At 41.9% G+C, this 144,179-nt stretch overlaps 2 protein-coding genes and 1 pseudogene across 3 annotated transcripts; all 3 read left to right on the top strand.

Moving 5' to 3' along the window:
* Window positions 1-28,447: 28,447 nt before the first annotated feature.
* LOC147453917 (uncharacterized) lies at window positions 28,448-31,876 on the top strand (annotated as a pseudogene).
* A 10,841-nt stretch (window positions 31,877-42,717) lies between these two features.
* LOC147453916 (Signal recognition particle, SRP9/SRP14 subunit) lies at window positions 42,718-93,554 on the top strand. The gene is made up of 4 exons (XM_086517223.1): window positions 42,718-42,875; window positions 43,015-43,083; window positions 43,177-43,270; window positions 93,358-93,554. The coding sequence occupies exons 1-4, from the start codon at window positions 42,804-42,806 to the stop codon at window positions 93,432-93,434; spliced, it is 312 nt and encodes a 103-aa protein (XP_086373349.1). The 5' UTR covers window positions 42,718-42,803; the 3' UTR covers window positions 93,435-93,554.
* Window positions 93,555-123,880: 30,326 nt separating this feature from the next.
* Window positions 123,881-129,715, top strand: LOC147453915 (hydroxyproline O-arabinosyltransferase NOD3-like). Of its 2 annotated transcripts, XM_086515980.1 has the most exons (9): window positions 123,904-125,033; window positions 125,422-125,489; window positions 125,571-125,772; window positions 125,902-125,999; window positions 126,288-126,357; window positions 128,791-128,862; window positions 128,941-129,054; window positions 129,306-129,388; window positions 129,482-129,715. In XM_086515980.1, exons 1-8 carry the CDS (start codon window positions 124,533-124,535, stop codon window positions 129,369-129,371), a joined length of 1,191 nt encoding a protein of 396 aa, XP_086372106.1. In that variant the 5' UTR covers window positions 123,904-124,532; the 3' UTR covers window positions 129,372-129,388; window positions 129,482-129,715. The 2 variants fall into 2 exon arrangements, 1 of the variants encoding a protein (XP_086372106.1); XR_015188575.1 differs by lacking the exon at window positions 129,482-129,715 and having other exon boundaries at window positions 123,881-125,033; window positions 128,936-129,054; window positions 129,306-129,340.
* The last annotated feature ends 14,464 nt before the right edge of the window (window positions 129,716-144,179 follow it).

Raw genomic sequence — 144,179 nt, 5'->3', positions numbered from 1 at the left:
GCCCTTGCTCTCCATTCATTTCCATGAACATCCAGGTACCAAAGGGAAGCTCTCTCTAATTGCAATCGCCTTGACGGCTTGCACCATTATACCAGTTTGTTATCCACTTCCGATTATGCAGGCTAGCGAAGCACTCTAGTTGAGGTTTGTAGTTTGGTCTAATAGTGTGGGTCGTACTTATGTTCCATAGAATCCATTGAAAGAGCCTTCCCTAGAGTAGATGGAACTAGATGCATTTGAAAGAAGTAGAGGGAGAGGGTGAAAGTGACTGCAAGTAAAAAGTTAGAGATAGAAGCAAGAGACATGAAGGAAAATAGTATGACACATCATAATCATAGAATATAAGTTTCATAAAGTAGGAAATCTTTTCGAGAATGCTTTGTTAGTTTCATGGAGTTGAGTTTGTAAAGAAAAATAAACGTGATGTCTTCCCCATTCACACTCTACTTCAAATTGCTAATATATTTAGAGACAATCCTCTCTCTGAATTCGCTTGAGATATGAAATGTGCGAAGACAACATTAAGGGAGGGATGTTTCTCTATGAAATTCATGAAGAATTCTCTTTGAACCACCAAAAGGAAAAGTACACAATGAAGAGCTAGTAAGTATAAACTTTACGTAATCATTCAGAGTGATAGAACAAGTAATACTAATCATTTATAATATATTTATATACTCTAAATACTACTAGTACTATCAATAGTAATGATATAAGTTTTTATAAGAATAGACATTAATTTTAGTAAAAGTACTAGTATCGATATTGCTAATATCATTGTTAAAATAGACAAAATAATAATTTTCACTAGACTTATAGCACTAATTGAACCAAAATAATGCTAAGAGGGATGGAGACAAATTTCAATGGTTTCAGAGTTGAAAGTATTAAAAAGTACTTAGTATACACTAAAAGTAACACAACTGTAGTAATTTCAATAATCTAAATCATATGCAAGAGATGATTTGGATGATATATAGAGTAGCAATATTGATAATTGTATTAATTTAATACTCATTGTAGTGATGCTATTGATAGGAATAAGGACACTGGTTTTACACGTACTTATAGCTCTAATAGCACTAATTTTATTTTCAATGAAAGAAAGATCAACTTTACTACTTCTAATAGTAGTAATTATCGTTTCTTGCTATCCATCTAACCATCCATTTGACCACAATTTTATCTTCAGTAACAATGATAGACACATCTCCGAAGAACAGGTGGTTTTTGAGCATGTGATTGCTATATACAACATGCTCAAATACTTCCTCTCTCATACCTACTCTATAACAGATACCCTTTCTTGTGGCTCTCATTGTGGTGGACATGTGTGGACCCCTAAGATTTGATGAGAGAAAATTATGCAATCTTGTTCCACCTAAAATTTCTATGGCTTCAAATAGATCCTTTGTTGACTATGAGTATCGCTTACCTTGGGGGTCGCTATACTGATATTTTGAGAGAGACCCATAAGAAACCTCCATAATGCCCTTTTCCCCTTAAACAAGTCAAGATTGTGTGCATTAATAATGTCATTGACAAAAGTTTTGACGTCTCTACGACCCAAAGCTTCAAGCACACTCTCTTGAAAGCTTCTCACCCTAAAGCTTGAAGCTGCAACCTTGGTTTGTGTAAACCAAACATCTTTATTTAGTCTACAAACCAAAAAACTATTGGCTTGGGCTATATTTAGTATCTCTAAATGTGTCATGCAATCTAACCTTCAACCTCCCCTACTGTCTTTAGTGCCATTGGAGCTTTGTGCTTGAGACTCTTGATACATTCACATAAAGAAATCTCATTCTTTAGTAATTGTTGTACTCTCACTAACATTAAAATTTTACGACACACCAAGAGTATTCACTCTTTTGAACTTCTTATGATGAAAATTACCAAGAAGGTCAATCATTGTTGCACCAATCAATAATGTTGCTTCAGTGGATGGTTCATAATACCAGCTAGCCCCCTCTACTATCATCGAAGAATGGGTTTAAATCAAGGTGTACCCACCTTCAATAGTTTCCCCCACCTGGACGGCCAAAAAACGATATGTTTTTTGACACTCCTATGTACAGCCACACAAAACACAATGGAAAGTTCCAATTTTTTACTTTTCAAGCAAAATGGAAATTTTAGTGTGCAAGTAATACTCTGGTTTAGCCAATCATGCCATGTCACAACAGTGTGACCTTGATGAGCAAATACCTATAACTTTATATGGGCTTCTTTGCTTGACTTTCCCTTTTGCACATCAATTGTTCACTTGACAAGCAATATAACTTGGTTTATTGATAATTTTTTAGATCTCTATGTAGTTTTTCTTTGGTAAAATTTCTATTCATATTGCACCAAATATCTAATGATGTAGAGTTTTCTTTGCAAGATCCAGATATAATATGACCCAAAGAATGTGACCATGCAAAAAAGTTAAAACTTTAATGGTTCGTTTTTTTAATCTAACTGAAAAAATAACAAAGACTGCTTAGAGAATCTTGATAGAGTTTTTTCTTTCAATCTAATAAATATTGTACATTGCCACTCATCTTGATTTGCATATATGTTATGAATCTTACTGTAAGTTTCTCATAGAAAACAATTCAAGTTAATTTGAGTTAGGGAAAGACACTTTTCCGCTGTTTAATTTGTTTCACTTGCACCATTCACTTGAGGTGTGCCTCCTTAGGTTTTGTAAATTACCAATCTTAGGAATTTTGACACTTGTCCATCTACCATGGTTTGGTCCTACTCTGCCAATCCTAGTTGGCTATTCCATCTTATACAATGAGGCTGCAACATCACCAAAAGTCCATATCATAACCCCATGTCACCTTCCACATCACCACAATCATTCATTTAACCTCCACATATGGGTTTCCATATCATCCTTATCGCCAACTCACCCACCACCACACTCAAGTGCCACCTTGTATGCCACCTCACTTTAGATGACATGTCATCCACCACCTCACGTACCACTTTATTGTGGTGCTTGCATGGCTTTTCACATCACTCACCACCTCACAAGCCATTATCACTATCTCTCCAACTCATCATCTACCTTTCTGCCACACCTAATCAATCCATGTTACCATTTTGACATATCATCATATGACATGACAAATGATGAGGAGATCCCATCCGCCACCTCATCTTTCCATTCATGCAATCTATGTTATCAATCATCCACACCGCCTCGCCACATAGACGACCATGTTATCCATGCATGGCCAACTGACAGCCACATTATATATTTCTTAGCTTTCAAAATTAATTTGAATGAATTAAAAAACCAAGATAATTCAAAATAATTATTAAAGTGCCACTAAATATAAATTAATCTATTTTTATATGATTATATATTTTATAACACTATAAATTAATATAAAAAATTTATTTATTGAAAATATTATTGGATAACAAATAAAACATTTAGGATTTTTTTCAAAATATATTTTTCTGTTTATTTATTTCATATAACTCAAGAGATAATTAATATTTTATGTAAATTAGTTTTCTATAATGGAATTGGTGTGATCTTATCAAGGTTTATCCCTTCTTAGATTACATTAGGGAGAAAATATATATAAACCCTTTTTTTTAAGTTCACTTCATTTGTTCATGAGTGAGTTTTGGAACCCTTCATGTCTCTTTGATTCGATCACTTACTATTCTTGCACTCATTTCCCTATAATTAAGCATGGATTCACACTTAAAAAGGTTGTGAAAGCACGATAGATATCATAAGGACCCCATCCATAAAGTTCACAACATGAAAGAGATTGCTCTCGCATAAGAAATCAACAAAAAACTTAGGAACGCAAACAACATTGAAGAAAAAGACTATGTATGGATGTGCCACATGAGCCCATTACCCTCCCTACAATCGAGGATTTTGAGGTTGTTCCCATCCAGGTATCACCGTATGAGGGTGACACTTCTTCTCTCCCTCTCTCTCCTAGTTATTAGTCTTCATCCCCTTCCTTGGTCCTTGTATCATTGATCTCAACATCTATAGTCCCACCAGCCGATATGACACCCGTTGATGAGCTCACAGCTCCCACAATGAACACCTTTGGCAAGATTCATATGGTATCACCAACTGCAAATCATTTCAGCTATCCATCAACTTAGCACAGTTGCCTCATTTCTTCGAGTAGATCTCCCTCGTTTGCTCTTGGAGCACCCTTTGAAGTTGGCACGGAGGTGAGTGTAGACTCTTCTTTAGCTTTGTCACCTGCTCCTTTTTGCAATGGGGTGCTCGCTTAGCACATCTTGTACCAGCTTTGTGCAAGCATCATTGCAGAGATGTACTTTAGTGACATGGATCTTCCCTCACGTACTCAAGTGCTTGAGGATTTCTTGTGACACCCTTGTGTCGTTGAGGCCTGCATAGCTATCAAGATCGGTAATCTGAGGACCCGTCGAGCTATGATAATAGTTGTAGATAGTGTTAGGTGCTCCTACATTGCACTATCTAGGCAAGGCTCTAGGGATGCACTTGCAGCTCGTCGCACACACACCGCAACAATGGAAGCTATATATATCACAAGTGTTTCTCTCATGCCACTTCTTGTGTGTTGTACATTCATCGGTCCACCTTGCGTGTTGGACATCTTAGGAGATGGAAACATGATTTGGGACATAGTGAGGAGCTTTAGGTGAGCAGTGGGCATGCTCCACGGTGCTCACATACATTCTAGATTCATGGATGAGGAGCTCATAAGTCAATTTTGTGCCTTCTCAGACTTCAAAAAGGCAATTTGACATAGGTTTGACTGCAAGCAATATATAGAGCATGGTGCTTTGATTTTTGAGATTACGCAAAGTCATCACTCTCATGCATGAATTTCATGTACCAAGGCTTGCAAGCCTCAAAAGAGCACTAAACAATGGTGATGTTGGGGTGGAATCCTAGCATATTGTTTCATATACCATGTGTAGTTTTAGATGATATATGATGTGTTTCATGCCCTGTCGAGGTGTGCTGGAGAGTTCCCAATGGGACACTAAGACTTCATTCACTTTTAATATGTGAGCGTGTGTATGGGGCATCCTGCCATTAGATGTTGTGTGTGGAGGAAAAGTGTGCCCAATGTGAGGATCTGCCATGACTTACACGTGTCTTGAGTGATGAGATGACACAAGTGAGATAGTTACATGGCACCGTTATGACTATCAGGCATACACAGGTCTTTGAGGTGTGGTACATCTCGGAGATTGCAGCTTACACCTCATAGTGCACCACATCCCTTCCTTATACAAGTATTTAGATCCTCTGTGTATCCATTTTTGCAACACATGCATCATGTGAAGTGGCAGGATTGTCAGTTTTGGCTTGCCTTGCCCCCTTTCCCATTGGATTTCACAAAGTACTACACCTTTTCCCCACAACAGAAGATCCAGTTTGCATATTACTTCTCTAAGTAGGTACAAATGATAATGGCTGAATAAAATTATATTCAATTTGCATTTTTAGCCGATGATTAAAAAGAGGTGTTTTACGTATTCTAACCTTTTTAAATACTCTTGAAGGTGGTGATCCTTGTACATATATCTTACCATCATGTTGAGGTGGAAGTTGATGAGGTGGATAGCTCTAAGGATTTACGGGTGATCATACGTGAGTACCATTTCTACATTAGTGATGATCGCTCCCACAATGTGCAGTTTGTGTAGCATTGTATCCATTAGCATGATCTTTTCCTTCGTGAGCATCACATCTCATACTCTTATTGCTATATTTGGCGAGATGCTTGTGCTTCACAATTCTTTTGGTTATACAGACGGCACCATAGCAATGACATACCTTGCATTTGGAGCTGAGTCTAGGCATGGAAAGAAGGAGCACAATAGTGCAAGCACTTTTGTGAAGCACGCTTTTCATTGATATCAAATTTGATGAAATAGTGACTGATTTAGAGATGCTAAATAGGTTGTAGAGTGGTGCTCACTAAACATGGCATGTGACTCATCTTTGTAGCCAATGGGTGTTCAATGTAGAGGCTCCTTTGGTGTGTAGATAGTCAAGATATTGATCTCACTAGCTGGCATTATGAGGATGTAGTAGATGCACATGAGTTACACAACATTTGTAGCACTGTAGCTAGGAATCCCACCATCTTTACTAGGTGACACTCATGCTTTTAGGATATCTGCATACATGGCAAGTGGACAGATTGCAGCATGATAGAGTGGGCTCATAGGTGGACACTGCAGCTTCTTTCACCCTCAGAAGGCGTGATCACATTGAGTAGCTCCATTGAAGACATCTCAAAATTCTCAAATAAGGTCAATACTCTTACGGATTTCTTTGTACAAGGATATGATTTTGAAATTTTTGAGGAGGGAAATGAGGAAGGATTTGACTGCTATATTCTTAGATGCACCAAGGCAAAGTTTGTGCTTCGGAATACAGTATGGATGATTATGGTGAGGTATATGATGCTCATAGTATGGTTGTTTTAGGGAACTATTTTTAGCATGTGTGTAGACATGGGGGTTACATCCATTTTGTATAGCATGAGTGGCTGAAGGTGGCCATACACTACCATCTAGTCCTTGTTGTGAAGCTATGGCTAGAGAGGATTGTCAGTAAGAAAGAAAGTTAGCACCCCTTGTGAATGTTTGAGTTCAGATGATCATGAAAGCATCATGGAGGGAGTGCACAATATTGCAAAAGGTATAGACCTTGCCAATGTCACTCATTCTAGGTTTGAAATTTGTGATTATGATTCTTAGTGATGGCCACCTCATTGGTGCTATTTATCATTCCACTTTGTTTTCCCCTTTAGTTATTTCCATTCTTGTATACTCATGTTCGTGGATCTTCTATATTATGGTATTGTACCTTATCTTACTCATTTGTGGTTCATTTCTAAGTATATAATTCATTTGTTTTTATTTAAGTTTTTTTGTCGCCTTACATTACCATCTTGTCGGCGTTGCCGTAGGGCTCACTAAATGCTCAATGGAAAATAATTGGTCTTTGTACCACCCTTGACCTTCGAGACAGTGAAAGATGGCCATGAAACTTTGCAAGGGTGGGGAATATGGTGCTTTACCTACCCCTAAAAAATTTTGTGGCCATCCACTTGTCTCATCAGTGTGGCCTTGTGCAAACGCCAATTTTTCGCCATAAGGCTCGTTAAGGGTCTAATGGCAAAAAATTGGCATTTGAGCCACTTCTGACCATTGAAATGATTAGTGATGGCCATGAAACTTTGCAAGACAAGGAATAGAGTGCTTTTCCCCACCTTTACAACGTTTCATGGCCATCCATTTTCATCTTATCGATGTGACACTGCACAATTACCAATTTTTTTCCATTAGGCTCGCTAGGGGCCCAATGGCAAAAAATTGATGTTTGTGCTATCCTTGATCGTTGACATGGTTAGTGATGACCATAAAACTTTGTAGGGGTGGATATTAGGGTACTTTTCTTGTAATTATAAAGTTCTATGGCCATCCATTATCGTCTCATTGGTGTGGCACTGCACAAATTGCCAATTTTTTCCATTGGGCTCGTGAGGGGCCCAATGGCTAAAATTGATGTTCGAGTTGTCCATGACCATCGGGATAGTTAGTGATGGCCATAAAACTTTACAAGGATGGAGATTAGGATGCTTTACCTACCCTTGCAAAGTTTCATGTCCATCTGTTGTCATGTCGTCGATGTGGCACTGGAAAATCACCAATTTTTTGCCATTGGGCTCACTCAAGACCCAATGGCAAAAAATTGGCGTTTGTGCCACCCCTATCGTCAAAATGGTTAACGATGGCCAAATTTGCAAGGGTAGAGATAAGGGTGTTTTTCTTGACCTTGCAAAGTTTCATGGCCATATATTGTTGTCTCATCGATGTGGTGCTACACAATCACTGATTTTTTGCCATTAGGCTCACTGGAGATCCAATGGCAAAAAATTGGCCTTGATCCATCCTTGATCATTGTGACGATTAGTGATGGCCATGAAAAATTTGAAAGGGTAGATATTAGGGTGCTTTCCTTGTGCTTGCAAAGTTTTTTGGCCATCCATTACTATCTTGTTGGTGTGGCATTAGATAATTGCCAATTTTTGGTCATTGGGCCCGTTGTGTTACCTTCAATATGCAACACTACCAATGACAAGAGACATGCATGTCAAAATACCTAAAATTTGATACACATAAACACAATAATCCATCAAATATAAGTGCATCATCATCAATATACATCAACCATAATGTCTTGTACAAGTGGTCACGGTAAACTATCATCTATAAGTACAAAATCATAAAGATACATCATACAAAAGTTGTGGTACAAGTGGACTACATAGACTATAACATGGCACTACAATCATAAAGACGCATCGCACAAATATGTGGTACAAGTGGACACCATAAACTATAACACGACGACTACAATCATAAAGATGTATTGTACAAAATGTGTGGTACAAGTGGAATGCGTAAACTATAACGTGGCGATTATAATCATAAAGAAAATGGATAATATATACAAGTACATCAATCAAGATCTAAATTTTATCTACATGCTCTATGTAAGGTGCTAGCTACACCCTAGTGTGGTGGGCCTGCACCACTCTCTGTGCTATGATGTGCTAATTGCCAGGGTACGTGTTGCAGTCAACTTGACGTGGCCTCAATTGCAATTGAATACTCTCCAACTCTACCCAAGTTCTGTGGCACTGCAACTAAATCCGAGAGAACAACATCTCCTGGTTGGCTAGCATGCAACAAGCCTACCATCCGATCTCCCAAATCCACAAATCTACATATACTCATGGAGTAAATTGTGAGTGATTACCATCATCTTCTGCCTAGAGCTCTGCATAAGTGTTGCATTTGTAAATTCTACCTCTATGGGGAATGAGGAACCATCGGGTGGCCTCCTTAGTGATCTCTCTTTGGATTGCTCTATGAGGATATCCCTATGTTGGGGAACTACTCTCATCTCATCTCCTCTACCTCTGTAACCCTTGGCCCCATTGTACCCATAGGCCTGCCATCTGTAATGCCTACTCTAATGGTACCCCATCCTTCAGCAGTGCAACAATGGTTGCCTACCTATCTGCCTCATCACTCGCCCCAAGTGGGCGGCAAGTGATGATGTCTATTGTCTGACCTCAGAGTGGAAAAATATTGTTGATGCCCGACTGGCAATAAAGGGCAATCGGGATCTATCGATGACACATTGAGCAATCTAAACATATGCACATGTTGTAGAAGAAGTATTAAAAGGTGGAAGTAATGGCTGCAACCCAAAATGTAGAAGCCTCCATTGTCAAACAAATCTAAGAAAATGCAACACTCAATGTGGTCTCCCAATGTATCCCATACGCTTATCGAAAGCTCCCACCTTCCCAATGTAGCCCGTACACTCATCAAAAGCTCCCGTCAAGCATGTAAGGGTATAGTGGCATCAATGACTGTACTTTGTGTATGCTAGGAAAGTGGCTAAGGTAGGTACATCGACGTGAAAAGTGATTTTCTTAAAAGTAGGCAATGTGCCACTCAATGGTAGAGTCCCAAGGCCACTCAAGTCTCTCTGAGCACTTGCTCAAGCTCTCCAGCCCTTTACTGCACTATGATCAGCTCTTATGTGAGCTCATTTACGTGACTGTGGAGCTCCAAAAAGGGGTCAACCTACATCAAACACAACAACATAAAATTAGTGAATGAAAATTTAAAAAAACTATTATGTACTTATTAGTACCATATGTACTTGTGAGTCTATGCTAGCTGTAGTGGGGACACTACTGGCATTGAGGGTCTAGTCGATAAAGGTGGCTCCACCACTGGTGTAGAGAAAGTAGCGTGATTATGGGAAACCCAAAAAAACATTAGTAGTACACATAATGAATGGTAATCAAAAATCAAGTGAAGGAAATTGTGGGAAGGGCATCTATACCATAACAAACGTAGCGGCAACAATCTAAGTTATATTATACATAAAACATTAAACATATTATACGTGTTTGACGGGCATATAATATGTTTGGAAAAGTAGAACGGTCGTATTACACGGGGACACATCATTGAAATCAATCCCCCGATTATTTCTCTTCACTTCGATCAAAAATTTGGTCCCCCAAATTATTTCTCTTCACTTCGATCAAAAGTTTCTTTGATCAAAGAAAATTTCAATCGAATGATTTGTAGTATATAGCACGCCATCGATGCTTTCTCTGCACCATTTCACACAAACAAATATCATTTTATTTTGAAAAAGTAATTCTCTCTCTCTTTCAACTAGAAATTTGAAAAAATAAAAGAAAAAAATAAAGATTTAGGTTATATATAAAATTTGGTTATTGATTATATATTTAAGTTTTATTATTTAGTATAAGTTGTCATAGAATTTGTCTTTTGTTTTTTATTTTTATATTTAATATTTTTATACAATTGTAGAAAGTAGAACTTTGCTCTTTTTGTATTCTTCTCTCACTTAAACAGGAGAAGGTAGGAATTTAAGTCGTTTGTCATTGTGTTGGAGTATATATTCACACTTAAAGATGGATTCATGACACTTTGAACAAATGCTCTTTGATCCTAGTAGCGTTATTACTGAACACATGGTGACAAGATACACTTCAAGCGAGATGCAGTTCATCTTGGCACTATTTCATGCAAGTATCCACTTATGACCTCAAACCATAATGCACGAAAGAGATCTGTAAAAAATAGACAATTGTAAGTTGATCCTTCTATCAACCACACACTTGAAGCACACAATTTATTCATTGATTATATTAAACAATTGATAGTAAGTAGTCAACCATATCCTACATCAATTCCATTGTAAGCACATTGTAAAAAAATAATATAATACAATGTTTAGATCTTTGGAATGAATGTCACATAGTTTATATACTTTCAAATGATAAGAATCATACCCTTAACAATATTTTATTGCATCTTATGCTTCAACACAACACGCTAGCTAATAAATGATCACTTTTAGATTGTAGCTACATTATCATGATTTTTTACAAGTCACATTTATAGAAACAATCTGTATTAATTGTTGCATATCTTCCTGGAAGTGTGAATAACTAATCTAACACAACAAGGTGATAACATTATTGTAATTGAAGCACTTCTAACCATACAAGATAAACAGCAATACGGCCAAGAAACTTCAATTAAAAATCTTGGTCAAACTTCTGCCATGTGTGAGTATCTCACTCTAGTATGTTTACTCTAGCACAAAGGCAAATAATCTCTATTTATGATGGTGAAGGAGGAATCTATTTTCCTCAAGTGCATTGGTCGGCATGTGTTGTAAATCCATGCCAAGGGAGGTGCCTCCTAGTTTCCATGTCCATGGTGGTCTTTTGGGTAGGCATGTGGTTGTAAGTTCCCACAGAATCACTTGTCTTGAGTTGTGGTTCTTTTGATGCCATATGTGGTGTTGATCTTGTGTCTTGAGCACTATTGTGGAGACATTTCCATAGAGGTGCCCCTTGTTCTTGTTTTCTCTATAGCATCATGCCAAGGATCACCAAACATACCAACCCTATTTTCATAGTCAACACATGGTGAAATGCATCTTTCCCTCCATCAAGCCCTAAGAATTGGAGGATTGTTCATGGAACTGAAATTTTGGATCCAAAGAAAATGCTATGTTATGCAATCGTATGTGCATTTGCGTCCATCAAGATTTTGCACATGAAACCAAAAATATTTTGTCTCTTCCAGTATAGACTTAAAATTCTTTAAGCTTTTCAATGGCTTCTAGCATATACCAATACACCTTCCCAAAAACAAAAGAATCTTTATCTATCAAGCGCAGCAAGTCAACAAAGGGTTTAGTAACATTGGCAACCTATTCAACATTCCTCCAAAACTCTGGAGAATTGAAATATTGTAGCATGATAGCTTGAATATTTGCTAAGCCATGCATCCCATCAATGCTACATGTCAAACTTCTTTTAGCATTGACAACACATAATATGTAGTAGCAAACATAGTCACACAAAAAATTGGCGACTTTGCTAAGAATAGGGTATATGAAAATTGATGCTCTCTAATGGATTTTACTATTGTGTTTGCTTCTAGTAGAGTGATCTTTATTTTGTCAACTTTGCCAATATTTTTTAAAATAAAATTGATAGTATGTGCACCACATGGTATCCATTGCCTTGCTAGATGAATTTGTTCTAAATAGGGTATCTAAAAATTGATGCTCTCTAATGGATTTTACTATTGTGTTTGCTTCCAATAGAGTGCTCTTTATTTTTTTTGACTTTGTCAATATCTTTTAAATGCAAATTGACAATATGTGCACCACATGGTATCCATGTTAATTCTAGGTATTTTGCTTGAATCGCAAGACCTGCACCTTTATAATTTGTAGCATTGTTAGTGACGATGGCTATTACATTCCATTGTCCTCCAGCTTTTGATATGGAAAATATATCTCTGCAAGAAAGGAATTGTTTTCTCTTTCAAAGACATGTCAATGGCTTTTAAAAATACTGAACCTTGGGAAAAAATTAACATCACATTTATCAAATGCTTCTTCTGACAATTGGTCCATCTATCCAAGGCTATAGTACACCCAAAGATAGAAACATATTCCAACATTGCACATTTGAGCATACTTTCTACCTCATCTTTTACTTTTTCAACATACTTCAAAACCACAATTTTGAAATTTATATACCACACAAAACAAGCGAGCTTCCACAACTCGCTCTACACCAAATTGCTTGTGGGCTGTGGAAAACAGACTATATCTCCTAAACCACAACTCCAAAAGGGATGCTTTCAAGCCTTTTTTTGCAACAAAAGTTTTGAAGATCACAAATTTCAAATTGGTGCACCTCTATGTGCAAAATTGGTGCAAATAGCAAGCTGCCATGGCCCACGACTACACATAGGAAAGGCTAGTCGAGGGCAAACAGCTGCATCAAAATGCATGGAGAAGTCACAACGACCCAAGACTTGCAAGATTCTGATATTTCTTTGAACTTTTTTATGCTTGTACATGAGTTTAAGTTATTTACAAGTGACACTTCAAAAAACTCACTTACGGGAACCCAAGGCAACCAGACACTTAGTGCTAGTCAAGCGACTTACACTGCCTGTACATATGCTTGCTAAGCAAGATAAAAAGCCCATAAAAACAAATCCCACACATCATTTTTACATCGGTGCCATGTTCATATGTACAAATTTACAAAAAACAGGGTGTTTGAAATGCACAAAACAATGCCATCAAAAAAGTTAGTGTGCCTATGTGGTGGAATTGGTCTGTTGTTGTATTATTTGTTGTTGTTTCAAGTGGTATTTGTGAGAGAAATTGGTCTGCATTTGACATCCTACACACTAAAAAGAGAAATAGATTCTAGCCAAAATGAGCCAAGGCTTTGGTAAATGTGTTTTGTAATATGATATTGTTATATGCTCCAACCAACATTGCGACTAGAGCGGCAAAACATTGCTTTGGTATAAAGAAAATGCATAAGGTTATTTTTGCTAAGGCACAAAGTGGCAGCTATTCAAAGTGGGAGGCGGCTTCAAAATGTCCATACATGGAAGAAGTTGATGACATGATTCTGATGTTTAATTGTGACGATATTGTTTAAAATAACTTTTGGTACCGCTTTGTTTTGTTGGCCAAGAATTATGATGTAGTTCTTATGATGATATCTCTCTTTTCTCTATGTCACTCTTTGTCATGTTTCTCTCATGTTGTCTATCACTTTTTTGTTACACATCTTGTATACAGTTCATATACATGGTTGGAAACTTCCGGGGGGGGGGGGGGGGGGGTCACTTAATAATTATGTGACTATAACATGAGTGCAATAGAAGGGTTATTAAATTTCATTTTTTCTCACATTTTCACATACATTAGGGTACCTAAAATAGTATTGTTGAATGAAGTAGGTTATTGTTGGGACAACCCATTGTTGGCAACCAGATCACTAGAGAAGAACTCTCACCAAGCTAACATGTTGCAAAGGGAAATCCATGCAAAGGTGGATTTTCCTTCGCGTGGCCAGTTGTTTTGAAGAGAGTATGTCAAACAAATTAGTTTGAACACAATTCTTTGCAATATTAGCGACTCAAGGATTCACCCTCTGGCATTGAATTTAGCATAAGTAAAACCAATGGTAAATGTTCAATCAAATTGAAATCATCACTTAAATCAAATAAAAGACCATGACAGTCACTTAAACCAACTTAAATAACATAATGACAGCTTCAACTTAAAGACAATACCAAAAATTGTCAAACCATGATGTGACACTTAAATGAGTTTCAAATTAACAACATAATGACAATTTTAACTCAAAAAATGAGGCTTGTATTCATTCATCTTTTGGTTATAGACCAAAAGAAGCTACATTCACGCCAACTGTGTGGGCTCCATTTATATGTAGCGACAAATCAAAGACAGAATGTGGATTTTGGGGATTTCTATCCTTGCCTATTTCTAGTGTTCTATGTTTTCTTCTTTTACAAACGCTCTTTGCTCCGGATCACCTGGCTCAGGCATGCAAATAAGTATGCGCTTCAAAACCCAGCATAGAGAATATACATCCACGACTTTAGAGAAGGGAGGAGGGTTGGTGGAGATGCACGTAGGGGAAGCCCAAGGGTAGTCTCAAATGTGATTGTTTCGTCATTCCAAAGATATATTTGCTAGCTTTGGAAATGTCTTTGCAGGGTTCAGAAACAAGCTAGAAGTGAACCAATTTGTAATGCCACAAACAACACCCTTGTTAGCAAAATGCAACATAATGTTGTGAAGGTGAAGGTCGTTGTGCAAAAAATCATGATGATATAGATACTTCAAACTTTGTATAAGCGCATTACAATGTATAAAATATGGTCCTGGAAATGCTCTATATACCAGCTACCTGCAAAAACTTCTTAATGGTAAGCTTGCTTCCATCTGAGTGACATGCATGTAACGACTGCTCCACCCAATACTTGATAATAAGCATTGGTCGTAGAGAGTGTCACAGAATGCCAAGTGGTAGAATCATGCCTTGATGCTAGATATTCAAAGTCGTGGCTTCTTCCATGGCTTGTTGTGTTGTAGTTGGCCCATGTGTTGGGATATTGAATACCTTAGCTGCATACACAAGATATGTGAAAGGAGTATGTACTACACAAACTTGCTTCACATACACCCATCTACCTTCTCCGAGTTAGGGAGCTTGCAAGTGGAAAACATGGAAGTCTTTTGGAGATACAACACTAGCCTGATGAAATCTAATGATCCCACTTTTGCACACCCAAGCTCTGTAGCAATGATGGAGGGTTGAGTGGTAGTTGCCACTTCTGCCTTAGTGACTAGCTCGGTAGGATCGGCCACTCTCTATCTTTTACTAGGCCTTCTAGCTTGCTCTTCCCTTTCATTTTTGTGTCCGATGATGAACTAGATACATCCTTTCACACACTAGAGGCGAAGAGTGTGTATCAGGGTTTTGTAAAGCACCTAAAAGCAATCAAATTTGTCCCAAAGTTTGCTTGACCAGTCCGCACATTTGATCGCCATTGAAAATTGGAATGTCAAATGATACCGTGGGGAATGATTACTTTAATCGCTCAAAGCAATTTTTTATCAAAGTATTGACAAAATCATTGAAAATGGAAGGCTTTGCAGACTCAAAACATCGACGTAACTGCTTCTCTTCAGCACCATGTAGATAACAAACAATAGCTTTAGTGGCAAATTTTTGATGCGCTTGTGATAACTTTGTTTTTTTCCTTCTTCTTCTTCTTGCAATTCTTGTTTTGCAATATGTATGTGTGAGTTGGGTGTGTATATTGAGTTTATTTTTCCTACTCTATTTTCTTCATAACTCTATCAATTGACTTTGGGGTGAGTGAGCACGTATAGATGTGTGTTTGGGTGGGTGCATATAGGTGTGAGTGAAGTTTTGTTTTAGAGTAATTTTTTTTCATTTGATCTACTTGGTTTCTTATTGTTGTTATCTTCTCATGTGTTCTTGCCTTATTTGTTCCTATGTGTCCTTCATATGGGGTTTATTTGGGTGTACATTTGCTAGCTTACTGCTCTGCTCTTAACTTTTTCTATCCGGTTTCTACATCAGGTTTCCAAAGCTTGTCCCCCTAGTCTCCTTCACTGTCTTTCTTGAGTTCCCTCCCCGAGTCTAGCTTTCAAGAGTGACCTTTAAGCAAGTAAATTGGTTTCTACCCTGGCTAATAGCTTCTTGTTCCCTCTAGTGCAGTGCTTTGTTATACATCTTGTGGCATCCTCTTGCACATTCTTGGTGATGTCAATTGCATGTTCTCTCTCATCTTCCTCTTTGACAGATCTCTTCCTTCTGTATTTACATTTCATGTTGCCATCAGGTTCTACTAGTTTGTGGGTAATGCCTGACATTCGAGCTCTTTCCATTGCACATGTCACTTGTCCTTTTCATTGCTGGTGGCTTCTAATTATTTCGTTTTTTAATTGCATTAGAGGAGTTTTCTCTTGCTGGAAGTGCCTATCTTTCAAAGGTTGTTGTCATTCTCTCCCCGCTTAGCTTGCCACGGAACGTTTTACTCTCTTTAGGAGAGGTTTTTACCTAGCTTTCAATTTTTATAGTGGCCATGTGGCTAGTTACTCCTAGTTTTTATAGTTTCCAGATTATTGCCTTCGGACTTGCTTTGTAATCAGTGATGTACTTGACCTCAAAATTGGCACCATTTCCGCATTCTAAAGGACTTTTCGAGTAATGAAAATCAGCCTCCTTTGTTGCGTGTTGTTGGTTTTAGACTTATACTTATACACAAAAGAACATAACATTTCAAAAGATAGATGGATTTAGAAAAAGGACAAGGATTAGCACAAAAATGACCCAGTCTTTGATTCATTTCTGTACATCATAGTGAGAATGAGGTATCATTCTAGAGTTTTGTACATGAGATAGTCAAAAGCAACTGATTCTAAAGTGATAGAGGTTAAGTTCGACAGTGACGGACAACAGCTAAGCCAAAAATATCCTAAGTAAAGATAGAGTCCTCATCGATGAACCTCTCTCTTTTGATGAAGCACAAAATTTTGAAAATTGGATGGCTGCCATGCAATCAAAAGATGATGCACTTATAGAAAATGACACATGGATTTATGTGATTTGCCTCCTGACAAAAAGGCCATTTGTACAAAGTGGGTTTACAAGTTGAAACGCAAGCCGGATGGTGAGATTGATCACTATAAGGCTCAACTTGTTGCAAAATGTTATGCACAACAAAAAAACATAAACTAAGAAGAGACTTTTGCTCCCACTTGTCGTATGACTATTGTGTGTTTTCTATGTGCATTGGTAGCTCATTTTGGATGGGATCTACATCAATCAATTATTGTTACTACTTTCTTAAATGGTGATATATTTAAGGAAGTTTAAGTAACACAGCCTCGCGATTTTGTCATTAAAGGGCAAGAAGATAGTGTGCAAATGTAAGAAAGGTTTGTATGGGTTGAAGCAATCTCCTCGTGCTTGGTATGAGAAAGCTGACACTCTTTTGATCAAATGAGTCTTTTGTAATAGTCCAACAAAAAACATTGTATGTAAAGCGTGAGGGCGATGTACTTCTTATTGTTGTTCTATATGTGGATGATTTATTGATTACTGGACCTAATGAGACACATATTGCTGAATTTAAGGTTGATTTGAATGTTACTTTCAAGATGAAATATTTGGAATTGTTGCATCGTTACAGTTTGAGCAGTGTGATGGTGGTATTGCCTTGTGTCAAAGACGTTACATAGAGACATTGTTATGTAAGTTTGGACTTGAGGATTGCAAACCTATTGCAACTCCCCTTCCCCTTCCTTCCATGCATGTTCTTTGGCATTGGGGACCCTTGGGATTCATACAAATTAACCCTTTTGCGGGGCTAAAGGAGAACTCATTAAAGCAGCTTTTAGCCTCAATTTCTTTGATCACTCTAAATGTGCTTCCAATGTAGGGCTTTACAAAAGGTGTCATGGAGGTCGCCAAAAGTAGCACCGACTACTATATTGAATCAATTTGGAATGTTTATAGACCTTACTTAAAGTGTGATCGTTCCATGGCACATACCCAATGTGAAATAAAAACATTCATCTCACTTTTTATACTTTTTCATGCATGTAATAAAAGGAGGTGCTTCAAAATGATTGATGTAGGGCTCAACCATTACCAGTTGCAACTCTAATAATAGTCCGAGTGCGGGTGTCTCGACCTTTCAGCTACTTGGTGTCGTCAGTAACAACCCAATTGCCGGTTCCATTTTACTCTAGTTATCATTCACTTAATTCAAACCTCCCAGTCTACAAAATTTCACTTACTTCAAATCTCCCAGTCTACAAAAGTCACCTTTCGCTCTGCAATAAGGTAACCTCACCACATTGCTTGCTTTTGTAAGACTCTGGGGACTTGAGCATGAAACTTTCCACCCAACCATGCCCTATATAGGCCCTGCCTTGCTAATGTTAGGGACCCCCTATACCACATGTCAGTCTTGGCCCTTGGCCTACCCGGTCTTACCCTAGGCCTGGCATTACTCCCCCCTTGGAGAAATGTTTTCGTCCTCAAAAATAAAAGTGGTCGTATCTTCATAAGAAAGCTAATTTTTTCCACATTGGCATCCTTCAGGGATCAAGCTGTCCATTTAAGCGAAACACAGGAGATTCAATGAAGTCAAGAATAACATCTTGATTTTCCATATTTTGTCCCTTTGCAACCGTTTTGTGTAACCAGCCCTTGAAAAAGTCAAGCAAAGCATACTCAAAAAAGGGAATAAAACCAAATCATATGCACTAAATGAAAATCTAGTGAAAAACAAGCAGTAGAAACTAGTAATCTTGGGTGTTGCCTTTGCAATCCAAACCCCTTGGTTCGCTTCTGCAATGTCAAATTGCTTGGTTAGACTTTGCACATGAACACTGCTCAACCTATTAGCCAATGGTGACAAACACAGTATATCATGGTCAAAAGTGTTTGGAATCAACTGAAAAAGTTGAATTTGTCCACTACCCTCGGACTTCTTTCCTTGAAAGTACAATTGTGCTGAGCTCAAATCATGACTCTCAACACCTGTGGAGTGATTGTGTATTAGTTGAGTCATACCCCTAAAAATACCACTCCTAGAAAACATAATCAATGCTGCAATTAAGCAACAAAACTTCTACAATTGGAATCTTATTCACAACTAAGTCATGAGAGAATCTTCTTCCTCCCTGAACAGAGGAGAAAGATGTCAAATATCCCTAAAGAAAATAGTCATACTAGATTTTATCAGGTGTCTACACAATAGATTACCTGCATGGAGGCTCTCTTAATCTATTCATGTCGGGCCATGAATCAGTTGCTTGATAGCTAGGCCATGCCTACTTGATACCCATAAAAACCATCATTTGGATTGGATGCACCTTGTGCATAGAGCCAATGATGTAAATGCTCACTGTTGTATACATATACAACGATCAGAAGCCCATTTACCATCCTCAATTCTTCTTGGACAGAGTAGCTCATGTTATTATGGAAGCATAAACAATGATGGAGTGGATGTATTGTCATCTTATTTGCATGCCATGCATGTGTATCAAAAAATGAGATTGATAAGCCCTTTGCATCAATGACAGTCTCAACTTGTGAGTTATTGTTATACATGCCTTGCACGATTACACGGTCATGGATACATCACAGTGCACCGTTGCCAAACTCAAACTGTGAGCTTATGTGCCATTATGCTTGATCTAAAGTCAATAAATAGTACCTTGGTACAGAATAGAAGCCTTGCTTTGCATGAAGGCTAGCAAAGCACTTTGCTTTTCACAGTAGAGAAATCTTTTGCAAATGAAATATTAAATTACAAAAAAAACAAGTATAACTTGAAATATACTAACCTTCAAGTTGTTGCCTCTCTGAGAGCGGGTGTCTTCACTTGAAGCTAGCTCATAGCCTTGTATGCTGAGAAATTTAGAGCTATCGGATGTACCCAACATACCATAGTGGCTGGAGTCATACCGATCTTCAAGAGAAAATAAGATAGTCCGTATGCTACTAGCATATTCCAAAATTTGGAAGCTTCTAGGCAATATGCACTAAAGTGAAGCCTTTGCTTTGCATAAGTTCATTCGAGAAGATGAGATAGAACGGAGGCTGAATGCTCTTAGCTAACAGATGCTCTTGTTGTTGGCACAGAGATGTCAAAGTAAAAGAAAATCAACCTTGTCGAGCTTGCAGGCCTTGCCAAATCGTGTATTTTATTGAGAATCCTTAGATTGTCGAATAGCTCAGAAAGCTTAGCTAACAAATTTTTAGCTTAACTGCCAAATTGAGCTTGACCGAAACCACATTTTCTTATCAAGTTGGTATTGTAAATTTTTTTACAAAAGTATAAATTCCAAATTGGACACTGAAATTTAACATACTTACTAACTTTCTGGAATCTCCACCCTTTGCACAAGAAGTCGTAGTATCCTATGGTAGAAGTGTGCTTTGAATGCACTTTACGTACTTATTTTTTTGCACTCTGGCAAGTTGTAATTGCTTTGGAGTGAATATGCATTGAATGCATATACATGGATATGGAGCCGTGCTCCTGGAAGCATTGCTTGACCATGCACACAGAGAACATCTCAAAAGAAATATTGACCAATGAGAGTTATGGTCCAATCCACTTACAACCTTGTTGTGACTCTATGAAATCTATGCTTGCCTTAAATGTTTTGCAAATTGGAAAATAACAAAGCATCGTTGCATGTAAAAACCTAATATTGCAAACTTCAAACATATTGCAGATGCCTAATTCATATGCACATGCAATTGTAAAAGTAGCGATCATTCCTTTTTGCAAATCCATGCAGATAACCGATTGCTAATTCTAGTCGCAGGCTTGTTGTAACTAGAAGCAAACTAGGCTTTGGAAGCATATGTGTATCCCTTGGATGTTAATCGTTGCAAAAACAATTCAAAATTGAAACTCATACCAAATCAAATGAGTACCTGGCAGTTTGTCACATGCACAAATACCTTGTATGTAGGGGAAATAACTTTGAGAGTCTTCACCCTCCTTGGGAGTAGCACCCACAGAAATTGGGCCAAAGGGACCCTTGCCCTGGCGCCCACAATGTTCCCCAAATCAAGTCAGAATATAATACCCATTACAATCCTTTCTGGAGAGCTTTCTCACACTAAATGACCTTGTTCATCTAAGTGGCCTGCATAGGAACTTAAATAATTTCCTTTATAGGCCATTAGAACCACGAAGTAAGCGGAATTTATAACTTGGAAAAAATCTCAGGATGCTTATGGTAATTGCCACAAGCCCTGCTTGTGCCTTCAGAACGTAAATTGCACCATTATGGAAAAATTACATGGTAGCACCCATGTCCGTTGTATGCTACAACTATCGAGTACATTCTCAAAAAATCAATTGTGTACCTTATGACTTACTTGTGCCAACTTGCTTTGCCGACCGCTTGGCTTGTGTGTCCATGGCCTTGTAAGCCCCATGCCATCTTGAAAGACGATGGGAGTTTGAGTTGTTTGCTTTGCATGGATTTTCTCTTGTGGAGCTCTTGGTGCATCCTTGATTTGCGGCATAATGTTCCTTGCATGCCGTGCATGGCCAATGCAAAGGGTATTCCCTCGATACTCGCAATTTGCATGCTTGAATCCATGTCAAGGCAGCCATGCCTTGAAATCTTGTACATGTTGAAGCTTTTAATGCCCATGTTGATCGTGTTATTACCAAAACTACAGTCTATGGCTCTTAACTTTTGCAATTTCCTACATTTTGTGTCCCGTCGATGTTGTACACATATATCAAGCCTATCACAAAGCATGTTTACCACCCGCTATGGGAAAAAAATAATGGGGGTGAGCACCCTCTCTAAAGGGAGCTTTGGGCTCCATGCAAGTCCCTGGGTGCCCACCGTTTGAACCCTTGAGCTTCAAGGCCATGGCGGCAACGCATGGTAGTGCAGGGAAGAAAAAGTGGTTGAAGCAGACGTCCAAAGGGCAACATCCTGAAACTGAATTTTCCCTATAGGGCAGCGCGCACCTATCAAGCCCATTTGCATCTTGTTTTGTGGTCATCGACCCCAGCCCCCTTTCCTTCGCAAGCAGTCATTCTTGCTCTCCTACTTCACGGTCAAGCCCACCTAAGGGTGGATTCTCGCAGTCACGGTAGCTTGAAGACGAGAGAGGGTGTTACCATCGAAAGAGAGAGAGAGAGAGAGAGAGAGAGAGAGAGAGAGAGAGAGAGAGAGAGAGAGAGAGAGAGAGAGAGAGAGAGAGAGAGAGAGAGAGAGAGAGAGACCTTTCCCCCCTCCAAGGCTGCTCTCCCCTGAGCTTTGATACCAATGTAAGACTCTAGGAACTGGAGCATGCAACTTTCCACCCAACCGTGAACTATATAGGACCTGCCTTCCTAATAATAGGGACCCCCTTCACCGCATGTTCGTCCTGGCCCTTGGCTTGCCCAATCTTACCCTCGGCCTGACAACTTCCTTTCTACAATCTGAAGGAGTACGAGCGGAAGTGCGACGCGAGAGAGAGTGCGAGAAGAAGAGCACGATGATATGGTGAACTCACTCTACTGTAATGTGTAGAGCATAGTGAGTTCTTATTAGGTTTTAACAAAAGAATATGTGTACATACCTGGCGGCCCGCCCACTTACCTGGGCGACCACATTGGGCTTTATACCCCAACAACCTCCCACTTAAAGTCCAATGTGGTACTTTAAGTGTGAGAGAAGCTACTATACAAGCTAATATACAAGAGATGTAGAGAAGTGATGTACTACCCTACACCTAACTTCTTGCAAAAATGCGCAAAGCTCTCTGAGGGAAGTCCTTTTGTAAGTAGATCAGCAGGATTTTCTGTGGTGTGAACTTTGACAAGCTGAATTTGCTTATCCTCGAGCATTTCCCTGATGAAATGATACTTCACATCCACATGCTTTGTCTTTGAGTGATAAACTGGATTGCGAGCCAATTGTATAGCACTTTGACTATCACAATATAACACAGGCATCTCCTCTTTGATTCCCAAATCTGTTACTAGTCGATTAAGCCAAATTGATTCTTTGCATGCCTCTGATGCTGCAACATATTCAGCCTCTGTAGTAGACTGAGTAACACAATCTTGTAATCTAGAACGCCATGATACTGCTCCACCAGCCAATGTAAAGACATACCCTGACGTAGACCTTCGGTTGTCTAAGTCAACTGCATAATCTGAGTCTGTAAAACCCTTTACACTTAGCTCCTGACTCCCATAGCATATACGAATACTCTTTGTAGCTTTCAGGTATCTCAATATTCCTTTCACTGCCTCCCAATGTTTCTTGCCTGGGTTTGACATGTATCGACTTACTACTCCCACTGCAAATGCAATGTCTAGGCGAGTAGCAATCATTGTATACATCAAACTACCCAATGCAGACGCATATGGAATCTTATCCATTTCAGCATGTTCTTCCTCAGACACAGGACAATCTTGTTTGCTAAGTTTCACATATGGTGGGAATGGAACACTCAGTGCCTTTCCCTTCTCCATATTGAAACGTTGCAAAACCTTGTCAATATACTCTGTTTGAGATAACCAAATCAACTTCTGTGATCTGTCTCTCTCAATGCGCATACCAAGTATATGACTTGCCTCACCCATGTCTTTCATGTCAAACGATTTTGCCATCTTTGACTTCAAAGCTGAAATTTCTTCCAAGTGCTTGCCAGCAATCAACATGTCATCCACATACAAAATAAGGATCAGCCAACTACCATCCTTAGCCTTCTTTGTATATAGACAGTGATCGAACTCACTACGTTTGTAGCCTTGAGAAAGCATAAACTTGTGGAATTTATGGTACCATGCCCTCGGTGATTGTTTTAAGCCATAAAGACTCTTTAACAACTGGCATACCCAATCTTCCTTGCCTTTCTCAACAAACCCTTCTGGCTGCTGCATGTAAATTTCCACATCTAAATCACCATGCAAGAACGCTGTCTTGACATCCATTTGGTGCAACACCAAATCTAATATGGCAACCAATGCAAGAAAGCATCTCAATGTAGTCATCTTGACCACCGAAGAGAAGACTTCATCAAAGTCAATGCCTTGTTCTTGCTTAAAGCCCTTGGCAACAAGCCTTGCTTTGTACTTTGGCTGACTATCATGAGCGGTGATCTTATACCTGTAAACCCATTTACAAGGTAGAGCCTTTTTGCCCTGTGGTAATTTAACTAGCTTCCATGTCTTGTTTTTATGCAGAGCTGTCATCTCTGACTGCATGGCCAATTGCCAATTCCCGGAGTCCTTCATTTGCACTGCTTCCTTGTAACATGAAGGCTCATTGCAATCAGTCAACATGACATAGTTCATAGATGGAACAAACCTATCAGGAGGTCGCGTGACACGTCCAGATCTACGCACAATAGGTGGCTCAGGCTCAGCCACAACCTGTGGTTCCAATCTATCCTGTCCTTGCTCCTCTTGAGCCCTGACATTTTGTCTTGCACGTGCAAGTCCATCTTCTTGGAAGACAACTCTTATAATCTCCTCAACTTTCTCTGGTTTAGAATGATATTTGGCTTCATTAATGTGAACATCATTGCTGCGGATAACCTTTCTGGATTCGGGATCCCAAAGTCTGTACCGCATCTCACCAGAATTACCATAGCCTAGAAAGATGCACTTTCTACTCTTTGGCTCAAGTTTGTTCCTAAATTCCTTTGGAACATGAGTATATGCCTCACAGCCAAAGACTCTGAGATGCTTGTATTAGGGCATTTTGCCTGACCATACCATCTCTGGCACTGAATCCTTCTGCAAAACCTTGCTAGGAGATCTATTTACAAGATGAACAGCTGTTGATACAGCTTCAGCCCAAAACCCATTTGGCAGCTGTGCATTAGACAACATACTTCTGACCTTCTCTTGTATGGTCCTATTCATCCTCTCAGCAACACCATTTTGAGGAGGATTGTAAGGAGCAGTAAGTTCACGTTTTATACCTTTTGACTCACAAAAGTCCTGAAAGGCCTTTAAAACATACTCTCCACCATTGTCAGTGCATAAGCATTTAAGCTTCTTGCCACTCTGATTCTCCACAAGTGTCACAAACGTTTTGAAAACACTAAACGCTTCATCCTTGTGCTTGAGAAAGTAAACCCATACTTTCGTCGAGTAATCATCTATAAATGTCATAAAGTAAGAAGCTCCCCCTAGAGATAGGTTAGGCATAGGTCCACACAAATCACTATGAACAAGTGCCAACTGTGTATCTCTTCTACTGCTTCTATGCTTATGTGGCTGCTGTGTTTGCTTACCATACAGACAATGTTCACAGAATTCAAAATCATTAAATGAAAAGCCAGGCAAATAACCAGAACGAGACAAGATTTCCATTCCCTTCTTGGACATATATCCTAACCGGCTATGCCACAAAGAAACGTTCGGCTGCTCGGTTACATTGATTACATTTTTAGAGACATTTGATACATAAATCATGTAAAGTCCTCCAGACTTTACTCCATGTGCTACTGTCATAGAACCCTTGGATATCTTCCACATGTTCTGTCCAAAAGTGGTGACGTAGCCAGCATCATCAAGTAAACCTGTGCTGATCAAGCTCTTTGTAATTGCGGGAACATGTCTCACATTCTTCAGCGTGAAAGAAGAGCCATTCTGAAACTTTAATTGTACATCTCCAACACCTAAGATCTCACATGTCTGCCCATTGCCTAGCCGAACATGATCTTTAGTGGTCACATAAGAGGTAAACCACTCCTTGTTTGGAGACACATGAAGTGATGCCCCTGAGTCTATAATCCAGTCACTCAGTGCATTTCCATCAGATGTTGTAAGAAGAGCTGAGTCCATTGTATTCTTCAAGAAGTAGATGTCTCCTGACACTAGACTGTCATCTTCTGCAACAGTGTTTGTCACATTTATTTCCTGAATCTTCACTGAGGACTTGTTCTTCTCACCATGGTCTTCAGCTTTCTCTTTGCCTTTTTCTGCTTTCCATTCTCTGCAGTCTCTTTTCATGTGACCCTTCTTGCCACAATGGTAGCATTCTATGTCACTCTTGCCTTTAGCACTGCGGGACTTGCTACGAGACTGATTCCTCTTTCCACCTTTGTACTTTTCTTTGGTCCTTCCCCTGACAACTAAGGCTGTTCCTTTGCCTTTGTCCATTGTCTTTCTATTGGTTTCTTCAGTAAGCAGACTTCCTTCTACACCTGCTATGTTCAAACCATCTGGAGGTGCAGAATTACTCAAAGCTGTGCGAAAAGTGTCCCAACTTTTCGGCAATGTGATCAACAGGAACATAGCTCTAACAGGTTCATCAAACTTGACACCTTGAGCTGACAACTGACTATAGATTGTGTTGAATTCATTCAGATGATTGGACATAGGTGTCCCTTCTTTCATCTTCAAGTCAACAAGCTTCTTAATCCAGTATACCTGTGAAGCTGCACTCTGCTTCTCATAAAGATCACTCAGCTTTAACCATGCTTGATAAGCCGACATCTCGTCTGCTACATTGAAGTAAAAGCTTTCTACCAAAGTCGGCATAATGGTAGAAAGTGCCAATTCATCCATTTCGCTCCATTCATCTTCATCCATATCTTCTGGTTTTATCCCCTTGAGCTTTATACGTTTTATCTGCTTCTTTTGTACCAACACGTTCCAAATCTGCTTCTTCCACAATGGGAAATTGGTTCCATCCAGCTTCTTGATATTGTAAAGAGCAGTGTCCTGTGATCCAGCCATAGCTATGCTTCACAGTAGTTTACTTTCCTGGGAAAAATTCGGCAGAGTTTCCCCTGTAAACTGATACAAAACTATGCAAAAACAGTCCGCGTTTTAGATATATTTTTGCTGCGTTTTTTTGAAGGCATGCTGCGTTAGGAGAATGCTGCGTTTTTCTGAAGGTATGCTGCGTTTTTTTTAAGCTGCGTTAAGATGAGAAGAATGCTGAATTCAGATTTGTTGCGTTAAGATGAGAAGAAGGTTTAGCTGCGTTAAGATGAGAAGAAGGTTAAGAGCTGCGTTTTCAAAAAAAGATTTGCTGCGTTTTTAGATTTGCTGCACTAAGGCTGCGTTTTCAGATGTGCTGCGTTTTTTTTTGTGCTGCGTTAACAGAAGGCTTTGTGATGCGTTTTCTACCTTGTGTCGGGGTAGATAACTTACATGAGTAATGCAGAGCTCATAAATTGGCACCCCTTATCTGACTTGCAAGCAACAAATCGGAAGCAAATCGACTGTCGAAAGGCAACCTTGGGTCTCGAAAGCAAAGCGGGACTACATCAGTGACATATTGTTGAAAATACGACAGATGCTCTAGATATAAATTAAGCATCATTTAATTGGGTAAATGATCCTTTGTATACCACTCGATTCTCTGCTTAACAACCTTTTGAAGGACAGGCGGAGGCTGAGGTTCCTCAGTGGATGAGATGAGCAGGCTTCTGGGTCGAGAGAAGGAGCAGTGTCGAGGACTATGTTGCCTCTAGATATGGGGATGTCTATGCTGATGCAGTGAGTGAATGATCCCGAGCAAGATATCGATGATGAATGTGAGCATGATGGGTCTTTAATGGCAGAGCTTGAATGGACTAGTGCAAGTGTTTGGTTGAGATACACAGAGCTGAGAGCAAGTGTTGACATGTCCGATTGTAAATATTGATTAAATTGCTTGTTAGACAGCTTAAAAGCATGTATAATGAAGTAACCAAAACTGTGGAAAAAGAGTCCGCGTTAACGCGGACTGTTTTTCCACAATTTTGGATGCCTTTTTCAATTCAATAGGTAGTGTACTTAACACATACCATGCCATACTTTTGTCACACATAGTTCTACATGCTTTGATTAAATACGGCAACCAAAACTGTGGAAAAACAGTCCGCGTTTTTTCCACAATTTTGGTTGCCTCATTATACAAGCTTTGAATTGACATGCTTTTGGTTGCCTCATTATACAAGCTTTGGATTGACATTATATAATATTGTTGAGTAGATGTTAATAGTTTTTTCTTTGTACTTGAAGCTCATCCCGGAGAGGTTCTTCCCGCAAAAGAGGGAGACAAACAAAGATGCCGTCTATTGTTGAATGCAGCGATCAAGTCAGTACAGTTGTTGCTACAGATTTGGAGGACGATAATGATGCTACCCAAAGTGAACAGCTTGATATTGGGTCGGTCCATGAGACTGACAATGCACTCGGTGTGGAAGAGGCATGCATGGAAATTGTTCCTTTTGTAGTGCAGGCTGAGGTTGTGGGTGAGATGGATGTCGGAGATGAAAATCGACTCCACATGCAAAGAGGAGAAGATATATTACAAAAAACCAGAATTCTAAGTTGCTTTGAATGTCCGCCCATCCCTCTCTGCAGACTAATTCCATATGCTAGAGTGCGAGGACTAAGGGATGATGTTAGTGGACTCAAAGCTGCGTTTGCAAAAGAAGGATACATGCAAGAAAAGGGAGCATTTATTGTGTCTCTTTGGACATGCAAGGAAGAAGATACCTTTGTGTCTGGTAAGCATAATTCAAGTTCATTCTTGCTTGATTTTGCTTGATGTATTTATGCTAGCTGGTTAGTCTTATATATGCTTTTCTTAAGATGGTTTGTATGCTCTAAATTTATAGATGCCATTAAAGATTCTTGGGATCCAATTTGGATGGAGGTAAATGAAGATTTTGAAAAAGAAATTGCGTCACGAAATGAGCTTCAAATCATGTCAAAAAGAATGTTCTACGTGTGGGAGGGCAACCACAGGACCGTAGCTTGGGGAGCGGCAATTAAAGAAAAGTTCTCTTTGGTAAGAGAGAAGCATTGCAGGGTCCTATGTACTATTATTGATCCCACCAAGGTATCAGAGATTGCACTGTTGGCTGGGCTACAGAGAATGAATTTGTAAGTTTCGTTTTTCATTTTTGAAATCTTGTTGAGTCTTGTCATGCAAGGGAACTTTTGCAGAAAAATGTTTTATGTTTGACTGTCAGCATGAACACCCACGCACTTGTGGCTTTCCATTTGCGAGATGAGCTGGTTAATTGCTCAAACATATGTGGTGCGGATCATGACGAATATCTGAAGTGTTTACCGGAAAAAGATCAAAAATTAATTGCATTGATTAGGAAGAAATATTCAAAAGGAGCTGAGCCTTGGTATCCTTTGACAAGACGATATTTGGGAAAATTACTTTATGATGTATGTCTTGTGAATATTTCATTTTAATTATTTTACTTGTTTTATAAGAGGGTTCTTTTTTTAAGAGGCATATTATGACAGGTTCAAATCTCTAAAGAAATTCATATGCGTATGGATCAAGCACGTCAAAGGTTGCCTGCAGACGATCTAGTTAAAGAAGAGGAGAAAATTGTCAATGATCTTGCTCTCAAGTATGGTGATCGAGTAGGGAAGGTAAGTTAAACATGAACACTTTTAAATGTTTATGATTGGTTAACAAGATTTCAATTTTTACGTATTTTGTGTTTCTTTTAATTTAGATGTTGAACATTGTGGATCCTCGACTTGGAGAGGATTGGTTGGCCCGTGTGTGGGATCTTAGATGGGGCACCGATAGTTGGGCCACATTGGAGAAGCTCAACCTAATAGCTCTCCAAGACGCTCCTGTTGAGAGCAAGATCTTGTGGGTTTCTTTGTTGGAATCAGATAAGATCACAAGAGCTGCTCATGGGCTTAAGCGTGGAGATTTGTTCTTTCGCTTGTGAGTTTAGCTATCATTGTGTTAGTTTATGAGCTTGTTGTCTAAAAAAGTTGATAATGATGTACAATGTTGGTATTTTTCTAGTTGGATTCGTAGAGAGGGATTACTACAACGTATTTTTGGGAGGGCTAGCACTCTTCTTTTAGATTTTGTTGATATGCTCGATGGCGTCAGTGTGCCTCCTGAATGTACACTCTCCATGTATTTTGAAGAATTAAAACTTGAGGCTAGAGCTCACCTCTTTCCTGTTGAGACTAAGTTTGGAGCCAAGACAAAGGATGCAGAGTTGTTGGCACCAAAGAAGGAAGATGTGATTCCAATGGCGGCTCAGAGGCTTCTCTATCGGTGAGAACAATAACTTTAATTATATCACTAGTTGGTGATTAAAAACTTTGACTTATTGAGAGCCTTCGTTTGTAGGTATTTTTGTCACTTGAAATCTATGGGACATATTGTCACGATCCCTATGATGGCCAAACAATGGACAAACATAGCTGTGGGTGATGGTTGTATGTATCCCAAATCAATGCAACATTTGTCGGAGTGGGAGTTGGGTCATTGTCCATGGTGGGTGGATATGGTCCAAGGGCATATCCTTGCTAGAGAGAGGGAGCTTCATGATGAAATGGAGAAGCAAAAAAATACAACCACAAAGACAATGGATCCTCCAATGATAAAAGAACATCTAACTACAGGTATGATTACTTTATGAGTTTCCTTAAGAAGTATTGATGCTTTAGTGGTCAATGTAATTTTGAATTCTTGATTTAAAATTAGTAGGTGGTACTAAGGACAAGGGAAAACAAGCTGCAGATGTTTCTACAGATGTGGATGTTAGGGAAGAGTCATTAATCTCACATGGTTATATTCTTGAACTCTTGATTTCTTGAGGTCGTGTAGTTTACATTGCATACTTTCACACTTGGGAATCAATGCAGGTGTTGGTGGCGCTCTTACAGTGAGAAAGGTTCTCTCTTTTGTGCATGCCTCAAACTTTCCTATTGGGGTCTTTGGCTCTTCCAAAGATGTCAGATGTATGGCAGTGGTTGGAGACTATATTTCTATTGCCAGTGACTTTCGTGCAGGGCTACAAAACCCAGTTTGAATTCCGTTCATGATCACATGCTCAAAGCTCGAGAAGATGGTGTGCAATATACCCGAGTGGGCAAGAAAGTGGCTTGGGCAGCTGATTTCATATTTTTGGATTTTCCATTCGGTGGTTTGCATCATGCATCCACAATGACGCCATCTTGGGATGTCTGCACAGAGGATCATGTTCGTGGTGGAGTTCATCTCTCATTCTCTACTCTGGCTGATTCGGGTTGGGTGTTGATCATGATTTCATGTGTTGGTGAGTCTCTAACTTCACTTGTCTAGTTTCTCATGCCTGGTAATAACTGTATCTCATCTTCTCTGTAGGGGATAGCATTTGGTGGGTAGAGAGTTTTTGTAGGGCATCCGACTTGCTTATTCATAGGCGGATTGTGCTCCTTCATCATGACGCATATGGTTTTGTTCGTAGCTATGGGAAGCATATTGAGGTAATCTATAAAAACTATGAAATCGTGCTACTCATGAATTTGATAGTTTGTTTATCTCTTTTTTTGTTTCTTGTTGGTTTGTAGTGTGACACATCTATGCTTTTCTTAATTCACAGACGAGGGATGCAACCTCTTTGTTATCTTGCAGAGATTACTTCACTATTTCGCTCTCTTGGTATGAGTCCTACGGATTCGACAATGAGACATTATTTGCCTGCAGCCTCGAGAGCCCTTGCTACTACAGGAGAGCCACTACGTGGAGGCCTTCAGATGAGTCATGCATTGCTAGCATGCTTCGTGGAGATGCTATGCAGACGTGGTGGTATCTGTTTGGAGTTTGGGTGTGGGACAGCACCCGTCCTTGTAGCTTGCCTTGTTACTGGGCGTGCATGTGCTTCCATTGATAGTGATGAGGGCTTGATATTGACATATGTGCAGCCATTACTGCTTTCACGTGGGCGGAGTGCTAAAGATGCCACCACATCTGTAGATGTGGAAGATGAGGGTGACAGACCTGGTGGGAACCCGTATGATGACTTGTCAGGCTCCCACCCTCTCATTGACATTTTGTTGCATTTTTTTATGTTGGACTTTGCTTGTTGTCAGGATTTTGGATATTGTGTAGTGTGGCAATGGTTTTTTATGTTGCGTGTTTTGCTGTGTATGGTGTTGGGTCAATAATCTAGTTCTCTTGTTTCATTGAAGTATTTTGCCAGTATATATAGAGGAGACTGCAAGAAGAATGGCCTCGGACAAGCGCTACGACTACAATATCCAAAATGAGCGACAGAGACGTAATTTGTTCATCAATGATGAGTGTGACTCATCATAGTGATATGGGTGAAACCCATGCAATCTCTTGATGGAACATTTTTGTTATCTTTTTTGGTGGGAGATATAATTGTTGAATACAAAAATAGCAGGGTTTTTTATGTTGAATGTTTAAGTACTTGTTTTGTTTCGTAGTAGCTTCACTCTTACTTGACCTTTGTTACCACTAAAACACGCCCAAAAACTCTTGAGAACAATCACATATCGGACAACCTCTCACATATCTCTACAAGGAACAGCTCTCTCTCTCTCTCTCTCTCTCTCTCTCTCTCTCTCTCTCTCTCTCTCTCTCTCTCTCTCTCTTAGATATGCCATTCAATGCTCTCTTAGCTACGTCAATGAATAATACATGATATATGTTATTAGCACATAGACTCATGGATGTAGGATACATAGAATCCTCATCAAAATACATCATTTGTGAGGCTATACCACCTTTGTAGGGCTAGAGACATATTTAGATGCCCAACGTATTACAACATTTTGCTTTTCATATATTAACCTTCATATTTCATATCTATATTATCAAACTCGCTCGACTATGGTGTTGCTCGGAAATATCCTCTCGATGTATGGTAAGACCCTAAGCTCGTCTGCAGAGCTATGACTGCATCCAGAGTATGGCGTAAGGCGTGAATTCCATCCCATTTGCTGAGAAAGATGTTCACTGCATCCTTATTGCCGTCTCGTTCTTCGTCCTTAAAGACTGGTGGTTTAAAGTTCTTTAACAAGTCATCCACCTCTTTGGCAGTGAGAGTATGCAACGTATCATTAATTGGTCCTTGCCCTTGTGTGCCAACGTGCTCGTGCATGTGGGTGTTAGCAGGACTCTTAGACTATTGATGCATTAATTGAATTACTAATGTGGAAAGTTTAGTAACATTTTCATTTGAAGCTTTAAATTTTCATCCATGACTGTCATGCGTGTCTGAAGTGCACAAAATTCTTGAATATCGAGCAACTCATAAGTATCTTCTCCTGCCATAACTTCATGGTTACTCTCCTTGAGAGGATCCGGCCGCGGGCCATCATTGGTAGGATCAGGAGTACTTTGCTCAAATCGAATGTCATATTGATATCCGAATCCATGGCTACACAGTGCGGTGAAAGAAGTACTCAGAAAATATACCTGATATTGAGAGCACTCGCAAAGTATAGTAACCGTGCTAACTCCGTCAAAATCGAGAGTCCACAGTATATGCTTTGAAGATGCCAACGAAAACTTGTAATTGTTAGCTTTGAAACGTCATTGACAACAGAATCTTCTTAAAGGAAGAAATTGCAATAGATACTCTTCTGAAACTTCAACTCCGTCAAACTTTAACTTCTATCGACTTCTACAATTTCTGTAATTCTAACAGTTTGCCTAGAATTCCGTGGCCCCTTGCCTATGCTTGTGTTGGATCTCGGTCGACAACCGTCGAACACCCTAGCTTGTGTATGGGGTGTGTGCACGCACCCTAGCTTGATTTAATTGAGGAATTGCCCAAGGCCAAAGGCCTTTGGGTGCCTTGTTTGTGAAAAAAAACCTCTACAGTCGACTATGGCGACCACGGCAGTGTCGCGCAAGGGAGAGAGAGAGATTCCCCTGCGTTGCTTGTTGGGCATCACCACTGTGACGAAAACTCCCCCCCTTCGCAGCGCACATCCGCCGGGCTAAGCCACGCAACATATGGCGGAGGTCGAGTCGCCTCCCTCCCGGCACAAGCGGCGCTTCTCACATAGTGGGACTTCGTCGTCCCCCTTAGCAGGCGGCTCTTCACGCCCTCAAAGAGGGGAGCATACAAAAAGCTCCACGCCCTCTTGCCCAAAATAGACCATGCTCTGATACCAATGTAAGACAGGGGTGACTAGAGCCTGAGAGTCCACCACCCAACCACCCTTTATATAGGCATGCCCTTGGCCATTTTCCCTAGTTGGACTCCCCGTTTCACACCGCCTAGCCCGGCCCTGCCTTATCTAGTCCGGCCTTGCCGGTGTCCTGACAGTCCCTCCTCTATCTCCCTTCTCCCTCCCCAACCCCTCTTGGTACCCCCCTTGTCCCTCCCTTAATTTTGAAAATGTTCTCTTCCCCCTCTTTTCTCACCTAAACAGCCTTTAGAAAGCCTTTTCATCTTCACCCTTTGCACCCCCTTCCTTTCTTAAGAAGGCCCTCCATTCTTTAAAAAATGATCCCTACATAGTCATTAAACCAACCGACAAAAATTGAGGTCCCGTTATCTTATCCAAGTCATGGTATCTAGAAAAAGCTACTAGACATCTCCTAGATTCGTCTGCATACACTCTTGTTTTCTTGGCTCCTCTCTCCTTTCTTGCTTCTCTCCTCTTCTGTATTGTCATCAAATGCTCTCTTCTCCTATCTAAGGAGAGAGACTTCATCCTAGCCCCGCATTCATCGAAACTCAAGCCTTGTCCCTTTTTTCTTCTCCCTAAAATCCACAAACCCTCTTTGATAGGGCACCCCATTTTTGCATACAAAGGGTATACTTGGGAACACACCTCTCAATGGCTACACATCCAACTTCTCCCTATCCTTCTCCAAAGAGGCAGCACCTTAAAGACTCTTTTTCTCTCATTAAAGGTATCTCCTCTCTTGTCCTTTCTTCTAATATTCTTCTCTTCACTTTTGATGTTGAATCCTTATACCCTAGCATTCCTATTCAGCAAGGTTTGCTCGCCCTCTCTGTCTCTATCCACCAACACCTTCTTCCCTCCCCCAAAATAAGTCTCATTGTTTCCTTGGCCTCTCTAGTCCTTAATCATCACTAAATCTCCCTTCAAGGTATATGTTGGCACCAAATCAAGGTTACTCCCAAGGGTTCTAACTTTGCGGTTTGTCACTTCTCTACTTCAGAAGGCTCATAGACGATGCCTTTTGCATTTGGCATGGCTCCCTTTCAAGCCTTGAAAAAATCCTTATGGTTCTCCACTTCAAAACCATATCGAAATCTCCCCTTGCATCTCCACCATGGAAGCTTCCATGCTCAACGTTCATTTTTTCAAAGGACCCTCCTTTTCTCTTTTTGAGATTCAACTCTCATTGCTTTCAAAAATGCCGCAACTCCTACAACTACATACCTTCACAACCCACCCACCAAAAAGTTTCTTTTAGCATTTCAGAAAAAAGATATGTGATTAGAGAGAGTTCTCTAGAAGGCTTCCTTAGCATTCACTCCCTTTTCTTCCATAGACTTAGAGAAAGGGGTTACCCCCAAGCTCTCCTCCATTCTTGCTTTGCTCATGTCTCCTACAATGATAGAGAATCTCTTTTAAAAAAGACAACCTTTGCCTCCCCCATGGTGGTCAAAATCCCATTTTCACCCCTAACACGCAATCTTAATCTCTGTCTCACCTTGATTAAACCCCTCGCTCTTCACCTTAACACCTCACTTGAATTATACCCCCTCCCCAAATCCTTTGTTTGTTGGATCAATGCACCCAATGTGGACAAGATGTTATCCCCCAAGCTTCACACCCTACCATAAACTTTGACTCTAGCTTCCCCATGTGTCTCTCCTTTGTTCCTTCTTCTCCCCCCCCCCCCCCCCCCCCCTCTTTTTGCACCCACCTTACTTCTTGTTTTAGCCCTTTTTAGTTACACCATCCTTAATGCTAGCTCTTAGTAATTTTTTGAGTTATTTACACCTTTGGTACACTGTCCCTTCCCCTTGTTTATACCTCTTAAGGTAGGTTCTACTCTTCCACTTCCCCTCTTGCTTAGTTAACTCTCCCACTTCCCTCCTTGCTTATTCCTCTCTATATCCCTTGGTTGTACCAAAAAATCCTCTTAATCTTCCAATTGTACCCCTATAAAGTTATTTCTTTCAAAACTCTTAAATCCCCCTAGATGTACCAAAAATCCTCTTAATCTTCCTATTGTACCCCTCTTGAAGGATTTGTCTACGTCAAAGCTTCTATTTATAAACCCTCCACATTCTTGTAAATATCAACACTAATCATGAGCTTAATATAGCAAAACGCGTTTAGTGTTACATCTATCTCTCTCTCTCTCTCTCTCTCTCTCTCTCTCTCTCTCTCTTCCTTTGCCTACTTTCCTTATTTCCTTTCCTTGGCAAGTTTTGCTGCTTTATTTTCTTAAAAGAATAATTTTGGGACATATTCCACATGGGAGAATATGAGTCTCTGGATTGACATTGGTGCCTGCTCTTTCAATATGTGTCACGATAGAGTCCCTAAGTGTTGGTCAAATCCATTTTGCATACCATTTTGAGCACATAGTATGGTGGGCTTCAACACAAAAAAAAAGCTTCAAAGGATGTCCCATATCCCGAAGTAAATGTAACAAAGTTAGTTTGGGCAATAAGGAGAATAGAACCTGGGTGAAAGATGACTTGTTTTGGTGTAGTTTCAAAAGATGGAGATCGATGTGGCCAGTTCATTAATGCCTGTTCAACGGATGCCAAAATAGGGGTGCCAGCTCCTTGTTTTTGGGGTCACAGAAAATATCCTCCATCTGGTTCACAATTGGGAGGCCTTGTGGAAGGGTTCATTTGGTTTTGTAATTCCAATAACATGCACACCTGGAAGGTTCACAGCATAGTCGAAGGGCCACCAGGTCCAGCTCCCGGTGTTTGGGTGGTCGCAGAGGGCACAAATTTGCAACCTCAAGAGGTAACGCAACTGCAAGCCAATGGTTTTGTTTTGCAAGCAGGAGTTACATCAGCATCAAGAATGCATGAAACAGTTCCATTGAACCAAAGAGTTGCTAGCAACATCCGTCCCAAATTTAGAGATGGAAAGATTGTGAAATGGAGAGCACGATTAACAAAGGAGTTTCATGGCAAGATTGAAGTGGGTAGAACCATGGCAGCAGAGTTGGTGCGAGAGGTCATTGTCGTTTGCAATGAAACACATGTTTTCTATGTTAATACTGTGGGGTCAAGTGCAAAGGGAGTGACGTACTCTGTGACAATGTCAGATTTTCCTAGATGTACTTGCGAGGATTGTCAAAACCGGGAAAGCAAGCGCCTTGTGTATATGCCATGTAAGCACATTTACTTCATATTTCTGCAAGTACTTGGCCTTGACCCTCATGCTCATGAGTTCATGCATCAAGCGGCTTTAACGAAATTGGAGTTAGTCCAAGCACTTAGAGGTTCACGGGTGCTGATGCAGACTTAAAGGCTTGTGGACCTTGCTATGGTTTTATAACAGTAGTTTTTTCGGTGATATGTGCTTATGGCTATTAACTTTTGCCCCAAATATTCCAGTGCGGCAGTATTTTTTTTGTTGCACACTCCATTTTGATATGTAGATGCAATACACCTTTTTGGTTAATTTCAATGTTGATGGAAGGTTTTTGGCATGTGTTAGAGATAGAACAATTTAAAATTATTTTTATAGGTTAAGAAACTGGGTAGGGAGTATCTCTAACCAACAAAAATCCAAGATATTGTGGTGTGTTGTCGACTCTGCCTACACGACCAAACCAAGTGTGCCTCTCTCTCATCCGGCACCTCCTTATATTACTATCAAGCAGTTACAACCATAACATGTCTGACCACGCGTAATTTTGTATTACAAGGATATCAAAAAAAAATTATGGTTTGCGTAATTTTGTATTACAACTAATATATTGCACAAGGATATCAAAAAATTTTGTATTGCAAAGATATCAAAGAAAAGTTTATGGTTTGCGTAATTTTGCATTGCAACTAATATATTGCACAAGGATATAAAAAAATATTGTTAGTTTTGCTCGGTTTATGGTTTGCTCGCTTTTATTGGCTCGGATTTTGGGATTCCTCAAATAGAGTTTGAGGGGTCAAATGGCTTTGTATTTACAATTTGGAAGTGCCATTGCACCCCGGCTTCTGCAACTAGACTAGCTACTTATTACAAATGATGTTTATAACCATAATCCAGGCCTAAGGTAGGTTTGGGTAGTGGGCCAAGGACCAAGACGCTTATGCAGTTCAAAGGACTATATTTTCCAGTCCAAGGGTCTATATATAGCGTGGTTGTGTGGAGTGTTGCATGTGCCAATTCCCTCTGTCTCATACTAGTGGTCTCTCTTTTTGGGATATAATTGGCTTGGAAGTTGTCAAAGAATTCCTATAAAATCTCTACACTCTTAGCCAAACTACTTTGTTGGAAATGGTCCCAAAAGTTTCTAAAGTCTTTCCCTTTCTTCCAACTAGGCAAATTGAAGTGGAATCATTTGGAGTTGACCACCAACTTTAAATTTTACTTAACAAAGCCTTTTGTGCACCCATCCTTAGTGAAACCCGGGTCTACCTTGCTAACTTTCCTTCTACCACTGTTGAGTCCTACCGCCTTAAAATACTGAAAGGAGGGCGTTTTTTGGATAAAGGAGAAATCATTAAAGAACCTTTAAGCTTCACTTTCTTAGATCACTCTAACTGTGCTTCCAATGTAGGGCTTTACAAAAGGTGTCATGGAGGTTGCCAAAAGTAACCCCGACTACTATACTGAATCAGTTTGGAATGTTTATGAACCTTACTTAAAGTGCGACCGTGTCATGGCACGTACAAAACATGAAATGAAAACATTCATCTTACTTTTTATACTTTTTCATGCATGGGAATAAAAGCAATAATGTACATATTGTGATATATGCGAAAGCGGCTATTGCGGTTGATGTCATGTTAGTACCTATCTTGGGAGTCGTGGCTTCTCACTTTATAACATGCCTTATTTGGTTTGAGAATGTACATATGTCAAGTGTTTTGTGGTGGCACACTCATCTCGCCTACAAGACGAACTCTCACAGCTAGAGGCCCAACACCTTCCTGGTTAGACTGCACATTTTTTGACAACGTGTAAAGTTCTTGATCCAAAAGCATGATGTGACACAAGTATCATGTGTTTGACCATGGTATCTATTACATTCTCCTCTTTCCTTGCAAACCAATAGATTTTTATCTTTGCTTCTTTTGTTATAGGCTTGGAGGACAGACCCGTACTCTTGTGATTGCCCATATTGCCTTTACTACCCTTAGATGCCTGATGATCAACGTTCTCAAAGAGTTAAAATGTGATGATCTGGCACTACCTTACTTACTACCTATGAAAATTGGGTTGAACTTGCGATAAGTCTACTTAAACCATGTATTGAAGAAGATAACACTTCTCTCTAAAGAGGCCAAACTCTCTCACTATACCCAATAGTTCTTTTACTTCTTTCCTTACCCTTGGCTCCACTTCTAGAACTTTTAAAGGAAAGGCTAAGAGTTTCACTGGAGGAAGGAATTTCCTAGTTCAACACCTTCTTGACATGTAGGTGTTGAACTAGGAAATTTCCTAGTTCAACATCTTCTTGACATGTAATTTGGATATGTTTGCAGGTTCTTTTTGGGCCTTATGATAAGACATTATTCAGGAAGGTGCATGACATGGATTGATATAAGTATATTGTTTTTATCACAATGAACTTTTGGGTTGGTTCTCTCCTAAATCCATCTTTTGTGAAAGTTTTCATGCTCTCTGGACTTATCACCATCCTATAAAAAATATGATTTACAACACTGATTTTATATGAAAAAAGTTAAGTCTTGAATGCTATTGTTCACAATATGATAAGTTTTGTAGGACCTTTGAAGGGCTGGTAAACATGTGTGTACCTCCTTTTGGCATATGGCTAAAGCTTCTACTGCTATCGGTGGATGTTTTTAATTACTTCATGTGCTTGGACTGGTTATACACACTGCTAATACCATGCCTTGCTAAGGTAAATGTTTGTCAAGCAATCTAGTTGGGGCATATCAGCTGATTGAGCTGGCATATGATAAGATGATTTAGCTAGGTTTTTAGGGTCAAATAGCATGTTCCCCTTATCATTCTATGTTGACACTACATTGGTATTGGCTTTTGGCAGCTACCACTACTGGCTTTATTTCTAGTTCATGACGCAGGAAAATCTGATGATCTAGTTTTAAAGTAGGGGATACTTTGCTATCTCACTATAACTCTAGACTTGTTGTCTGCTACTTAGTGAACTTTGAACTTGAAAAATATCTTTGAATCACTTACTATATAAAAAAAGGGACTTGGTGCTTTAGATTGATGCTTCAAATTGATATGAGGTTCCCCTGAGCTTGATAAGGATGGTTTTGCATGGAGCACTACATGTTTTAGATTGGTGGCTCATATGGATATTAATTCCCAAAGATGGTTCACTTGATAGTAGTGGATTTTTGAAGTCATTGTATTCTCTTAGGATGGAAGTCGTCTTTAGTATCTAATGCTTGTTTCTTACTTTTATAAGCTATAAATACAGGTTGTACATTTGATTATGGGAAATTTGCCTTCCAGTATGATTTTGAAAAGAAAAATTTTTAAATTGGTTTCTTCTGAACTTTATCAGGGCTGTCTTCTTCAAAAAACTCTACACAACCTTACTAGATGCACCATAACCCTTTAAAGCCATAAATCCCTCTCCGAAAGACATCATAGTCATTGCATCTGGCTTGATTTGCATGCTATTACCATGGCTATCCATTTGGCTTTTATTATTGGGTGATAAAAAGTGATGCATGCATTTCATCTTTGTTGTATGCACTTGATTTTTTTAATTTGCCGGTTCCTTTTTCTATTTGCTAAAAGATTTTTCTATTCCTTGCACTCACTTAACTTGTTGATTCTTTGTTTTTTTTGCATGTGGCCCATTACTCTAAAGTCCGCTTTAAACTTTCAAAAAGTACCAACTACTTGCTGGTTGGATATGGGTATAAGGCTTGACAAAATAGTCTCTTTTGCCAATGATGTGATGATATTTTTAAGGTTTGCCAGACAGAAGTATATGGAGGTGTCAAAGGGTGATAGTTTTATTGAATGGTTTAAAAGAACAATATTTTATACCTTAGCTACAAAAGGAATGATGAACTTATGTTGGGCTATAGTGTTTTAGAAAGAGTTTCTTTTCCATCTAATTTGCCTCACATACACTTAGGATAGTTGCTAAACTAATAATTTTTAAGTATGACATGAATAACAATTGATAGGTTCTTGATACCTATTATATGTAGCCAAGTCTAACGGAAGCTGTTGTCTTCTCTATATGGATATATATGAGAATGTTATCTTTGCTTAAAGTGGTTTAGCTTGAATGCTGTCCGACTTTGAAGATGAAGACCTATTTCACTTTCAATTACATCTATAGTTGTAGTTTTGGGGAGCAGGATTATTGGAATGGGTCCTCATTCTGACCATATTGTACAAAAATGAACCAAATACTGAGTCATTTTTATGCAAACCACCTTCTAGCTCTCTAAATTCATTGTCGACAGCAACACACACACACACACACACACACACACACACACACACACACACACACACACACATATCCAAGAAGACACTAATTAGTTGTATACACTCGTTGATTTCGAAATGATAATTTGACTTCGATTATGCTCTTTGGGGAGGAGAGGGAGGGGGAGAGAGATATAGACAGAGCCTTGACCCAACTCATATCCATTGCATGCCCATCCCTCGGGCAAAGGGACCAATAAAATGATTGTCTCCTTTTTAGAGATAGCTAGGGATCAATAAAAAGGCGTTCTTGAACTGAAGGCAACGAAAGCTGGTACAAGTTGTGGCTAGCTAAAATCTAATGTGTCGCTTACTAATTCAATCGAAAAGAGGTTAGATCCTTGCTATCAATGTCGCCTCCAAATCCCCATGGGGTGGCTCACCATTGGTGCCTTATTTTGTTACATGTGATGTGCAAAACGTCCATTACATTTGCTGCAAAAATATCGTTATGTTCTTAATTTTTTGTTGTAGATGGAGCTTCGCTTTAGCCCTTGTTTGGGCTAACCTTCACGAAGCATTGTGGAGAAATGGCAAAGATCAAGCTTGCCCAAGTTCATCCACAACATTATATCACACGTGGTTTTTAATGAAGCTCGAGAGATAGGATTGACGATGGAAAAATATTTGCACGGATCTCGAGGGGGATGGACAACCCACAACTTCCCCATTCCCTCATCGGGTCTCGAATTTGCGACCCTTGTGTTGGTAGGTTGGGGCACTAACCATGTGCCTGCATGGGTTTGGTTGTCCAACACTCCCATTCAGAGCATAATAAAGTGAACAGGTGTAGGCAAAATAAACTCGGCCCTAAAAAGTAAGCTTGGAGGCCATTCAACAGATGCTAGGGTAGAGGGGTCAGTTGTGGTACGGCCCCCAGAGAAAAGACACATGAACCCCTAATTTTAATATGTTTGGGGACCAAAAGAAGCACAAAAAAGTGGAGTTGAAACGGCTAGTTCATTTGAAATAAAGCCTTCTCATTGGCCAGGGCGTGGGTTCAAGACGTTGTGGCTGCATTTTACCTCTTTTGGCCCCCATTGGTGTTCTTATTCATGCCGATTTTTGATACATTTGATTCAGAAAATCGCGCCGCAACTACCGACTTTCAAACCCGACCAATCCCAAATTATTTTTCCTGAAAGCTTATGAAAAGGCGATAAAATTGAACTACTCAGCGCAAAAAATTGAGTTCGGAGGAGGGAGATTCAAGCTCCCCAAGTTTCCCGTCCCCCTACTGGCTCCTCTACCCTAGCTATCACGAAAAATAAAACCCATGTTCACCGCCACCCTAGATAAATTGTGATAATTTTGATTCATTTTACGACGAAGCACTTTAATTGACCAAGAGATCTTATTAAATTAATGCGTGCGAGAGAGAGAGAGAGAGAGAGAGAGAGAGAGCGCAGAGCGTATGTGAGCGAGCGATGGTGTACATAGAGTCCTGGGATGAATTTACAAAACGTTCTGTCGATCTTTTCCAAGCAGAGCCTCTCAAGGTAACTTTCTCCTCCTCCTCCTTTTCGCCGTGGCTCTCTTTCACTAGGAATGCTTGCTTGCATTGTGGCCGAGTTTTCCCTGACCCAAAGAACAATATGAACGTCGCCACGGAGAAAATTCTTGTCTGTTTCCATGCAGACCCGCTATGTCATGAAGTACCGCCATTGTGATGGAAAGCTGGTCTTGAAGGTCACTGACGATCGCGTGGTATGTTTGCAAATTTACTGTCAGCTTTCAATTGTCGATTTCTTTGCATCGCCCCTCTTAAAATCTGTGAAAGTTTCAACTCGCTGTTAACAGTGCCTGAAGTACAAAACAGACCAGCTCCAAGATGCCAAGAAGATGGAGAAACTTAACAACATTTTCTTCACTATGATGGCACGCGGCCCCAAAGGTAAGAGTTGAACTTCTTTGCTTTAATAAGGTCTGCATATATATTTTTGAATCTTATAGGAGTATGCGATGAACTTCTTAATCACAAGCAGGCCTAAAATTGACAAGCATAGTAGAAGTTTCTTTTGATAGGCAATTACCGGTCACCTTACACAAAGCGTATGAAAGGGGAATCTACATAAGTTGCCATACATAACCTAAATTTCAGGGTGTAAATATGAAAAATTACAGGCAATTTCAAGTTTTAGAATGTCAAATGACGGGACGTTTTTTTGAAGCACCTGTTTTGACACTGTCAAAATAGCTGACAGGAAAACAGGTGTCAATTTTAGGCCCTGATCACAAGAGCCACATCGCTCCAATAGTGGTCCTCAATTTTGACCCAAAACACTCGAGTGAAGAACTTTTTATGTGCTCCTTGGGACAAACGCGAACGTTTTTGATGCTTTTCGCAATTTAGAAGACAGATTTGAGACAACTTCTGGTAGATCCTAGAGATATTGAGCCAACATTGATGAAATTTTGACCTTCTTTTCCTTTGACTCATCTTTGGTTCATGGGTTCTTCTCTTTTTTGAAACCTTCACGTTTTGATCACATTGTCTCCATGTAGATGCTATGAGAAGAAAAATGCAAGTTAGAATGTCCCTGCTGCCCATCAACTGTCTCTATGCTTCCCTACAGCTGGGAGGCAAAAACTCTAGGGCTGATCTGTAGCAAAAACACTACCTGGCTGTCCATCTCCCTGCCCATTGTGCCCACTAGGGGCGCCAAGGGCTCTGGACTACATCTCTCCCCCAGTGCTTTGTCCTCTCCATATAGAGCCCCATAAGTCTAGGTCGGCCGCTGTCCACTAGCAACGACGGGAGGAAAATAGGGGAAATGCAAGAAAAATGCACAAGTGGCCAGTAAGGCCATGGGAAAAATATGGCAAGTTTGGAAAAAATATTTTGAGCGTGCAAGAGCCTAATGGCCATGGAACCAAGCCAAAACCCAAGGCTAATCATAGTAAATATAACCCGACATGAGAAAAGAACCTCACACTAGCTGGGCAAAGCCACAAAACGGCCCTCACTCCCTAGCACCTCTCCCTGGGAGAGAAACTGGGACTGGCTGGACAAATCGAATGAGATGCCTGAACACACCCCCTCTCAGCTCTTGGAAAGGAAGACAGACCACGAAATTGGATTGAGCAATCTGCAATTGTAAAGAGAGAGTTTCGTGGACGAGGATATCTGTTGTAGAACTCTGAGGCCAAATAGTACTTGACCAATATACCATCCAACCACAACCCTTGAAAGACATCTGGGAACTAACATGTCCGCTGAAAGTAAATCCGGCTCTATCAAGAATCTCCTGAACTCAACTGACTCACAAGTCGGAAAATTAGCATTTGCAAAAGGTATTGATGTTTATAGAGAATGCATCAAAACTGAGGGTAAAGGCATAAACTATAAGTATCCGGAGCATTTCCCAACTCAAGTGCTCTAGCATCGAGGAAAGAGTTGGAAACTTGCACCTCCGGTCATATATTGCATGCCAGAATCTCCAAGCTGCTACGGGAAGTCCAAAGAATGGGACAACCAAAGCTACCGAGAAATCAATTGTCTAATGACAGACTCAAAGAATTGCACCAACCACCATATTCAATAATGAACCGCAAATTGTATTTGGAGGAACTTCATCGGAACTGAGAGTAAAAACTGCTATTGATCTTGATTTGTTTGGAACACATCTTGAGAGGATATCACCTCACTCTCTGTTACAAGCTTGGACACTCCAAGTGAGAAATCAATAGCAACACACGAACAGAAATTGCAAAATATTGAACTTGACTAGAGAGAGAGAGAGAGAGAGAGAGAGAGAGAGAGAGAGAGAGAGAGAGAGAGAGAGAGAGACGACACAACGGAGTGTTGAGCCAAGACGCACTGGCCCCAAAGATTGACACCCCTTCTGGTATTTCTTCATTATTATGCTCCCAAAGAACTACTCCCAAGGGTCCAACTCTCTTCGAGACTTTGCGTCCAAATGCTCTCCGAAGAAGTGACCCCAAGGCACTTATAAAGAGTACAAGGGATGCCCAAAAGCAGAGTCCCAAAAGCATTGAGTCCAACATCATTGCAACCAAAAGCAACTGCGCGAAGCTTACGTAAAGCTGTCCAAAAATGCCAGCAGCGCAAAACGCGAAAATCTGTACAGCCTGCCACATCAGTACTTGCAATGCAAAACGTAGAATTCCGTATAGCCTGCTACGTCAGCATATCAATGCAATTTATAGAACCAAGAGTTAGCGATCAAGCTTTTGATATTGGTTTTTAGGCCCCTCGATCGATGCTCCATAAGTTGGGTAGGAGTAGGATTAAAAATCCCTAGTCCTCGTCAGTTTAGGCCCGTTGGCCACACTTTCTAGGTTTAGTTCTTTGGGGGTTTTAGTTCCTCTTGCCCACTCGGCCGTTTCTCTTCCCGTTGGGCATGCCATGTTGGAAAGGGGGAATGAGAACACACCCAAAAACACACACAATTGTCTCTCTATAGCCCAGGGCACTCACGGCACCCCAATCCACTCAATATCACGCTTGAAATGACACTCTTTGAGAAATACACCCTCAAGTGGACACTGATACACACACACACACCGTTATGGAAATCAACAGCCACACGCTACCCTCAATGTTTCAATTTCACACACCATAACCGCACAAGAAACCTCTCTCTCTCTCTCTCTCTCTCTCTCTCTCTCTCTCTCTCTCCACCATAAATGGTCCGGGGCGCATACCCACACGCCGGCACCGACACACAAAGAAGAAGAGAAGGTGGCCCCGGGCGGGGGGGGGGGGGGGGGGGGGGGGGGGGGGGGGGGGGGCAAAAAAAAGGAATCTATGGAGCTTAATACTTCATTAAAAACTCATCTATACACCACTCTCCTCTTCTCACAGGCTTTCCCCTCACACTGGCGAAAAAGCCCCAAATTGGGGCCCTTATAGGGCGTTTTTTACACTTGAGGCAAGTTTATGCTCACCGGACACATGTCCAATTCGACTAGTTCATTTTAGAGATATTTGCATGTTGATTTGTTTACTTGGGCGAGACTGGTCCCGTGTCGACTTTCCTGTTCAACTTTCACTTTGATTGCATCGGACGCCGCCTCTTGGGCGCCACGGGAGGCCCCTCTATGCCTACCAAAAGGGGGGGCCAGCATGGGAATGAGCCCCAACTGGGCTTTCTACCGATGCGAGAAACGCCACCAGCAGCCACCGCAATGCCACAGGCCGCGCATAGCCGCCCATGACCGCCTCGAGCAGTGCCCATAGCGCTGCACACACGCAAGAGGGAGGGAGCACCATCACTTGGAGCTCTCCCTCGTGTAACAGACTTGGACACTCCAAGTCAAGAATCAATCACGACAGCACCAAATAACCACTTCAAAACAATTCACAGATCACAATAGATTTACACTGGCCCGGCGGAGTTCCGTGCCTAGAGATATTGGCCCCAAAGACTGGCGCCCCTTTCGGTATTTCTTTATGTATTAATCAATGTCAAAGTACAAGAGCGGTTAGGGTTTCACTCTCAGACTTTGCGTCCAGATGCTCTGCAGAGTGAGCCCTAAACCGTGTATATAAAGATTACAAAAGCAGAGCCCCAAAAGCTTTCAGTTCAAAAGTAGTTTCTCTCTCTCTCTCTCTCTCTCTCTCTCTCTCAATAAGAGTAAAAATACAACAAATTCTCTCTTTTATCTCTCTTCCAATTTCCTTGCAAAGCCAAAAAAGCAAGGATTTGCGTCGCTAAAAAAAAACAACTTTTTTTTTTTGTTTCTTTTTCCACCTCCGCGATTTCCGAAAATTAGGGTTTTTGCAAAATTAGGGTTTTTGGCAGAAATTAGGGTTTGCAGGAATTTTAGGGTTTCTGGCAGAAATTAGGGTTTTTACTGTCGGTAGCCATGCCATCACTTTGTGACATAACCCCCCTCTCGAAAGCATTGTAATCGACCGCGATTATGTCTGCAAAACCGACAAAAGCCATAAACCGTCTTAGCAAACACTGACTGTTAGTACCTACGTACTAGGGACACACATCTAGCACATGTACCAAATTGACAGTCACATCACACGACATCACAGGACATCACATGACATTCAACATTCATTCGGATCTTAGACCATGATTTATCGGCAATGTAGCTAGCAATCACATCTAGGTCCAATCGAGACCTCATCGATGTTTGATTGACTAACCCCTATTGCAACCATGTCTATTCGAGATCAATCAGACCAAAATGCTGCAGTCATTTCGTCTATCAGTTCCTGCACTTAAAAGAAGTCAAGAACAAATCAGTATCATTATCAAGAATTCCATTTCATAAAGTCATCCAGCAGAATACTGTCAGCTCTCAGTATCCCTGAAGCTCAAAGAGACATCAATGACTTTAGTATCAAAATCAAGGCATCTGTTGACAAAGGAGCGGAGCGACTCCCCTCTTGTGCATCCCACTGCACGAGATCTTCAGCCAAGCTGAATTTCCGGGTTCCGTTTGGAGTAGACTATACTAAACCAAAACATCGAGGTAAAGTTTCACAATCCGAGGAGTATCTGCTAGGTACTCCTCCATCCACTTCGCATCAAATGCAGGATAGTTCTTGAACTTAACCAAGAACCTGTTAGGTGCAGCGGAATGATTGTTTGCGCTTTGCTCAAGATGAGTGCTCCGAACTGTGCTCAAGGTTCCTTTTGCTCTTATGGAAGGTAGAGCCTTCCGTGCTAAATGGAAAGTGCTATGATCACAAACAAAGTGAATGGACACTGTGCGTGCAAGTGAATGAGACCGAGAGATAGAGAGAAGAGAGATACGACACCAGAGACGTTGTAAAACCCTCCTCCGAAGGCCCCTCTCTCTTCGGCGAGAATGGTCTACTTTTGATTGCACAAAGTGGTACAATGCGTATGCAATGGACTGATGCAACTTGGGACTATGCCGATGACGACGACGACTAGATGGCTGAAATCCGAGATCTTCTAATTGCTGAATTTCGGGACTGTTTTGGTGGCTGAAAATGACTGTTTTGGCTGCGTTTTTATGGCTGAAATTGGGGGAACTTTTGCAACCAAGTTGGGGCTGATCTGCTGCTGTCCCTTTGGGCTGAAAATGCTGTGGTTCCGATGCGGGTTAGGCTGAAAACCAAAAACGCTGATGCATGGCTGATCCTAGCAAAAACGCTAGTGTTGATCTGGGACAGGAAGTCAAAAACGCTATTGCTTGTTGATGCTTGCAAAAATGCTAGTGCTGATCTGGGGGCTAATGACCATGGGAGGAAAACGCCAGGTTGCTGATTACTGCTGCCGAGGCGGTAACTGCCAAGACAGGAAACGCTAGGGGTGCTTGAGTGTAGGCGAGGATGGGAAAGCCAAAAACGCCAGGGGTTCTGGGGGGTACTGCTGAGAAGTTGCCTGTTGAGCGGGAAGCTCCTGCTGCCTCTTCTGCCAGAAAGTGCTAACTTGGGTTTGCTTATATATTAACTTAGCAAAATTGCCCTACCTACTTTTGTTGGAAAGTCACTTAAAAATAATAAGTGAAAATACCAACAAGACCGCACCCAGACTACGACCACAAGCATCACAAAATACTTCAAATGACTTCTGCAAGTCCGGCAAAGTCAAATCTAGTCCTGTAGTCAATTTCTCTTTCAATGTTTGAAAGGCAATCACCTCTGTGGATCCCCACGAGAAAAGGGACTCCTTTGTGTATCAAGATATGCAAAGGGGAAGCAACCTTTGCAAACTTTCGAATGAACCGCTTGTAGTACGAACACATTCTTCAAATCGGGCCAATCACGTATAGTCTCTATCTTGGCCGAATCCACTTGCACTCGTGCTGCTGAGACAAAGTGTCTCAAAAAGTCTCTGAAGCCTGTGTTCTGCCTCATTCTTGGAGAAACAATGATATCATCAAAGAAAGTGCCAACAAATAGCCTGTACTCTCGAAAAATCCTGTCCATCATCCGGTTAAATGTCGCAGGAGCATTGGTTAAGCCAAAAGGCATCACCAAAAACTCAAATAATCCAAAAGTAGTCTAGAAGGCTGTCTTGTAGACGTCTCCCGTCGCGATTCGGAGCTGATATATCCACTCTTCAGATTAATCCTGCTAAAGCACGAGGATCCCTGTAACCTGTTGAGGATATCATCGATCCTAGGAATCGGAAATCTGTTCTTGATGGTGATTTTGTTGAGAGCTCTATAATCAATGCACATTCTCCAAGATCCGTCTTTCTTCAAATCCAACAACAGTGGAGAGCAATACGATGAAGTACAATGCTGGACAAGATTCTTTTCCAAGAGGTCTTTCACTGGGTTCATAATCTTTTCATTCTGTACTCAGCTCACACGGTAAGGTGGCCGGTTTGGTGGTGTGCTTCCAGGTATCAGGTCAATGGTCTGATCTTCAGGCCCTCAGAAAAGCAATCGGCATGAGTGTGGAGAAAAAATCTTGCTTTCTTTTGATCAGGTCAAAACATATTCAATTTTTATCCATCGTTCAGTTCTCTCCCAGAAGAATGAGTAAAGAAACTAAAGTTTATCAAGTACAATCTCTGAGCCCTTCATTTGTCAAAGTCGCTTTCTCGGCTCGGTAGTCAACCATGGCGTAGTTCTTGTGGTACCAAGGGATCTTGAGCAGAACGTCACTCACGTGCCCTGAACACCCCTGTCATTGCAAAACGAAGTTTGCCAATGCTCGGTGTAATGGCAACATCCCGTCTGGGTGTCAGTCGAACTACCTCCGCATGTGGCGTCAGTCTGTCGGGCGTAGTTCCAAATCGAGCCGCCAATTGCAAGTGAAAAGAAGTTGGCCTTGGCTCCTTCAAAAGAGCTTCCTGATCCTTCACTTTGCCCCAAAAGCGGCAAAGTTTGTACTTTCATTCATTAGATTCGGTGTAGGTCCCACGCCATGTGGTACCTGTTCTGCTTTTCTATCTGCCTTTTCTGCCACGTTCCTCAGTTGCTCTCGAACTCTCAGGCCTGTCGTCGTCTTTATCATTCTGTTCTTTCTGTGCCTTTTTAGGGCACTTCGCGGAGATATATCCATGTTCCCCACATCCAAAGCACTTCCCCTCTCTGATGAAGCGAGCTCTCTCACTCAGGAGTAAGCTTGGGTCGTGCATCTGTAACCGGCATGTTAACTTCAAAAAGGGCGGTAGACTTTACTTCAAACCTTGATTTAGCTTTCACCCATTATTAGTCGTCTATTCTACTTGTGCTATAATGACACAAGAGAGGGGAATGAGATACATATGCTAGAATGCATATGTATGCGAGTCAGACACCAGATTGGCCCCTAAATAGGCGCCCCTTTCGGTATTTCTTTATTCTTTAAAAGAGCTGTGGTTCCCTACAAGCTGCCCGCACAACCTTGGCTGAATTTCAACTGTTCTGGCCCGATTTCGGCAGCATAACTGTACTAGGACCCTTCACAGTCAGTATTCCCACGCATTGGATGACTTTCCCGACGTCATTTCTTTCAGAAGCCATTGTCACATTGACAGTCCATGTAGCTGTGAATCTCAAGGGGTCAAGGTAGGTTGCAAACCAAGGTTTTAAGTTCCCATACTTTTAGTGACTCTGCAAGTTCACTTTTTTCCATCCACTTGACATCCAGAGGTGAATAGCTTTTGAACTTTACCAAACAGCACCTTGCAACCTTGCCTTTTCTTTTCTTTCTTTATGTGCCAAAATTTGTTCCGGGACCAAGATCTCGTCAAGTTCCTCGACTTCCGGCTGATCTTCAGCTGGCATATCTTCTGGCACATCACCCACATAGGGTCTGAGAAGACTCACGTGAAACGCATTGTGAATCTTCCAACTCTCAGGCAATTTCAGCCTTTATGCAATATCACTGATTTGCATACTGAGCATCGAAAACAATCTTTCTCTGTTCTTCATCTTGATCTTTGGAGATTAACCTGTGATCTACCCTTATGCTGTCACTTTTATTGGGCTGAGAATTCTCTTTTTGACCCTATTTTGGTAGCATAACTGTAGTAGAAACCTTCACAACCAAAAATCCACATATCCAAGTGATTATCCACGCATAATAGAGCACTTTTGCAAACCTGTCCTGGAAATTCAGCACGCTGAATTCTCTGTTTTTAGCTCCTAAAATGCTCCAAATCACTTGTATTACTGTCCTCTAGCTTCCCCGAAGCTCTTGGGACAAAAAGGCATCAAATAGGGTCAAATCTGCAGAAAAATACAGCAAGCTGTATTTTCTTCTTTCGGGCTCTGTTTTGCGTGTCAATCGCACCAATTCGTAGCCTTTGATCTTCTGCATCAGTAGGACTACTTGCCCTTTGATTTACACGAGATTTCTCGCAAGAAATCTTGTTAAATCATCCTGTACCTGTTTTGATTAGCCTTTAGCTAATTCGGTACCTGTATGAAATCATTCCAAGTGGAAGGAGTCTGTCCTTGTAACAACAGTGTATTCCACCACTGACTTGCATTTTTTTTCCAGAAAAGTGGCAGCTTTCCTGACTTTAAATGCTCCTTCCAACAAATGCTTTGTCAAACTGTTCGAGGAAAGAGAAAACCTTTGTCCTCTCATCAAAGCCATTGAATGTGTCAATGGACTCACTGATCATCTTCTTTGTATGGCTTTAGCTTATCCATTGACTCCAAATTGTCAAAAGAGATAGTTTGCATAATGGGTACACCTGTGGGAGCCATCTGTACTCCCTGGCCAGTAACATGTTGATGTCTAGGTGTCATATTCACTGATGGGATTGAAAAACCAGCCATACTCAAGTTGCCTTGTGACACCCCAAACTGACCTTGTGTGCCGTGAAATCCTGGGTGCAAACCAATGTTTGCATGCATGGGGTTGGGCACCATGCCTTGCATACCCCTAAACACTGTTCCTGGCATGCCAAAACTTCCTTGAACTTGATGTGCTATTGATGAAGATTGTATGAACTCCATAAATCTTGGATTCTCCATCAATTGCTTGAACATGGTCACAGCAGTAACAACCTGCTAAGCTTTCTCTGCTTGGCGTGAACTCTCGCCAATTTCATGTGCAGTTGGAATAGGCTGTCTATCCTCTGAAAAGGAACCCTCTTCCTTGTTGCCATCCATCCTGTATCCAAAGAAAGACTCGTAGCCTTTCTCACCTGTATCCAAAGAAAGACTCTCGTAGCCTTTCTCACCTGTAAATCCAAAGAAAGGCTACGACCTTTCTCACCTGTAAATCCAAAGAAAGACTCGTAGCCTTTCTCACCTGTAAATCCACTCGATCTACTTTCAAACTCTCTGTGTTTTCAAGGTCATCCCAAACTCTCTCTGTGTCTTTAACCCAAACTGACCAAGGCTCACTTTTTGAGGAAAAAGTGATTTAATCCCGTGGATGGAACCATGTAACCGGCCTGCTAACTTCAAAAAGGGCGGTAGACTTTATTTCAAACCTTGATTTAGCTTTCACCCATTTTTAATCTTCTATTCTACCTGTGCTATAATGACACAAGAGAGGGGAATGAGATACAGATGCTAGAATGCATATGTATGCGAGTCAACACCAGATTGGCCCCTAAATAGGCGCCCCTTTCGGTATTTCTTTATTCTTTAAAAGAGGGAATAAAAGCTGTGGTTCCCTACAAGCTGCTCGCACAACCTTGGCTGAATTTCAACTGTTCTGGCCCGATTTCGGCAGCATAACTATACTAGGACCCTTCATAGTCAGTATTCCCACGCATTGGATGACTTTCCCGACGCATTCAGACACTTAACAAAACCTGGCGAGAATCTGCAGCACGCTGAATTCTCTGTTTTCTGCCCCAAAAATGCGCCAGATCACCTGTACATCGGTCCCCTCGCGTCCCCGAACCTCCTGGGGGTATTAGGGTCCGTTTAGGGCCAAAACCCTAAACCTCCAAAATACACAGCAGACTGTAATTCACTGTTTCGGGCTCCGTTTCGCGTGCCGGTCGCATCCGTAGCAAGTCCTCGAGCTCCCGCACCTATAGGGCTACTTGCCCTTTGAATCGGACGAGATTTCGCATGTGAAACCTCTCTGAATCACCTGTACCTGCGGGGGATTAGCCGCTAGCTAATCCAGTACTTGTGCAAGAGGCTCTTGTCTCGGCAATCGCGCATGAACCCACACAATTGTACATTGGTCAATCTGACGAGTCCACTAGAGGGGCATAACCATAAAGAATAGGGGAGAGAGAGAGAGAGAGCAGTGAGAGGTGTGTAGATCATGACATCCTGCACCTCACTGTACATAGAGGGTAAGCCAACACTCCATTGAAGCTCTCCCACTTGTGACAACACTAAAAAACGAGCTCACAGTTGAAAATCACGTTTTTACCTTCTCTTTAAGTAGCAAACTGGCCTCAGAGTGCCAAATGTCACTCCTTTGTGCATTTTCCCGCTTTAGACCCTCGGGTCTAAAAATATCTCACCTGCAGCCTCTGTTGACTTGGCCACAGAGTAACAAAATGATCCCCATGTCAAATTGCACGTAATGACGCGAAGACATTTTGCCGTCCAAAAATAGCAGTCCCTAAAATTTAGGAGTTTCTGCCATTACATTCTTCTAGGTTATCCGACCCTCTTTGTACACTGCAGCCACACCCAGAACTGAAATGTAGCCTATGTAGCAAAGGATTCCGCTTTGGCTGGCCAATGACCCCACTTTGGCTAACCATAGTCCTTGTCCAACCTTAGTGCTCTTTAGCCCTCAGGCCTGGACTCTCTCTGAACAGTTCCACGCTGGCTATGCAATGCAGGGCAGTTAGATTTCCAGAGGGGTGTTTCCAAAAGGTAAAACAAACGAAATTCCCCAAAGAAAGAGAAAAATAAACAAAAATGGAATTGCCACTGGTTGGTGACAGCATCCCTTTTCTCTGGGTTGCTCTTTTTCTTTCTACTTTCATTCCCAGAAGTTTGTTCGGCTCTTTGTGTCATGGCCTCATCTATGGGGTAGGTCAGACTGCCAGAGTGAATGGCAAAGCCCCGCTTCGCATGACTCATCAACTCCTGAATAGAAGCTGACTTCTGTTCCAAGCAGTGGTCTCGGATCTCTGTAGGTAGACCCAAGGTAAACCGCTCAATGTGTTCTCTGAACGAGATCTTCTTGAATGAAGAGGCGGGTAGAAAAGAGCTCCTCAATCTTTCACAGTAAGCATTGATTGTATCTTTCTTGGTCATCCGAAGATGGTTCCAAGTAGCTCTTACATCTCGTTCATATTCTTGCTTCAACCAAGAAGAAATAAAAAGCTTCTTAAATTTCAGCCATTTAACTGGCACAATCTTGTTTAAAAGAAGCGTGGACCACCAAGTACGAGCATTTCCCTTAAAGTAAGAGGCAACTCTCCGAATCTTGGAGTGCTCTGAATAGCGTCCTCCTGCGAAAGCGATGTCAAACTGCTGTATAAAAGACAAAGCCTTCGAAGCATCTGAGTATCCTGAAAAAGTATCAAACTTGATCGAGTGGCCACCTTCCTTAAACTCTCGGACTTTCTTGCTTCTATCTTCGAGAGAGTCATACTGGTTGGCTTTGTAAAAATTCTTCTTGTTCGCATAAAAGTTTCCATCATCCGAATATGAGCTGTCTGTAGACGAGTCCTCAGTAGAACTGTTAGTCTCTGGGCGAGATTTAGCCTTCTTTGCCTTTTTCTTGCCCTTTCCGAAGCTTTGTTTCTTGCTTCGCTTTTTACCTTTTCTGTCTTCTTCGCTCGAATATGAAGAGCTAGAAGAACTGTAAGAAGAAGAAGAAGAAGAAGAAGAAGAAGAAGAAGAAGAATTGGGTACTCCTTCAAATCGAACACGCTTCTTCTGTTCTTTGCCTTGTCAAAAGTTGATTAACGACCCAAATATCCCGGGAAGTCAGTGCTTTTCTTCTACTTTTTGCCGTGCTTTTTGGCTTTCTTTTGCGCGTGAAAAAGCTGAGCAATCCGTGCATCAACCACCTCTTGTAATGCCTTCTCTGAGTACTGTTTGTGATCAGAAGGTTTCTTGAGAGCGGGTTTCAGGGGTGGTGTAGTGGTTTTCTGCCACTGCGCATGCACTTCCTGAAAAGAAGTCTCGCTCATATATTTTGCCAATTTCGGATCCTTCCCAAAACTGAGCATCATCTTTGTTGCATTGCCGATCAATTGATGACGCTTCATCTCTCTTTGCTCCGCCTGAGTTGGTCGAGGCGGGCCATACTCTGTGCTGGAATGTTCGTTGTGATCCCTGCCCGCATCTCCAGATGCAGAGGGAGTCGACTGATCCTTGCGTGAAGCCATAGGTGCCACGGAAAAAAAATTGGGGATCGGATTTCCCGTAGAAGAGAAATCGGCCGGGCTCTGATACCACTGTAACAGACTTGGACACTCCAAGTCAAGAATCAATCGCGACCGCACCAAATAACCACTTCAAAACAATTCACAGATCACAATAGATTTACACTGACCCGGCGGAGTTCCGTGCCTAGAGATATTGGCCCCAAAGACTGGCGCCCCTTTCGGTATTTCTTTATGTATTAATCAATGTCAAAGTACAAGAGCGGTTAGGGTTTCACTCTCAGACTCTGCGTCCAGATGCTCTGCAGAGTGAGCCCTAAACCGTGTATATAAAGATTACAAGGGAGCCCCAAAAGCAGAGCCCCAAAAGCTTTCAGTTCAAAAGCAGTTTCTCTCTCTCTCTCTCAATGAGAGTAAAAATAAAGCATATTCTCTCTTTATCTCTCTTCCAATTTCCTTGCAAAGCCAAAAAAGCAGGGATTTGCGTCGCTAAGAAAAAACAACAAAATTTTTTTTTTGTTTCTTTTTTCACCTCCGTGATTTTCGGAAATTAGGGTTTCTGCAAAATTAGGGTTTCTGGCAGAAATCAGGGTTTGCAGGAATTTTAGGGTTTTTGGCAGAAATTAGGGTTTCTGCTGTTGGTCGCCACGTCATCACTTTGTGACACCTCCTCTCTCTTTTGATGCCATAGAGGGGTGCTTGGTTGGGTCTTATACCCCATGCCAACCGGTCTTCTCTTGCATACGGGATTTTTGCTGTGCCACGTGGTGGCTCCTCATGAGCCACACTCTCAATGGTCATATTAAAAGCCTCATAGAACCTTATACAATTTTTTGTTTTTAGGGCCACTTTGAATGGTCAAATATTTGTGCTCCAGGGTTGGGCGATTCAGATGTTTGGTAAACTGACGACCTAAAATGACCGGCCCCAAAATGGGAAAAAATTGTCTGCAATCATCTCCGCTTGGCTAACTTTCAACTTCCGACTTCAATATCTTGACGTCCTCTGTTTTGTTTGACGAGCCGTCAATTCCAGCTAGCTTCCAATGCTTTATACTATATCTACAAACCTTGGCGGGGCTTGAAAAAACATCTGATGGCACACTTACTGAGGCAGTCAAAAGGGTACAAAACTGGCCTCAGCAAAATTAACTGCTCATATCTTGGTCATTTGAACTCCGATTGCCAATCCGAAAAGACTAACATGCTCCATAAATTGAGTACTTCAGATCTATCAACTCTCCCATGCTTTGACCATCCCGCTATACCCGTCCAATCCGGTGAGAATCTGGCAAAGCACCCTTTCTTCAAACTGCCATAACTTGAGCTATACACCTCCGATTGATAGGTCTCTTGGACCAGCCTGTAGAGCACTTTGAACTGTAATTCCATTTCTGCACTTTAAGCTCTCCGATTAGCCACCTTTGAGAAGCCACGTAGTAGAGCACTTTGGCCAAAACAATCCTAAAATGCATACGTATCTGCACACACAAGTGTGCCCTGGATCTTCATACTTTCTTTACCTCTCTGGCATGCATCTACAGATATCCTCAGCCTTGCTTCTTGCTCTTCCTAGCACAGACCCGCTTTAGTTGCACCATCATTGCTCAACCCCCTTCTTGAACATTTATGTTCAACCACAAGAGGAGCTTATTGAACTTGAAACTGCAAAACTAGAGAACACTTGAGCAAACATAAAAAACGTCTACCACTGACTCAAATTGCTGTTTATAGCTCTTGTTTAGGTGGGTTGTCTAACCCCCTTGGCTATCACGTGATGCACCGTTTGTACCAATTCTCTTTCAAAGTACAACTTGAGACGCACACCATGACCTTGTGTTTGGGACATTTACCATTTAACCTCACCAATTGGTAGGTACCATTGGGGAAAACTTGATGAACTTTGTACGGCCCCGTCCATTTCTTCTTGAATTGCTTTTGGAAGGTGAAGTCGAGGTAACTCTCATACTTCATCACTAGATTGCCCTTTTCTATTTGCTTCTCTGGCAAACGTTGGTTGAACTTCGTCATTCTCCTCTCATTGCTTCACATAGAAGTCCGTCGTAGCTTTCTTGTCCATCTTTAAAGCTTCAAGGCAAGCAATCCTGTCCTGCAAAACATCCTGGTGAGCTCTATCAACACGCCACATACCCTTCAATGCCCCCAATTGGACATGTACAGGCAACATAGCCTCTTTACCATAAAACCAATTCATACGGGTTAAAGTTGGTGGCAACTTTATAAGATGTCTTGTAAGCCCACAAACACTTGTTAAGATTTACCTCCCATGCTTCCACTTCTACGGAGGTATGGGGTCAGCATGCATCATCTCTACACAGTCTCGGGGCAGCCACCTCTTCTGGATCTGCCAGAGCCATGCGCTATTGGAGAGCGCGGTTCTTCAGGGTTGACCAGGAAAGCACCGGGCTTTTGGTTGTGAGAGAGTAGAGAGAGAAAGAGGCAACAAGATTGAAACAACAAGAAATTTACAACACAAATGTGACCCAACCGTGTTTTCATTGAGTTTCCCAAAAAAGTACGGTCAAAATCGACCCTCGGTATTCATCAAAACTCTAACAAAAAACCCTGGGTAATGACAGAATCTTGAGCAACGGCACCCATACACGTTGAATTCCTGCTACCTGGCCCTCCAACCAATCATAAGGTTGATTCTTGCCCGCTGCATGCTCAAGCCGTCGTTGGCGGCATACATGCGAACCCGCAATGATCACAGGTCGGTCCTGATTCAAGCTTTAGAATCCACCCTTTGTACCTTCACTCGCTCAAATCCTTCTCTGTTGACATACCCTCATGTAATCTCATTCTAAAAAAGAATAACCTTGAGGTCGAGCGCGTCCATCATCTTCTTCCTGTGTGTTTCTTATCTTTGCATCAAGAGCACGAGGTGATTCCCCGAAAAAAAATTCCTCCCAATATCGAGAGAAAGCATATCCGCCAAAAAGAGTGAGCGCGTGAGAGAGAGAGAGAAAAGTTGAAATTTTTCCGGCTTGTCTTCTTCTTTTTCCTTTCTCCTCCTTTCCCCCTCTTTCCTTTTCCTTGCTTTCCTTTCTTTCTTTTTCTCCCCTTCTTCTTCTTCTTTCTTTCCCTTTTCTCTTCTCCTCTCCTTCCCTTCTTTTTCCCCCGGCCTTTTCTTCTTCTTCTTTTTCCTTTCTCTTCCTTCCTTTCTTCTCCTTTCCTTTTTTTTTTCTCCCTTTCTTTTCCTTCCTCTCCTTTTTCTTCCCTTTCCTTCTCTTCTTCTTCGCGAAGTCTTCTTTTCCTTCTTCCCTTCTTTCTTTTTCTAGCTTTGCATGACATGCAACATTCTAAAAACAAAAAAAAAGTGTTGCTTAGCCCAAGAGGGTAGTAACGACATCACTATTGCCCAAAAATTCCCCCCCTTTCACCCCCATTTACAAAAACCCTCCTTCAAGAGCCATTTCCATGGCCCTTGGGTGGCCTTTGCTTATGGGCAGCCTTTAATTCCATATTTGGCATGCACAGTCGACCAAGACATTGCTTAGCACCACGTTGAGATACACACATCGGCCAAAGCACCACCCGTCCGCCTTTTTGCTGTCATGTTGGGCATTCCCCGTAATCAATACTCTCCAAGATTCAAACTTCTCAATTGAAAGCTTATCACTAACTTTATGTGTGTTCATTAAAGCACCACATATATTATACATATAAACCAAGTCAACTCATTTCGCCAATAGCTCGGGCATCACAATTTGGGTCAAAGCACTTCCAAGCACAACATCTTTTTCCCGGAATTTTTCGGACCACACCCTTACTCCATGCATTTTGAACGATGACATTGCAAAGAGATAACCCCATCTTGAAGTTTATTTGCTTTCGTAAAAGCATCACATATGGCATGTTGATAATCAAAACAATCCCAAGATTAGGCTATTCTGCCCAAATATCAACTAAAACCGTCCCAAGCACAAACTTGACTGCTTCAACATTAATTTTTCCCACTCATAGATGTCTGAGATTGCATAGCAAACCGAATCGGCCATAACTTTAGCACCAAATGCCCAATTCAAGCACGGTAAAGCACATACACTAGCCGTGCTAGATGTTATCATTGGGAACCTTGTCGAGTTGAAATAGATCACTCGAGCACGTATCCCAACTCCGGTCTAAAGATAGCAGACCCGGCCCTTGGAAAAAACTAAATTGCTCATAACTTTTCCATCCGGACTCCACCAATCAACGAGCCGTAAAGACAGGCTTGTAGAGCATTCCAATTACTACAACTTTGGCCTATAAAACTTCATTTTAGCAGCATCACCACAGCTTGGTCTGTAGGCATCAATCTTCATTTCTTGGCCCCAAAACCCACAATAAGCATACATATCAATCAATCCTGCCATTATATCAGATTTTGGCATTATTGATAAGTTTGCAAAATTTGAAAATGCTTGCAGATCCTCCTTTTTCATCCGTGCCCGCAAAGCGGCACGACATCCACCCCCTCTAAACTTGCACATCCTCTGGCACGTGCCAACCATTATCTAAAACAACAAGCATAGACATAAATGCACCCAAGCACTGCTTCACTATAAGCATGCTTTGACAACTCACGTGAGTGTACACCCATTTGGAATAAAGGAAAATGTAAACCCTATACATCATCTGGCATGGCACATAGCCATGTCCTGCCCTTCTGGATCAAACGGAATAATAAGGAATTTCCCCCACAATGGAGCAGTATAATACTCTTCTGACATAGCCAACTGCAAAAACCTATAAGGAATACACATTTTGCAAGCTTTGCACAACTTAACATCATACCTTGGGCCCAATTTTATGCAACCATGTTGCATCTGCTTTTAAAAATTTCTAGATCCACCCGGTTTAGCTTTATGTTGAGAACATAGCACCTGTATTCTTTACAAAACATGGAAACTGTCCCAAATCAAGAGAAAACATCCAGACCCTGTCGATAATTGGGAACAAAATTTGTCTTTTGGTATGTACACAAGAGCAACTCCTCCCTTCTGCCGGGAAACATAAGATCCCTAACACGATCAATAATAAGGGAAATATAATAGAAAGTCCATATCGCACATTTCCTCCCTCGTATACTGATCGGCATCAAAAATCTTGTCTTTAGCGCTTAGAAAGGGAGGGACCTTCTTAGCACCTTCGATTACCTCAAATGGTGCCTTCCTCGTCGAAGAGTGAACTGTATTATTGTAGGCAAATTCCACCAAAGGCAAATATTTTTCCCATTGAGTCTTCTGATCTCAAATGGTGCCTTCCCCGTCGAAGAGTGAACCGTGTTATTGTAGGCAAATTCCACCAAAGGCAAATATTTTTTTCATTGAGTCTTCTGATCAGAAATGTAAGACTTCAATAAATCCAAAACCATTGAATTGGCTATCTCAGATTGCCCATCTGTATGCGGGTGGAAAGATGACGAGAACTGCAATAGCGTGCCAACGTTCTCCCAAATAGCCTTCCAAAACAACCTTGTAAATCAGGGATCTCTGTCGGAGACTATGTCCTCGGGCATGCCATGTAACCGAAATATCTGAGCAATGAACAATGTCGCTAAATGATCCGGCTTGACTGTTTTCTTTACTGGAATGAAGTGAGCTTGCTTGCTAAATCTGTTAATGACAGTCCAAATGCCATCGTGCCCACTTCGAGTCTTCGGGAGATCAAAGATGAAATCTGTCACAAATGGGAGCACATAACAATATAAAACATACTCGGATAAATAGAATTTATCACTTAATACTGAAGCCAGAGGGTATAGAGAGAAGTAGAGAGAGAAAGAGAGTGAGAAGATCGACACAGAATGTCACAAAGTGATGACGTGGCTACCGACAGCAGAAACCCTAATTTCTGCCAGAAACCCTAAAAATCCTTCAAACCCTAATTTCTGCCAGAAACCCTAATTTTGCAGAAACCCTAATTTCTGGAAACCCTAACCCTAACTGCTGGCTGAAACCCTAAGTGGCTGGAAACCCTAAAATCTGACGCCAGTGCCACGTGGCAGCAGGTACGGAATCCGGGAAATTGCAGAGCTAGAAAAAAGTTGGCTGGGCGATGCAAATTGCAGCTTTTGGCAGCTTTTTGGCTACACAAGGGAATTGGAGAGAGAGAGAGATTTGATCTGCTTTATTTTGCCCTCTCTTGAGATAGAGAGAGAGAAACTGCTTTTGACTGAAAGCTTTTTGGGGCTCTACTTTTGGGCATCCCTTGTAATCTTTTTATACGCGGTGAGGGCCTCACTTCTCAAAGCATCTGGACGCAGAGTCAGAGAGTGAAACCCTAACCGCTCTCTTGTACTTTGATGATTGATTAATATATAAAGAAATACCGAAAGGGGCGCCAGTCTTTGGGGCCAATATCTCTAGGCACGGAACTCCGCCGGGCCAATGCAAATCTATTGTGATCTGTGAATTGTTTTGAAGTGGTTATTTGGTGCTGTCGCGATTGATTCTTGACTTGGAGTGTCCAAGTTTGTTACAGTGGTATCAGAGCACGGCCGATTTCTCTTCTATGGGAAATCTGATCCCCAATTTTTTTGCCGCGGCACCTATGGCTTCACGCAAGGATCAGTCGACTCCCTCTGCATCTGGAGATGCGAGCAGGGATCACAACGAAGATTCCGGCAGAGAGTATGGCCCACCTCGGCCTACTCAAGCGGAGCAAAGAGAGATGAAGCGTCGTCAATTGATCGGCGATGCAACAAAGATGATGCTCAATTTTGCGAAGGATCCGAAATTGGCAAAATATATGAGCGAGACTTCTTTTCAGGAAGTGCATGCGCAGTGGCAGAAAACCACTACACCACCCTTGAAACCCGCTCTCAAGAAACCTTCTGATCACAAACAGTATTCAGAGAAGGAATTACAAGAGGTGGTTGATGCACGGATTGCTCAGGATTTTGACGCGCAGAAGAAAAGCCAAAAAGCACGGCAAAAAGCAGAAGAAAGGCACTGACTTCCCGGGATATTTGGGTCGTCACTCGACGTTAGACAAGGCAAAGAAATAGAAGAAGCGTGTTCGATTTGAAGGAGTACCGAATTCTTCTTCTTCTTCTTCTGACAATTCTTCTAGCTCTTCTGATTCGAGTGAAGAAGACAGAAAAGGTAAAAAGCGAAGCAAGAAACAAAGCTTCGGAAAGGGCAAGAAAAAAGGCAAAGAAGGCTAAATCTCGCCCAGAGACTGACAATCCTACTGAGGACTCCTCTACAGACAGCTCGGATTCCGATGACGGAAATTTTTATGCGAACAAGAAGAATTTTTACAAAGCCAACCAGTATGACTTTCTCGAAGATAAAAGCAAGAAAGTCCGAGAGTTTAAGGAAGGTGGCCACTCGATCAAGTTTGATACTTTTTCAGGAGACTCAGATGCTTCGAAGGCTTTGTCTTTTATACAGCAGTTTGACATCGCTTTCGCGGGAGGACGCTATTCAGAGCACTCCAAGATTCGGAGAGCTGCCTCTTACTTTAAGGGGAATGCTCGTACTTGGTGGTCCACGCTTCTTTTAAACAAGACTGCGGCAATTAAATGGATGAAATTTAAGAAGCTTTTTATTTCTTTTTGGTTGACGCAAGAATATGAACGAGATGTACGAGCTGCTTGGAACCATCTTCGGATGACGAAGAAAGATACAATCAATGCTTACTGTGAAAGATTCAAGAGCTCTTGCCTCTTCATTCAAGAAGATCTCGTTCAGAGAACAGATTGAGCGGTTTACCTTGGGTCTACCTACAGAGATCCGAGATCACTGCTTGGAACAGAAGTCAGCTTCTATTCAGGAGTTGATGAGTCATGCGAAGCGGGGCTTTGCCATTCACTCTGGCAGTCTGACCTACCCCATAGATGAGGCCATGACACAATGAGCCGAACAGACTTCTGGGAATGAAAGTAGAAGAATAAGAGCAACCCAGAGAAAAAGGATGCACGACCCAAGCTTACTCCCGAGGAGAGAGCTCGCTTCATCAGAGAGGGGAAGTGCTTTGGATGTGGGGAACATGGATATATCTCCGCGAAGTGCCTTAAAAAGGCACAAAAAGAACAGAATGATAAAGACGACGACAGGCCTGAGAGTTCGAGAGCAGTTGAGAAACGTGGCAGAAAAGGCAGATAGAAAAGCAGAACAGGTATCACATGGCCTGGGACCTGCACCGAATCTAATGAATGAAAGTACAAACTTTGCCGCTTTTGGGGCAAAGTGAAGGATTAGGAAGCTCTTTTTGAAGGAGCCAAGGCCAACTTCTTTTCACTTGGAATTGGCGGCTCGATTTGGAATTACGCTCGACAGACTGACGCCACAGGCGGAGGTAGTTCGACTGGCACCTGGATGGGATGTTGCCAGTACACCGAGTATTGGCAAACTTCGTTTGCAATGACATGGGTGTTTAGGGCATGCGAGTGACGTTCTACTCAGGATCCCTTGGTACCACAAGAACTACGCAGTGGTTGACTACCGAGCCGAGAAAGCGACTTTGATAACTAAAGGGCTCAGAGATTGTACTTGATGAACTTCAGTTTCTTTACTCATTCTTCTGGGAGAGAATTGAACGATGGATAAAGGTTGAATATGTTTTGACCTGATCAAAAGATTTGTCTCCACACTCATGCCGATTGCTTTTCAGAGGGCCTGAAGATTAGACCATTGACCTGATACTTGGAAGCACGCCACCGAACCGGCCACCTTGCTGTGTGAGCCGAGTACAGAATAAAAAGATTATGAACCCAGTGAAAGACCTCTTGGAAAAGGGTCTTGTCCAGCATAGTACTTCACCGTATTGCCTCCCACTGTTGTTGGATTTGAAGAAAGACGGATCTTGGAGAATGTGCATCGATTATAGAAGCTCTCAACAAAATCAGCATCAAGAACAGAGTTCCGATTCCTAGGATCGATGATATACTCGACAGGTTACAAGGATCCTTGTGCTTTAGCAGGATTGATCTGAAGAGTGGATATCATCAGATCCGAATCACGACGGGAGACGTCTACAAGACAATAGCCTTCCGGACGACCTTTTGGATTATTTGAGTTTCTGGTGTTGCCTTTTGGCTTAACCAATGCTCCTGCGACATTTAACCGGATGATGGACATGATTTTTCGAGAGTACAGGCTATTTGTTGGCACTTTCTTTGATGATATCATTGTTTTCACCAAGAATAAGCAGAACATAGAGATCATATGCTTCAGAGATACATTTTTTTTGGGACACTTTGTCTTAGCACAGCAGGAGTGCAAATGGATTCGGCCAAGATGGACACTATCCGTGATTGGCCCGATTCGAAGAAAGTCCATGAAGTTGGAAGCTTCTTGGGATTGTGTTTGTACTACAGACGGTTCATTCGAAAGTTTGCAGAGGTTGCTTCCCCTTTGCATATCTTGATACAGAAAGGAGTCCCTTTTCTCGTCGGGATCCACAGAGGTGACTGCCTTTCAGACATTGAAAGAGAAATTGACTATAGGACCAGATTTGACTTTGTCGGAGTTGCAGAAGTCATTTGAAGTATTTTGTGATGCTTGTGGTCGTAGTCTGGGTGCGGTCTTAATGCAAGAGGGCCATGTCATTGCTTACGAGAGCCGATTGTTCTCTAGGCAGGAGATGACCCCGGAGCGGATTTTACTGTCTTTACAGACCATCAGAGTTTGCGCTACTTCTTGTCACAGAAGCAACTTTCGGAAAAGCAGATGCGGTGGGCGAACATCTTGTCACAGTTTCACTTCCATATTGTCCATGTGCAGGGACAGAAGAATGTGGTGGCAGATGCTTTGTCTCGGAAGCCGTTGGTTCTTGCTATTTCTGCGATACATCATAGGAGCTTCGAGGATATGGTCGATTAGTATGCCACAAATACAGATTTTGCAGATATTTTCACACGGATACTGGATGGGGAGACAATAGTTGGATACTCCCTTCGAGAAGGCTACTTGATGAGAAAGACTATGTTGTGGGTTACACAGCCGTTGAGGGAAAAGGCTATAACTGAATGCCACTGTCCACCTTTTACGGGTTACCGCGGCATTGCTACCACCATGAAGGGGGTAGAGAGAGACTTCTTTTGGCCGAGACTCAAAAAGGATGTGGAAGAGTTGTGCGCAATATGCCAGAAGGTCAAGTTTGACAGGCATAAGGGACAGGGATTGTTACAGCCTTTACCCATACCCACCCGTCCCTGGGAAAATATTGAAATGGATTTCATTTTTGATCTCCCGAGAACACAGAATGATCACGATGATTTTCCGATTACATGGCACGTCTGAGACGATTGTCTTCGACATAGACCCCAGATTTATGAGTTTGTTTTGGAAGGCAATTTGGGAGAACATTGGCACGCGGTTGCAGTTCTCGTCATCGTTCCACTTGCAGACGGACGGGCAATCAGAGATTGCCAATTCAGTGGTTTTAGATTTATTGAAGTCTTGTATCTCGGATCAGAAGACTCAATGGGAAAAGATACACTCTTCGACGGGGAAGATGCCATTTGAGATTGCTGAAAGTGCTGCGAAGGTTCCATCCTTCCTGAGCATGAAAGATTAGATTTTTGAAGCGGATGAATATACGCGAGATTGGATACGGCTTTTGCCAAGGTTCGCGAGACTTTGCAGAAGTCTCAAGAACGACAGAAAAAGGCAGCGGATCGCCATCGTCACGACTTGAAATTGAAGGAGGATGATTGGGTGCTCTTACGTTTTGACAAGGCACGCCTAAGAAACAAAAAGGGAAAGGAGAGGCTTTTTCCAAAGCTTAGTATGCGATACTACGGACCTTTCCAGATCATTGAAAAGATAAATGATGTCTCCTTCCGATTGAAACTGTCAGATACTTGGAAGATTCACAATGCATTCCATGTGAGTCTCTTGAAGCCTTTTAAGGGTGATGTGCCTGATGAGCAACCCGAAGTGGAAGAAAACGAGGAGACCCTTGTTCCTGAACAGATTTTGGCACATAGGGATACGAAGAAAGGTAAAGTCCGAAGGCGGTTCTTGGTTAATGAAACCGGCCCGTAGGGCGGTAGGCGTTGGCTTTCACCCGAAATTCTTTACTTTAGACACACACACAGAGCACTTTGCAAAGGAGACCTGTAACGGGAATTAACACTTAATCACATACATAGCTCAGAAGCTAGAATGCTCCGAGCAGACGCCGACAACCTGTAGGCCCCAAAATTGGCGTCCCTTTCGGTATTTCTTTATTCTTTAGGACGGTAAAGTACAAAGAAGAGTCCTGGGAATCCTTTAACTGTATCCCACTAGATACCGCCTGTTTTGGCCAAATTTCGGTAGCATAACAGCCCCTAAACTTGCGCGAAACCAATTCCCCTGCTGGAACTCGCTTCTACTGGCGTATACCCTCTGATTCCTGCCCAAAAACAGTAAATTCAGCACGCTGTATTTACTGGTTTTTGCCTTGTTGTCAACCCCAAACAGTCCCCTAACTGTCCTCTGCCAGTGGGGCACGATTCCCAAAGGTTCTGGCGTCCATATGGCTGAAAAACAGTAAAATTACAGCGCATACACAACGCTGATTTTGCACCTGTATGGTGAGGTTATGACCCTCACCAGTGCTTGCTTTGGAGTAGCAGCTAGCTACCCCTGTTCCTGCTGAAGGAGGCTCTTGCCTCAGCACAAAAGCATGAACCCACACAGCTGTACATCAGTCAAATGAGGAGCCCTCTTGTGGGGCATCACATAACTGCACGTAGGGGAGAGAGAGAGAGCAGTGTGTAGTGTGCAGAGGGCATCACTCCTAGCACCACACTGTACATGAGAGGGAAAGGAAGCACTCCATAGCTCTTAACCTGTGACAAATTGCAAATGAAGGCCTCTCCCAGCTTAAAAGCAATGTGGCCCAACTGTCGGATACTTTTTGTTGGTAGTCCCACCTTGACTTTACGCCTTAATTCAGTTCACTTCCTAGTATATACGAACTTGCTAAGTGCGACGGGGGGACCTATATGATCTTGCTCTGAGCTTAGACATCCTCTTACCATACGAATTCCAGTGCCAACCACTACCCATCTGCGGGTGAAACTACCGTTCACATTGGCCATGCAATGTCCGACCGTTTGCTACTTCAAGAAGAGGGTCTCAAAAACAAAACAAAACCCCTTGGAAAGCAACCAACAACTAAAGTTAGCAGTTGCCACGTCCTCGTGACATAGTTAACAGTTGCCACGTCCCCGTGACATACCCCCCTCTTGAAATCGCAAACGTCCTCGATTGCATACCATAAATACACGCCACTGTTGATCTTGTGCTATCAACACTCTTTTATCATCGCATGTATCCGCAAGAAAGGTCATAACATATAGATACAAATGACTTAATGAGGCCTTCATACTTTTGTCATTTCTATCTATTACACTGAATTCATATGTACATTTGATGTACTAGCTCTATCATTACCCCTCCTTTGCACACGTTGGGTTGGGGCATAAGTAGGCTGTAACCCAAAGGCTTCAAGGTAAAGCTGCAATACATTTGGTGACTCTGACAGTTCATGCTCTTCCATCCACTTTGCATCCATAGGCGGATAGTTCTTGAACTTCACCAAATAGCGTCTTGCAACTTGTCCATTAACTTTTCTGTCCTTATGTGCCAAAACTTGCTCAGGTACCAGGATCTCATCAAGTTCCTCAACTTCTGGCTGATCCTCATCTGGCATATCTTCTGGCACATCACCCACGAAGGGTCTTAGAAGACTCACGTGAAACGCATTATGAATCTTCCATGCATCAGGCAATTTCAGCCTGTAAGCCACATCGCTGATCTTGTCAAGCACTTGAAAAGGCCCATAGTAACGCATGCCGAGCTTAGGAAACAGCTGTTCCTTGCCCTTCATCTTCTTTAACCTTGCCTTTTCGAACCTTAACAGAACCCAATCACCAGGTGATAGTAGCAATTCACGACGGTGACGATCAACAGCCTTTTTCTGCTTTGCCTGAATCTTCTCCAAGGCAACTTTAATCTTCTTATACATCTCATCCATGTTCTCAGCATATTGATCTGCCTCAAAGATCTTGTCCTTTGTATGCAAAATGGGAGGAACCTTTTTGCCGCCTTCAACAATCTCAAAAGGTGCTTTGCCAGTAGACGAATGCACCGTATTATTGTACGCATACTCAAGCATAGGCAAATACTGTTCCCACTTGCCCTTATTATCTGACACATAGCATTTCAGGAGATCTAAGACAGTAGAATTAACCTCTTCTGACTGTCCATCAGTTTGGGGATGAAACGAAGACGAGAATTTGAGCGTAGTGCCCATGTTCTCAAACAATCCTCTCTTGAACAAACTGGTCATGTGAGGATCACGATCACTGATAATCGATTGTGGCATACCATGGTACTTAAACACATTGTACATGAACAAGCGTGCCATTTGATCAGATTTTATCTTCTTCCTAACAGGGATAAAATGGGCGTGCTTGCTGAACCTACAGATAATGGTCCATATACCATCACTCCCTGTTGGCGTCCTTGGAAGATCAAAGATAAAGTCCATAGCAATGCTTTCCCATGGCTTATCCGGAATCGGCAGTGGTTGTAACAACCCTGGTGCCTTTTGCCTGTCAAACTTGACCTTTTGGCAAACTATGCATGCTCGCACAAAGGCATCCACATCTCTCCTCAAGGTAGGCCAATAGAAGAATGTCTCTACTGCTTTAACTGTTGCATCAATGCCACGATGCCCTGCATACGGTGGGACATGACTCTCTTCCATGACCTTATGTCGCAGTGGCCTAGTGACACAAAGTCTGCCATGCATCATCATAAAACCATCTCTAAGGAGGTAGTGCTCGTGATGTTGCCCCTCTTGTAACTGTTCAAAGATCCTTGCAAAATCTTCATCAGCAGTATACTGTTCCTTCATGTCATCTAACTCATGATGATAAGGAATTGACACAGCTGAAATTTGTGGCTTTCTTGATAACGCATCAGCCACAACATTCTTCTTGCCTTCCACATGCATAATCTGGAAGTGGAACATGGAAAGAATGTTTGCCCATCGCATATGCTTTCCGGATAACTTTGACTGTGTCAAGAAGTATCGCAAGGTCTGATGATCTGTTTGGACAACAAAATCAGCACCTAAGAGGTAGTGCTTCCAGCTAGAAAGTGCATGAATCACGGCCAAGAGCTCTTTCTCATAGACTTGCATAGTCCTCTCTAGCCCTTGCAAAATTCGGCTTTCATAAGCTACTACCTGTCCATCGTGCATTAGCACTGCTCCGATGCTACTGCCACACGCGTCACACTGGACCACAAATGACTTCCTGAGATCTTGCAAAACAATAACTGGATCTGAAGTCAACTTTTCCTTTAAGAGACTAAAAGCTGAAATCTCTTTTTGGGTCCATCTGAAAGTGACCTCTTTCTTTTGCAAAGCGTGAAGAGGCGATGCTATCTCTGCAAAATTTTTGATAAACCTTCTATAGTAGGAACACAATCCCAAGAAGCTTCTGACATCGTGCACAGTCTTCAAGTCTGGCCATGTCTTGATAGCTTCGACCTTTGCGGGATCCATTCTAACACCATCCTGTGAGACTATGTGGCCCAGAAAGTGGATCTCTTCGAGGAAGAATTCACTTTTCTTAGGATTGACAAGTAACCTGTGACTGCGCAGCTCTTCAAACACAATGGTCAAGTGACGCCTATGCTCCTCTTCATTCTTCGAATACACTATCATGTCATCGAAGAACGTTCCAACAAACTGTTGATGCGAGTGGAAAATCCGGTCCATCATTCTGTTGAACGTGGCAGGAGCATTTGTTAGCCCAAACGGCATCACTAGAAACTCATAAAGACCAAATGTCGTTCTAAATGCAGGCTTATGCACATCGTCTGGCCTTACACGAATCTGATGGTACCCACTCTTAAGGTCTATCCTGCTGAAAATTGCAGCACCCTCTAAACGATCGAGAATATCATCAATTCTAGGAATAGGGAACCTATTCTTGATGGTATTCTTTCTCAACGCACGGTAATCAATACACATGCGCCATGAGCCATCCTTCTTCTGCACTAGGAGCATTGGGGAGCAAAAGGGTGAAGAACTAGGCTGAATCAGCCCCTTCTCTAAGAACTCCTCAACTTGGCCCATAATCTCTTTCTGCTGCGCCGCACTAACCCTGTAGGGAGGTCTATTTGGTGGGCTACACCTTGGCACCAAATCTATCCGATGGTCCTCAGGTCTCTCTGGCGGCAATCGCGACGGTAATGAATCAGAAAAACAATCACTAAACTTTTGCAAAAATGCTGACCTTTCTTTATCTAACACAGATAAATTTGACTGATCACTATTTGAGACATCACGTGCAAAAATCAAGTACACAGAAAGATGATTCTTTATTAGCAGAAGCAGATACAATAGGGACTGACTCTCCTTTAAGCTTTACATCCAAGATGTGAGTTTTGCCCCTATGTTGTACAGTGATCTTTTTGTTGTAGGCATCCAAGACTCCGTGCACTCGGAACATCCACGAGATCCCCAACAAGGCGTCACAACCTTCCAGCGGCATGATGTAAAACTCTTCTGTGTCCACATACGACTGAATATGCAGACGCAGCTTTCCAATGATGGGAGTAACACACTCTGAGTGGCCAGGACATGCCAACCCTGCCTCTGCTGTGTACCCCATCTCTTCAGCTTTGATGCCCAGCTTCATAGCTAACTCTGGTGAGATAAAGTTGGCTTTGGTACCTGGATCAAAGAAGATGAGTGCTGTCTGATCCCTAACTTTACCCCATGCCCTGCATAACTCACTGGCATCTGTGCTGGGCCTGTCACCCACCATGTCTGGCACTAAACTTGCCGTGGGTTTTGGCTTCTTGCCTTTCTGGTCTTCTTTATCCTCTGAGTCAGCTGGCCTTTTCCTTTGTGGACAATTGATAGAAAAGTGACCAGGCTGCTCGCATATAAAGCATTTGTTCTCAGCCATTAGGACCTTCTTTTCCTCGAGCGACTTGCGCACAAAAGGCTTTCTTTTCTGTTTCTTTGCTTGCGCTCCAGAAGTCCCGGCTGAATCCTTGTCTTTGGTGGCCTTTTCTGACCCCTGTGACGCATCAGGAGCCCTTTTCACAAAGGGCTTCTTCGCTGAATTTTTCTTTTGCTGCCCTCCTTTGTCACTGCTCGGAAATCCACTGTCCTCTCCTTTCAACAAGGCAAGACCAGTGTTCGCAACTTCCAGAAGCTGAGTAAGGGTAGCCACTATGTTCTTTGTACAGTAATCGCGAAGCCCTTTAGGCAGCCCACAATAGTACTTCTCTATCTGCTCTGTCAATGGCACAAATCTGTAGGAGGTCACTGAGAGTAACGCTTTACAAAACCTCCTATTGTACTCCAGCAAGCTCTTGCACGGAGCTGAAGTAAGTTGGTGCCAATCTGTCATGACGTCGGCTTCAAATTCATTTGACAGCCAAGCAAATGCAAACATTTGCTTGAAGTAAACCCAAGTGGCGGGTGCCTGTCCTTGCATTAACAATGTCGTCCACCATGGAAGCGCATTGTTCTTTAAGAAAGTGGCAGCTTTCCTGACTTTCGAGGCCTCTGTAAAATTCCCTCCCGCATCAGCTGTATCAAACTACTGGAGGAAAGTGAGGGCCTTTGTCTTATCCTCGAAACCACTGAAGGTACTGAACTTTACTGCTGCACCACCTTCTTTGTAAGCCTTCCGCTTCTCTAGTGCCCCCAAGTTGTCACAAGGGATGGTCTGCAACATGGGCATTGTAGTAGGCATGATCGGCACGTCTTGGCCATTCACATTTTGCGTCAGAGGTGCGATATCTGGCTGCTGTCTAGAAAAACCAGCCATGCCAAAATGACCCTGTGGCACCCCAAACTGGCCCTGGTTGCAGTGGAAACCTTGCTGCATGCCGATACTACCATACATGGGGTTTGGCATGATGCCTTGCATACCCCCGAACACTGTTCCTGGCATGTACGGCTGACTTCCAGGCGCATAGCCAGTCATACTTTGGAACACCGATCCACCCCCGAAATACCCAGGATGTACCGTGGGTGGTGGAAAAACTGAGTGCATAGCTTGGTATCCAGCTCCCTGTCCATTCAAGACAGCATGCTGGCTCTGAAAGGTGGCGGGCTGAACTGGCATAACCTGTGGAATAGGCGTTCTAGCCACCTGTTCAAGCACGGGAGGAACCTGCTTTGGAGCCCCCGACTCCGCAACATGCGAGTGTTCCCTTTCCTCCTGCGCCACATGAAGTACCTGGGCTTGAGCATCAACAAGCTCCGTACGTGGCGTAGGTTGCCTATTTTGCTGTTGCACTGGTGGCGCTTGGAAGAATTCCATAAACCTCGGATTCTGCACCAGCTGCGAAAAGACATTCACCGCGGCAACTAACTGAGTCTTGAACGCATCATCCTCAAGCTGCCCAGTCATAAAGCCCTGTACTACTGAAGGGACATTCACGTTGACAGGAGGTACAGATTGACGTGGCAGTGAGCTCTCGCCAATCTCAAAAACCATAGGAATCTCCTGCTTGTCCTTTGAAGAGGAACCCTCTTCCATAATTCCCTTCCCCTTGTTGGCCATAGTGTAATCCCCGCGTTCCTGCACTCTGTGTCTTTACCCTAAACAATCCAGGCTCACTCTTTAAGGAAAAAGTGATTGATGTCCCGGCAACGGAACCATGAAACCGGCCCATAGGGCGGTAGGCGTTGGCTTTCACCCGAAATTCTTTACTTTAGACACACACACAGAGCACTTTGCAAAGGAGACCTGTAACGGGAATTAACACTTAATCACATACATAGCTCAGAAGCTAGAATGCTCCGAGCAGACGCCGACAACCTGTAGGCCCCAAAATTGGCGTCCCTTTCGGTATTTCTTTATTCTTTAGGAGGGTAAAGTACAAAGAAGAGTCCTGGGAATCCTTTAACTGTATCCCACTAGATACCGCCTGTTTTGGCCAAATTTCGGCAGCATAACAGCCCCTAAACTTGCGCGAAACCAATTCCCCTGCTGGAACTCGCTTCTACTGGCGTATACCCTCTGATTCCTGCCCAAAAACAGTAAATTCAGCACGCTGTAATTACTGGTTTTTGCCCTGTTTTCAGCCCCAAACAGTCCCTTGACTGTCCTCTGCCAGTGGGGCACGATTCCCAAAGGTTCTGGCGTCCGTATGGTTGAAAAACAGTAAAATTACAGCGCATACACAGCGCTGATTTTGCACCTGTATGGTGAGGTTATGACCCTCACCAATGCTTGCTTTGGAGTAGCAGCTAGCTACCCCTGTTCCTGCTTAAGGAGGCTCTTGCCTCAGCACAAAAGCATGAACCCACACAGCTGTACATCAGTCAAATGAGGAGCCCTCTTGTGGGGCATCACATAACTGCACGTAGGGGAGAGAGAGAGCAGTGTGTAGTGTGCAGAGGGCATCACTCCTAGCACCACACTGTACATGAGAGGGAAAGGAAGCACTCCATAGCTCTTAACCTGTGACAAATTGCAAAGAAGGCCTCTCCCAGCTTAAAAATTAGCGCCCATTTTTCTGTAGGAGGAAAGTTCATGAAAATGTGACACTTGGCGCATTTACAAGCATTTTCCCGTTTCGGGTTCGCCGCTTAAAAATATCCTGACCGGTTGCCCAGTTGACTTCGCAGCAGAGTTGTAAAGTGTTCCCCTAGTCATACCGGAGGTAATGACGCGAACACATTTCACGGCCCAAAATAGCAGTTCCCTAAATTTTAGGAGATGCTTCCGTTGGGCTTCCATTGGTCTTCTGACCATCTATCCTCATTGGGACCGCATCCAAAAGTGCAATGTGGCTCAATTGTTGGATACTTTTTGTTGGTAGTCCCACCTTGACTTTACGCCTTAATTGAGTTCACTTCCTAGTATCCACCAACTTGCTAAGTGCGACGGGGGGACCTATATGATCTTGCTCTGAGCCTAGACATCCTCTTACCATACGAATTCCAGTGCCGACCACTACCCATCTGCGGGTGAAACTACCGTTCACATTGGCCATGCAATGTCCGACCGTTTGCTACTTCAAGAAGAGGGTCTCAAAAACAAAACAAAACCCCTTGGAAAGAAACCAACAACTAAAGTTAGCAATTGCCACGTCCTCGTGACATAGTTAACAGTTGCCACGTCCCCGTGACAATTAAGTTCAAGAACTATCCTGCATTTGATGCGAAGTGGATGGAGGAGGAGGACCTAGCAGATACTCCTCGGATTGTGAATCTTTACCTCGATGTTTTGGTTTATCATAGTCTACTTCAAACGGAACCCAGACATTCAGCTTGGCCGGAGATTTGGTGCAGTGGGATGCACAAGAGGGGAGTTACTCCCATAGTAACAGGGAACGGGCGGAACGGGGCCCTCCCATTCCCGGAACGCGTTCCCAAGCCTTGCGCCTCCTCGAAACGGGAACGGTACCGGAACGCCGTTCCCTTCCCAGGCATAACCGGAACGGCATCCGGAACGCGGAACGTCAAATCCGGAACACCAAGGTTCTAAAAAATGACAGTATGGGGCAGTTTTTTTGAACTTTTGGGGGGGTGTTATTTCCATCCTCTCCTATGTAAAGAAGGGATTTAAACCCTCTCTCTCTCAAGCTCTCTACCTCGCTCTCTCCCTCTAGGCTCTCTCTCCCTCTCCCTCTCCCTTTCCCTCAAGGCTACCGTTCCGGCCTCCATTCCCGTTCCGCCATCCCGAGGGCCCCCCGTTCCGAAAACGTCCCGGAGCCCCCCGTTCCCGTTCCCGTTCCCTGTTCCCATTCCCATTCCCGTTTCCGTTCCGTGTAACTATGGTTACTTCGCTCTTTTGTCAACAGATGCCTTGATTTTGATACTAAAGTCACTGATGTCTCTTTGAGCTTTAGGGATACTGAGAGCTGACAGTATTCTGTTGGATGACTTTATTTTCAAGAAATGGAATTCCTGATTATGATACTGATTTGTTCTTGACTTCTTTTGAGTGCAAGAACTGATAGACGAAATGACTGCAGTATTTTGGTCTGATTGATCTCGAATAAACATGGTTGCAATAGGGGTTAATCAATCGGACATCGATGAGGTCTTGATTGGACCTAGATGTAATTGCTACCTACATTGCCGATAAATCATGGTCTAAGATCCGAATGAATGTTGAATGTCATGTGATGTCCTGTGATGTCTAGTGATGTCCCATGATGTCGTGTGATGTGACTGTCGATTTGGTACATGTGCTAGATGTGTGTTCCTAGTACGTAGGTACTAACAATCAGTGTCTGCTAAGACGGTTTATGGCTTTTGTCGGTTTTGCAGGCGTAATGGCGGTCGATTACAATGCTTTCAAGAGGGGGGTATGTCACAAAGTGATGACGTGGCTACCGACAACAGAAACCCTAAAAATCCTTCAAACCCTAATTTTTGCCAGAAACCCTAATTTTGTAGAAACCATAACCCTAACTGTTGGCTGAAACCCTAAGTGGTTGGAAACCCTAAAATCTGGCGCCAGTGCCACGTGGCAGCAGGTACGGAATTCCGGAAATTGCGGAGCTAGAAAAAACTGGCTGGGCGACGCAAATTGCAGCTTTTTGGCTACGCAAGGGAATTGGGGAGAGAGAGAGAGATTTGATCTGCTTTATTTTGCCCTCTCTTGAGATAGATAGAGAGAAACTGCTTTTGACTGAAAGCTTTTTGGGGCTCTGCTTTTGGGCATCCCTTGTAATCTTTTTATACGCAATGAGGGCCTCACTTCTAAGAGCATTTGGACGCAGAGTCTGCGAGTGAAACCCTAACCGCTCTCTTGTACTTTGATGATTGATTAATACATAAAGAAATACCGAAAGAGGCGCCAGTCTTTGGGGCCAATATCTTTAGGCACGGAACTCCGCCGGGCCAGTGCAAATCTATTGTGATCTGTGAATTGTTTTGAAGTGGTTATTTGGTGCTGTCGCGATTGATTCTTGACTTGGAGTGTCCAAGTCTGTTTCACAGTACTGGGGACTAGAAGATGGGTTGGTCCCCCCCTGTAATAGTATCTTTATTACTGAGGAGAAGTCTATACAAGCACTTGAACCGAACGTATTACCACGTTTGTTCTAGAATAAGACTTGATGGTTTCTGGAAACCTCGGCTTTTTATTCCTAGGCAAAATCCTATTCCAAGGAACTTCTGTTCCTTATTCCAAATCCTCGAGAATCAAGGTTCTCGCCTTTGGATCTCACCTTCTAGACTCAGGGCATGGCATCCTTGCGACACTTTTCCGACTCTGTTTTCAGAGTCCTCTTCCCGCAGAACAACTCTGCTTTCCCGGACACAAAGTCCTTACTTGGGAATCTCAACTTCCGGATGACAACTTGAGAGACTACCTCTCTCCGATCCGTGGATCTACTTCCCAAACTCGGGTATGAAATCCTTGGGCTGATCTGGCTCTAGTTCCTCAGAGCGCTTTTCTCCGGCAAAGGCTCATGCCTTCCTCTGCTCCTACTCCCTCGTGAAGAGGTAGTACACCTGCAAACAAACACTCTGAGATCATAACAAACAAACACTCAGAGATCATAACATGAAAAACGTGACCTCCAAAGTCTCGGCGCTCAAAACGCAACTCGGTTCTCGAAGAGGAATTCCCGGAAGAGATCTCTGCATCGAGAAACGTATCTTCCAATCCTACATACAGAAGTGGTGTGTTCTTGGGTTCCTTCTCGTAAATCAGCCCCGTCTATGTCGTTTATGGGCTGAAAACAGAGAAAAACAGCAACTTGTCACGATAGAAACTCTCTCTGTAGGCACTTCTTCGTGATGAAATTGGCGCACTGAGTCTTGGTGACACTTGGAGCAACCATAGGACTCACTGGCGGCGTCATCTTTCCCGCTGAAATCTGCAGCAGCCCATCCTTCTTGCTAGCGCTGGCCTTTTCTATCTTTCGAGAGAGAGAATCTGCTTTTAGTGCTCTTGGCAGCCGGCAGGAATAGGGGCAGCCTTGCTGGCAGGAATATGAGAGGGAGAGGGGCGCTAGAGAGAGGAAAAGAGAGATCGCTGATGCTCAGCCAAAAAGAGGGAGAAGAGGATCGTGGGCTGCCAAGAAAGAAAGCGCTGGAGTTCTTTTGGCTTATTTTATTTGAGGGCTGCCCACTTATTATGTGGGCGGTCGGCCTTTGTTAAAAAAATGGTTTGAACTTGCCCAAAAACTCAATAAAACGTTATAAGTTGAAAACAATGCTTGCACCATACTTCCCAAGCGTCCCTGGATGCAACCACATGCACAGATGCAATGCAGACATAGACTTTCTCGCGTGCTTTCACAGAAAGCAACTGTATTTTCCTCAAAGTTTCCTCTGAACCCATCTTGTCACAACACGGGCACCACGTGCCAATAGAAAAGAACAGTCTGAACAAGCTTTTAACACTTCAATAACAACTGAACTGAGAGAGAGAGAGAGGACACGCGACACGGAGTGGCGGAATTCCACCCCAGAGAGTATTGGCCCCAAACCTTGGCGCCTCTTTCGGTATTTCTTTATATTGCATCAACACAGTACAAGCCGGTACTCCAGACTTTGCACTTTCGTACTGAAGCATGCCAGAGAATGAGCCCTAGCCTCATATGTAAAGGCCCTTGGCCTGAAAAGCAGTTACAATAAAAAGCCTTTAAACTTAAAAGCTTCTGGTCCAAAAGCAAAGCTAAAAAGCTGCCAGCGTAAATGACGGAAATCCGTATAGCCTGCCACGTCATCAGCCAGCGCAAAACGCGGAAAATCGTACAGCCTGCCACGTCATCATGCCAGTGCAATTTTCGGAAATTTGCCACGTTGCCCTTAGGGTTAGGATTAGGATTTTGCAGTTTTAGGGTTAGGGTTTCCAAAATTAGGGTTTGCAGGCTTGGGTTTCCCATTCTTTAGGCTTTGACACGTCAGCAGTTTGTTACACATCTTCATTCAAGTGCTTGCTCATCCTTGTGCACAATTCTATCACAGTTCGGAATTTTCTCTCGACTATCGAATAGTCCCTTTCCGATGCCCCCGTCACCCACCTAGTGACGTATCAGGAATATCGATCACCTAATCCTTTCCTACTGAACTTACGGTACAATCTCCTTCACGATGCTCTGTCACCGATCCTATGACTCATTAGAGATGTCCGTTCCCGGATGGTCGGATACTTCTTCCTGATGCTCCCTGTCACCCATCCGATGTGACGCATCAGAAGTACCCGTTCCTGGTGGCCTTACAGATATTCCCGTTCACAGTAGCTCCCGTCATTACTCTGAATGACGCACTAGAAATATTTGTACTCGGATGTCTCCAGTGAGAAAAACCCTCTCACTTAAAATTTCAATAATTCATTTATAATTATTTTCCTGATGTTCCAAGCGAGAAAATCCTCACTTATAAATCCAATAATTCATTTAGAATTGTTTTTCTGTTAGATAAAGCCAATTTAGCAATATCCCTCACTTATAAACAATTGTCCTCAAATGTAGAGGTCCAACTGAACTGCCGGGGAGAAACCGGGTAAATTTTGCATCCTGCTCAATGGTGAGTTGAGCTAGTCCTTTCTCTAGAAAAACAAAAAAATCAATAAAAAATTTAACAATTCAATACTTACCTTACGGGTACTCAACTCCATTAGGAGAAAGTTCTGTCTTTCCTCTAATTCCTCGAGGATATCCTTCACCAATCATCAATCTAACGAGGCACGTAGGCAACTCGTCATTCGCGTATTTCCAACAGATCGAAAGTTTCCTTATCCGAAAATCTGCTAACTCACTTTCGCCTTCTCAACCTTGAGAAGAATAATCCTCTTAGAAATCAATCTAGGTATTTGTCCTTGCGCATAATCCTGCGTTGTTAGTCCAGAGGGTATTAAACCTCTTGTGTCCTCCCACATAGGGAATGCCCAAATCATAGACATTAATCTCGATGTCTCTCTTTCACAAACAGAGTCTGCGACCACATTAAAGAAGGCTCTTGTTTCGGGCATTTGCTTTGGGTAGGCCAATTGTTATGATCCGAAGACCCCTTGTGCATTGTTGCACGTCTTTTCGTGTTTTTCCTCCAGTGGGTTGTTACCACCTGCAGTGTTTTCCTTACGCCTACTTGCGGAAATCATCAAGGATTTTTCACTTAGCAAGCATCTAGGACTGCTCGCAAAATCTTAGGCAGATAAAATTCTAGCCAGACCATTCTGTGAACATAAGTTCAAACTCGGCCCACTTAAGGGCGAACGCGCTTTAGATCTCAATGATGTTCTCCCATATGTGGTTAAGGTAATTCTTACCATTTTGAAACAGTTGGCGAATTATACTCTCACGAACATAATAGTTCGAATTTATTCCAGCAGCGTGTAAATGCTACTTGATATGCTCATGGAGAAACATATACCGTAACCAAAAGTTGCTATTGTAATGGTAAAAGCACATAGCGTACTCAATGATCAACGACCATTAGAAAACCTCTTCTATGTAGAGAAACTCAAATTTCTTCTACCGAACACACCTTAAATAGAGATTCTTGCGTCGGAATATCCTTGGGCACAAAAAGGCGCTCAAAAGAGTATAACAAACTCCCGTCCAGTTCCTGAAAAGGAAGTTGGTTCATTTCATTCCATTCAACAGGAAAATAAATTCGATTAGTAGATGACCCACCTTGGCATAGGTCTGCATCTTCGTGTGTTGTCCATGTACTCAAAGGTGTACATAATCTTAAGCTGTGTTAGAGTTTCGGTGAACCTGGGAAATTACCTTCCCTTCGTAAGATCCTTAGATCGAAGACGCTCAAACTGACGATCCCTTAGCAAAACCTGCTCATCAAATAAACTAGGATTTCAATCTTGGGATTTCTCGAGCACAGGCCGTAGCTGTCGCTTGTTCCTTCCCTTGTAAAGAGAGTATTCATTCACTTGTGCGAAAAGCACTACCATAGCTTCCATTAATTGGTTTAGGCTTCAAGCTTAACAAAATTTGTTGGAGAACTAACGGATACCAGATTAATTATTAACCTTCTGGATGGTTAGCAAACCAGTTCATCTCATAGAACAATGTTCCAACTTGATCCTACTCTCATAAATACTCGAGAGTGATTGTCCCGGTTAGACACATGCATAGCTCGTGCATAAAAGCAATACGCAATTTATGAGTTCCTCAAAGATTTAACTTTGATCAAAGACCTGCCCTCTTACTTAAAGTTCGAGGGTCTTCGGTTCAAAATCTTAGGAGTCAATTTGAATGCCATTACTCCAAACTTTCTCGGATAGCCACATATCCGTCCAGGAGGGATAACAAAAATTTGATGTTTCTGTGTTCAATGGTTCCTGTCCCACTGCGGAGATTAGATTCTATGTACATGGAGGTGTACACTTTCAGCTTGTATTGCTGACTCCACCATCTGCAGATGCGTCTACAAAATTCGAGCAAAAGTCCTTCGTAAAATTTCTTCATCTTTCCTTCCTCAGAGAGGGTCAAGTGTGAAGCTACCTTGGCAGGAGTGAACCACTACTTGCTTTGACCCGCTTATGTTCCTATTGGGCAAACCGATCTCAATCTTCTTGGATGCCTTCCGCAAAGGGTAGAGGAAAAAAATTTGTCGGAAAATTCAGCCTTGAATTGAATCCAAGTCTTGTTGTAAGTTCCTTGCAGAGCTTTGGTATACCACCAAGTACTTGCAATTCCCTTGAGGTGTTTGGTCACATGCCTCACCTTCGACGCTTCTCAGAAATTGTTGTTTGCAAAGGCAACTTCAGGTAGCTTTCGAGACATCTTCCCTTCGTCAAAAGGATCAAACTTGACTGAGTGTTGTGAGGTCTAAAGACCACCTTCATATCCTTCCCAAAATGACGAGATTTCTTGGCTATGGTTTTGGATTGATGTTCATGGATATTTTCTGGGTTCTAAAGGATCTTGAGCATTCCGCTCCTCGGATTCTCTAGGTTCTTGAGCATCATGCTCGTCACCCTCTTAGAGAATCCCAAGTCTTGTCGACTTCTTGCAGAGAGAAAAATTTTCCCAACTCTGCGAGCTTTTCCTGCAGGGCTTAGGGTTTCGCTTGCTTACTTCTCTCTTGGCTTATCATGGCTTCTTCCCGTATCTTCCCAGATTCGTCCTCCTTTATAGAGAAAGAGGGAAGCCAGAGGTATAGGGAGAAATAGAGAGAGAAAGAGAGTGAGAAGATCGACACAGTACTAGAGACCAGAAGATGGGTTGGTCCCCCCCGTAATAGTATCTTTAAATCCATAGCAATGCTTTCCCAGGGCGGGTGGGAATGGGTAAAGGCTGTAGTAATCCCTGTGCCTTATGCCTGTCAAACTTGACCTTTTGGCATACTAAACAACTGCGAACAAAGTCATCCACATCCTTTTTGAGTCTCGGCCAATAGAAGTAACGCTCCACACCCTTCAAGGTGGTATCGATGCCGTGGTGACCCGTAAAAGGTGGATAATGGCACTCTATCAAGATCTTTTCCCTCAAAGGCTGTGTAACTGTCACAAGGCGGGCACCAGGTGCCAATAGAAAAGAACAGACTGAACAGACTTTTAGCACTTCAATAACAAGTGAACTAAAAGAGAGAGACGACACGCGACACGGAGTCGCGGAATTCCACCCTAGAGAGTATTGGCCCCAAACCTTGGCGCCCCTTTCGGTATTTCTTTATATTGCATCATCAAAGTACAAGCCGGTACTCTAGACTCTGCACCTTCTCCAGGAAGCATGCCAGAGAATGAGCCCTAGCCTCATATTTAAAGGCCCTTGGCCTAAAAAGCAATTACAGTAAAAAGATTTTAAAACTCAAAAGCTTCTGGTCTAGAAGCAAAGCCAAAAGCTGCCAGCGTAAATCATAGAAATCCGTACAGCTTGCCACGTCATCAGCCAGCGCAAAACGCGAAAATCTGCCCTTAGGGTTAGGGTTAGGGTTTTTGGCAGCAGAATTAGGGTTTGCAGGTTTTAGGGTTAGGTTTTCGGGTTTCAGCAGTTAGGGTTTTTGGCAGAAATTAGGGTTTGCAGGTTTTAGGGTTAGGGTTTCCAGAATTAGGGTTTCAGCAGGAACTGTCAGAGGATGACTCCTAAGTAGAACCGTTAGAAATGGGTCAGAATCTGATCTTCCTTGCCTTTTTCTTGTTCTTTCCAAAACTTTGATTATTGCTTTGTTTCTTGCCTTTCTGTCCTCCTCGCTCGAGTCGGAGGAGGAAGAGCTAGAGGAATTGTCAGAAGAAGAAGAAGAACTGGGTAGTCCTTCAAAACGTACATGCTTCTTTTGTTTGCGTGCATTTGCAAAGGAAGATTGACGGCCAAAGTAACCGCTGTAGTTAGTCTCCTTCTTGTGCTTCTTCAATTGTTTCTCTGATGGTTTCTTCGCGTCTAGAAGTTGATTGATTTGCTTTTCGACGACATGATTAAGTTCTTCAGTGAGCATCCTTAGAGTAGGAGGTTTCTTAGAGTAGGAGCTATAGTGCTCTCATTTTTGGCAGGCCCGATGGGACTAACGTAGGGTTTTCATATTGAAATTTACCCTTACCTTTCTGAGGTGCTCAACCCCCACTAGCTAATGCACCTTGGACTCACCAAGTTGTCACAGGTGAAAGATAGGGACATAGCACAGACCTTCCATTATTATGCCAAACAGCTCATGGCTTGGCTCCTAGAGGCAGCTACACTACCAGCGTCCTCAAAGCGGAAAAGGATGTTGACAAACATCATCACAAAGATTCTGACAAGGCTTCCTGCTCCTCTGTAGCTAAAGGGAAAAAGTTCATAAAGGTACATTGATACTTTTTCTGCACTTCAATTATTGCCTTTTTCTAAGAGTGATTACACACCATAACACACTGTTTGTCACACCGCATGTAGCTTCACCTTCCCACATCCATCAAGAAGAATCACTCACTCCTACACAAACTCCTTTGTTTAATTGGATACATTTTTGGAGGTTATATATCCCTATTTGACTCCCTCCTTTTGCATATGAACCAGCCAAATTTGCTTGCTCGCCAATGACTGCCCCTTTCTTGTCACATGTAGAAGTGCCTCCCACAGTAATCGCAACGGTGATTGGACCAAGGCTAATTGTTGAGATGTCGAGCTCTACACCTTGAGTTGGCATCCACTACGGGTCTTGGCCGTTTACAGCATTTACTCACTGGCGTGTTAGGTGACCGACACGGAGGATCTTTGCCAGTGATTCTACAGCTGGACTACACATAGTGCCAGCCTAGTACGCTTCTAGCGAGTTCACACTTAGTGATCGCATGTACATATGTGCTACTTTTCAGCTTTAGCACTTAGTCATTTTGTACTCTCTTTTCTGTAAAGAAGAAGAAGAAGCTTTCCATCTCTGTGTGCTTTGTGCTTGTCTTGTGTATCTCTCTTGCATCCTCATTCTTTATATGGTATCAGAGCTTGGTGCAGGCAAGAGAGACTAAGAGAGCAAGAGCATCACAATCCCTTCGTTCGCAATCCACGACCAGATGCCAAAGTTTCGCACAAGTTTCTAAACAGGTCTCCAAAGTGCAGTATACAGAGATTTATTGTACAAGTACAGTGGTTGTATGTACGCTTGATTGTGGACACTTGTTGAGTGTAGAAAGCATTACAGGTACCACGATAGCAGGTTCAACAGATTTGCAAGTTTTTGCAGATTGCAGCTATTTTGTCTTAGTGCTTCAAGATGTCTGACGGTTTCAGTCAGATTGTTACTGAGAAGCTTGAGAAAAATAACTACCCTGCATGGAAGTTCAGAATAACAAATTTCCTAAAAGGAAAAGGTTATTGGGACTATGTAGAAGGAGACAATGAAAAGGAACCAGAGATTCCCGAAGCAAATGCTACAGCAAAACAAAGGAAAGCTTTGAGGGTCTGGCAACAAGGCCAGAGCAAAGTGATGTATTGACTTTCTATGAGCATCACAGATGGCATGATGGGCTATCTACAGGATGCTGAAACCCCCGCCATTGCATGGAGAAACTTAGGCAGAGTGTTCGAGGTGAACACCAAGGCCAGGAAGCTTCAACTAAAGTCGGAGCTAAATCAGGTTAAGAGGAACAACCTCCCAATCAATGATTATGCCTTGAAGATCAAGAGTATCATTGAGGCTCTTGGATCTATTAAAGTCTCAGTGGAAGACGATGACATTGTCCGTGCATGCTTGGATGGTTTAGGAGATGAGTATGTACATTTTAGGTCTTCCATGAATACAAGAGACGACATCCCCGTGCTCCAAGATTTGATTTCTATGCTTATTTTTGAGGAGAAGAACCTTGACACATCTTCTTCTCATGGCATAAATAATTCTGAACATGCCTTATATTCTAACTCCAACAGAGGTAGAGGTAGAGGTCGTGGTCGAGGCCCAAGGGGTTGCAGGGGCCAATTTCTGGAAGGTCAATCAAATCAAAACAATACAGGTGGCAGGGGAAACCAGTCTCAAGGCAGGGGGAGTCAAAGAGGTCGTGGTGCAGGATCAAGCAGGCAGCAACATACTCCAGATAGCAGAGAATGTTGGACTTGTGGTGAAAGAGGTCACATATCACGTGACTGTCCAAAGGGAAAAGCAAGTGGAAAGAGAGAACAAGGCAACTATGCATCTACTAGCAGAGATGCAGATGACAGCAAAAACGAACGCATGTTTGTTATGCAGCATGTAATGAATACAATGAATGCAGAGAATTCCACCCAAGATGATGTTTGGTATGTGGATTCAGGTGCCTCTAATCACATGACGTCTCGTGGAGAGTGGTTTAGAGATATGCGCAAACCAGATGTGTTAGTTTATATGCAGACAGGAGATGACACAGCTCACCCCATTGCTCATGTAGGGGACATACCTCTAAATACGAAGAGTGGGAAATCAAAGTACTTAGCAGATGTACTTCATGTTCCAAACATTACAAAGAATCTTGTTTCTGTTGGACAAATGGTTGAGCAGGGTTTGCAGGTTCGCTTCAATCCAAATGGCTGTAAGCTGATCACAGAGGGCAAATGTGTGGGCAGAATGTTTACGCTGAATGTAGACATGCCTGAGGTAAAAGCTGCATTATTTGCACAGGGCACAGGTGTTGTGGCTGATGTTGACATTTGGCACAAACGCATTGGCCATGTCAATGAGCAGAGATTGCGCAGTATGCAATCAAAACAGATTGTAAAAGGTTTGCCCAAATTCAAGGTGGATGGTATGCATAAAGTGTGTGCAGCATGCCAGTTTGGAAAACAGTCAAAGGGCTCATTTCCACATGAGCGCAATGTATGTAAAAAGCCACTTGAGGTGGTGCACACATATGTTTGGGGTCCAACCGATACTGCAAGTATACATGGTTGTAGATATTATGTCTCTTTCATTGATGACCATACAAGGAAAGTATGGGTCTACTTCATGCGTAACAAAAGTGAAGTGTTTGGTCACTTTCAAGACTTCAAAGTCATGATTGAGAAGGAGACAGATATGCAAATCAAGACATTGAGGTCAGATGGAGGGGCAGAGTACTTCTCCAATGATTTTTCAGATTTTCTGCGAATGCATGGTATACGCAGACAGTTTACATGCAGATATACTCCACAACAGAATGGGGTCGCAGAAAGGAAAAACAGGCACATTGCAGAGGTTGCACGTGCATTGATGAATGAGAAGAACATGCCTCATCATTTCTGGGCTGAAGCCGTAAATACAGCTGTGTACATTATGAACAGGACACCTACAGCTGCGGTGCATGATGTAACACCTGAGGAAAAGTTTACAGGTACAAAGCCTGATTTGGCACACTTGAAAGTGTTTGGCTGCATAGCTTACGTGCACGTATCAGATGAGTTGCGTAGGAAATTGGATCCTAAAGCAGAGAAATGTATTCTTGTGGGATATTCCCTTGAACAAAAGGGGTACAGGTGCTACAATCCTACTACACGAGAATTACGAGTGAGCAGAGATGTAGTCTTTGATGAGATGAGCAGCTGGTACAGTAATGCACATGGCACTATTGGGGCTGATGTAAAAGATGATGTGGTTGTACAAAATGTGAGGCCACAGTCACAGGTTTTGAGTGGACCACAAGAGTCCTCTTCTCGTGGCTCTGTTGAGAAACCATGGAATGGTAGACTACGTATGCAGGTTACTCCACCAACACGTACAGGGAATGTATCACGAAAAGGAAAGGAAAAGGTTGATGAACCTCCCTTTATGGCTGATGCATCATCAGGTTTTTCACATGTAGACATGGATTCAGATGGTTCTGAACAAAGTCTTGATGAGGAATTTGGAATTCCGGCTGTCAGGACACCTGGTGTAAGGAAAGTACAAGAAGATGCTAGAGGGCAAAGGAGTGACCCAGGACCGCGCAGATCTAATAGAGTCAGAAATCCAGTTCAGAAATTGACTTATGATGGGTATCTAGCGCATCACCAAGCCTACATGGCTAAGGTGATACAGGATGTGGAGCCCACATGTTTTGAGGATGCAGTTGGAAATGTGCATTGGGATGATGCAATGAATGAAGAGATGGCTGCATTGGAAGCAAACGACACATGGGAGTTGGTGCCATTGCCAAGTGGCAAGAAAGCTATTGGTTGTAAATGGGTGTATAAAACCAAGCATAAGGCTGATGGTAACATTGAGCGTCACAAGGCAAGGCTGGTCGCAAAGGGTTATGCACAGACGTATGGCATAGACTATGAGGAGACCTTTGCTCCAGTGGCAAAGATGACGATTGTGAGAGCTGTCATAGCAATGGCTGCATCTAGAGGATGGATTATGCATCAAATGGATGTAAAGAATGCCTTCTTGAATGGTGAGTTGCAAGAGGAAGTGTATATGAATCAGCCACCTGGTTATGTCGATCCAGGTTACCCAGATTATGTATGCAGACTTCTCAAAGCTTTGTATGGTTTGAAGCAGGGCTCTAGAGCATGGTATGACAGGATTGCCAAGTATCTTGTCAGTATTGGTTTTAGGAGAGCTCATGCTGATCATTCACTCTATGTACGTGAGAGTGATGTGGGGATTGTGGTCATTACCATATATGTAGATGACCTTATTATTGTTGGTGACAATGCTATGGAGATTGACCATGTGAAGGGTCTTCTCAAACAAGAGTTTGAAATGAAAGATTTAGGCGAGTTGCGCTACTTTCTTGGCATTGAGGTGATCGGGACTCCAGAGGGTGTATGGCTATCACAGAGACAGTATGCTTTGGACATGTTGTCAAAGTATGGTATGGCTGATTGTAAGCCAATTTCTATTCCCTTGGATGTGAATGCAAAGCTGAGTGCAGAGAAGGGTGATGTTGTTGAGGATGTCAACATGTACAGGAAGATTGTCGGTAGTCTAATCTACTTGACTATCACGAGGCCAGACTTGAGCTACACAGTAGGCTTGGAGAGTCAGTTCATGCAGCTTCCGAGGAAGCCACATTTTGATGGAGTACGACGCACACTTAGGTATGTGCAAGGTACTCTTGACTACGCATTGTTCTATGCAGCAGATGCACCATTAGCATTGTATGGGTATACAGATGCAGATTGGGCAGGTAGCATTGTTGATAGGAGATCTACGAGTGGCTTCATGTTCTCTTTTGGGAGTGCTGCTGTTACTTGGAGCAGCAAAAAGCAGCCTACGGTTGCTTTATCGAGCACAGAGGCCGAGTACAGAGGTGCAGCAGTTGCGGCGTGCGAGGTAGCTTGGCTACGCACATTACTTGAGGACTTGGGAGTGCAGGTGGACCAGCATATTTTCATCCATTGTGACAACCTCAGCAGCATGCAGTTGGCTAGGAACCCAGTGTTCCATGACAGGACCAAACACATAGAGGTCCATTACCACTACGTTCGAGAGCGAGTGTTGGCGGGCGACATCGACTTGGTCTACGTCAGCACAGAGGAGCAGATAGCGGATATCTTTACCAAGGCCCTCGGAGCTGAGAAGCTTCGACGTTTCCGGACTATGCTTGGACTCTGCGACATGCAGAGCTCGAGGGGGAGTGTTGAGATGTCGAGCTCTACACCTTGAGTTGGCATCCACTACGGGTCTTGGCCGCTTACGGCATTTACTCACTGGCGCGTTAGGTGACCGACACGGAGGATCTCTGCCAATGATTCTACAGCTGGACTACACATATAGTGCCAGCCTAGTACGCTTCTAGCGATTTCACACTTCGTGACCGCGTGTACATATGTGCTACTTTTCAGCTTTAGCACTTAGTCATTTTGTACTCTCTTTTCTGTAAAGAAGAAGAAGAAGCTTTCCATCTTTGTGTGCTTTGTGCTTGTCTTGTGTAGCTCTCTTGCATCCTCATTCTTTACACTAATCTGCTGATTTCCCCCTTCATTTTCACGTGACACATCCAACCCTATGTGTCTGTGGGCAAGCTACGGCATGACCAGGGTGCAGTTCAATCAAGTCAGTCTAGATTAGGAAGTGATCTGGCACTTTTGTGAGTCTGTTCGTAGACCGTGCATGTCCAGGCACTTAGATTAGATGCATATCCTCCGATTGCACACAGCATGATCATCAGCATTCCCATCAAAATCCATCGGGGGAATTTTCCAGTGCATTAAACCTATTTTCCCTATTTTTGACTTTTTTCACTTATTTTTTAAGTGACTTTTGTTGGGAACTAGGTAGGGCAATTTTGCTAAGATAATATATAAGCAAACCAGAGCTAGGACTTTTTGGCAGAAGAGGCAACAGGAACTTCGCGTTCAACAGGCACCTTCTCAACAAGACCCCCAACCGGCGGTAAACCCTTGCGTTTTCAGCCACAGACCCAAGATCAGCCCAGTGTTTTTCATCAAGAGCAACCTGGCGATAGCAGGACCAAGCAAGACACCTGGCGTTTTTGCAGATTGACCCCAGATCAGCCTAGCGTTTTTGGGAGCAGCATATCAACCTAGCGTTTTGCGGTTCCTCCGCGGCATATCAATAAAGAGGACCAGCGTTTTCAGTTTTCAGCAGTCAGATCCCGCAGTACGACCCCCAAACCTCGCAGATCTCACCTTCCCGCAGCAGATCCTCGTCGCAGATTCAACACGGAAAATGCAGAATTCAGCATTTGCATTTTCAGCGCGTCGTCGTCGTACCGTCGTCGTACCGTCGTCATCACCGACATAGAGTCAGAATTCAGCAGATAAAGATTTGCAGATTTCAGCCATTAGAGATTCCAGATTTCAGCTCGTCTCATTGTCGGCCTCATCGTCGTCGACATCGTCGGCAAGTCCAAAGCATTACAGAGATTTGTGCAATCATAAGTAGACCGCTCTCGCCATAGAGAGTGGGGCCCTTGGAGGAGGGTTTGACAACTTGATTGGTGTCGTATTCTTCTCTCTCTATCTCTCAGTCTCAACACTTTCATTCACAGTGTTCACCACTTTGTTTGTGTCCATTGCACTCTCTCACTAAAGGAACAAAAGGCTCTCCCTTCTGTAAGTAAAAGGAACCTTGAGCACAGTTTGGAGCACTCATCTTGAGCAAAGTTCAACATTCACTTCCGCTGCACCTTACATTCGTATCAGAGCTTTGGCAGTGTTCTGTATCACTCAAGCAAAGAACCACATAATTTTTTTTGCTTGTTGCGGTTGCATGTAACCCAAGTCCTCTTGGGCGTGTCGATTCCTAATCATGTTTTTGAAGAGTGACAGGAAACCCAAGAAAGAAGGGCTTGTCCAGCCTCCCCTTGTGCCTCTTTTCACTCATTGAGAGGGGACCGTGCACTTAGCGGCCGGCCAATTGACGTGAGGTAGGAAAAAAGCAACCTTGGTGTGAGCGCAAGGCCGCCAAGGGATGCGCCCGTGGAAAAGAGCAAAACGCTGGTGAAGAGAAGATCCTTCTCTAACACAAATTGCAAGCGAAAGAACCCAAGAACCTCAAGACACTTAAGAACCCAAGACCCACAAGATCCCAAGTTTCTTGTGAACTGAAGAACCCAAGACCACAAGAACCCACAAGAATCCAAGACTTCAGTGGATGGTCATCACCCGAAGCGCTATGGATACTTTGCATGAAGGTGGTGAGCATGGGAGTAGCGAAGAAGAATTTTCCCCACCAGGAGGTTTTTTTGACCCTCCCCCTTCCCCATCTACGCCAAGGATTGCACTAGATCCTATGGAGGCTTGGTGCAAGACGATGATGGACATGATGACAATGTGGCACAAAGAATGGCAGCCATGGAGCGTGAGTGCGAGCAATTACGCTTGGAGGCCAAAGAATTGGATCGCAAGTACGCAGAAAGAAAAACATAATTGAATCGCAAGAACGTTGTTCATTCTTCCTCTCTCATTTCTGATGTGCAGGCGAAGATTGAAGAGATTCGGGAAAAGAAGGCTCTCTCAGTCTCTTCTTCTCCAAAGCATGACACACAGGATTTGCATGATGATAAGCATAATAAATTGAATGACAATGACAAGCATGATGATTTGCATGATGATCAACATGTGATTTCTCACACTCATGATGATTTGCATGAAGATGATGTGATTGTTCACAAGGATGATGTGTTAATTGATACTTTTTCTAGTGAAGCTAACCTCATTGCATATTCAATCAATCACGAAGAACCGATCTTGGCTTTCGAGTCGAGGTCTACAGAACCCCCACAGGAAGATTTGATCAAACACGAAGAATCGATCTTGGCTCTCGAGCCTATGTCCAAAGAACCCTTACAGGAAGTACCATGTGTTCGAATGATTTGTCAACACGCATTGTTCGAGTGTTTCATTCGTGATCGTTTCCTATATTTTAGTCAGCGTCTTTATGTGATCCCTTTTCCTAGGCATGACATTGTATGTTGAGCACGTTTCACTCATGGATGCGCACGGATGTATGCGGATTTCTCATAAAAAGATAACATGTATGCATTCAAGGAAGTCACATTCCATGTCTCTTCCTTGGCACGACACAGTTGTAGAAAGAGCACAAGACAGTATGAGCACCAAGCATGGGCATTTCCGTTGTGAATTGCCACAGTTGATTGATTTAGATCAGAAGAGAAAGGTTCGATCTCATTGTTTGTGTGTGTGTGGTGAACATCATGGCACTCCGTCTCTATGTTCATCTCCATTGCATGCAGTGTTTTCGAACGAATAGTATTTTTCTAGTCACTTTACATGGAATGGGTATGTTCATGTTTTTGTGTTGGAAGTGGTTTTAAGAATTTTTAGCCATGGAGATTCTTGAAGAAGATAGACGCATGACTATAGACGAAGTTGAAGCAGTGAAGATGATTTTGTGTCGCTTTCGGCGCGGCCCAAAGAAGCAAGCGTTGCAGACCTTTATGAAGTTCAAGTATCGCATGACCCACACATCAGAGTGGGCCGACGAAGAGTCCTTTTCAGGATTCCGGATGTTATTGGCGATCTCCCTCGACGCCATACAGTTCGGTACTAGTACCTCACTTTGAAAAGGAGGGGATGTCACGTGACACATCCAACCCTATGTGTCTGTGGACAAGCTACGGCATGACCAGGGTTCAGTTCAGTCAAGTCAGTCTAGAATAGGAAGTGATCTTGCACTTTTGTGAGTCTGTTTGCAGACCGTGCATGTCCAAGCACTTAGATTAGATGGCATATCCTCCGGTTGTACACAGCATGACCCCAGATCAGCCTAGCGTTTTTGGGAGCAGCATATCAACCTAGCGTTTTGCAATTCCTCCGCGGCAGATCAATAAAGAGGACCAGCGTTTTCAGTTTTCAGCAGTAAGATCCCGCAATACGACCCCCAAACCTCGCAGATCTCACCTTCCCGCAACAGATCCTCGCCGCATGGTCATACTCCACAAAGTTTTCAGATTCAGCCCGGAAAATGCAGATTTCAGCATCTGCGTTTTCAGCACGTCGTCGTCATACCGTCGTCATTGACATCATCACCGACATAGAGTCAGAATTCAGCAGATAAAGATTTGCAGATTTCAGCCATTAGAGATTCCAGATTTCAGCCCGTCTTGTCATCGTCCTCATCGTCGGCAAGTCCAAAGCATTGTAGAGATTTGTGCAATCATAAGTAAACCGCTCTCGCCATAGAGAATGGGGCCCTTGGAGGAGGGTTTGACAACTTGATTGGTGTCGTATTCTTCTCTCTCTATCTCTCAGTCTCAGCACCTTCATTCATAGTGTTCACCACTTTGTCTGTGTCCATTGCACTCTCTCACTAAAGGAACGGAAGGCTCTCCCTTCCGTAAGTAAAAGGAACCTTGAGCACAGTTTGGAGCACTCATCTTGAGCAAAGTTCAACATTCACTTCCGCTGCACCTTACATTCATCTGCACCGGAGCCTAATATGCGGATGCTTGCGTTGTTGAAAGCTCAAAGAGAACATTAAAAGAAACCCGCAATATCTGGGAAGTCCAAACTGTTGCAATCTATGATCAAAACAGAATGCTGGTCTGCCAGAGCCCATTTCGCTTTTGCCTTACTCCTCACTCCTTTGTCTGGTCATCCGTCTCAATCTTCACAATTTTGCAGGAGCTACATCCGACGATGTTCGATACCCATGTCTGGATAGCACAACGCTTATGTGTATATGCTAGACATAGTGTATGGGTGCAGCTTCACCTTGCAGTATTTCTGCTGCTGGCTATATGGCTGTAAGCTCTTTCAAAGCCCTGTGCTTAGATTAAAAGAAAAAGGATTAGCTCTTGCGTTTGTTTTTTGGTGACAATCCTTGATTGTAACCTCTAGCTTTATGACGTGTTTTCTTTTGGTAAAGAATGGAAGAAAGGAATTAATTGTAGGGTGTGAATCGAAGTGATAATAAGGGTTTGAACATGGATTTTTAGGTGCTTTGATGTTTGAGTTGTCAATAGGGCATGCTTGCCACCACCCATGTATATATGTATGCATGTGTACTCAATTGATTCTCAATAAGAAGACTCTTGATAGTAAATTTGTTCTATGCTGCAGCTGACATCACTGAAGATTTTTCAAAGGATTCTGCTTTGGTTCCACCTGCAAAGAAAGGCAGGGGAAGGAGACAATAGGAATACCTGAAATTTTGCTGATTCAGGTCATCAGCTTGTAACTGATTGTTGATATACCAGACTCTCATTGAACCTTGTTTGCTATCAATAGAAAATTGGACATGCAGCACTACCCGCCTATATATCCTGAGCCACTTTTCAGTTGTTGGGTACTCAATTTGGTGGGCATTTATACGATTTGTTGATTGAATTCTGCTATCAACATTCCTACAGTCCAATGCATTTTTAGTGTATTGGGGATACAATTTGGTGGTGGGGTCTTTTGTCTTATGTTTAGGTTGCATTTCTTGCAATGTTTTCTTTTCGGCTTACATATGGCCGTAGCGAAGCATGGAACTCTTGGGAGCAATTGTGGACCATTGGATGGCTTGCGGAATAGTGCCACATTGTAAGTTAATGATGACAAATTTTATTTCTTCCTTTTCTTATAACAGAAACATGAAGTAAGTATTTTCTCTTATATATGTAGACCACTGTGTGGGGTAGTTATACTATGCATCTCCAAAGTTATAAGAGTTATGACAGAAACACCCGGGGGGGGGGGGGGTGGGGTGTTTGTATTTGTACCTAGTTCTACGCCCACTAGTGGGCAGTGATGACGTTAGTGGGGATGTCGTAGTATTTAGCCAATACTATGCATGATGGAGCTGATGGTTATGCCATTTTGTGGATGACGACCATGACTCTATACCTAGTACTTGCCTTTAAAGGTGAATCTGGGCTTGTCCTCGATTCATCTAGGTATATATATTTGTTTTCATATTTTTATAAAGAGGGTAATTGAGTAGTCTCTCTCTCTCTCTCTCTCTCTCTCTCTCTCATGATTCTACCAACCCAAAGCAAGCAGTACGAATGAAGCACTAGTCATTCATACAATTCTTGTCAGCTTACCTATCACGGCAAACTTGACTTATGTATGCATTAGTAGATATATTTGAGCCATAGCTCTATTGGATACTGCATTAGAGAGGTCCATCAGGATTATGTGATTACAAGCTCTATCTGATCTTTAATACACCTTTTGTTTGTTGTTTTGCACATAGGATAAATTGGATGATTATACATGACATAGCCATCAGCACCTTATCTTATAAGAGTAAATCAAATAGAATGCTTGTAAGCATGTTTTCAAAAATGTTCCACTCTGCTAAAACATATATTTCCAGACACATTGCATCAAGATTGTTAAGCTAACCCCAACAGGCTGCATGAGTTGACGTGTTTTGGATGTTAAAAATGTAATATGTACTGGACATGTAGGGTTATAATCTGCAGGAGCTTCTTGTGATTTAGTGAAAATATGGATTAACCTTGAAATATTACAATGTATGACACGACTCTTGATTGATGAGTGGCAAACAACATAGTGTTTGACAAGATGCTTAGTTCATGAGTAGCAATATTTTCGTTGTATTTATATTCTCTCTCTCTCTCTCTCTCTCTCACACACACACACACACACACACACACACACACACACGATTTTTAATTTTTTATTTGTAAATCTTGTTTGCTAGAATTTACAGGTGGGAAACCTCAAAGCGAGGAAACCCACAGAAAGAAAGCGATACAAAAAGCGGAGCACTATGAGGTCAAAGTAAATCGTGTAAGCATCAAGAGTGATGTCTCCAACATCATGAGCGAAATGTAGCGCTTGACCAAGAGATAATTTGAAATATGGAAAGGGTTCAACATAAATGCTTTGAAATATCAAGGAGTTCCTATGGTGCCAGATGGCCCACAGAGTCCAAAATCTGACCCAGGTAAAGAACACCGCAAACTGAGGTTGCGATGACCGGAGCACCCCAAAAAGCAAAAAGCATCCGTGAAAAGTGCCACAGTCGAAGAACAGTTGACACTTGCCGAATGAAGGCTCTGGAATGGTAAAACCCGACAGTAAGTGTGGCATGGTCTCCTCAGCGTCAAGGCATCTTAGGAAGCAAGAAGGCGCAATATGCCGTGCATGTAATACACTGCCAACAGGTAGAGCTCCCACCAAGGAGTGCCACAAGAAAACACGTTCCTTCAAAGGTAGATGACTGCCAAATGCGAGATAATGTGTGTTTCCACCACAAGGATGACTCGGGAAGCGACCACAGCTGATTACCATGATGCACAATCCATACATCAGACTGCAAGATGGTATAGACATTGCCATCTGAAATGCAATCCAATTTGGTAGTAGCCATGTATGACATGACTCTTGATTGATGAGTGGCAAACAACATAGTATTTGACAAGATGCTTAGTTCATCAGTAGCAATATTTTCGTTGTATTTATATTCTCTCTCTCTCTCTCTCTCTCTCTCTCTCTCTCACACACACACACACACACACACACACACACACACGATTTTTATTTTTTATTTGTAAATCTTGTTTGCGAGAATTTACAGGTGGGAAACCTCAAAGCGAGGAAACCCACAAAAAGAAAGGGATACAAAAAGTGGACCACTATGAGGTCAAAGTAAATCTTGTAGGCATCAAGAGTGATGTCTCCAACATCATGAGCGAAATGTAGCGCTTGACCAAGAGATAATTTGAAATATGGAAAGGGTTCAACATAAGTGCTTTGAAACATCAAGGAGTTCCTATGGTGCCAGATGGCCCACAGAGTCCAAAATCTGACCTAGGTAAAGAACACTGCAAACTGAGATTGCGATGACCGGAGCACCCCAAAAAGCCAAAAGCATCTGTGAAAAGTGCCGGAAGGAAAACACAGTCGAAGAACAGTTGACACTTGCCAAATGAAGGCTCTGGAATGGCGCAACATGCCGTGCATGTAATACACTGCCAACAGGTAGAGCTCCCACCAAGCAGTGCCACAAGAAAACACGTTCCTTCAAAGGTAGATGACTTTGCCAAATGCGAGATAATGTGTGTTTCCACCACAAGATGACTCGGAAAGCGACCACAATTGATTACCATGATACACAATCCATACATCAGACTGCAAGATAGCATAGACATTGCCATCTGAACTGCAGTCCAATCTGGTAGTAGCCAGATTCCAATCAGAGAAGTGGGAGTCCACATCCAAAGGAGGAATGGGTTAGTGATCAACAAGAATCCTTTGAATTTCCCGCCAGAGAGGAGAATATTGAGGACCCAACCGAAAGCGGACACCGCATTAGCGAACGAAAGAACATAACCCGAGTCATCAACCTACTTGATGTACATGACAGATTCCTTTTTGGGAAAGAAAATGCACTTGGCGAGGAGACCGTTGAATCAAAGTTGAAGTGAAGGCCCTGCTCCAATGCAGAATCTCCAAAGGAAGGGAGTTACCCACAAAGGATTGTCCACCATGCCATGCCAAATGGGAAGTGACAACCTTCCAATCAACAATGAGAGAAGATGTGTCCTTCAAGCTTCCCAAAAACAACATCCCAATAAGTCGGTTTCCAATGACCAAAAGACGGAGTGACAATCTGCGTACACAAATGTGTGACCATGTGAGCTCGGGGTTGCTGCTGCTCCACCAAAACTGGCAACAACATAGATTTTCGAGCCAAAACATGACATCAAGTCCAAAATATTTAACCCTCCAAGCCACTTGGGAGAACATAGCTTGTCCATAGATAAACGCCGAAGACCCTTCGTGCTAGACGAGGTCCGCCAAAAATGCTCTTAAATACTAGACATGAAAGACTGCAAGCGCAATTGAGACCAGGATAGCGAAGGCAAGTAAATCTCCACATAAGCCACAAGGATGCATTGGACAATCCTGAGACGCACATGTAGTGGCCACGTGGACAATTTCCAATAATTTAACTTGGAATGCAGACGTTGAAGCACCCAATCCAGTTTGCATAGTCGATACATTCCAACCCAACGGCTAACCCAGATGGCGAACCACAACGTGCATAGGAATAATCTCCCCAGGCCACAATATCTTATGCCAGTATCAATCTTTTAGAGGCAATAGCTTGGATTTACTAAAGTTAACTTTGAGACCTACTGCCAATCCAAACAAGTGAAAAGTATGCATAATTTGCTGGACATCATCATAGTGATTGCAGGCAGAATCAAAGAGTAATCCGTATAGGCTTGGCCAGCAAAATGCTGTCCAGAAGGTAATGTTAGGCCATGTAATCTACCAGTGGAAGTCAAGGAATCTAAATACATAAACAAGGGGTGAGTAGCCATCACATAAAGCAAATCACTAAGAGGGCATTTCTGCCTTACGGACCGTCCCAAAGGCCAAGATTTTGTGAGAGATCCATCCAACAAGCCTGCAGAAGTGCTGTGTGCATGCAAGAAAAGCACGACACGGGATAACCTAGGCCCAAATCCCAAGTATTGCATGGTATCCGCAATGTAATCCCAAAGAACATTATCAAATGCCTTTTCAATGTCAACCTGCATAACCAAGACATCCTGTTGAGTGTAATTTGCATATTCCATATCAATGATGACATTTGCGAGGTTATCAATAATTTGGCATCGTGGAATGAAGCCGTATTGAGATTGATGCAAGCCTTCATGCAGAAAGCTCTTGAGTGGGTTAACAAGCATTTTTGCCATTAATTTATATACCACAGGCATGAGTGTAATAGGCCGCCAATGAGATGCTTAGGTATCAACTTGAGCAAACCTTCTTTCAAAGAGGAGGGCAATTCTTGCTGTTCCCAAGCCGTATTCATCATGAACAACATAGGCAACTTCAAATAATCCTAGGATGACAAGAAAAATTCCACAGAAAAGAAACCATCCCAACTAGGAGCTCTCCACCGACCCAAATCAAGCAAGTTGGCATACAATTCCGACTCAGTGAATAAATCTTCCAAGTCTTGAGCCTGGTGCATCAAAAGAATAGGAGTAACATGTGATAGAAACATGTGACGCGCTTGGAGAGCTTCTCTTGTGGGAGAAGAAGGGGATTCAAAAATCGTGCCATAATGAGAGTGTCGGGCTAGTGCTAGCTCCCGTAAAGTGGAGGTCCACTCCCCAGACGGTAATTTAACTCTCCGTATAGCTTGAGACTGCCATTAGTGATGCAAATGCTCAAAGAATTGTTTAGAAGCACATCCTTTATCTGCAAAAATCCTGTTGACGAGCTCGAGTCTGCCATTTGGCCAATTTCCTCTCATCATTGTGCCGTAACATAGTGCGAGCAGAAAGCAACTTAGTCATTTGAGTGTCAGTAAGAGAAGAATGATTAGCCAAGTGCATCAACCTGCTACAAGTATCCTTTGCCTGTTTAACGTGTTCCCTTAATTGTGACAAATAATCCCTGCCATAATCCTATATAACACATTGAACACGCATAAGAAAGCAAAACCAGGCTATGTCAATATCAACATACATCTGAGAGATCAAAGGCGGGATGATATCCATAATCATAGCGCGAAAAAGCTCATGTTTGGGATAAGCATTATTGACATGCAAAAGTCTCTGTGGGTAGGCAATCATTGACATCAAAAGAGCCAAAATGAAGTTTCAAACATACAGGAAAATGGTTCGAGAGACACATAGCATAATCAGTCCTCATCTCACATACAAAGTCATCAATCATATTGTTGCATGTGACAAAGATACCAGCGATCCAGCCAAGGGCGATACGTAGATTGAGCATTATGTTGAAAAGTGAATCCTGAATCAGGCGCATGCAAAAAGGGCCACAAATCAAGCCCATTACATGTCTAACATAAATAGATCCCATGATTGCCGTTCCGTATGAAGCATGTGAGAATGCCCAGTAGTATTATCCGCAAGGTTTGGTGCATTATTAAAATCCCCACAGAGAAATGCATTGGAACGCCAACAATAAGAGGAGATAGAACTCCACAACTGTGCCCTATCTGCAGAAGCTGTGTATGCATATAATCCTCCAAATTCAAAAAATTCCCCATTAACAATACATTGGATGACCATCCATCTCCGAATCGGGTCATTGATGAAGACCAAGGTTCGGAAGAGCTCATGTCGAACAAGCATAAGCACTCTAGAATAGCCAGCTGATCCTGCATAAGCTATCCAATAGCCCGCAAAGTAAGAAGTATGTCCTGGAAATTGATGCTGGTTATACTCTTGAATAACCAGAACGTCTGCTTTACATGTATGTACATAGTGCCAGATAAGCTGCCACTTGTCGTGATTGCATAAACCACGCACATTATAGGAGATGCAATTCAAAGAACTATGCATTATGTATGGTATATACAGTGGGTGAGGAAACGGGAAAAAGGGAAAACTTAGGTACCAGTGCCCATCGACACATCCTCTTCAGCTGTAGGTACCTGAGAAGGTGGGTAAATACCCGGACCAGGATGATTGAAAATAAAGGCACCTGGCGATGAAGAGGCTTCTCCTGTAACAACTTCCTTGTAAGAGTGAACAACCTTGTCCCAAGATTCAACCAAAGAAGTGGTCATTACAAGGGAGTTTTTTCTGAGCAACATTCTTCAAAGGGGCCACATAATTACGAGAAGCTGTCGGATTATGGGCTTTAGCAAATTTAGTGGTTTTCTTGGACATTATCCAAGTTTGAGAGGTTGAAACTTGTTCTTTTCCTTTATCTTTAATATTTGGAGAAGCAGAAAGTGCAAACAATTGTAATTGTTTCCCTTTGCCTTTATTCACCCCAGCTGTGGGGGAGGAGGTTGAAGCACCTTTGGTTTGAACCGTAGTAGAAGATTTCCGAGGTGAGTGAGGTTGAGGGGTAGGGACAATTGAAGGAGGTGGTTGCAGATTTGGTTTCGGACATTCATACTGCATATGACCAAATTTGCCACAGCGGAAGCAAGAGTTTGCAAATTTATGCCATTTAAGTTTAAAAGAATGCTTTCCAACCACTTCATCCCTAAAGTCGATCGAAATACTTGCTGATGTGGGGATATCCGTGTCCCACAGAATACAAAAACAATTTGTGTTTGCATCCAGCTTAGGAGGGGAAACGACTTTGCCCAATCGGGCAGCCAACAAGGGAAGAAAGTGACGCCAAGTGCGAGGAAAGTCTACCACCTCAACGTAGACGGGACACTTGTGACGAATGAGGCTCTGATAGTCCTTGGTGAGAGCCTAGGGCAGTACATGAGTCATTTGCGTATTGAAGAAAAGAGAAGACATTCCAAGAAAAGCATCCCGAGCATCCATGTCGGCTAGCAAGACTCCATAAAAGCTTCGCGCGTCAAAGTAAACCATTCGGACTGCTTGCCGTTTGAGTAGGAAATCAACCCATTGGCCTACATCCTGAGTCATAGGCATTCTACCCGGGAAAAAAAAATTCACCGCGTTAAGTGCATATTGAGCAACAAGATCCATAAGCTCATGTACATGAATGCGCACTTCCATGACGACAGCGGATCCTTCCCAAGCTTGACATGCATCCTCGAAGTACTCATGCAAACATTCTTTTAGAGCATCCATATCCGAACTTTCCATGGCTTTCCGACGCTTGTATATACACTGATCAGTAAGCTCACACACACCCATACACTCTTCTTTGGTTAGCCGAACTAAAAGCTAAACACAAAATTTTTGTAAGACCTTTTTCTTTAAAAACTTCCTCTGCACAAAACCACGACTTATTGTACATTCAGCTCAACACTCTTCCAAGCAGAGACTATACAAAAGACACGGAAAATTCCACTGCTAACTTTTTGAAGAACGAAGTTGCAAAACACTGTCAGATAGAAGATGTACATGAGGCTATTGTGAAGCAGCAAATTGAACTCCTCGCTTGTGCAGGTTTCACAGAGCTGAAAGGTCGCAGGGATAGAGCAGAAGTACGATAGTCCCGACTCAAAGTTGTGGACTTGCACGCAGCGCAACAACACCCACACACACACTCTCACACCTACGCATGCACACACGTAGAGCTCGTTGACGAGAACCGAGCTGCAGATAGTCGCGCATCAGCAGAAGCCCAAGATCGCGAGTAGGCCTGCCTACACGCAACACACACACACACACACACACACACACACACACACACACACACACACACACACACACACACACACACACACACACAGACGCGTATGCGTGCACCTATGGGCAGGTTGGGACTTGCGAGGTGGAAGGCTGCAGACTGTAGGTTTAGGGTTCGTGTCTCTGCCCATCTCCCCCCCCCCTCTCTCTCTCTCTCTCTCTCTCTCTCTCTCTCTCTCTCTCTCTCTCTCTCTCTCTCTTAGACACACACGTGCATGCGTGCGCGCGCGCACACACACACACACGATCACCTCATCTGGCTATGATTGCTTCATCTAGCTACTCACGCACTTACACTTGAGCTATTGATGTAGGAGATGGTTATTTTGTCTTGTGGGTAATTACCATGAGTCTATACCTGGTAATTCTTTGTGGTTTACTATTAGGATATTTTCCACTACTCATTTACCCTATATTTGATATATCACTATCGTGCCTCTTTAGCACTATCACTTTGACCCACACACGTCACTTTCATGTGTGGCTTACTTTTGGCCTATTCTATGCTTTGAAACTTCAGTTTCAAACTTGTAAACCACAATACTAATTTGAAACCTGACCTGTTCATTGAAAGACCTTCCTTTGGAGGCTTTAAAACTGGAGCTCTCCTCTGGGGCCAAACCCATTCATGCACTATCTCAGCTTAAGTAATGTCTTGGGGTTGGTATGCTTCGGGTTGTACTCACCATTAGACACTCTTGTGTGGAATAGCCTATACCTGGTTACTCTTGTCCCATTTTTTTTTGACTTAACCCTATCCTCTAAACAACCTTCCACTTGGTGCTTATATTCTATAGAGATGAACCCCCTTAAATATAGCTACAATTCATATCTTCCTCCATTTACCCTCTGGGTGCCTTGAGTTGTAATTTAATATTTCCCCTTCTGACATAACCTATCCCTATTTTTCCCACTTAACTTAGTGGTGGAGTTAATTTTTGTCCCCTTATATTCTCTGGGAACCTTGAAATTCAACCCCCTTAATCATAGTTACATTTCTTTCTGGGTGCCTTGAACTATAAAGTAGTTTCATTCCTTCTGGCATAACCTATCCTTAGCTTGACCACTTAAACTAATGGAGGGGTTACTTTTTCTCCTCCTTGTACTCTCTGGGAGCCTTGAAACTCAACCCCTCTCCTAACCCTAGGGTAAACCCTTGATGGATTTTTCATCAATGGGTTACTTTTTCTCCTCCTTGTACTCTCTGGGAGCCTTGAAACTCAACCCCTCTCCTAACCCTAGGGTAAACCCTTGATGGATTTTTCATCCTCTTGAGCATTATTAGCACATGTGGGAATTAACCCTTAAACTAACTATTGAATGGGGCATGTCTTTGGTGAAAATAATCCCTTAAACTAATAAACCAGGTGTATTCTAGTACATAGTGTTTAATGAATGTCACCCCTCCCGAGCGTGAGTGCATATGCTGCAGACTCCCACACTACCTATGGCTTATCTTGGGAGCCTTCACCATTAACTCTTTATAGCTTAGCACAATAGCTGCATACTTGAAATCCGGGACAATATTGTAAGCCGATCTTGGGGGATTCTCTGTCTGTCTCTGACTGGAATGCCATTCACCTTCAACTATTTATATAGTGGTGAGGGATGTTGTTCCCCTCACTTAGCCTTGGCATGCATTGTGTGTGCTTGGAAAGGTAGTTGAGTGAGTGATTTTTTTTTTCTACATTGGTTCTATGCGCCTACTGTGTGTGGGGGGTGTTGTATCCCTTCGTAAAGTTTAACAAATTTGGTGATGGTTGAACAAAGTAATGCATCTCAAGTCGGTGCCGAACTTTTGTTGGTACTTGATACATGCAATCTGTTGCTTTGTTCTAGTTTGTGGTTAATGTTGTGCCGAACTGTTAATAGTAGGGACATACCCTTAAACTATGTCCGTTTTGATTTCTGTCGTTGCTGAGGTATTGATGCATTACGAGCTTAAAAATATAGCACTTGAACCTCCAGATTTACATGCTTTTTGGACTCAGATTGGGTTGGTTGTTTTGACACGTGAGTGCACAAGTGGTTTTTGTTGCATGCTCGACAGTTCATGCATATCATGGTTGAGCAAGAAGCAACCTACTGTGGCCACTTCCAATTGTGAGGCTAAGTACATGGCAGTCTTCACAACTACGATTGAGTGTGTATGGATCATACGCCTTATGGCTGGATTGGATGTTGAACAAGATACTTCAAACATCATCTACACTGATAGTCAAAGTGCATTGTCAGTTGTGAGGAACCCAACTTTTCATGCTTGCACAAAGCACATTGAGATGCATTATCACTATGTCAAGGAGAGATTCTCAGCAGGAGAGATCAGCTTGGCTTATGTGCCAACACAGGGCAACCTTGCAAATCTGTCCACAAAGGCATTGGCTCGTTAGAAGTTTGAATCTTTTTGCAAAGCTTTGGGCTTACTCCCATTTGTGGAGTGATCATGCAGTCAGGGCATTGCACTTCCCTATACACTATGTGTCAGCTTTCGTTCACCGCATCACTCCCAGAGGGGATTTGTTACCATACATATGTGGTAGTGATGTGTGTGAACACATTTAGGACTACTTGGGCATTTTTTCCAACACTAAAAGGTTCCCCTCCCCCCCCCCCCCCCCCCCCGTGCATTGTATATATGCCCATCACTCTAGGGCTGATTGATCTTTCTATTGCACACTAAGTTATACTACTGTTTGTTGTGTGCCTTGAGCTTCTTCGTCTTCTCCAAGACGTATGTGTTTCCCTCCAACCCTATTTCCAACAGAGTCAAGGCATGCCATTGAAAAGATGCCCGAAAGTTAATTAGAGAGTAAGTGAATACCAAGGGTAGAGTCCCAATAAGTGCAAGATACCAAAAGGAGGAGCTTTTTTAAAGAGTTTTAGGATAAAACCTCGAGGATGTTCCCATATGGTGTATAGAGAATACTCATATTACATGGAGGGCCAACATAAAAGGCATGCCTCGGACATAAAACACCTAAGGGACGGGGTCAAGACAACTTCAAAAAGCCACAAAGTCTCATAATATTACTAAGCAATCCCAATAGTAGGATCATCTAGAATTGCATCAAGAAGACATTCTAGGTGTTTTTTAGAGTTTATGAGCCAAAACAATAGCATTAGTATGTGCGTGTGCTTGTGTGTAGGTAGGTAGTACTGTCTGGTTGATGTTACAAATTTCCACACTTGGATTTGTCATACTACATGAAAAGGCATGATGCTCCTAGTAGTGGCAATGGGAAGATGTCAAGGTGATTTGGGCAGTGGCATAACTCTTTTCAAAACATACTCTATGTGTGTGTGTGTGTGTGAGTGCTTGCATTGAGAGTCGAAGAGCTAAGACAAATTTTGCATAATTCAAACAAAAAAGGCGAAGTTGATTAATGGCTATGTCATGTTGCTCATTCATACATGCAATGTTCAAAGTGTTGATAGATTCATACGTTTTGGTGTATAGGTAGTATATAGTAAACATTCTGCAGAATTGATCACCTCACAAGGAAATCATTTTTAGATTCTATTATTGTAATGCTATTTAATCTCATTGTTTAAACCTATGATACATCTTCTAACATTTTAGCATTGGCATAAATATTAGGTATGTAAAAATATGTTTGAAGCAATGGAAGGAGAAGTGGATAATGCTACACGTGGAGTCCTTGCACAAGGGCAAAGGCAAGGATTGTGGGCCTTCAAGATTGCTTTGCTCTAGCTTACCTTTGAACAATCCAACAATGCAGTGGATTGTAGAAGGAACACAACTATAGATAGAAGACCCTAAATCGCAAATGAGCGACCCAAACATGAAGTCTATAATCATGTATCTTGGAGTGAGTTAGTCACTTGACAACTATTCTAGGTTTAGAACTTCATAGTCAGATGTCAGATATCAGATCAAATGAAATGAATAGTATCAAACTTCAAATAACTACATGTAAAAATTAGACAGATAATTGAACTAAACCGAAAGAATAGATTCACATGATGGGAACTAAGACAACTAGAAATTAGATATTCATATTTATGAGTTTAGGAGTACAACTATGGAAGTATAATTGATCCTACATTAAATGCTCAGTTACATGATAGTCCAAGAGTTCCAATGACCCATGAATGATACAATCGAGCTTTGCAAAAGATGGACTGATTGATCAATTGACGAACCAATAGACCCAAAATGAAAGTAATGGATCCTATTTATGTTGGTAATAGGGTTTTTGGGAAACACACACATCTTGGAGAAGATGAAGAAGCTCAAGGCATGCACAACAAAAATTATATTTCTTAGTGCACAATGGAAAGATAAGTTAGCCCTAGAATGATGGGTGTATACACAATGCATGGGTGAAAAAAACTCCTAGTGAGGAAAAAAATGCCTCGGTGGTCCTAAATGTATTCACACACATCAATACCACATGTATATGGTAACAAATCCCTGCTAAGAGTGATGTGGTGAACAGAGCTTGCACATATGTATAGGGAAGTGCCATGTCTTAAGTGCATGATCAATCCACAAAGGGAAGCAAGCCCAAAGCTTTGTGGAAAACTTGAAACTTTTCACGAGGCAATGCCTTTGTGAATGAATCTATAAGGTTGTCAGCACATAAGTCTACCTGATCTCTCCCATTGAGATTCTATCTCTAACGTCGTGATAATGCACCTCAATGTGCTTTGTGTGAGCATGAAAAACTGTGCTCCTTGCAACTGCCGATGCATTCTGATTATGAGTGTAGATGATGTTGGTAGTGTTCTGTCCAACACCTAGTGGTCCATATATATTATTCTTAAAACAATATTTATCCTTCTTAATTTTGTAGATGCCTTGCATTATGATTATGCTTGCATCAAAATTTTAGGAGAAGCTTTTTAAAGAAGGAGAGAATGCAATAGGTCGCATATTTTGTAAAAGACTTATAATTATTTATTAAATTATAGAATTGAAACTACATCAAAGTTACGTGTGAGATTGGTAAGTCTATCTTTCTCTATAGAATCTACGAGTTCTAAAAAGAAAGCCGATCTTGTTTGCAATCAGTGAAACTTCAACAAAAATGGTACGTATTGGAGTGCTTGTTTTGCTTATCTAGGATTCACTTTGAGATCGAACTATTTGCAGTTCATATGCTCTTCAAAGGAAATTCAAGATAGAAATTAAGGCTGACCACAACCTCCACACAGTGGGAACACAACTATAATTAAAGGTGAAAATTGTGAGATTGATTATAATATTGAATGGGCTTGATAAAGCAAGATATTAGAAAAAGGTTTAATGGGTTTGTAGCTATGTTAAGTCCATTGTAACACATTCACAAAAGCATTATGAAACTATAAGCGAATGTTAGCATAATTGTTACAATTCCTATGAGACCAGGGTGTCTGAAACCTATCTCTCCTCGCGGTCTCTTACCCTTTTATAGGCAAACCCCCAAGCTTGATTCAAATTGGCCCTTGGCCTCTACATCCTTAGTTTGACATTACTCCCCCCCTCAGAGAAGTGTTTTCGTCCTCGAAAACAAAAGTGAGAAATTTTCTCTTAAGAACACTATTGTTTTCCCAAGTGGCACCTTCCTCAAAGCTGTCTTTCCACTTGACTAATGCTTTACAATGCACATGATGACACATACATAAATCATAATAGTCAAGAATGCACTTAGGTTCAACAGACTAGGTTGGAGGTTCAATAAAATCAACCAAAATCTATTGGTCAATGACATTGTTGTCCCGATGCAAGCGTTACATGAACGAATTACATGAAAAATTGGATGAATAAGAGAGTGCACATGTAAAGAGAGTTTGTAAGACATTTCTTCAACTTTCTTGAGTATCTTAAAAGGTCCACAACAATTTTTAAACTTTCTGAATGCTCTAGTAAATGTAAAAATATATCTTCCTCTTCCATGAAGGTTACTTGGCGACATTTCTCATTAGCGTACTTTTTGTATCTATCCTCTACTTGTCAAATATTTTGACGAGCAAGTTTCAACATATCCATATGATCTTGGAGAAAATCCTTGACCTTCTAAAATTTCTCAATTGCCAACCCCACGAGTCTCTAGCACTTGATTAACATTTTCAGTCTGATCGTCCATTGCTGGATGATCTACACTACTGATGTTGAGTTGTGCATCCAATCATTTTATTAACACAACCTTCTAAAAATGATTCTTAAACTTGTAATCACGGCCACTCATGATATTCATGGGTAACCCATAAAGTCTATAAAGATTGTGGATTTGGTTGGAACAAATTTGCAAAATTTAGTCAACTGATCTACTACCACCCATACCGAGTCATGACCTTGTACAGTGGTTGGTAAATCCACAATGAAATCCATAGAGATAGTATCCCAACTACAATTGGGAATCTCCAACGGATGCAAGAGACCTCTTGCTTTTTGGTGCTATGCTTTATCACCTTGATATTTTTGGAAATGCAAGACATAGTCTTCAACATACGCGTATAAACTTGACCAGTAAAACTATTGTCATATGAGTGCATAAGTTTCATTTATGCTTGGGTGTCCTGTACTAGGACTGTCATGAAATTCATGAAGAATCTGGTGTCGAATGTCAATGTCCATTGGTACACAAAATCTCCCCTTGTGGAGTAGGTACCCATCATCTATGGAAAATTTCTTCCATTTCTACAACTTATCAAGGTGTGGAGAAAAAAGACACACTGCCATCATTGGAGTGAGAAGGATCCCTCATGTTCACATGGCTCCCCACTTTGGAATATGTTTCATCATGCTTATATTTACTTTTGAAAGATTCCAAAAACCAAGCTTTGTAAACAGAAGAGAGTTGATCTCAGGCATACGACTAAGAGCATCAACTACCACATTGTATTGTCCTTTATGATACTGGAGCAAAGCGTTATACTCCTAAAGAATCTCAGCCCACCTGGCCTTTCTACCCTTCAAATTGGTTTGTTGTGTAAACCATTTTATACTTTCATGGTCAAACACAATCTTAAATTGAGTCCCATATAAATAATGTTGCCATGTTTTCAAAGCATACATTATTGGATAGAGTTCTCTTTTACAATAAGGAGAATAATTCTATTGTGCAACCACAAGTCTATCTTGGTAAAGATACAAGCATGGGTGAATTTATCAAATAACTCATCCACTCTAAGCAATGGATACTTGTTCTTAAAAATAACCGCGTTCAAGCCACAATAGTTTACACACATGCACATACTTCTGTCCTTTTTCTTCACCAACTGTAATGTAATATGGCTAATAACATGGATTATAGCGGAATTAAAGTAACAATAGTGAGCATTTCCTTAAGAGGATTTTTAATGAACATAAGGAGAGTACTTGATTGAAGGTAGCAAAATAAACATTATACCTAGTTGGCTTGGCATGAAAAATACTTGTAAAAGAGAGAGAGAATTAGAGAAATTGAAAACAGTTGAGGACGGGATTTACTTGGAGCCGATCCCCCCTCCAAGGCTTTTGTATTATAGATTCTCCCTTGAAGAGAGACTTGGTATAATACATGCTTTGTGTTCCTTGAGACCTTGTTGATTCCATGAAGATGGTAAGCTTCATGCACCAATATTATGCCCGTAACTAACATGCGAAAACATTAAGTTGTACCCGCCCTGAATTCCAAGACCTCAAACACCTTCAAAGGTGGAGAGAGCTAGCAGGGAGTGAGGAAGATGAAGAGAAGAAGACGTATCTCTACGAGAAAGAAGTAATCTCCTCACATATAATCACTCTTAGAACATAGCTTAGCATAGTTATAATGAAGATGAAGAGATTGATAAGCATTGCTTGAAGAATAACTCTTGGTTGGATTTACATTCCATAGCCAAGGGGTGTTGATGTAGGCTCTCCACTTCTCAAGGTTGGAGAAGGAGATGACTTGTGTGCACAACACACAATGGGGGAGTGTGTGTGTGGCTTGTGGAGTATATGAGAGAGAGAGAGAGAGAGAGAGAGAGAGAGAGAGAATTCAATTTTGCTACTTTACTCTTGCTACAAGACTATTGGCTCAAACCTTGGGCTAGCCAATGAATGGCCCTAATCAGAACAAGCAAGGGGTGTAGCATTTGGATAAGTGTCCTCCTTTCCCCCTTTGAGAGAAAGATCTTAGTTATTTAATTGTAGCATTTCGACAAGTGTCCTCCTTTCCCCCTTTGAGAGAAAGATCTTAATTATTGAATTGAATCTAAGTTCTCGTTGGACCCTCCTGTAGATCATCCAATAGGATTCATGCACATTATGAGGGAAATATTGCTAGGGGCCTGACATGTGGCCTTAATGCCTCTCGAGTCTTGGGCTTGCCTTGTGTGTGTGTGTGTGTGTGTGTGTGTATGTGTGTGTGTGTGTGTGTGTGTTCTCTCTCATGCCCCTACCTTTAGGGCTCATCTTTGACTTGAACACCTCAAGCACCTTGGTCATCAAGCACGACAAGCACCTTAGTCATTAAACATGACAAGCATCTGAAGAACCTTAGTCATTAAGGACGACAAGCACCTTACTCACCTGAAGCACCTCAAGCTCAGCTCTGGCTTGCCTAAGGTCTAAAGTACCTAATGTTTCTAGGTATAAGGACTTCTAACACTAACCTTTGGAGGCTTTAATGAAGCTAACCCTAAGGTCTTTTAAGCTCCATTAGATGCTCCATTAGATGCAGGTTTCTCTTTGATAGACTATCTCCTTTTGAATTCCTATTGAGATGTAACCATCTCTCCTCTTGGTCCCCTGATGAGATAAGTCTAAAAGGACTTATTGCACATTGCTCTTTGGTAGAAAATCTCCTTTTGGACCCCTATTGAGATGCAATCATCTCTCCTTTTGGTCCCCTGCTGAGATAGGTCTAGAAGCAAGATATCTATATCCTAACTCTTGTTCTCCTTTTATCTTCCCATATTAAATGATCAATTTAATATGAGAAAATCATTTGGTAAAGTTATATATTAGATTTTATGACATCAACAAAATGGAAGAGGCTTGTGGTGAAGAATTGGGTTGTATGAATCCTTTATTAAGGTAGTTAGCAAGATGACATTCCACCTTAATAGCCTCATAATGACTCATTATGTAGGGTGGTTTACTAACGGGCTTACTACCTGCAACCACGTCTATGTAGTGCTGCACAACATGTGTCGACGATAACCCTGGTGGCAAACACATCCATTAATAATTATTTTGATTTACTAGCACTATTTGCTTGTTTTAGTGATAGAGAAGTAGCCATAGATGGAAGAGAAGAGAGAGAAGAATGAGGCATTGAGGATATTTCATTTAAAACATTATCAATATTTAACAAAAAATGACATAGCAAGTAACACAAAAAGAGTTTTTTCTATTTCATCTTGAGAAAAGAGCTTCATAAGCTCCACTATACAAATAAGTGGCAAGGTAGAAACATCCTTCTCCCCCACCAACAGGAGCACGTGCATGCCATTAGATTCGAACATTTCATAGCTACATTTCAATGATTATCCTAACCCACATAACCACTCTTGACTAAGTATCACATCTGTCCAATCCATATTCATGACTTGAAAATTCAAGGACGTATGATTCCCTTGAATCTCTAGCAGGGATTTAATATTTACGTAATTACCTAAAATTTTGTGTGATCACAAGGTCTTATTAACATATTTACATAATCACACTTAACATGATCACAAACAAGACGGTTGAGAGCAACTTGGAAACCCACAAAAAGCCTGCCAGGCAAAACAATTTTCCTTGTGAGCCCACCGGGCATCAGTTTTTTCCCTATGGGCCCGCCGAGAAAACCCAAAATGCGCAACGAGCTCGCAACATAATATATATAGGACCTCGGTGATGCCCGACGGGTGTTATTTCTTGAGCCACACTGAGAGAGAGAGAGAGAGAGAGAGAGAGAGAGAGAGAGAGAGAGAGAGAGAGAGAGAGAGAGACGATCGGTTTTGAAGGTACGTCGAGAGGAGAGAGGGAGTCATGTGGGAGCTGCATCGCAATGCGTGGCAGCAGTGGAGTACCTGACCACACGACCTAGGTGTGTGTTGTGTTGTGTGTGTGTGTGTGTGTGTGTGTGCCTGAAATTGTTGTTTTTAAGTGTTCTTGTGAAAATATATACTATCTAATCATATTCAAAATAATGTTTTGTTCATCAATCATCATTGCTATTTTAAATGCTACATTTACATAAGTAATATTCACACTATGTTATTTCTCTATGTCGACAAATAGCTAATATACTTTCAATTTTAAAAAGTATATGCACACATTTTGCATGTAAAACATTCTTTTTAATCTTTTTCAAGAGCAAGACTTTCTTTGCAAATTGCAATTTATGAGTGCTTTTTATACTTTCAATGTTTTAAAGTGAGCTAAAAATGAGTCGGCAATATGTACATCATGATGCATATGTCTTCTATTGGCAATTTTGTTTGAAGTGATAACATGCAAAATATAAACTCACGGCTTGTATTCTATCAGAATATTTTGAAATGTTTTGGGTTTTTAACTTGTTCTATTGGATTTGGATGATTTTCTTAGGAGTTACTTATTTTTATTGCATTTTACACGATTAAACATAGCATTTTAAAGTAAAAAATGATTATCAAGCTGAATGAATATAATCTTGCACAATTTTTTGAAGTCTTTAAGTCAGGGTATGTTTTGTTTGAACTAGTGTGAGAGTGCAACGTGCAAAATATAAACTTACATCGTATGGTTTCCAAACAATATACTGAAATGTTTCAAGTTTTTAGCCTATATTGATTGATCTGGATGGTTTTCTTAAGAGCTACTTGTTTGTCTGCATTTTACACGAGTAAACATAGCATGTTAAAGTGAAAATGGTTTTCAATCTGTATCAATATAATCGTGCACGTCTTTTTGAAGTCTTCAAGTCACGGTTATGGTTTGTCTGAACTAGTGTGAGAGTGGCAGTGCACCCATGAAACTATATTTGATATGTTGTTTTTTATTGTCCAAGTGCAAAATTGATGCAAGATCAAAAGAAAATTATTATGCGTGCCACTCGAAAACAATGTATTTTGGCAACATCATTATGTGTAGATGGTCGCATACAACAGATTAGTGAAAGTGACATTAAAGGCATCTCTTTCTTTCTAGAGCACATTAATATGTAAGAAAATGCTACAAGGGAGGGAGAGAGGAAGAATTTGATAGCTTTCAGACAGAGCAAGGAATGCAAACACTTCACCCCTCCATTCTAAGATGCATTGGCTTTACCACCAAGGCTCCCTAGATCACAATCTTTCCATACTACAATGGGGGCACCTTGGGGGACATGATGTGCCACCTGCCGTTCATCCACGGAGCGTTCAGACGCTACATGCACAGGCTATAACATGTCTGGAGGTCTCTGCCACCAGTAAATCAGCACTTACCAGAGATAGAGACTTCACAGATCAAAGCAATGATTGAGCGAATTCCAACAATCTTACATGCTTTATTTGATGGATTACAACTGCTCACTCATCTGGTATAGTGCACAACGATGTGCACCCTTTCAGCATAATGTTAGACTTTATTCGCACAAATAAACGCCGTGTCAGCATCATTGATTGGGGCACCAGCCAAGTGCGTATCAAATAATTATTTGCATTCGAGTGTTCAATTGGACTTTGCAATTTTGGAGGCACAATCAACAGGGGAAGGAGAGATTGCAAAGCGATCGTGGATTGCTCCAGAAATGTATGATCCACGGTACACAGATGCATACACAAAAGCAAGCAACAAATATGCATTAGGTTTTCTATTCGACATGTTGATAGACTTTTGGAATGCAGCTAGGAAATTCTATTTAAAGAAGTATTTTACCACCCCGATCAAGATGCCATGAGGGCTATTCAGGTAAAAGTGGATTGCTGGATGAAGTTAAGAGAGCGGGAAGCTAGAAGAAAAGCATCAGGATGTTTTGATCTTTTTCAAAGAGCATCTAAAGACCGACCCTAATCCTGTCCAGCGACCGCTTGCTGAACTTGCGTTGTCTTTTTACCCGCCTGAACATTTTGTACTTCGTACTTTGTCTTGTTTCTTGGTATTTTATTTGCATTGAAGTCTATTATCTGGGTTTGCGGTGGTTCACCTCATTGAGTCATTTGAAGTATATTTGAATCTATTTGTTTTGTGGTTCAATTGGATCAATTGTCTTTAGTCAATTATCTTGTGGTTCAATTGGATCAATTGTCTTTAGTCAATTTTCTTGTGGTTCAATTGGTTCAATCAGTTGTGATTTTGTTTTTCGCATCAATTGAAGAATATTTGATTGAACTAAGATACGACATGGTGTGGTATCTTTGAGACTATGAATCGTGAGAATAAATGTTTGTCAAAGATAATAAATATTTGTCTATTTATCCATTGCAGTTCTAAGATACTATGGCTGATGAAGAACACACTTGTGGTACGCAAACGGTGTCAGATGATCAACAACAAGTGGCTGTTAATGCGTTTCACTGCATGAAATCTCTAGCGCACGGTATGTCGGCACAACATCCAAACCATTTGCAATGGAAAGATATCAATAAAGAAGTGACCAAGGATATGATCAAAACAATATGGCCATGTGAGGACGGTGGAAAGTATCGAAGCGCCTTCAGTAAGATCAAAGATAAGATTGACTTGGAAGTTTTTGGCCATCCATTCCACAATGCAGATTGTGCGTTATATTTTGAAAAAATATTGTATGTACATTTTGTGCAGCAACGACCAATATACTTTTCCTCGAAGGAGACAACTGTAGACACCCATGATATTAGAGAGAGTTGTGTCACATTCACACGCGATGATCTGGCATTGATAGTTGAAGGGACTGACATACAATTGAAAAAGGAGAAAGTTATTTTAACAACACAATTGGCAAGGAAAGATACAGAAATAACACGGCTATATCTTTAGCAACCCAAACACCCCAAGCATCCCAGGTCAGAATGAAAAAGTATTCATCGCTTAAGCCAAGATGTTCAGAATTTGACATAGTGAGTGAATCCTCCACTTGTACAAGGGACACACATTAGTCACCTCGTCCTGCATCTAGAGTTGGTTCCCGCATCACAATTGGATGCATCTTCATCTTCGCAGTGTCCAGTTTGCTAAAAGAATTTTGATGGATGGAGTGGATTCTATATTTTGACATGTGGTCATTATTATCACCTTGTGTGTTTAATTCTTTTAATGCAATATAGTAGCCGATGTTCAATCTGTTCACAAGATATTCTACAAGGAATATATTATATGTTTGGCATGGCAAATGAGTATAAATTCAAGCAAGCCTGCCAAGACACCCCTAACAGAATTAGAAATCTATTTGGTAACGAAGATGCAAGTTCTGAGTATAACAATTGAGATCGATAGATCATGTATAATTGCTACTATGAAGCATTGCATATGATCAAAAACACTGAATACAAGCTCTTTCATATAGGTTTTTGACACAATCTTCATTCTACTCTCAAGCTATATTGAATCTGTGAAGTTGTTATCTTGTTCTGAGTCCAAGTGTTGTGCGTCTTCTTGCAATTCAACTTCCATATCTATTATCAGATTCTCTTCTATTTTGTCTAAGTGCATTGAGATACACCGACATTGAACTCTTCTTCATCTTCGTTTTGACAATCATACACCCAGACTGGCATTTCCACCTCGTAGCCAGCACTTTCGATGTGAGGCAATATCTTTTCGTTTTAAAACATATACACTGTAACATTTAATGGCCTAATAACTTATGTGTAGCGGAAATTAGCATGAACATAGTGGGCATTTCATTAGAATAGATTCCTAATGAGAATTACAAGAGTGCTTGGGTGGAGAGAGAGAGCAACAAAAAGCATAACACCTAGTTAGATAGCATCAACAATACTTTCAAAAGAGAGAGAAATTAAGCTATTGACAACAGTTGAGGACCGGATTTGCATGGAGCCGGTCCCCCCTCCAAAAGGCTTTGTATTATGGTTTCTCCCATCAAGAGAGACATTGTACAATACAATTCTTTGTGTTCCTTCAAGACTAGCTAGTGCAAAGAAGATGGAAGCTTCATGCACTAAGCAAAACACTTAATCAAACACAACTTGAATTATCCCCATTCTCAGACCCAAGACCTCACACACCTTCGAAGATGGTGAGAGCTAGCAGGGTATGAGAGTAGATTGAGAGGAAGAAGGAGTATCTTACGAGAAAGATGTACATCTCCTCACATAATCACTCATATGTAGCATAGCTTAGCTTAGTAATTAGCTTGGTAGAGGAGATGAGCATGCATTGAAGCTTGGCTCTTGGTTGGATTTGCATCCACATGCCAAGAGAGTGTTGATGTAGGCTTCTATCTCACAAGCTTGGAGTAGGTGATGAGTTCTCCATTAAAGCTTGGGAAGAGATAGTCTTCTCTTTCTTCACACATGAGCTTGTGTGAGTGTGTGTGTGATAATGCCTTGCAAAAATCAGCCCCCTCTCTCTCTTGGGCGAGCCCTCTTGCTAATTGCTCTTGCTGAAGCCTCATTGGCCCTCCCCAAGTCAAGCCAATTACAATTAAGCAGCATAAGTGATAGCCTTCTGACATGTGTTCCCCTTTCCCCTTTTGTGAGAGCTTTAGGTAATTAAATAATTAAACTAAACTCTCATTGGACCCCTTTGCCTCCTGGCCAATAGGAATCAGGCAAGCCATGGGGCTCCTGAATGCTCATTGGACCCCTTGGGAGACTGCCCAATAGTCTTCTAGGAGACTTAATTCTCATTGGTTTCTTTTATTAAATGTTTTTTTAAATTAATTAAACTAGATTTACTCTAGCTTAATTTTCATTGGTCCACTTCAAGGGTCATCCAATAGAAATTGGACACACCTTGTGGGCATCTGGCCTAGGGAGCTGACATGTGTCCCTCATTCCCTTTGTGTAAAGGGAGCCTGTGTGTGTGTGTGTGGCTTTCTCTTTCATCCCCTACCTTTAGGGCTCGCCCCCTCCCATGTAGGGATGTGCAAAGACTTTTAGGGCACACACAAAGCATCCAATTTTCCCTAGGGTTGACCTTTGGACACAACCTTTGAATTTTGGAACCTTAGCATTTTGGAAGTCTTAATGGGCTTAACCTTAGGGTCTTTTTAGCCCATTGTTGCACATGGCTCTTTTGCAGATGGCCCCCCCTTTGGATCCCTATTTTTCCTCCTTTGGATCCCTACTGTGGTCGGTCTGCTAGCTTAACCAATATTCTAGCTTTTTCTCCCCTGGCCTTCCCCACATTAAATGATCAGTTTAATATGAGAAAATTATTTAGGAGAATTAGATATTGATTATTATGACATACACTAATTTTTCTGCTCTCTCTGCTAAAAATCTGGTGCAAATAGTGCTATGAACATACTTGTACATACTCCACTTTCTCTCCAAACTTGAGTTTCTTGCACATTGTGCTAGTACTTTCAATGCAAGGGGACGTAAGGTCGAGTCATGCTCTCCACCATTCATCATCCACCACTTCCATGTAGGTTGATCTTTTGCCATTGACTGTACAAAATCATTTGCAAAAGGACCTTCTTTTAGTCTAAATGCACTCATTTCTTTTATACAATCAACTCGATCTTAAACATTGAAGTAGAACATGTTGACCAGGTGATAGAAATCGTTGACCACCTCTATATTGGACATCAGATCTAAATTCCAATACTCCAAATCGAGCATGTAAGCCACACTAGAGTGGAGTGCTCTTTCATCTTGTATGAAAATACTTGGCCAAAATTCTTCATTGTTTGATAGAGAATGGTAGTTGCCACTCCTTTTCTACTACAGACTCTTTTAGCTCCTAAAGATTTTTAAGACTTTGTCATCCACACTTTGTCCATATTTGGCGTCTGCTGATCAAGGTTGCGAATCGCGAACATAACGGGCATCATTACATGGTATGCATCCATTACACTCCTTCACCAAGCAACCTTGTTTATGGACCCACGTATTTTGATCAAGGTTGCGAATCGCAAACATAACGGGCATCATTACATGGTATGCATCCATTACACTCCTTCATCAAGCAACCTTGTTTATGGACCCACGTAGACATGTAATTTTCTCTTTCAATTTTTCTTTCTACTCAAGCTGCCATTTGTCAAAGGCTGTGCAATCGAAAGTGTCAATCACAATACACTTATTGTGGAGAAATGATTCCAATGTATAAAAGTGCATGCAAAATTGAGTTTCAGCAGGAAGTTTCAACATCACTGACATGCGCGTTCTGTACAAATCGAGCACTCTTTGTCGTTTTAAGATAGATTTCACAACTTGTCGTGCTGTGTCAATTATTTTGGCGAACCATGTCGTTTCTTCACTAGTGTACCAATCCTTCAACACCGAGTTTAAGCTGTGCGTATTATAACCATTGGCAAAAATGTGTGGAAAGTACTTTTTTATTAATTTGCTAGCATTTTTACAATTATTTCCATTGTCCACGACTACTTGAACGACATGTTCAGCTCCGATTTCTTTAATTACATTAATCAAGACCTTAGAAATGTGTTTGCCACTTTTAATTGCATTGGAACCGTCAATCTTCTTTATGAACATTTCTCCCCTTGGACAAACCAACATTACATTGATCAGTGGTCATCTTTGAATATTACACCAACAATCACTCACAATTGTGCATCTTGAAAGTGAAATATTCCTAAGAATTATTTTGGAAACACGCTCTTTGAATTCGATGTAACATTTGTCCAAGAGATCATTTCGTAGCATGTGATATAAAGGGACTGAAAATCCTGGGCAAAACTTACCGATTTTCTTCCAGACGGCCTTCCAATGATTGCTATCTACCATGACTAGAGCACTTTTAGTGAAGAAAATCGCTTTGACGAGTACGGTTTGTGCTTCTTCTAGAGACTACATTTGAAAGCTTTGATGCAATGATTTTTGACACATTTGTCCAAGTCCCCTTTCATTGTGACACTTAAGTGTGACACTTAAAAGGAACGCTACTTGACATTTTCTCTCCCAACGTAGGATGTTTTGCAAGGTTAGTTGGTATCACCACGAGATCAACAGAGTTAATATTTGGCTCTGATTGCTCTTGACTTGCATCCATAATAGAACTATGTATCCGCAGTCTCTTGCCACCGTTTTTGGCATGCTCTTCTCTCAAACCTTTTGCAATTGCAAGTGCCTGAGGATGTTCGCATTTCTTACAATTCTTTTTAATGCTACCCAAAAAATGGTCCCTAATACGTGGTGCACGCCTTGATTTTGTAGTGAAGCAAAATTTACATTGCCACTCCATATATTGACCGCATATGTTGTGAGCATAATCTCACTCTTTGCCAGGGGCTTTTTTATTCTTTGCCTTCTTTGTATTACATGTGCCGACATTTTTCTCCATTGCTTTTAATTTAATACTGAAGGCATAAGAACTAGATGTCCAGTTTTAAAAACATTTTTCTTCTTTTCAATATGTATTAGAAAAAAATTCACTAAAAAATTAATCAAATCTGCACAGTATGAGATTTGCAATGCACTCTAGTCAATCCACATTTCGATCACATATGTTGTGAGCAAACATACACATTGCAATGCACTATCTACACGGCATTATGAATACAACAATGCTGTGAATTTGTCAATGCAATTATAAATATGATGATTAGTTATACATCCTCTTCGATTTGCAAACAATAAGACACATCTATTTTCAAATTCTACAAAAAATAATCAACTTCTACACTAAACAATGATAATTATTTGCAAAACACACACAAAAGCAATAATATCTATGACTGGTCATGTCATGCACTAGAAATATTTCATAATACATAATGCACTCCCTATATAAACCAATGCATCTAAAACCACACAATGAAATCTTCAAGACAGCCACACAATTGAGGACTATTTGTATCCAATCAAGGATTGTAGCCCCCTTATGTATTCAATTTAATATTTAAAATCTATTTTCACCCAATTAAGGATTATAGCTCTTATAATGTTCGGTGACAATGTATATTAACTCAAATATATGATGGTGAAAAATGTAAGACTTCAAGGATCTTCATAAACCCATTATACTTGTACAAGGCATCCAACCCTTGACTATCGACTCGTCAATTACATATGCTTATCTTCTAAAACCAACTTCAGCCCTTTTATGGACCAATGGCTTTGTCGCAATGAGCATGACTCTCCAAATTCACAATTGTTTTGGTTTTGTACCTCTGGTTTGGTGAAGGATTTAAATATTTTTAGAAGTGCTTACCGAATGAATCACGTTCGGCTCAAAAAAAGGACCTACGACTCTCTAACCTTAGGTCAATTCACAAAGAGATGACTATACCCAACACTTAGATACACTGTCCAAGGATTTGCCTAGTCAAAGAGCCACGGCTAGAAGGGGATTTACTTTATATAATTACATCCGCCGGAAAACATACTTTACCTGGCAGGCCCTTCGAGAAATATAAAAAGGCCGACACGCCCGGAGGAAGAATGTTTAAACCCGACGGGCTAACCGTCTCTATTGGTTCTTGCAGGTCATCATCAAGATCACGTTAACAATTAACGTGGTCACGTCTTTTTCTTGTGTAATTACTGGTGTTATTAACGTAATCACACGATTGTGATCACGTAAGTGAAATCCTTGATCTCTAGGGGTACATCCTTTACTTGTGTATCCCACCTTGGCATCATGGTCATTAATCATAACTACCTTGTAGCTATGGGAACAAGGAGTTTGGGAAAAATTGAGCCGTTTCACTAACTTATAGTTAACAAAATTGTGCGAAGCACTGTCGCCTACCAAGATTCTCACCTTGTGACCTTGGATTAACCCATGCATACATAAAAGCTCATGTGGACCAAAGGTTGGCTGCCACATTGAGACTGTAATACAACACTCATGCACTGCTTCAATGTGTTACTTACACATTGGAAAAGCAAGAAGAGGACTCAAGAAGCAACAACTACACCACTTTCTTTTTACCTTGGGCAACAAATTTCCCCTTGGGACAATCCTATTTGCTGTGTGCACTCCTTAAATACTTTTCCTCCTTTGCTTTCTCAAAATCTTCACTAGACAGATGGCCCCTATGCCCCTTGGGCTTCTTACATGCATCGGATGCAACTACTATAATTTTTCTCTTATTATGTCCATGAGGTGTTTGTGCATTTGCATGTGAAGTGTCAGGCACATGTGTGTTATGCAATGCTTTTTCATTGGGATCATCATGTATATGCGTCTGTACTATAGCTTTCTCAAGTGTCTTGGGATCTTTGATTTTAATGTACTTCTTAAGCTTTAATGTTAGCTCACAATCACATCACAATAGTGCGATATATACTCTAATAGTGTCTTACGCTAATGCATATTGCACTTGTCCCATGCAGACCAATTTATGTCCACTTCATTTGTGGGCAGAGATGCCTTTCTGAACACATCCTCGAAGGCCACCCAAGTTTGTGGTATGATGTCCTTCTCCTTGAGTGACATCCACTATTTATAGGCCTTCTCCTCTAGTGTTAGACTTGTTTGTAGTGCCTTGACTATATCTGGAGTGCATCTAAGACCGTGAATACCATCCCATTTTCTTAGGAATATATTCACTGTATCTTTGTTGCGCCCCTTTTTCGCTCCTCGAAAAATGAGTGGCTTTGTATTCTTTAACAAGTCATCCACCTCTTTTTGAGAGAGAAGGTTCAACCTCTTTTGGTTAGACCCTTGTTCCTGTAGATAAGGGGTGCTCCTGCCATGCATGGTGATTGCAAAAACCCTAGTCTACTCATTAAGTGGACCCTTGACCGACTATTGCACAAATTACACAAGCATTATCAGACATCTTAGTGACATTTTCATTTATATGTGCAAAACTGGACTTTAAAACAATCATATGTGTTTGCAATGCCCTAAATTCTTGGAGCAAGAAATTTGATGCTATCATCTGCCCAGTTTCCATGGGGACGCTCTCCACGAGTTTGGTCGACTGTGGGGTAGCAGCTGGCAAAAGTGGGGCATGGTTCTAAAATTAAAAGTATGATGCATGACAACATCCAAATCCGTGGCGTAACATGCCGTGCTAGCAAAAAAAGATGAGTACCTTGTTCAAAAAACGCCCGCGGAACTAAAAAGTAACCATCTATAAGCAATCACAAAAGAAATCGAGAAGCCATACTAAATCAAGCCAGTGTTGATTTCGAACGTCAAAAATCACGGTTCACCAAAAAAGTTTGCTGAAAGACTTTGAAAACCATCAAAGATGAAAGAGTCTTCAAGTTGAATGTAGCAAGAAGATTTTTACTTGAGATATATGGTCGTCTTTGACTTATACAAAGACTTCGTTGAACCAGAATTTTTTTGCAGCAAGTTGATGTCATCGGCGTTGATTACCACGCTTGCAAGATCTTGCCGAAATCCTGTTGCTCTCCATCAATGGAGGGGTGTGCCTGTGTGGGCATGCTCCCTTACTTGATTTTAATCAAAGAGTGGCTCCCCCTTGGGCGCCCACATTTGTACACAAATCTCTAAACAATGGTGGCCGAACACAATTACGAAGGGAGAGAGAAGACGCCATAGCGTACAAATTGGGGCCTAAGGGGGGAGCTCAAGAACGTATTATGCTCGAAATGTCAGCGCGATCCAACAAAGAGAGAGAGAGAGAGAGAGAGAGAGAGAGAGAGAGAGAGAGAGAGAGAGAGAGAGAGAGAGAGAGAGAGCTGGTTCGATTCTGAGCAGGTCGACGTTGCCCTCCTCCCCTCCCCAAGTGGCTGTTTCCACATAGTCCTTCACCGAGAGAAGCTCTCCTCCTCCTACACGGCTCCTCACTTGCAAACACTTTCTAAGAATAGACCATGCCTTGCTAAGAATGACTCTGATACCAATATGAGACCAAGGTGTGGGAAACTTGTCTCTTCTCCTAGCCTCTTGCCCTTTTATACCCCCAAGCTTGGTTTAGACTGGCCCGTGGCCTCTGGACCCTTGGCTTGACACTTTCTTGGTGATGAAGAGGCATTTGAAGGGCTCCATAAAGCTATGATGTTACTGGAATAAAGCTTCCATAGTAGCAACTAGAAGTTGAGTCATCTGCACAACATTGCATAGGTAGTCCAAGCACGAGAGTTATTTGTCTTCGAGGAGTTTGTATAGAGTCAAGTTTAGACTCCTGTCTCCTCACAGGTTAGGACAATGTCATTGTCAAAATCAACAACTTACATAATGGCACATGCCTTCAAAATATAATGTCCATTGCCGTTTGCTGGTTTGCTTGTAGCTTGTAGAAACGCAATTGATCAAGGTGTACTACCTAGAACAACACATGACATTCAAGTGTCTGGACTTCTAAGCTTTGCAAGCCCCCATAGAAAAAGAGGAGACCATATTAGCAGCTCCATTCATCAAGGATAACCTACTAACTTTCTCAAACTATACATATTGTAAACTGTAACAAAAGGTCTTTACACACCGAGCACCATATTTGGCGCTTAGGTGCATGAGATAAGTTGCAAGCTGGACACTACACAGGTTGTTTCCATTGGCAATGCAAGAAAGGGTCACCAATTATGCTTTTATAGTGTGTTTTTTAATGATTTATGAATGTTTTTTATAAGGGATTTTTAGAATGTATTAGAAGTCATTTTACTTGTAGAAGCAAAGTGCTTTCTAAAAACACTCTTCAAATAGTAAATAAGCTTCTCGAGGTGTCCATGAAGAGGAGGATTTCATGACCATTAATCTAACCTGAGATGAGAAATTTCTGAAGGTTAAGTGCTTGGTTTCTAACGTTAAATATTTTGCATGTTTTTTTGCTAATTACAGCATGTAAGATGAGTTTGGTTAAAAATACTGAGAGGAGGGTATTAAAAGAAGCCAAAATCTCTAAAAAAGAGGGGAGCAAGGATGTTTTTGGATGCAGATGGCTCTCTCCTTCAAAAAAGTGGATAGTCGCAAATGCAAGACAACCCTTAACAAAAGCGACTGTAACTTCTTTAAAGGTTGTTAGAATCACACAACCCAAGATTCAAATGAAAGCTCTCTTTGAGCCCTACACATCTATGCTATCATTTTTATGTTTTAATAGTTCGTTATTTTTGGCACTAACATCTCTGCTTTATGCAAGTGCTACATACTTTTGTGATCTATATAAATCACAAGAGAAGAGACATGCAAGAAGACACATCTTGCATCCTTGCCGATAGACTTCTCGTTCTTTTTCTCTACAACCTCATTCAGAGACTCTCAAGGTTGAGAAGATCACATGAGCTTTGAGTATCAAGCTAGGGATCTAGATTACCACACGTGCACAGAGGGTGGGGTAATATGTGACTATGCTAACTACACCTCTTTGAGCCTTGAAGTATAGTGAGTGAAAGAGGGGGGACTGGGGAGGGGGGGGGGGGGGGGGGTTAACTCAGAACAAGTTAACGTGTGGCCCCCCGTGATAAGAGTAACTTAGATGGCTTGAACCGTGATCCTCGAGGCTTAAGTTGTAGTGCTTTGGAAAAGAAGATGTTTTTGTACACTGACTATGAGCATAACTCGAGTATCCCATCACCAAAGATTTCAACAAGGTCATGTGGATTCATTTGTGGGACAAATCTTGTGCGTTTTTATTTTTGTCCCTTCTGCGTGTTTTCTCAAAGCCATTTTAAAATGGGTGGTTTTGGAACTACAAAAGTGAACCTTTGTCTCACTTTTGCGTTCTGCCTCGACTTTAGCAATCCATTACTGCTTCCGCTCTTGTGTTACGTGAATGCTTCTTTATTGATACACACACACACACACACCTTCATTGCTCTTCTGCGCCTCTCACACAAACCCTGCGTTCTCAAACCTCCTCCATACGAAGTCGTATGAAGCGAAAAATCTGCTCATCACAATCATTTTATCAAGCAGCGGCCGCCTCTATTCACTTCGCTTGCGTCTGCATTCTCTCCCCGTTTGCTGCTTCTCTGCAGAATCCAAGCTGTCTACTCGGTTTTAATGCTCAGAATACTCCGTTCGTTGTGTTGATTGCGCCAATTTTGTGGGCGTTATCAGGCTGAAAAGCCCACTAAGGAATTTTGCATTCCTCCGCAAAGCTGCATGTGCAACTATTCACGAGGCTGGTAGTTGCGTGATTGTGAAGTCTCGGAGCTCTCAGGTCTTACAATGTTCGTTAACTCCAGCTGAAGGAGTGAGGAAAAACCTCTGTTTGCGGTGCCCTCAGCAGCCTGCTTTCACAGATGCATGTTCTTTCTACCAAACATTGCAACTCCGCTCAAGTCTACCACCTGCCACTTATTTGCAGAAAAATGGGTAGAGCAATGCTGCCTATCTTCCTGATAATGGCAATTACAATCTTGTTTGCAATGTACAACACAGTAACTATAATGGTCTCCCAGTATGAAGAATCCCCAAAACGAGCGGATTTTGAAGATGAAGGTGAGTCAAGCTTTGCCAACCCGATGCTGAAAACGCACAAAAAGCTTCTCCGTGACAATGATGGCTTTCACCTGCAAAAGCAGAAGAAGAAGAGGTTTTTTCATGTTGCGGTAACGGCCTCTGACTCTCCTTATAGCCGATGGCAATGCAGGGTTATGTACTATTGGTACAAGCAATTTCGTAACAGGCCTGGTTCAGAAATGGGTGGATTCACGAGAATTTTGCACTCCGGCAGACCGGACAACCTCATGAATGAAATCCCTACTGTTGTAGTCAAGGAGCTTCCTCAAGGAATGGACCAGGTGAGCTTATCAATGCGGAAAACATTTTTATTGCTTTGCAGAGGCCATGTTTGTACTTGTCTTTAGCGAGGACATGGTATCCCAATCCATATTGCTGATTAACTCTGTCCAGTTTTGTTTTCATGCCATCAAATGATGCTATTATGTTTGCCAATAGACAGCAAGGTTATTTTGATTATGTTTTATCTTCGTTAATGGTCCAGTTATGCCCACCATCTTCAGAACATTTCATTCGCTCTTTATGCAAATCTTCATTGCAAAAAAAAAGGGATGTAAATGCTCTTAATTTATAAATGCATGAAAATGTTTTACTGTTGTGATTAGAAAACTAATTTATGCACAATGTTGAAGTTGCCTGGTGTGATTCACTATCTCCCTTTATAAACAGGGTTACGTTGTTTTGAATCGCCCATGGGCTTTTGTGCAGTGGCTGGAAAATGCCACCTTTCACGAGGAGTAAGCTTTTTCCTGACTTGACTACATGAATCTGTTTCTGGGTGTCTTCTTTTGCCTGATGAGAGGTGTACTTATCTGCAGATATGTCATGATGGCTGAACCAGATCACATTTTTGTGAGACCTCTGCCTAACTTAGCCACAGAACAGCTCCCTGCAGCCTTTCAATTCTCTTATATTCAACCTTCTAAACATGAGAACGTAGTGCGTAAATTTTTCCCACAGCACATGGGGCCCGTGTCATGGATTGACCGTATTGGCAACTCACCCACCATTATTAAGAGAGTAAGTCATCTTGGAAGTTTGCATGGCCTAGCTTGTAAATTCTAGTGCTCTATTAGATTAATGTCTCCCCTCTTGCTTTGCCTCTCATTACCTCTAAAGATGAAGGTTTTGTTTTGAACTTTGTTGCAGTCCCAGCTGGAGAAAATAGCACCTACATGGATGAACATATCATTGCACATGAAAAATGATCCTGAAGCAGATGAGACTTTTGGTTGGGTATTGGAAATGTAAGTTATCACATATGGTGCAGGTTTTTGATTGGACTTATTAGTCCCGATTTTCATGAAAGAAAGAAATGAATGCATTGTTATATTAGATTTCTCCTTACTCTGCACTACATCGAGGTTGTTGATGGCCCATTTGTGATTGCTTCCTTGACTACTTAATTACTTTATCTTTTGAGCTCTAATTTGGCCTGGTAGAGAATACTATGTGAGACTACTTCGTTTCTTTATCTGCTGGGCTCATATTCTGATTGTGTTGCAGTTCTAATCTCTTACTATTTGTGTTGTTAGGTATGCCTATGCTGTTGCTTCTGCCATCCATGGAATCAAGCATGTGATTAGAAAAGAGTTTATGATACAGGTATGGAGAAACTAACAAATGCTATATACAAATTGTGGTGTGTCAAAGAGCTGGATTTTTGTTCTGGAAATGTTGGCTTTACCATGAGTTGTCTTGCCAAGCGTTGCAAGTTGTGACAAAAGAACAATGTTGATAATTCTTTGACCAGTCATATGTTCTTCAATTTGCATAGTAGCCTTTAATCGAGCTTGTGGACTAATGCCTGAACCCTTTTGTCAAGCTATGTATCCTTGATGTTGACCTGGAGTGATACACCTATGCAAACTATTAATGCCTTTCTCTCCGTCTGCTGGGAGTTCACTTTAATTATTGTGAAGGTGCTCAGAGGTTTGGAGAATTCTGTTGGTCAAACATTGCTGGGCCTGGTTCCCTTACAGGCCATCCATCTGCCTTGTTAATTACTCTAAAAGTCACATTCAGTTTCTCAGCGTTCAAAATACGGGCTTACACCTTGATTATGACCAGGATGGCAAGTTTTGTGGCTTCTGGGCAATGCTGGGAAATGAGCCTAAGAATGAACCTGCAATTGCAATTTAGGCTTAAACTTTTACTCAAAGATTTGTTCAAGCTACTGCTTTTGCAACCTGTCCTTCAAAATGCTTCACAGTAGTCGGAGTGAGGAGTATGGCTTGGTGTATCCTTCAATCAGCACCCTAGACCACATTCCAAAAAGCTTCCGGGATAACAATCAACCAGGACGATGTAAACTGTTTCTGACCTTCAGAAACTGTGCTAATAAAGTCTTCCAGTGTTTCCGACATAGTTTTGGATGACAGGTTGATTTTGGCCTCTGAAGGGTTCGATAGTTTGAAGTTTCCGGCTTTTGTTAACAGGTGTCAGTGAATCGGTCGGAGAGTTAGTCCCTACAGATTGTGTGGTAGTTGCTGCGAGCTAGTAACTTGCAAGTCATATGTCTCGGGGTCTCTCTGCACGAATTCTAACCCTCTTGTAGTGTTCTTCTCCATCTTTGTGCACAATATGGACCATATCCTGACCACTCCACCTTATCCTTTGGTGCTGATGGTCCACTTACTCCCATGTACATGCTCATGCACTCTCGGTAGGTGGTTCCCAGCATATTGATGTGTCGCTGTGATAAAGGCAATGCCCATATCTTGGAACATGTCCTCGAAACACCATGGATGAAGTTTAAGAAATCCATTACAATTTCACACTGTGAGCTCTCATCTTTAGGGTCCCATGAGCCTCGCACTGCCATGACGACAGATGTTTATATGAAATGATCTCCCTTTTGTCACTGAAGGCAACCTTGTTCCTGTGTCATCATGCTTTGCACACCCTTCACATATTCTCCAATCTGTGGGCTGCTTCTCATGTAACTGTACTTTGACCCATATGAATCGGCCATATTGTGTCTCCTCTGCTGGAATACTCATCTGTAGAGGACCGTCACCCCTCCTTATCCTTTAGAAGTGTTGTGCCACATTCAATTTCCATGTAAGACTCCCACAGATACCCCTATATGCTCGCTAATCCCGGCTCCGAGCTCTTATGTGTCTCGATGAGTAGTACAATGTCTCTATCCTCCACCTCCTCGAGTTGCCTGGGGTTTGTGTATATAACCATTGTAGTTCCATATTTCCATTTGTGTCTCTGTCTAGGGTGTTTCATATGCCGTGGGTTCCTATTCGACGACCTTCCCATCAATGATGACTTGATTATTGCGGTATATCGCTCTCTTACCCTCTTTGTGCGCCTCTAGGACTCGTTGCATGCATTACTGTCTATGCTCTATCTGCATCCGTGTGATTGGTCATCAAGGAAGATGGGGTTTTTCGCTCTCTCGGGAATGCTGGTCATGTGGTAGTTGAGGTTGGGAGCTTGCTTCGCCTTCTCTTCCTCCAAAGTAGTGTGCACAATTTGCAATTCCTCTTTTGTGATTCTTCCCATACCTCTTTGTGGAAGTTTTTCTTCACCACCTCCACCCATCCATACTTCTTGGCTTCAATCTTCCACTCTATGCTTGTGGTGGTCACCTACATGTGTCCACCTTGGGGATTTCTCCTGCTGTTAGGACTGGTCTTATAGAGACGCCACCTCCCCTCTGAGGAGGTCAATCTCCTCTCTTATCACCTCCTCCTCTTTCTTCTACTCCTCTCTTGATTGCTTCCATTCTTCCTCCCATGCTTTCTTCAAGGACGTGGATTCCTCCTTCCGTTTGCTAAGTACTGCTTGGAGCAAACTGATTTGATCAAAGACACGCATGAAGTCATCCTTGGCAGTGTTTGCGAGCTCCTTGAAGTTTATTGGAGTGAGCAGAGTGGAAGGAGGAACGGGGAAGGAGGGGGGGTTCTTAAAAGGGTGCTGTCCAACGTGATGTGTGTGTGTGTGTGTGTGAGAGAGAGAGAGAGAGAGAGAGAGAGAGAGAGAGAGAGAGAGATTCTTGGCAAAAGCTTATACATGTACTCACAGCCTCCATGGGACCTTGAGGTTGCTGAAAACTTCATGATACATTATACATATGGATGTGATTACACAATGCAGGTATGTCTTTGTTCAGCATCTTTCTTTACTTTCTCTATCATGTGATTTAGGCTGAATTGCTTCAATTAAAAAGCGTAGGGAGCTCTGACTTATGGGAAAGTAGGAGAATGGCGGTTTGATAAGAGGTCATATGTTTTGGGTGCTCCTCCCAGAAATCTGTCTTTACCTCCACCAGGTGTTCCAGAAAGTGTGGTAAGTAAGCCCTTCATGACTCTTGATAACAAAGCTCTTTTTCATTTCCTTTATGGATGTGCACCCAAAACATATGCATTTCTTTGAGCTGAGCTTTGTAGCCATGCCCTCTTGTGGAGGTCTGATAAAGAGTTTGCATAATGTTACTGCTTTTGGCATTCCATAGTCTTGGTTAGAGTTGAACATGTCAAGATAGAAGCCTTCTCTATTTGCTATGAGATCTGGCGAATTCTAATCATCGGGTCTTGCAGGTGACACTAGTGAAAATGGTGAATGAAGCAACGGCAAATATACCTAATTGGCAAGAGGGGTCATGAAAGAGTTTTGACATGTGGTAAGGTTTTCTCTGAAGTGCGTACATGAGTGCAATACTTGTTCCCTCTGAAATTAGTTTAATTTTAATAGCCCAAGGGTGTTGTTCCTTTAGGTCACCAGATTGTCGTCGGGGATGTAGCCAGCAAACTTGGCCATATTGGGTGGCAGCTGCAAGCTCAGCTGATGGTTGGGACTCAAAATTGCCAGAGTATGGAGAAAAACTGGTGTCATCAAACTCTTGCCAATTTTGATGTTGCTTGCACTACAGAAAACCTTTAAAGTTAGACACCTTGCTATGCAAAATGGAACAAGGCCACCCTCTAAAGGACATGAAGTACAAAGTGTTCATCCATGTAGAGTTCAAAAAGTGCTGTACTTAGAGAAAATTCAAGCCAGTCCTTGTCACAAGCTCGACATTATCGTTGCCTAGCCCATGTACAAATGAAATTCTTGATAAAGAAATTTAAACAAAGCTTCTTCTATTCTGCCTCTTCAATGCAAAGAATTGAATAGCCGACTCTCTCTCTCTCTCTCTCTCTCTCTGAGAGATCCGGAAGTTCCTTCGAAAAGGATCAATGGTCGTCCAAAGGTGGCAACGTTGTATTGATCATCATTGTTGTATCAATCTGTGAAATCACACTTATAAGTATGTCGTGAACTGCGTGTATGTCTGTTAGCATGTGGCGATTTGTAATACCTAAGTGACAACTTCCCTCTTCAAAGACAATCGAACAATCAAGATTTCTTTATGCATATCAATAATACATAATTATCTTCTACATCATTTAACAGGCCTGCCTTACAAGACCCTTGGCCGTGCAGGCAACGAAGGCCTAGCCCAAATTCGATAGGCGTTGCCCACCCCCGCACCAAGCCACAAACCCTCATACTGGCAAACTTCGTCCAAAGTTGTGACACGACCCACCTTCTAGGAGAGCAAAATGTATACATGCATGAGGCCCCCAAGGCGATGAAGTTTCAAAAAGATTAAGTCCCTGTAGATCTGCATGAGGAGAAAGGGTTGCCCAACCAGGGCACAAGAGCACCCTCCGAAGCGAAGACCTTCATCCTCGGAACAGAGCAACGCGAATCCTATGTAAGACTTATTAATCATGCCGACCCTTGTATCCATAATAATAATAAACAAGGTTAGACGAGGGCACTGTCTTAAAGTAAAAATTAAAATTGTTGGTTCAAAGTGTTATTAAATTATGCTCGGCGGTTCATAGTAGCAAGTGATAATTTGTGAACTGAGTTATGGAAGATATGTGGTTTTTAGTAGTAACTTATTGAAAAGTGTGGCGCAGGAGAGAAAGTATTCAAAGATCTGAACCAATATGACCCACTCCCTAGGTGTTGTATCTTACTCTTGCTGAGAGAATTTTTTGAAAACAACATTGCAAAATGACTATTTATTGCATTGTGTGCTAACGTTTGCAACCTTCCCAGCAAGAAGAAAAATACACATTACGAAGGTTACAATCGAAAACCTTTTCTATCATTTTATGTGTTCACTAAGGTCACCTTTGCGTTGGCTACTGTAACTCAAGCATGATTCGACCTATGAGCAGAAATTTGCATTGTCACATTGAGTTAACCTTCTTTGAGTAGTTTAAGGCAAGTCTCGTAAGGCGCGAGGTATTGAACTCTTTGAGGGGCCAATTTTTCTAGGAAGGTTTGTTAGAAAGCACAATCAACCAGGATAGAATAGAGAAAATAAGCTAAACTTTTTTACTCTACATCAACAACCCAGACTTCTTTGACAGATCCATAGACAATTGCCATCATTCTAAAATCAAGAAAAAAAACTGAAGTTAACAATCAAGTTCATGGCAAGGAACTCGATACACACGAGATGACACTCGCCTTCCTCACAGAATTTTTGTTGATTTCCTTACCATTTTTTCTCTTTTAGACACAATCAAAACTTGTAAGGTGCCGCTGGGAATCGAACTTGACACACATCCACCTTAACCACTAGGTTAAGATCCCATTGGTTCTTTCAACATTATTGCTCAAGCATGTTTTAGAATTTAGCACATGTATTATTAAATGATACTCGGAATTAGGAAGGATAAAGCACAAGCCATGCCTCCTTTTGAGCCACTTTTCACTCTTCGACGGGCGTCTTGCTTCCCTTTCCAAGAACTATGTACTCATAACCACGTAGTAATGTACAAATCAAGAGGCAATTCAAAGCTACACAACCAAGGAGACACCTTCGAAGAGATGAAGTTGAAAATATACCCATAGCATCATTACAAGTTCCTTGGCAGGGCACAAGAGGGGTCATGGGGAAAACTTAATGGCGACCCATAATGCTAGTCTTAAGTTTCAGGTGACTCAGTACAAGTTTGAACAAACCCATAATGCAAGTCTTCAGATGAGCTCAATGAACATCTGGTTTACAAATAAGAGATACTTGGAAAGAAGAAGAGCTTTGTCAGAATTGGCTATGCATGACTTCAATATTCTTGAATAAAAGAAGAGAGATTTGAATGCAGATTGTTCAAACTAAACGACCATCATTATAGAAGTACTATGGGCGGAACATACTGTCCATGGTAATGAATTATCAGATCACATGGGCTGGAACATCTTTCGCTAGGGACCGAGCTTTCTTTCTTTCCTTTTTGAACCGGCCTCTTTTGCGAGCTCATCTCGGGAGAAAAATTGGGATTGATATACGTTAATTATTCTATGGATGATCTATTTGAGATTCAACAACATCGAGCAAGGTTACTGAGAGAGAGAGAGAGAGAGAGAGAGAGAGAGAGAGAGAGAGAGAGAGAGAGAGAGAGAGAGAGAGAGAGGCCTACAGACCAGGAGATACACCCAGAGACAAATGTCAGTGTTCTTTCATCCATAGAGTGAGCAGAGATGAGAGCAGCCAGAGAGGACTAGGAGAGATATTTTAAGTGATCAAGTAGGCAAGCTGGGGAGATCTAGGAGGTCCAACCGGAGGAGGTTGCAGCATAGGATGAGATTCATATTGGCACGACATAAGAGACTCCCTATGTGGATTCTCACCATGGAGGACATCAACAGAATCATTCACCGACTGATGCGAGCCATCATTGGATTTGATACATACATATCCACCATAAGTATTTTGAGACACCTACCCATTTTTTGTATATGTACCCCTCGGCTCATGCTACCTGACTCTTACATCTCTATTGGTGTTCTTGTTTAGTATAATTTCTTTCCTTTATCCAAACTTGTATTGGATTCATGGTCATTTTGGCCCGTTAATATAATATTTGATTTCATTACTCTCATTTGGATCAGCCAAAGAGCAGTGTCTCTCTTCATCTCCAATACATGCGCACACTTTTCTCTCTCTCTCTCTCTCTCTCTCTCTCTCTCTCTCTCTCTCTCTCCCATCCTCCTACCCTCTCCGACTCTCTCCCTTGCCTTCTCTATCTCGGATCAGCCCGCCAGAGGCGAATTCCCTCTCCCCTTTTGACAGGTAAAGGTTCTCCCTCTCTCTTTTGTTCTCACCACCCTCAATACACACATACACTCTTGTTCACACACCATCACACTCTTGTTTTCTCTTGCTCTCATAAGCTGCCAAGCAAAAAAACATCAATCTCTTGTATTCATAACCATACACACACACTTACTATGCACACACTCTCGCCATCTTACACGCACTCAATATAAAACACTTAAAACACATAGACACAATGCATACATACACATTCACAATACGCTTTTACCTACAACACACACATGAAAATCATGCACTACACGCCCTTACACACATAAACAAAAAACAACAAACAAGTTTCAATGGACATAATTGATGACAAAAGCCATGGCTAAAACATGCCACAAATAAAGAAACTGCACCAAAGGTGTGCATCGAGCACACAGACAACCAACCGGACAATCCCTGGCCACTTCTCCTCAAGAGGCCTTTTGGCTAGTGAGTTGCCAAACAGTTTGTAATTTGTGTAAAGAATGTGTGTGTGTGTGTGTGTGTGTGTGTGTGTGTGAGAGAGAGAGAGAGAGAGAGAGAGAGAGAGAGAGCACATGGTCTCTCAGAGGACAATCAAAGCACCTGCAAATCGTTCTCATGCACGGCTGCAGCTCATCGTTTTGTCGAAAAGCGACAGCTGCATTCCAAAAATAGCACGCAACACTCACAAAACCCTCATGGCGCCAATTTTTAATTGAGAAATACCTCTATGGTAACAAGTTGTCAGGACAACAGCAAGGCCGGACTAGACAAGGGCAAGGCCGGGCTAGGCAGTGTGGAAAGGGAGTCCAACTAGGGCAAAGGGGTAGGATCCGTGGGTGGTTGGGAGGTGGACTCCTAGGTTCTAGTTCCCCTTGTCTAACATTGGTATCAGAGCAAAAGAAAGTCGACCTTGTCGAGCATTTACTGATAATTGACCTCGTTCTAATTGGCTCTGAGTCGGATTCCACCTTCACAAGTTAAAGACATCTTAACCCTAAACTATGTTAAGATTTGCTTCATTTTTCATGCTTATGCATTTCCGTCGTGAGTATTTTGAAAGGCCCACAATATCGGGGAGATAATTTAGGTGTTGGCCCAGTTTTCAGACTTTCTGAATGTTCTGGCACACGTAAAAATACTTCCTCCCCTTCCTCAAAGGTAACTTGCCGACGTTTCTCATCAGTATACTTCTTATACCGACCCTGCGCTTGTTGGACATTCTGACGAGCGAGTTTCAGCTTATCCATGTGGTCTTGGAGAAAATCCTTAACCTGTTGGAGCTTTTTGGTTGCCAACCCCACCGTAACAGGTGACCTAGGTTGAAACCCATACATGAGCATGAAAGGACTAAATCCAGTTGTGACATGCTTAGCACTGTTGTAGGCAAACTCGAAAATAGGTAAGTATTCTTCCCAGTCTGACTGTTTTTTGCTGACGTATGCTCTTAGCATATCCTCTAGCACCTGGTTAACTTGTTCAGTCTGACCATCTGTTTCTGGATGATCGGCTGTAGTGAGGTTTAGTTGTGTACCCAATCGTTTAAACACAGCCCTCCAAAAGTGACTGTTAAACTTGGGATCACGACCACTGACAATGTTACTTGGCAACCATACAACTTGTATAGGTTGTCCACAAATAACTTGGCTAGTTCTGGTGGCTTAACCGTTGATTTGGTTGGGATAAACTTACATAGTTTAGTCAACCGGTCTACTACCACCCATACCGAGTCATGATCTCGTACAGTGGTTGGTAAACCCACAATAAAGTCCATAGAGATACTTTCCCATTTTCCATTGGGAATCTCCAGAGGATGTAAGAGTCCTCCTGCTTTCAGGCGCTCTGCTTTGTTAACTTGACATTTTTGGCAATGCAAGACATAAGCTTGAACAAAGCCATGTATACCTGGCCAGTAAACGAGAGCATAAGTTTTTCTAATACCTGGGTGCCCTGCACTTGGATATCATGACATTCATAAAGAATTTGGCGCCGAATGTCTGTGTCTGTCGGTACACAAACTCTCCCCTTATGGAGTAGGTACCCATTGTAGATGGTGAAATGCTTCCATCGCTGTAGTTCATCACTCGATAGAGGAGAATTAGGTGTGGAGGTTAACGTTACACTACCATCATTGGAGTGAGAAGGATCCCTCATTTGTACATGGCTCCACACTTTGGAATATGCTTCATATTGCTCATATTTGCCTTTGGGAGAATCCAAAAATTCACTACGAAGTTCCGTGAACAAGAGAGAATTGATCTCCGGCATACGACTTAGAGCGTCAGCCACCACATTGTATCGACCTTTACGATACCGGAGCTTGGCGTCATATTCTTGAAGAATCTTGGCCCACCTGGCAATCCGACCCTTCAAATCCGTTTTTTGTATAAACCATTTGATGCTTTCATGGTCTACCTTCTCTATTTGCTATGAGATCTGGCAAATTCTAATTATCGGGTCTTGCAGGTGACACTAGTGAAAATGGTGAATGAAGCAACGACAAATATACCTCATTGGCAAGAGGGGTCATGAAAGAGTTTTGACATGTGGTAAGGTTTTCTCTGAAGTGCATACATGAGTGCAATACTTGTTCCCTCTGAAATTAGTTTAATTTTAATAGCCAAAGGGTGTTGTTCCTTCAGGTCACCAGATTGTCGTCGGGGATGTAGCTAGCAAACTTGGCCATATTGGGTGGCAGCTGCGAGCTCATCTGATGGTTGGACTCAAAATTGCCAGAGTTTGAAGAAAAACTGGTGTCATCAAACTCTTGCCAATTTTGATTATGCTTGCACTACAGAAAACCTTTAAAGCTAGACACCTTGCTGTGCAAAATGGAACAAGGCCAGTTTTCATGACCCTCTAAAGGACATGAAGTACAAAGTGTTTATCCATGTAGAGTTCAAAAAGTGATGTACTTAGAGAAAATCCAAGCCAGTCCTTGTCACAAGCTCGACATTGTCGTTGCCTAGCCCATGTACAAATGAAATTCTTGATAAAGAAATTTAAACAAAGCTTCTTCTGATTCTGCCTCTTCAATGCAAAGAATTGAATAGCTGACTCTCTCTCTCTCTCTCTCTCTCTCTCTCTCTCTCTCTCTCTCTCTCTCTCTCTCTCTCTCTCTCTCTCTCTCTCTGTGAGATCTGGAAGTTCCTTCGAAAGGGATCAATGGTCGTCCAACGGTGGCAACGTTATATTGATCATCATTGTTGTATCAATCTGTGAAATCACACTTATAAGTATGTCGTGAACTGCGTGTATGTCTGTTAGCATGTGGGTGATTTGTAATACCTAAGTGACAACTTCCCTCTTCAGAGACAATCAAACAATCAAGGTTTATTTATGCATATCAATAATATATAATTATCTTCTATATCATTTAACAGGCCTGCCTTACAAGACCCTTTGCCGTGCAGGCAACGAAGATCTAGCCCAAATTCAATAGGCGTTGCCCACTCCCCGCACCAAGCCACAAACTCTCAGACCGGAAAACTTGGTCCAAAGTTGTGACACCACCCACCTTCTAGGAGAGCAGATTTGTTCTCGGTATACATGCATGAGGCCCCCAAGGTGATGGAGTTTCAAAAAGATTAAGTCCCTGTAGCTCTGCATGAGGAGAAAGGGTTTCCCAACCAAGGCACAAGAGCACCCCCGAAGCAAAGACCTTTTTGTTCACCCCCATCCTCAGAACAAAGCAACGCGAACCCTATGTAAGACTTATTAATCATGCCGAATAAATATTGCTCGCATCCATAATAATAAACAATCTATCCTAAGCTAAGTTAACACATGATAATACTATACAAGAAAAGATGCAATAGATTATAATTTATCGAGATAGTGAGTTTTCATAGTGGAACTTTATTTATAGATAGAGTGATACATGTGAGTAGTAGAGGTGGCAGATGCTAGTGCATCCACATATGTGGCTATATGTTGTGTGCATGAGGAGATTTATGACAAATGCATGCTCCATGTGGCATGTAAATGAAGTGCTAGGTGTAGGCATGTTTCCCACAATGATGTGAGCGAGAGAGAGAAGCTAGTACATAGGTTGAAGATAGGGTTTAACCTAACAAACGCCCCCTTAAACCTAGATTCATCCTAGTTATGCCATGATACATCATGGCTAGTTGTCAATGTATGCATTAGCTCACGGTTCAACTCTCACACTTAGGAAAATGCATGAGTACACATTTGGATTCATCAAACATGGTTCTAGAAAGATGCATCATGCTTGGGTTCATATTTGGATACATTCATGCTAGTCTAGAGGATATGTTGTAAACCTTTACAGTACTTCAGTGATAAAGAGGGCTTGTGGTGGCTCCTCCTTTTCTTCTTCTTCTCCATCATTGGCGAGGTTGACGTTGCCTTCATCCTTGTTTTGGGTCTTTTTGAAACATCTTGAAGGTGTATGTCCAAGATTTCCACATAGGGTGCATGGTTTGATCTTGAAGCAATCACTTGATTTGTGATTGCGCCTGCCACAAAGCTTGCACTTAGCCTTCTGCATAACATAAACTCTGTTTGACCTAGAGTTGTCGTTAGAGTGCTTCTTCTCTTCATCCTGAAGTGAATTGACCACATCTTCAAACCTAGGTACAGGTTCATTTTCTTTAATTAATGTGACTGTGTGATCATACTCGAGCAGTAGTGCTTTGAGCAAGACTGCAGTTTTGTTCTCATCATCCACTTTAGCATCTAAAGATGCTAATTGAGTGCAAATGGATTGAAGACTATTGATAAAGCTAGCTAAATCTTCATTAGCATCCATCATGAGTCCATAGAGCTATATTTTTAGGCTAATTTTGGAGTGCTTAGCCTTTGCACCAAACATTTGTGCCAAGGTTTTTCATGCTTGTAATGAAATGTTGCATTCATCTATGTAATGAACATAATTATCATTTAATGCATTGATAATAATTCCTAGGACTTGCTCATCTTTTGACACAAATTGTGCATGTGCGCCTTGTGTCATAATGCTCTCCCCTTCCCCGATTGGCTTTACAACATCTCAAAGATGCTTTTTCATCAGATAGCCTTTGATTTTAACTTGCCAAGTGTGAACATTTTGGCCATTAAACTTGTCCAGATTCTTGGTGCTTATAGTGCGGAGCGGTCTTACTTGAGAGACTCTCTCAAGTAGTGTCTAGACTCCTTAATTACAAGGATTTAGAAGTTGAAAACTTTGTTTACCAATTTTCGAGCGTAAGCTTGGTATGCCTCGTTGTTGTTATTCTCCGCGACTTCTTGTTGTGATGCAGATTGTTGGGAATTTACCTTTGCTCGCCAAAAGTCTCGATATTGCTGCCGTGAAAGCTTTGTTGTGTGTATCTTCAAGTTATCGGGTTGATTTGTTGAGATACGATCTCCCATTTCCATGCATTCTCATTGTCGTGAAGTTAGCTCAAAGAGGAGTCACTTGAGAGCTGACGTGTGAATGCTCTCATAAACCAAATAAAAAGAGCTTGTACAGTTTTAAAAGAAAAAATAAACTGTGTTTATAATTCTGAACGTGGGCTTGCTGTCATGGCAAAAACGACATGGCGACAATAGTGCCAATCGGTGGTGCCAAGCATCGCCTGAGCGGATATGACTGCTAGTGGTAGGTTGGAGCTTGTATGAAGTGAGATGGATGATCTAAAGCTATTGTTCCGTCTCTCTAGAATCTCAAACTTTTGTGCAACAAATGTCAGTGCCAATGTTGGTGATGCTCTTCAGCTGCGATGATGGAGAGGATCGCGAGGTCTGCAAGAGACACCGAGGGCTGGTTATGGGCCAATAGCTGTAAAGTCGATTGGTAGTGTGAGGCAGTAATGGTATTCTTTAGCTCCTTGTGAGGCCAACACAAAATAACAATTGGCTCAACCTGTGGTTTCCGTGGACGTCCGATGGGGAAATGGTAGTACCCGATAGCGATGGTAGCTGGTGGCGCTACAGTGACAGTAATTGCACTACAGAGATTGGGATTTTGCCAGATAGTGCTGCCAAGCAAGCAATGAACTCGCGCCAAAAAGAAGCACACATATGCGAGTTAGGCAAGAGAGAGAAAAACGGTCGTAAGCTTGCTGAGGCCTTCAAATTTAAAGCTTATTCATTAAATGAGTGATGACACTTGGACACTTGACTTGGATTTTTCTAAGTTTTCTATGCCACTTATCTTAAGTGCAACGAGATGCCTAAAAGGGGAAAAGATATTTACAAAGAAATTTGGATGCTTTATTAATTAAATATATCTAATAATGGCTAAACAAGTCCTAGAAAATGCTATGATACCATTTGTAAGACTTATTAATCATGGCAGATAAATATTGCTCACGTTCATAATAATAAAAATGTATCCTAAGCTAACACTTGAAATAACACTTGATAATACTATACAAAAAACGATGCAATAGATTATAATTTATCGAGATAGTGAGTTTGTACAGTGGAACTCCATTTATAGATGGAGTGATACATGCGAGTAGTAGAGGTGACACATGCTAGTGCATCCACATATGTGGTTAGGTGTTGTGTGCATGAGAAGATTTATGACAAGTGTATGCTCCATGTGGCATGTAAATGAAGTGCTATGTGTAATGATGGGGAGGAGTTGGGAGCACAACGGAAGAAGAATATGCACGTACACACTCACACACACACACCACCATAGTCACACATAGGTTAAAGGGGGAGAGCCAACGTACTGTATGCCCCATTTCTTTCTTCTCTTATCTTATGCAATAAGGCACAATACACATTGTACTTAGTGTTAGTGGATCACGCAAGTGTATAGCTGTACACTTAGGGTTAGTGGCAGTTAGTGATGGGCGGTTAGCCACATGCCCATTAAACCTAACATTCTCCCACTTAATGGCCAATGTGGGAGACTATAAAAATGGAAGAGCACCACTCTTCACCCAATGCCCATCAACTCACCACAGTGTTGAAACTGATGGCTGGAGAGACTCTTAGTGAGTGCATCCACTGTGTTCTCTCATGTAGGAATCTTCACTAAATCAAGGCTCTTTTTTGCCAGGCATTCACGACTGAAGTGATAGCGCACATCAATGTGTTTCGTTTTGGAATGAAACACTAGATTGTTAGCCAAGGCAATATCACTTTGACTGTCACAATGAAGAATTGGTATACACTGCTCCAATCCAAGATCTTTCACTAGGCGAGCAAGCCAAATAGCTTCTTTGCATGCTTCACTCAATGAAACATACTTTGCCTCTGTGGTAGAAATGGATGTACAATCTTGAAGAACAGATCTCCAAGAAATAGCAGAACTAGAAAATGTGTAAATCCAACCTGTTGTTGATTTACGACTGTCAACACAGCCTGCATAGTCACTATCTACAAATCCCTGAATGGATGACTCTCCACGACCATAGCATAACTGTCTATTTGCAGTGCCACTCAAGTATCTGAGAATCGACTTGACAGCATCCCAATGCTTTTTACCAGGGTTAGACATAAATCTGCTGACAACTCCCACTGCATGTGCAATGTCAGGTCTTGTAGCCACCATGGCATACATGAGACTACCACAAGCTGAAGCATAAGGAATTTTAGCCATCGCAGCTTTTTCCTCAGCAGATTTGGGACAATCATTCTTGCTAAGTTTCAAATATGTAGGCAATGGAGTACTCAAGGCCTTCCCCTTCTGCATGTTGAAACGATCAAGAACCTTGTGCACATACTCTTTTTGAGAAAGGTACAACAACCTCTTCTTACGATCACGAGTAATGCGCATACCCAAAATGTGATTGGCTTCACCCAAATCTTTCATGTCGAATTGACTTTTCAGCTTGGTTTTCAAGTCAGCAATGTCCTTCTTAGAATGACCAGCAATAACCATGTCATCTACATAAAGGATAAGCATAATAAGTTGTCCCATTTGGTTGTCTTTTCATGTAAAGACATGGATCCTCATTACTGTGCTTATAGCTTAGGGAACGCATAAATGCATCAAAATTTTGATACCATTGTCTGGACGATTGCTTCAAGCCATAGAGACTTTTCAGAAGCTTACACACCAAATGTTCCTTGCCCTTGAGCACAAACCCTTCAGGTTGCTGCATATGAATCTCTTCCTCAAGATCACCATGTAAGAAAGCTGTAATGACATCCATTTGATCAAGCTCCATATCTTCAGTGGCAACCAAAGCAAGCAACGTTCTTAGTGTCGTCATCTTGACCACTGGAGAAAAGATTTCCTGGAAATCTACACCATATTCTTGCTTGAAACTTTTGGCCACTAAACGAGCTTTGTAATTCTCAACATTGGATGCATCTTCTTCTTGTAAACCCATTTACAAGGCAAAGCTTTCCTACCTTTTGGCAATGGAACAAGTTCCCATGTTTTGTTCTTTGCAATACTGGATAGCTCCCTCTTTATAGCATGTTCCCATTGAACCTTATCATTGGCTAGCATAGCCTCTTTGTAATAAGAAGGCTCACCACTATCTGTTAGCAACACAAAGTCCACGCCTGGAACAAATCGTTCTGGCGGATGTGAGACTCTTTGAGATCTCCTCGGCTGATCAGAGCTTGTACTAGCCTGTGTAGTAATTGGCTCTGGAGCTATCTGTGCAGGAGGTGATACATCAGATGACATTACTTTTCGGAATTCAACCTCTTTCATTGGCTGCCTATGCATCTTGGTCTCATTGAAGACAACATCACTGCTACGGATTACTGATCGACTTTCCGGATCCCATAAACAATAGCCAAATTGACCATCTACACCATAGCCAATAAAGATGCATTTCCTAGACTTAGGGTCAAGCTTAGCACGCAACTCCTTGGGTACATGTGCATAAGCTTTGCAGCCAAATGTACGGAGTTTTTCATAAGACAACTTATGTCCTGACCATAACTCCAAAGGTACTCGAAACTGTAATGAAGCATGTGGTGATCTATTGATCAAATACACAGCAGTGTATAATGCTTCAACCCAAAACGCTTGCGGTAAATTAGCTTGTGATAGCATAGACATAATCCTCTCTTGGATGGTCCTATTCATTCGTTCGGCAACACCATTTTGTGCAAGGGTATAAGGAGCTTAAACTCACGCTTAATTCCCCTACTTGAACAGAAGTCTGCAAACTCTTTGGAGACATATTCTCCACCATTGTCTGAGCGTGAAGCTTTCAACTTATGTTTAGACTGAGTTTCCACACTAGATAAGAACTTTTTGAAACAAGAAAAAGTCTCATCTTTAGACTTCATAGCATAAACCCAAACATGCCGTGTTGCATCATCAATGAATGTAACATAATAAGACACACCACCATGGGATTTAGAAGGGATAGGCCCACATAAATCACTATGCACAAGCTCTAGGGGATTTCTTTCTTTGTCAAAAGACTGTGTATGATGTGCTCGTGTTTGCTTACCATATTGACAATGTTCACAAAAGGGAAAATTAGAAAATGATAAAGACGGTAAGTAGCCCAAACGAGAAAGAGTTTTCATTCCCTTCTTTGACGTATGACCTAACCGGCTATGCCACAAAGCAACAGTTGGCAGCTCAGTTACAGAAAGAACACTGTTCTTGTCAGATACATAAAGAGGATAAAGTGTACCAACTTTAGAACCATGGGCTAAAATAAGACGACCTTTCGCAATATGGCAAGACTGCTGATGAAAAGTGACTTTGTAACCCAAGTCATCAAGACGTCCAACCAAAATCAAATTTCGTGTCAAAGCTGGAACATGATGCACATTATGTATGGTAAACCTCACCCCATTTGCCATTACCATAGCAATATCACCTATGCCCACAATGTCACAAGAGTAGCTGTCACCTAGCATAATAGTGCCAATGGTTTCCTCATATGTAGTAAACCAATGCCTATGAGGTGTGACATGCAACGAAGAGCCCGAATCAAGAATCCATGTATGGGACACTTCACCACTAACAAGTAGCTCTGCTGGCATAGAACTCTGCAAAGATAGAGTTTCTTGTGCATCATAAAATACATCATTATTTTCAGTCAACATATTGATGTCTTGTGCATCACAATCATCTTGCACTATGTTCAATTCTTCAATCTTAACCAAACTCTTTGGTTTCTCCTCTTTATCATCATTGTCTTTGCCTTTGCCTTTACCTTTGTCACGCTTCCAAGCATAACAATCCTTCTTCATGTGACCAAACTTATCACAATAATGGCTTTGAACATTGCGACGACCAGGAGATTTTGATCTACCCTTTGAAGCATCTCTATTGCCCTCTTTCTTGGATTCACGATTCCAAGAACGACCTTTACGATGTTTTCCATCCTTTTGCACATAATGAGCTTCGCCATGATGCGAGCTATCCATAGCCTTGCGGCTCATTTTCTCTGACAAAAGAGAACTAGTGACATCAATGTACACGAGCGTACCATTAGGAGCAGAGTTACTGACAGCTGTGCAAAAGATATCCCATGAGGGTGGCAACGAACAAAGCAAGAAGATTGCTTTCATCTCGTCATCAATATTGATCCGTTGTGCACGAATCTGGGCAAATAGAGAATCAAAGTCATTAATATGACTGGCAACACTGGCTGACTCCTTCATGCTAAGGTTAAACAGTTTTCGCATAATGAAAACCTTATTACTTGCCGTATCCTTCTCATAAGTGTTGCATAACTTTTGCCATAAAGCATAGGCAGATTCACATTCTAGCACTGAAAAGTACACTGACTCAGCAAGGTGCAATCTAATAGTAGATCTGCATAGCTCATCAAGCTCCTCTCACTGAAACTGAGTCAAATTCATCTCTTCAGTCCGTGTCGCATAAATAATAGGCAATTTTTGTTTCTTTTGGACAAGCACATCTTGTATTTGATTCTTCCAAAGCTGAAAATTAGTGCCATCAAACTTCTTTATGTCATAAATGTCACGGTCTTTGCTAGTAGACATGGTGACAAAACTACCAAAAGATTCTGGGAAAATTTCGGCATAGTCTCCTTTGTATTTGGGACTATGTCAACCAAAATACGAGACTATGTCAACCAAAATTTTGGCATAGTCTCCTTTGTATTTGGGACTATGTCAACCAAAATACGAGACAAAATGACCAAGTATGTCACTCACAAAGCATAGAAGAGAGAAATGCCTCTCAAAAGCACACTGTATAGAGGCCAACTGAGGCGCATAAACAGTCAAACTGACCATAGACCACCAACTCGGCATCAAAAGCACCTATACCACTCTATACATATCCTATGGTGAGGCCTAGTAAGGGATGCTCCAGCTACCTGTATCACCGAAGGTATCTCCACATTTGAGAATATCCCAGCTCAATGAAAACCTCACGCTATCGACCCTCAACAACGTAGGTTATGCAGCAAAAAACGTATAGCCA

This window comes from Adiantum capillus-veneris, chromosome 7 (assembly GCF_014529385.1).
Source record: "Adiantum capillus-veneris isolate H3 chromosome 7, ASM1452938v2, whole genome shotgun sequence".
Classification (NCBI taxonomy): domain Eukaryota; kingdom Viridiplantae; phylum Streptophyta; class Polypodiopsida; order Polypodiales; family Pteridaceae; genus Adiantum; species Adiantum capillus-veneris.
The sequence above is the reverse complement of the archived record's forward strand: the minus strand, read 5'-3'. Positions and strand labels throughout refer to the sequence as shown.

Coding starts and splice junctions, on each gene's coding strand:
- LOC147453915 (XM_086515980.1), top strand. CDS start 124,533: ATGCATGTTCTTTCTACCAAACATTGCAACTCCGCTCAAGTCTACCAC. Junction 125,034..125,421: donor TTCCTCAAGGAATGGACCAG/GTGAGCTTATCA, acceptor CTTTATAAACAG/GGTTACGTTGTTTTGAATCG. Junction 129,055..129,305: donor CAGGTGTTCCAGAAAGTGTG/GTAAGTAAGCCC, acceptor CGGGTCTTGCAG/GTGACACTAGTGAAAATGGT.
- LOC147453916 (XM_086517223.1), top strand. CDS start 42,804: ATGGTGTACATAGAGTCCTGGGATGAATTTACAAAACGTTCTGTCGAT. Junction 43,084..43,176: donor AGGTCACTGACGATCGCGTG/GTATGTTTGCAA, acceptor CGCTGTTAACAG/TGCCTGAAGTACAAAACAGA. Junction 43,271..93,357: donor GATGGCACGCGGCCCCAAAG/GTAAGAGTTGAA, acceptor TCTATGCTGCAG/CTGACATCACTGAAGATTTT.